Source organism: Patella vulgata, chromosome 9, assembly GCF_932274485.2.
Source record: "Patella vulgata chromosome 9, xgPatVulg1.2, whole genome shotgun sequence".
NCBI lineage: Eukaryota > Metazoa > Mollusca > Gastropoda > Patellidae > Patella > Patella vulgata.
The window spans coordinates 43,372,246-43,494,141 of NC_065887.2; the positions used below are offsets into that span (position 1 = coordinate 43,372,246).

Consider the following 121,896-nt stretch of genomic DNA (forward strand, 5'->3'; position numbering starts at 1 on the left):
GCTATGTTGAAAAGTGATGTAACTATATATTGTTATGCATACTGCCTCAGTTTTTTGTTTTTAAAGATAATGTCCCGCAATATGATCAAACAAAGATGGTCATCCTAGAGCCCATGTCAGTAACCTTTGTAAAAATTGCTATTATTATATACGTAATATTGGCAAAATTAGAAAATCTATCGCTTTAAATGCAACAAATCCTAACGTTCATTTCTCCAGTTGCAACTAGATCGTTAGTCAGTTCATTTATAACTTCAAGGCTCAATAATTGTAAACCTCCTATAACAGGCCTTCCACTTAAACCCAGATTGACTTCAAAAGGTCCAAAACTCGGCGGCACGATTCATTTCTCGGAACAAAATTCTCGTTAAATATTACCACTGTATCAATACTCTCTGGCTACCAATAGCATACAAAATATTGTTACTTACTGGTTCACCCTCTGTTTCAACCCCAATAATTTAAAATATATATATTTTTGATTTGTTTCGGTAATCAATACCTTCTACAGTGATTAATTCCTACATTTCCACTCAGTCACAAACTAGCATGTTGTCGAGTCCGAGTGATTTTTTACCGAACCCATCTTGCTGTAAACCTGCTGCAAACCTGCTGCAAACCTGTTGTAAACCTGCTATAAACCTGCTGTAAACCTGCTGAAAACCTGTTGTAAACCTACTGTAAACCTACTATAAACCTACTATAAACCTGCTATAAACCTGCTGTAAACCTGCTATAAACCTACTATAAACCTGCTGTAAACCTACTATAAACCTGTTGTAAACCTGCTATAAACCTGCTGTAAACCTGCTGTAAACCTGTTGTAAACCTACTGTAAACCTACCATAAACCTGCTATAAACCTACTATAAACCTGCTGTAAACCTGTTGTAAACCTACTGTAAACCTATTATAAACCTACTATAAACCTGTTGTAAACCTGCTGTAAACCTACTATAAACCTGCTGTAAACCTGCTGTAAACCTACTGTAAACCTACTATAAACCTACTATAAACCTGTTGTAAACCTGCTATAAACCTGCTGTAAACCTGCTGTAAACCTACTATAAATCTACTATAAACCTGCTGTAAACCTACTGTAAACCTGCTGTAAACCTGTTGTAAACAATTTATCTCGACAATCGGTGTCTCAATACTGCATTTCCGGCTGTTTATTTTTCAAAATTTCTCGACGTAAGGGCTCGCTACTTTGGCGCTCATGATAGAGCTTCGTCGAGGTTGGCAAGTCCCTTCGTTTGACACGTTTTACTCTGATCGGATAAACTAGTGGTCAGACGACAGGCGGTATCTAGTCAGATCTATTTATTTCGACAATCAGTGCCTGAAATACTGCCAGACTGCATTTCCGGCAGTCTGTTTTTCAAAATTTTCTGGGGCAGCCCCCACCCCACCCCCGCAAGTTGAAGCTCACGCCTCTGCCCCTTTAACCCAGGACTTTGCCCCAGCTTCGCCCCTCCAACCACCGGCGGCTGGCGCGGCCACTGTCACCCCCATGTCACAACATTCACCAACCATTCGTAAAACACAGCAAAGGTAAACGGAATGAGAACGATGGTGGCTTCTATAAGCAATAAGCATTTTTACTATCCCCATCCACTTTAATTTCTCTCCAAAAAACAAGTTTTACATTGAGTAAACGCATAGTTTCTTTAAGAACCACGTTTTACAAACTAAAACTGGCTTGTAACTAAAACTAACCCTAACCCGATACACAGATTCAAACCCTTTTTAACCTCTGTGTGGCTGAAACTTCTCGCAGAAAATTACATTTACCCACATAACCCCATACAGTGTAAAATCCTAAGAATCAATGTAAAATTTAAATAACCATAAACATAAAACAAATTTATATATTGTTACACGTTGGCAGTAATCAGCCATTTTGAAAGTGAAAACCCATTCATTAACAAGTGTAATATCATACTAATTGTCAGTGGTATTTTGCAGGAATTCGTCAATTAAATCGCATGAATAACACATGATTACTTTAGCCAAATTCATTTTAATAAAAAATAAAGCACACCATTTACATAGCAAATAGTTTTCCAGACTTCATGGTATCATTCTAGTGTTGTCAATCACACCTTTATAGAGTTTACAGTCATTTCAATACAACACCCGGTTTTTACTATGAACAATGTCACATGGTGTTATATTTCCTAGAATCAGAACTCAAACTCATGATCGGACTCCTAATTTACAGCAAAACAAATTAAAAGAGACAAAAGCCATAATTTCTAAGAATAAATTTTAATTGCCGATTGTTACTACATTTAAAGGTAAGAGAGAAAGAAATGGGGTTTAACGTCCACTCGACACAAACTAGGTCATTTCGGGACTAACATATGGTTCAATTTTGTTATTTAGCAGTGGGGGGAAACCGGAGGACCCGTAGAAAACCGGGAAGTCGAAACCCCGCCAGTTGACTCAATGACAGGCCTTATGATACAGGTAAGAGGATATTGAATCCATTACAAACATTAAATGAGAAACATCATGACAAATTTAAGAATCATAAACAATCTCAGACAGTCATTAAAATTCCTTCTCTGTTAATTCTGAAGCGTATATCTCTCTTCACGATTTATCCAAATGAAAAACGGACTTTTTGGGTTCGTAAATTGCGTGCGATTGTTTTTTAATATCTCTGGATTTAGTTGGAACAAGGGAAAGACAGCAACAATATTCTTATTAGAGCATTTCCTTGGGTATTTGAGGTAAGTATTTCGAAATTCGAGGGCAGTTTTTCAGTAAAGAGAGCATATTTTCGGAAGGGAGGGCACACAGCCACATACCCATGGGCACCTGTACCCTGGTAGGAAATCTCATCGGATTCGAGGAGCGTCATCAACCATTTGCAGGTGGCCTGCCCTGCCTACCCACCCAGCACGACTCTACACTCAACTCGCTATAGTTCTGTTGTTAACAAATATTAACAGTCATGTGCTTTTCAAATGACCTAATTCACTACGATGAAACTATACCAACTTTATTTGGGGGTTTTAAGCGAAAAGAATTACCATTTTAAATTATTCATCTGACTAATGAGGATCGCTGTAAAATAAATCCAACTCATTTATAATACACAAACTTTCTTTTATTAAAATAAAAGATCAAAAAACAAAAAGCAATCCATCTATGATATGCCATTAGGCTAATTGCAATAATAAAACGTTGGTGGATAATTGAGCAATGATGCGACAGGTCTAAATGACAATTTTCCGATCTGTTGGTTATGAGACTGTTAATAATGTAAAATTGTTATTTGTTGATTTTATCTATAATACCGTTAATAATGTTATTTGTTGATAATTATGAAAACTTATATCACTTGGACAACTTCTAGTGTGAAGATATTCCCTTGATATTCGGGAAAGTGCTTTGGGATTTTCCGGTGTGATTTCTCCTTATCAGTGGCGCAGGTCGGGGGACCTGGCGAGGATCAGTGGCGCATGACGGGGGACCTGGCGAGGATCAGTGGCGCATGACGGGAGACCTGGCGAGGAGCGGGTGTCCAGTCGTTTGGATGATACGAAACAAAACCCTTGGCAATTTAAATTTAACTGCTGTCTTAGGAGCGAATCCAGAGAGGTGTTCCCCTTTCTTCTCAGCTACATAAAAAATTGTAAAACAACATTTTTATGAGAAAAGTCACGGTCGTGTGCTTTATCCTTTATCATCAGATGGTGGGATCGGCCCTTAGCTGTGTCGAGGCATTATTTTACATATTAACACAGCGTATGGCCGACTTCATTAGCCCGACTGGAGCAGACAATTGGGACGTTAAACCCAATTTGATTTGATTCACTGCCTCGTTATTTATAGTTTGCATGTTGTATCTCTCAGAATTACAAAGAAAGTTGACTGTTGGCCAGTTCACGAGTCGTTGATCGCGATTCTTATCAAATTATTTCATATAATTGTAAAGATATCAGTGGAAATTAACACACCAATATAATCCTAGGTACAAGTTTTGTAATAATGCATCAAGATAAGGCTATAGTGTTTATTAATAATTTGAGGGAACAAGCATTTCTCCCGCTCATTTGACAACAATCTGATTACAGGAGAAGAAATCTATCTCATACTCAACTTGGGTAACTTTCCATAAGATACTGATTGTAAATACCAAGTATGTAGAGTGGCTTTCACTATGAGGAGATATCTTCTATAACAAAACTTGCTTGCATTGTACATAATCTTGCTTAAATTTAAATCAGCGAAGTTTTGTAGGAGCCACGGGGGCACAGTGTTGATTTCCAGTTTCTAGTCGTTTGAACGGGACGATAATGCGTGCGCGCGTTCTATAAATACTACCGACATCATGTTAAAGATCCGTTGATAGATGAAAATCGAAATAAGAGTAGACCGTAGCGTTACTGACCGAGGAACAATTCTCCGCATAGCACCCTGCGTGATGTAGTGGTGTAGTGGTGTAGCACCCTGCGTGCTGTAGTGTTGTATCACCTTGCGTATTGTAGTTTTGTAGCACCCTGCGTATTGTAGTGTTGTAAAACCATGCGTGTCCGTCTTCGTTAGCCCGTTTGGGTCAGAAAAGTAGGACGCTGAACCGCATTTCATTTCATTATTTTAGCCCGTTTGGTGCAGAAAAATAGGACGTTAAACCGCATTTGTAACATGTCTATCTAACATGTCTATCTAACATGTCTATCTGACAAGGGCGTACAAGGAATATTTATTTGTAACATGTTTATCTGACAAGGGAGTACAAGGAATATTTATTTCCACCAGTAGTTAACAAGCTCCGTGATCGTGTATAGAAAACGGGTTAAAAAAACCAAAAGCTAATATTTGATATAAAACATGTACTGACGACGATGGCGTTTCGGGAGAAGTTAATTGTTTTATTGAAAACTGAAAATTGTCAAGAGACGAGAAAATTCTTTCTGAATGTCTCTGATGTAGATTGCACAGGCAATGAAGTGTATTAATTGACCGACAGTTCTAACTGGATCCATCTATACCTCAAAGTTCAACATAAAAACAAACCTGTTGTGTAATAAGTTTGTCTACATAGTTCCTGTTAGTTCCATATCCATGAGTTTATTTATAATGGTTGTCATATTGTATGGGTTTTTTTTTTATGTAATTCCCTGCTAGGGTAATTTTCAATAAACCACTTGTTGTTTACAAGTTTTTCACACAAATATTTGTCCCGTTTCGATTTTCATGTATTTATGAGGGGGCGGGGAGGGGGGAGGGATATTGAATCAAACTGGTGATGTAATTCCAACTGTTATGAGTTCTTTCACGTGTATGTCATATATGTAAACGATTCTATTTGTAATGTAATACCGGCAAGAATAAATCACACCAAGAGAGAACCCGAATCATCCCGTATTGTGATCATATCCCGTATAGTGATCCAGCGTCTTATTCACTGAGCCACTGCGGTTCCCAAATGTTATAGAATATTTAAAGACCGCAACTTGTCTTACAGAAGAAAACGAAACAGTCTAAATGTGTCTGTCAAACAGTGACACTTGCAAAAGTTAGAAACCGTTTCTTCATATATATGACCTTATATAAAAAAAATAATGCGCATAAATATGTTTAAAAATCTAAATGACGTAACATTGAAACAGTGATTCACGACGGTGCTCAAGAGAGAGAGAGAGAAATGGGGTTTAACGTCCACTTGACACAAACAATTTCATTTCGGGACTAACACATGGTTAAATCTAAATTTCAATAATTCGCTTGCGCGTAGGGGTCTTTAACAGTGGAAGGAAACCGTAGGACCAAGAGAAACCCCGCGAGGTTGGACAGGCGACCCTACTCCTTGTCACATACAACCGGGGAATCGAAACCACGCCAGTTGACTCAGTGACAGACCTTATGATACAGTGCGCACGCCCTAACCATTCGGCCATCACACCCCACCCACGACGGCGCTCAAGCAGAGATATATATCGTAATAGTTATTACGGGTATTAAACTACCTGATCGACAAAGTTGAATTTTTAACAGGGGGTCTATAGGCTTCTGCCTATTCTCCAATCCAGTTTCGGTGAATAAATATTGTTTAGAAAATAATGATCCAATACAGTTGAGTATTTTCCATACTCTACAGACCATATATACAAGCCAACACTTTCTGGGTTGTATAAAATTCTTGTTAATCCGACTGAATACAAGTCAGGAGATTATCTACCGCCGTTGATATTTGGTAGGTAATCCATTAGAGTACACGTTAGCGTGGATTAAGCCGGGGAGATCGACGACATTAAAATCTATAGAAACTTTACTTACCCAGAAGTAGAACCAGACAAGTTGCAAACAGGAATAAAGTAGTAGATAAATGTGCCATCGTCTCAAAACAAATTTCACACCTTTGGTCTTAAATCTGCTTCCAACTGTTTCTAATACCGACAGATATTCAAATAACAACCTCATAGTCCAACGCCATATATAGACATCTCATAATAATCACGTGATATTATCGTCCACACGACATTGGGTCTCGTTCACTGTGGATCATTTTCTCGTCACGTACTTTCAAATTACAAATCCAATCAATTGTTGCACGTGAAGAAAAACACGGATAAAATAATGTTACCATGGAATTCCTCGCGTCATATTTCAATTAAAACTTTTTTACAGTCAAAACAAAAGACACCAATGAGGATTTGATGAATTTGTTATGGCCTTTCTTTATTATTTGTGAATTTTGAAAGGTTTGGCGAATAATTCCTCCGACGATCAACAATTGCTAAATATTTAATGAGGTCGTGATAACGAATATTGTATGATCGTCTCCGCGGTGTATCGGATTTCAACCATTCCGTCATTATTGACATCGCTACCAAATTTGTTATCTAACAGAAGATTTGTACTCTGTGATCCAATTCTATAAATATCATTTGATGCGACGCATCTGTTTGAATTATGACCACAGTGCAGACGTGAATTACAATATATATCCATATATATGTAGGGAATTAGAACGTGATAATTTGTTTTGTACGTATCTGGGGATGTACCGTATTTATTAAATGAATGACGATAATTCTTGTAATCTTAACAGGGGTTTTAATGGCGTCCTACTTGTGATTAATGTTTCTTGGACCAATTTTATTTCCCTTGTCGGTCTATATCTTCACTGATGTATCACCATTTTATAAATTAGTACATTTTGAACTTGTGTTCGTTGGTCAAGGGAAAGTTTACACTGACACTAAAATATAGTTCTGAAGATGGCGCTGCTGGTGTCTAACTACTAGCCTGCTGCTCAATTTCGTGCGAAAACTATTCGGCGGTGAATATTGGCTTGGTCTCTACAATCACTGAAAGGGACAACATTGGCTCCCGAGTTCACAAAGCATTCTCAGACTTAAGTTAAAAATTTACTCAAAATTGTTCGCCATATTTTAACTAAAATATAGCCCTTTATAAAACTTTTGTTGTTTGAATGTATCAAATACATCAATAAGAAACTATGTGCAAAGTTTTGTGTTTCTGGATCAAAGATATTTCTCATAAACAGTGATTGAAAACTTAAGTCTGAGAATGCTTTGTGAACTCTGGGCCGGTGTGGGTTAATTAGCTCAACAATTTGTTAAATTATTATGAAAAAAACATAAATGTCTGAATAAAACCTATATCCTATTTTGTGTAAATGGATGCATAAAATAGTACGCGAAGACGTAAATTGAGTAAACCGTACTATTCTGTCCGGAACAGTTTGTGTTACTTACACTACGTCCGATGTAAACAATGCAAGCCTTTGATGCCTTCATATCCATAGCTACTTTCATATATAAATATATTCTAATTGCGGACACCCATCAAAAATTACTTCCCCATATGTTGTTACCCGGGGAATATAGTTCCTATTATTTCTATGATATCTATCCCCTTATGCCCCCGTCTGTCTGGCTGTCTGTTTCTGAGCTATCAGTGTAAGAAAAGTCTGGGAAACAGCAACACCCATGCAAAGACAAGACACAACAATTACCATTAACGTCAATGAGAGAACATTTGGTGGTCTGTACCCGTGCTTTCAATTTCAATTAATTTTTCAATGTTTTTGTCTTTTTATAACCACTCGGTTCTTCAATAACTAATAAGTCTGGAATGGTTCTTCAATCTTTTAATTACTGGAACTTATATCTTACAAATTACAATTCAAAACATACGATGTACATCAACAGCACAGTGGATGACCGATGTAGCTGCTACTAAGTCGGACGACTTAATGACTCGTACCTATTGATGTACATTAGCGTTTTTATATTCTAACTATAAATAGATAAGCTCAAGTGTTGACATCAAAACATAACATAACATAACTAAACAATAATGGATTAAATACGGGATCACGGTGGTTAAGTGTGTAACTGACAATGGATTTCGATTTTCGAAATCCAAGACTGTTTGTATGCACTTTTGTCAACGAAGAGGTTTACATCCTGGTCCGGAGCTAACACTGGATGGAAGCCCCATTCCAGTTGTGGATGAAACAAAATTCTTGGGTTTGATATTTGATAAGAAATTATCATTTATCCCCCATATTAAAACCCTGAAGAAGAAATGCCTGAAAGCCCTCAACATATTGAGAGTCTTATCAAACACTGAATGGGGAGCAGACCGTAAGGTCTTGCTCAGACTATATCGAGCATTAATACGATCCAAAGTCGATTATGGATGTATTGTGTATCTGTCAGCCCGCGAGTCTTATCTCAAAGAGCTTGACACCATACACAACCAAGGACTTAGAATCAGTCTAGGAGCATTCCGTACATCTCCAGTGCAGAGTTTATACGTCGAGGCACACGAGCCCTCATTGCACGACAGACGTGATAAACTTGCACTGCAGTATGCTACAAAAATTGCATCTCAGCCTCATCATATTTCATATAACATCATATTTAGACCATATCATGAACATATGTATTGACTGAAAACTAACGTGATTCCATCATTCGGCATTCGCATCCAAACCCTTTGTTTAAAACGCCACCCTGGACTATTTCTCCACAGAAGATCCATCTAGATCTAACAAAAAATAAAAAGAAAGATACTAGCTCCACGGAATTTTCAGTCTCTCTTTCGAGAGTTGCGGTCTAAATATGGTGATTATGCTCCCATTTACACAGATGGTTCCAAAGATGGTGATCGGATAGCTTCGGCTACCGTCACGCCATCTGGAATCATTTCTGCCAGACTTCCACCAGCTGCTTCCATATTTACTGGTGAGCTCCAGACCATTTTTCAGGCATTGGAGTTCATTCAAACCTCTTCATTGTCAAAACATGTTATATTTACTGATTCTTTGTCCTCTTTGCATTTACAGGCAATAAACAACAAACAGCTTGTACACCCATTAGTAGCAGACATTTATCGTCTGCTACTATCACACGAGTTCTTCAGCAAGGACATTGCTCTTTGTTGGTTCCCCAGTCATGTTGATATTAAAGGGAATGATCAAGCAGACTTAGCTGCCAAGTCTGCTTTAGATCTTTCCATATCACAATTTCTATTACCATTTTCTGATTTTAAATCTTCAATCAATCTTTTTATTTATGGCCGCTGGAAACGGTCTTGGAATCTTGCAGGCACAAACAAACTTCATCACATTAAGCCTCTCTTAGGAGACTGGCCTAACTCCTATAGCACAAGAGAGATGAAGTTGTTTTGTGTCGCTCTCGCATTGGTCATACTTTTTTAACTCACATTTTCATTTTAAAGCGAGAGCCTCAACCAGAATGTGAACACTATCATGTTCCTTTGACGGTTAAGTACATTTTGATTGAGTGCAAGCATTTCAAGAATATTACATCTAATGTTTACCGTTGTCAGTCATTACATCACATTGTATCATAAATTTTAATTGTATATATATATATATCATTTCAATTTTGTATTTAATATTTATATGCATAAAAGTTGTATTTTATTTTTAATTTTACTAACTGTGATATTGTTTTTATTTATGGATATAATGTTTTTCTGTGATATAATTTAGCCTGTCTCGTAATATTCACCATAAATTTGGCGCAATATAGCCCGGTATGGCGGTATATAAGATTCAAAATTCTAAAATGCTTTTGTCTAACTTCTAACTTCTGTTCATGTATTTTTTAAGTTCTATTCATGTAATTTCTAACTTCTATTCATGTAATTTCTAACTTCTATTCATGTAATTTTTAAATTAAGACAATGTATAACCCAACTTCTTTATTTGTTCAGTGTAAATTTTAATTAAATTTCATCTTATTTCTATTATTTAGACGAAAAACGTATTCTTCATTGATGCTTTACACGTTTAGCATCAACATCATATAATTTTTACATTCTACCTAGCAACGATCATTATGAAGTCGTTTGGTGTCGCCACTGCGTGCTCATTTGGTGATTGCGCACCTGGTCGGGACCATTATGTTGATATAAACGACTCGTCTTTCGTCGGGTTGAAGGTTGGACAGAGTGCTGAAATGTGCTGAGAGAGAGAAAGAGAGAGAGATTGGCTTGATAAAGACGAGTGTATCCTCGTCGAAACGTCGCTTAGTATTAAACTCAGTAATTGTGTATCCATAAAATTGTACCCTGTGTTAATATAGACCGTACAGTATATATAAATATTAATTGGCTCAATTGTAAAAAAAAAATTAAATAAAATTCTCCAAATCCTGCACTTGCTTTAAATAAAAATTATCAAATGCTGTTTAGCTTATATTTGAAATAGTATTTGTAAACCATATCACGTTCGATGTTGTTTGGGGGGTTGGATGGCCGAATGGTTAGCACGTGCGCTTTGTATCATAAGGTCTGTTATCAAGTCAACTGGTGTGGTTTCGATTTCCCGGTTGTACGTGCCAAGGAGTATGTTCGCCTGTCCAACCTCATGGGTTTTCTCCGAGTCCTCCAGCTTCCTCCCACTGCTAAAGACCCTACGCGCAAGCGATTTATTGAAATGAAATTGAGCCATATGTTGTGTCGCGTGGACGTTAACACCATATCTCTCTCTCTCTCTCTCTCTCTCTCTCTCTCTCGATGTATGGGAATCACGTGACTAAGTGGGTAAGAAGCTGGCTCGCTAGCCTGGAGGTCGGGTTATGAATCCCTGCGTTGGCAGAGAAAGTTCATCCAGATTTTCCGGCGTGGTTCCCCCTTGTCAGTGATGCAGGACGGAGGGCCGGACAAGGACAGCTGTCTAGTTCTTCGGATGAGTCGAAAAACCGAGGTCCCATGTATACATTGGAATGCACGTAAAATATCCCTTGGCAGTTGGAATTCGATATAAGATAGGCGATACTGCCGCTGCCCGGGCAAAATTTCCCTCATAGCACACTGTATGGCGTATGCCCGTCTTCATTAGCCGAGCATAGGAGCAGAACAGTAGGACGTTAAACCCCATTTCATTTCTCTCGATGTATTCAATTTTAACACTCCGCCAAACCATTCAACCTGACGAAGAGCGAGTCGTTTGTATCAACAGAATGGTCCCGATCAGGTGTTCAATCGCCAAATTGAGCACACGTTGGCGACACCAAACGACGTCATAATGACGGTTGCTAGGTAGAAGTATCAAAATTCTAACATGTAAAGCGACAATGAAGTAGACATTTTTCGTCTTAATAATAGAAATAAGATGAAACAGAATTAAAATTTACATTGAACAAATAAAGAAGTCTTAATTTAGAAATTACATGAATGGAAGTTAGAAATTACATGAATCGAAGTTAGAAATTACATGAATGGAAGTTAGAAATTACATGAATGGAAGTAAGAAATTACATGAATAGAAGTAAGAAATTAGACGATAGCATGTTAGAATTTTGAATCTAATATACCGCCATAGACGTGCCATAAAACCACATTTCATTTCATTTCATATTTAAAACTGACTGGTCATTATGCCTGGTCATATTTTCATACTGTTACCTGTCTTGTCGCAATTAATAATGACGTGTATAAAATTCGAGAAAAACTGTAATCACGCGCTTGATGATTGTTTGTGGTTTATTATTATTTATATTTTGAATTACATATATATATGTGGTGGGGGGGGGGCACCAAAATCCCTTTATAAGTGTTTGGGGCCTCTATGGGTGTTAATCCGGCCCTGGTAACACTGTATGGTGTATAGCCCTCTTTATTATTAATGGTCGGTGGTTATACCTTAGTTCATTTTATTTTATTATATTTTATATTTCATATGATAGAAGCTGTGAGTAAAAACAGAAACAGAGAGGCTTCTGTAAAATTCCTTATTAGATTAGAATGCAGATATTGAGCTTGGGGAATCTTTCAGACATGTTTTAATTTTAAATAAAATCTAGGTAAGATGAGAAGTTGATGTGATAAACAAGACAAATGACTTGATTAACGAAGATTAGTTGGGTGTTTAGCTTACTAGTTAATTTCAGTTAGGGGACTCATAATGTTATATTAGGTTTCGGCAAATGAGTTCGAATGTCTGCGTTGAGTGTTTTCTTGGGCGAATTATTATGGTGACGAGGGCTTTGAAGAACAGAGAGAGAGAGAGAGAGAGAGTTGGGGTTAAACGTCAAGTCGACACAAACTAGGTCATTTCGGGATTAACACATGGTTCAATTTTATTTTAATAATTCACTTGCGCGTAGGGGTCTTTAGCAGTGGGAGGAAACCGGAGGATCCGGAGAAAACCCACGAGGTTGGACAGCCCGGCTGTGAAGACAACTTTGGTCTCTGGCTTACTTTTACATCTTGGATTTCAACAATTTATTCATAATGGCCGTCATTTTGGTGATTTTTCCCTCAAAATTTGTATGATTTTTCATAAAACTATGTTTATAATACGTATTGTTATAGTTTTTGAGGGTCCCAAAAGCCATTCCCGGTTTTTTCTAGACATCCGGGTGGTGCGAATCAATACCTATCCGTGTATTTTAACATAGTTAATTTGATTCGGTTCGGGGTTTTTGATGGCAAAAAAGTAGCTTATTGCCATTTACACTCGTGGCATGCTCTTTGAAAACTCGAAAACTACCTCTTGTTCTTGTAAATATACTGAGCGCCATGGAAAACGTATCACTTAGTTTTTCGTATAACAAAATGATCCTGTAAACATATCTTATTTATTTTGCTTCTTATTGTGAACAATATTCAAATGGTAACACATCAATAACAACACATTTGTACACTTCTGGATGTTTAATCTGTAATCAACGGTACAAAGTCAGAGAGGTCAAGACCAGTCCAAGACATTGATGTTGTTAGCAGCCAGGTAGTCCATACTAAAACGGGCGGTATGCGGACGTGCATTATCCTGTTGGAAGTGCTGAAGTTTTGGGTGCGCTCGAAACATCGGAACAACAGTTGGTTGCAAGACATCATCACGATAGGCTACAGCATTAACGCGACCCCTGCAAATGTATAGGGCGGTCCGGTGATGAAATGTGAAGCCTTCCCACACCATTACACTTCCCCCACCCCACCGATTCGTTCCCCAAGACGTCTCCACACACGTTGACGGCCATCAGCGTGATAAAGATGAAAGCGACTCTAATCATTGAAGCGCACACTTTGCCAGTCTACTCTTCTCCATGTCTGGTGTCCTTGAGCCCATATCAAACGCCGCTGACGGTGATGTTCCCTGAGGATAGCTCCAACATAAGGTCGTCGTGCACGGAGTCCTACTTCTCTTAGACGACGTCTTACGGTGTTGGCCCTTACTGGTCCTTGTCTTCCGACGACTGCTGCACCTGTTCGAGTCGCTGGGCGGAATCTGTCACGCAGATGAGTGACCCGGATGTAGCGGTCTTGAGCCTGGGTTGTAACGCGTTGTGGACCAGGACGTTGACGGTCACGTGTTGATCCAGTAACTCGAACACGTTCCACCAACCTTACAATAGTGGACTGATGACAATTGAAGTGTCTGGCAATAGCACGTGTAGACATGCCAGCCCTGGACATTCCCATAGCTTCATTCCGTTGATTTTCAGTAAGTCTCGGCATCTCTAGCTCGATTCCTTCACATGTCCAACAACAAATTACGACAGATTGACGTTTCACAGTTCATGTACTGCACATTAAGTTGAAAACATGCTTTTAAAGGGCTCACACACAATGCTGCACGTGAATATTGGGTTTTTCATGTGAATCTCGTGACAATTTTTTTTTGTGCACACGGGCCGATATTTTTTGCGTTTGGGAGCATTGTGTGAAACAATAGTTCATAGTATCTCATAATATTATACATACAAAACCACCTAGAAATAAAATATTTGGGAAATAAAGTGATGTGTTTTCCATGGCGCTCAGTATATAAATAAGTTTATCTGAGTCACCATGGAGACAAAACTGCGCAATACAGGTCGGTCTAAAGACCTACTGGGACAACCATGTGGCAATTGAGGAATATGAGCCGAAATCTAATCTACCTAATGGCCATAATGCTGTATTTAATCGAAGGGGCCAGAAAACGGTAGAGGTTCTAGAACAACCGGTTATCATACAAGATACCCGCACATTTCGCAAGAGAACAAGTTGCAAAGGTGATTTTTTTTAACAATCAGTGGCCATAATTCAGGATTTTTCAGTCCGACATGCGTCAGTACGACAGGATGTGAACATATATTTTAAGTTTCATCAATATCAGATAAAAATTGTGACTTTTAGAGGGTCCACAACCTTGTCATACTAATTATTATACTATTGGCATAAAGGGGAGCAGCCATTCTGTCAGACAGTCTCGGTCTGTCACGAAATTAAAGTGAAAGCGATCTATATTTCAAGTTTCGTCAAAATCAAATGAAAATTGTGACCTGTAGAGTGTCAACAAACAAATTGTGAATGGACGGACGGACACAGGGACGACGACAATATACATCCATGTGAAAATATGGGAGTATAAAAACCTATAGATAGGCCTAGACATATTACAAGGCTAGGTGACAAACCGATATAATTTATGGTTCAAAAAATCTACACCTTGAATAAATTGTATTTGGAGATATAAAGTGATACCCTAAACTTCAAATTTGATCATATTTCCTGGCACAAGAAAACAATTACCTACATGTTTCCAAATCAACCAACACTAATTACATGTATATAAAGTCTTTGGTACTTATAATGTTTGTAAATTGATTGATTTAAAAAAATAATAAAAAAGAATGTTCAGAAATTGAAAGAAATCCATTTGCATATCATATCGAAGATAATGAATTTAACAAAGAAATTATAGACCAATGACAAATATTTGAAAGAACAGTACATACAAAGTGCATTTAATTTCCCTGAAAAAGTGCATTTAATTCCCCAGCAAGGAATGGTTTATACGAGGATTAACTCAGCTCTTGTGAAATAGGCCAGTGAAGGGGGTGCTGACTTGCTAACCCAGAGGTATCAGGTTTGCTCCCATGCTGGTCGAGGCGCGGTGTCGGTAGTTGCTCAGTGAAGAGGTGCTGACTTGCTAGTCTGGAGGTACCGGCTTCCATATCTGTGTTACCCCAGAAAGTTCCCCCGGGTTTTCAGGCCATGCTTCCCCTGTCAGTGATGAAGGACAGAGGCCATCCCGTCGTTCGTGTACATTTATTGGCTTGCACGAAAACAAAAACCCGTGGCAGTTGGAATCCGAATCCGTATAAAGGGCCGTTCTTTGGGCAAGATTTTCTTCATATCAAACTGCATGACGTTAAACCGCCTTCAGTAGCGAAGCAGAAAAGTAGAACGTTAAACTCGCTTTCATTTTTCATATATCTGAGCGTGACTGTAACGTCTTCGTCATATAATATCAGGTGTGAACAATGAATAATACACGGACCCTAGAGACCAGGGTATGAATTACACGAACCCCAGAGAACGGGGTATACATAACACGTTATCTTTGATATTATTGAAAGCCTGTCATGAATTAATATTTTATTTAATTAGTCTGTTGGTGTCATATTTTCATTAATTAGCGACATGACTGATGGTGGTGGGCAATTTTTTCAATAATAATAATATACGATAATTCCCAATTCCTTTCAAGACTAGATAACATATTACTCTTTTCTGGGGAGCCACGATGCCCAGGTGCCCCGGGGGAGCCACGGTGCTCAGGTGCCCGGGATGAGAATGGCGTTCCTTCACAAACAGGACTGGTGGGGTTTTTTTATCATCAATATTTTATTTGTAAATGAATGGGAATTGAGATCATGCATGGTCTATTTTACCCTATCTTCTGGTTTCCCTTGTCCGAGTTGCAGGACGAAGGTATAGAGTAGTACAAGTGTCTAGTAGTTCGGATCGGACTTAAAACAGGGGTGTACACGTGTACACATGGTACGTATGGTGTATGCTGGTGATTTATGGTGTATGCCCGGCTGCATGGTGTATGCCCGTTTTTAGAAACGTGGGTCATTAAACCCCATTTCAATATATTTATTATCATTATCCATGTTTAAGTATATTTGTTATCATTATCAATGTTTCAGTATATTTGTTATCATTAGCCATGTTTAAAGGAGCTAAGTCGCTAATATTTGGGACCTAGAAATTGACACAAATGGGTCGCAACGCATACAATAATGTAATATGAATGCATATAAATTGATTTACATTCAGTCGTTTCTGTTTTTACTGTAATTTCTAATCAGTTAGGTTCAGCGAAATACGCCAGTATTCTCAATCGAATTTCAATCTTTAGCGTCTGGGTTTCCCAGTCTACGCCGAAAGTATTTATTGGGCATGCTCTCCGGATAAGAATATAGCGTCACCGTTTGACATGACTTGTGGAATATGCCTAGCCCTGTTCTTTAAGTCCATTGTTTCAAATGGCGCTGAAACGCATTATGGTACACGATTCGTGTACCATATGTAAAATGTTTATTTTGTTTTAAATATTGGATATCAGAAGGTTATCTTTTCCCGGTAACATCACAACATCAATGTTTTCTTTTAAATCGACAAATAAATCGTGTTTTCAATGTCGAAGATTTTTGATGATATTGAGTTAAAGACTTAGCTACTTTAAGTATATTTATAATCATTATCCATGTTTAACCATATTCGTGTGTTAACTGACAGATCTTGGCGAATTTTTGTGTTTTTTTTGTTTTTTTTAATTTTTTTATGGAAAGCTGGTGAAAAAACTTCTTCAACGCAAGGGGGTTATAAACAGCCTGTCTCCATCTAATCTCCATGATTTAATCTTGACAAAAAACATCTACGTAAAACAAATCTATCTGAATATCAACGTAAAACAAATATTTTCTATAATTTTTTATGCCATCATCAATTAGAGAATGGAACAAATTAAGTTCAGACACAAAGAATTGAATATCTCTAAATATTTTCAAACTAATGGCACAAGATTCAACACCACCTAAATCTTTTTCGTTTGGATTCCGCGTAAACCAATCATTCATTGTAAACTGTGTCTCTCTTACAGCAATCTTAACAGACATATATTTCAGAACATCCATCCTGTAAATGTGGTCATCAATTTAAAGATACTGAACACTTTCTATTGAAATGCTCTGTATATCCAGATGCCCACAATAATACCATAAATAACCTATCGTCTACCCATCGAAACGCTACTATTTTACTACATGGAATTAGGCTCATTTAAAGTAGCCAAGTCTTTAACTCAATATCATCCACCGTCTTCCATAGTGCAAACACGACTTATCTTATCGTAAAAAGATGGACTTCTGATAATCAATATTTAAGACAAAATGAAAAGTTTAAAATTGGCACACGAATCGCATGAAGAATTTCTATGAAACGACTCGACGAACGAGGCTAAACATATCCCATGTAGGAGAATACTATCTGTGTAAAATGTAATAACCAGGTGCCAAAGAAGAACTGAAATAAAATAAAATGGAGTTTAACGTCCTACTGTTCTGCTCCGACTGGGCTAATGAAGACGGGCATACGCCATACAGTGTGCTATGAGGGAAATTTTGCCCGAACAGCGGCGCTACGGCCTACTCTTATATCGAATTCTAACTGCCAAGGGAACTTTTACGTGCACGCCGATGTGTACACGGGACCTCATTTTTTTTCGTCCCCATCCAAACGACTAGACAGCTGTCCTTGCCAGGTCCTCCGTCCTCACAAGGGGAAACCATTTCGGAAAATCCCTATGAACTTTCTCGGCCACTTAGCCAGCGCGGCACCGACGCCAAAGACTGCCATTCAATAATAAAATCCATGCCATTCAAGTCTGACCCTTCGTATATTTTGGCAAACATAACTGATTAGAAATTACAGCAAACCAGAACCCATTGAATGTAAAATCAGTTTATATTATATTATATTATATTATATTATTATATTATATTATATTATATTATATTATATTATATTATATTATATTATATTATATTATATTATATTATATTATTATATGCGTTGCGACCCATTTGTGTCCATTTTCGGTATCAAAGAAAAGCGATTTAGCTCCTTTAAGCAGGCATTATGCTAGAGCTAAATCTACCTATTAAGGGGCTTTCGTTGGGCCTTAAATCTTACATTAATTATTAATTAGATGTTAATAAATTTACCAAGCTTAGACCATTATCAACTCTCGATGTCATCGTATAGCCTAGATTTTCAATAGATGTAAATACGTTTTGCGGTTGATGCGGTTACCGTAAAAATAGATAACCGAGACTTTGTTTATTATCGTCACAACGGTAGAAATGATAATCTCCCATAATGTATCTTTAATGAATGTCTTTTAACAAGGGCATGAAATAACGAATGATGTTGAATGGGGCATGACCTCAATGTTCCGATCCCGTAAGATAATAAAGTACTTCGACAGACTAGCTACCCGATAAATCAGTGTAGGGCGACCTTGAAATGTATTAGTTAGAACACTTTTTTTCATGAGATGTTCCTAATGGGCATCTTTGTATCTTGTAATTACAAGATAGCTATCTTGTAATTACAACATGGTTACATAAAATGATTATCGTTACATTCAGAATATTATTTTTTCATTTGATTGACCCTAATGGTCTTCCGTAGTAGGGTGTGTCTGGTTAATCAGCATTAATCAAGTATTGTTTTTTTACGTGTATATATTGTCTTGTTATATGTCATATTTTATCATTGCTTAATAATGACTAGAGAAGCCTTTGTATATTTCAGTTCAATTACTGATTACCATTGAAACAATTTCATATTTACTAGCTTTTTGGGAAAGATGAATAATAAACATGATGAAGTGATATCAGTCCGTCTAGCAGTAATTGAAGTGGTATCAGTCCGTCTAGCAGTAATTGAAGTGGTATCAGCCCGTCTAGCAGTAATTGAAATGGTATCAGGCCCTCTGGCAGTAATTGAAGTGGTATTAGACCGACTAGCAGTAATTGAAGTGGTATAAGGCCGTCTAGCAGTAACTGAAGTGGTATCAGGCCGCCTAGCAGTAATTGAAGTGGTATTAGACCGACTAGCAGTAATTTGGAAAAATGAATGATAAACATGATGGGGAGTGTTTTTAATAGTTTGTTTTATCTATTATTATTATTATACATTTCAAACGCATACAGCTGCCACATAAATGTGCTCATTTGCGCCTCACAAAGACATATCACAGAGCAAGACAATGTTACATTTACATAACAATGAGCATACTTCATAAAATATCTAAAATTGTTATTTAGATAAAATTAAAACAGCTGTAGACGTCGTCGACGTGATTATCACCATCATCGTCATTATTACCATTATCATCATTGTCATTGTCGTTGTTATTATTACATCCTCATCATCATCATCAGCATCATCATCAGCATCAGCATCGTCGTTGTCACCATTGTTACATTGACCCATGTCATGTAGAGTTTCTGCATCATCTGTCAATATGTACGTAAAGGATATTCAAACTACGTGTAAATTATTGTACAGCGAGTACTGACAGAATCAAGTTGTGAAACAAGGAATGTGATCTAGTATCTAAATAGGCGTATATTGTTTACTATAACATAACCTGCCACTGTTTCCCAATCTCGTGCTTTTACCCAATCTCGTATTGCGAAATCTTCTTATAGTTCTACATGTGACCTCACATCACGAGGCGTCGATCATTGGTTCAATGGCGCGTGCATTATTTTCACAGACGTTGTCCGGGCAAAATGGTGCCTTTTACTCATTTTATGCTAAATAGAAAATATCTTTTCCCTATACATATATTTCAAACACCTTTAATTATGTTCTAAAATTTAATTTGCAAAAGGGAAAAAAAGTTAACATTGTGAGGTCATTAACCCACACCGATGTCATCATCCCTGTGATCAGTGTGGCTCAATTATTATGAAAGTTTGCACGATTCTGTCCAACTACTGGTATAACGAGTATAAGAATATTTTGGCCGTCACAACAGTGTGACCTTGGCCTTGACCAAATAAAAACTGCACGTTATGCGGGTTATTTTGATATACATTGTATTAAATGATCTTAAGGTTAATAAATATTTACAGTTTTCATGGTCTTAAGTATATCACATTTTGTTGACCAAATTAGGTTATAATCGCTGCCGGTATGCAAGGTATGGGGCATGTCTATAATTTAGTACTATGACGTAAAGCGAAATATTATTGTTGAGAACGTGGGACGGGTATCAATAACAATTGCCTCGCATTTTGAAGAATAAAACTTTTGGGGGTTTTATATAAAGGGCCTAAAGACGACAGATCATCTTTTTTGTTTTAATTAAAAAATAAAAAAAAACTTTTTAAGTTAGGAACAGATATTTTCGGTGACCTCATATTCTTATCTGGAGAGCATGCGTGATAAATACTATTTGTGTAGAATGTAATAACTAGACACTAGAGATTGCCATTCGATTGACACTTCTGGCGTATTTCGCCGAATATAACTGAATTAAAATAAGAGTAGAAACGGAAACGATTGAATGTAAATCAGTTTAAATACATTCATATTACATTATTATATGCGTTGCTACTCATTTGTGTCAATTTCTAGCTCCCAAATATTAGCCATTTAACTTCTTTAACTAGGTTAGGGACCCCCGAAACTACCATACACCTTTTCAGTCCATCCCTGAAGAGGGAGGGGAAAATAGGATGTTAAAACGTGTTTCAAATTCCCACATTACTTGATTACTTGAAATATCAGTAAAAATACGCCATATAAAATTCGTATATTATTCTACAGTTATATAAAATTGTTTCCGTTTTATCCAATAAACAATGTATTGTTAGGTCGTATATGGTGTTAAAACGTGTTGCAAATTTCCATATTTCACGGTAGACCTAAACTCATATAAATTAATTGGTACATGTATATTAGTTTACAAGTATAAACATGTTTCCATTTTTTCCAATGAACAATTTATTGTTAATTCGCGTAGAAAGATATGGTGTTAAACGTGTTACAAATTAACAACTGGTATATTATTCGAATATTTTACAGCTACAAGAAAGTTTACGTTTAAACGAAAATTCCAATAAACATTTTATTTTTAAGTTGAAGGAAGAGTCCTACAGGACTAAATGTGTATTTTCATAAACTTTGTACGCAGATAGATTATTATACGGAAAATCAAACAAGGTAGAAATTCAAAATGACGGATTTTAAATTAATCGTTATTTTTTTCCTTTTGGATACGACTTGTAATATGTCTTTCACATGGTTTTATATGCCATTTGGTGGAATTCGGATCTCAAAAAATTAATTTCGAAATCCAAAATAGCCTCTAGAATGCAGTTTGCTATGTTACGGCCTACTCTTATTCCAACTGCCAAGTGTTATTTTCTGAGCACGCCAACACGTACACGGGGACTTGGTTGTGGTGCCATCCAAGGGAAACCACGCTGGAAAATACTGAGGTACTTTATAAGTAAACACAGAGATCGAGAGCCTTACTCACTGAGTTATAGTTTCGGCCCATTTCTGAACAAACAGAATAGGTAAATTATTAACTATATATGCAAGGGTATATTAAAATTCCTCACCATTTTGCAGGAATAATATTAAATTTTGTTTTCGGATCTGCGAGATCTAGTATAATTTATTGCAGTTGCCCCCCCCCCCCAAAAAAAAAAGAACAAAAAAAACAACCACTACACTTTATTATAAGCCAATCCAAGAGAAAGATTGAAGATTGTCCCGTGTTGTTGTTAAACAATCATCAACGATATTAAAATCTATTTTTGAGGTAATATTCTGTTAGAGATCCTGAAAACCCGATAAAGGACATATTACAAGCCATAAAAAATAGAAAAATAACGATTATCTGAAAAATCGTTCATTTTAGAGAAAATCTTGCTGCCATCTTGGATTTTGAAAATGACGTCACTGAAGTGACATAATCTCAGAATTGTCTTCAGTGACAAATTTTGCCACGGAAACGACCCGTCCCCAAATATCGTTCCTATTGTGACACCCCTAGCTAAACGTTCACTAAGTTGGTACCCTGTCTCGCCGACGTCCATAAGACTTTTGTTGAGTTTGCTGCCACCGCAGCGGTATAAAGAGGACCACTGAGCGTATTTATTTATGCCAAATGAAAACTTAAGAAGGCCACATACATAATTTGGCTAAAATTGCTCTGAACATGATTTGGTATTAAACTTATGAAATAAATATTGAAAAAATGCCAAAACGTTGCTTTTTCCAGAATGACCTGTTGATTTGGAAAATATATGAGCCAAATTCCATTTCCATGGGTCAATTTGTACAGGAGTTATGAAGGTTTCCCTGGCGCGCCCAATTTCAATGAAATTTCAATCAACCAAATTTGAACACTTCGGGCACCAGGCTAACTGAAAATCATGGTTGAATTTTCTCATCAAGTTAGTAAAGATGCTTCCAAATCCGGGGTCTGTCAAGGGGACAGAACTAAATTAGAAATTCGTGATTTTTGGCGGTAGCGGTATTCCATAAGTTAGAAGTTCATGCTTTTTGGCAATTGCGGGTATTGCAGTTAAGTTTTGCACATAGCCAAGGAGATGTTACATGCTACAGCCATTGAATAACAATTTAAGGTAACACACTTAGTTAAGTGTAAAAATTAAGTATTTTTACTCAACTTTAAGAAAACCTTTAAATACTGACCCTGCTGTAGTATTGATATATTACTTGATTTAAATCCACTACCCCCTAGAGCGATATCAAAGACGATAAAATACAAAAACGGGGATATTTAAATTAATTTACTTGCCTGTAATATTTATAACCACCATGGTGAATGAAATCAGAGAAATTGATTTGACACCACCAGTCCATCAAATTATCTCAAAATAAATATTCAACCAACCATTGTTCATATTCAATCAATGACGTCTCTTTACAACACATGTGGATATAAAAAAAAAAACATATTGATATAGATGGTTCACTCCGTCCGTCCGTCCGTCCGTCCATCAACTATAACAGCATTGCATATTTTCATGGTCTAAAGCGTGCACGTTAGATTATAAGGTCTGTTATTGAGTCAAGTGGCGGGGTTTCGATTCCCCGCTTGTTGGCCTACGTGACAAGAAATAGGGTCGCCTGTCCAGCTTCCTGAGTTTTCTCCGGGTCCTCAGGTTTCCTCCTACTCCTAAAGCCCCTTATGTGAAATCTAATTATTGAAATAAATGTGAACAGGCACTGACACAAGAAAACTCTTTATCGGCCAACAGTTGGATCGACCACCAAAACCTTAACCCGACATAGGTCTACAGCAGATTTAGTTTATAAAAGTGTTTGCTGTGGCTTTGAAGTGCGTGTCCGCGAGAGCCCTTGGGTCTTGAATTTGGGCCATTTTTTCTGAGATGGGTTAGTACCCACAAAATATTAGATCTATGTCCGTATATCCGTTGTTTTTGTGCAGTTTCTCTGACGCATTGTTGGTTGCATTTGGTACAGGTAATTAGATAAATAATATTACATGAATTGCTGTCGAGATGTTTGCTTATTACGAATTGTTTCTTGGTGCAGTTACTCATAATAGTTTCTTCAGCAGAGTGCCGAGTACATGTAATACAATTTTTATTGCATTTGTAAAATCCCGGTGTCTCTGGAGCTTTAGGTAGTTTAGACTTGACCAATGTGTCGCCCACATTACGAGGTCTTTAATACGCTATGACAGGTAAGGAGGGTTGGGTATAACAGTCTTACAATGATGAGATTTGTGAGGAAAAGGCATGTATCTTTGTATAACTTCTCCAATGTTTGGGAGCCTTGGATTGAAGGGAATAACAAATGGGATTCTGTTACCTTTCTTCTTTTAACGTTGTTGTAGAGCATCCGAACGTGTGATTATAGTGGCTTTCTTGATAGCATCAGTTATAACATTACTTTTGTAACTACGTTCGCGCAGATAGTTGCGTAGTTCATCTAAACGATTGTTAAGAAATACGTGTAGGCTAATGAGCAGATTCGTCTGAGGAGAAAAGGGGGACTATAAGGTAGATTACGTTTAGTATGGTGAGGGTGGTAAAATCCCCAATGTAGATATTGGTGAGTGTCAGTGGTCTTAGAGAATAGATCAGTTTCTAAGCGGTCATTAATTTTGTGAATTGAAATGTCCAGGAAGCTAATCGAATCTGTTGAGTGGTTACATGTAAACTTGATAGTCGGGTGGGCCGAGTTCATATATGCGATAAATTTCAGAAGTTTAGTTTTTCCCTGGCGACAAATAAAAAATATATCATCTATGTAGAGTTTCCAAAAGTGTGGCTGAAGTTCTTTTTCAAGACGGCCTATAAACAAAACAAGCGTAATTGGGGGTCATACTTGTACCCATTGCTGTTCCATGTTGTATGTAGTGTGTGTCGTTAAATACAAAGTTGTTCAAAGTACTAGATGCATTAGTTTGCAGAAAAAGGAGGTAGACGGTTTACTGTCAACTGGTCTGCTCTCCAAAAATGCTTTACAGCTACCTATGGCTTCTTGATGAGGTATATTTGTATAAAGTGATTTAACATCCATGGTACATAACAGATCTTCTTCGCCTAGTGGGTCTGTAGAGGTAATAACATCAATATGTCGTAACAAAATCCATATCATCTTTAACGAAGGATTGCAGACGAGGAACAAATGGTTTTAAGTTGCCATCTACGAAAGCTGATATATACTATTCAAAAAAAGTAGGGGATATTTGATTTTGGGGGCATAATACTAAAATATGCAAATGACTACGAAAAAAGTCACTATAGAACCTAACAGAAGAAACATTTCCAGTTACATGTGACGCCCAAACGCACCAATAGCTACCGCATGGAATGCAGGTGATGCTTGGGATCATCATGGGGGTCCAACCCAAGATTTGCACGACTCTGACTTTGAATGTTACAGTCATTGTGGCATTGAATTCCAGGGTGGAAACATCAGTTTAATTGTTTTAGTGACCAGAAAACAAATTTTGATATGCGTCGGCTTACCCAAAATGAAAGGTTACGTGCCCTTGGCATGCTACAGATCGGCACAACACAGGCGGTTGTGGCGCGGACGATGAATGTTTCTCAGTCTGTCATAAGCAGGCTATGGTCCAGATACCGTAATACACAATCTGTACAGGACAGACCACGCTCAGGTCGACCAAGGGCGACAACTCAAGCCCAGGATCGATTTATCCCTTCCTTGGCCTTGAGAAATCGTGTCATCACAGCAAATCAGATCAGCGCTCGTCTTCAAACAGACACTGGTGTGAGAGTGAGTGGCCAGACGATTCGGAATCGACTGCATAGGGGTCACCTTCGCGCCCGACGTCCTCGCGTGATCCCTTGTTTGAGAGATCATCACATTCAGGCAAGACGTCGTTGGTGTAGGGATCGTCAACACTGGGATAATCGACGCTGGAGCAATGTGATGTTTTCAGATGAGTCAAGGTTCACTGTTGATTTTTTGGACAGACGTAGGAGGGTGTGGCGTCGTCGAAACGAGCGCTTCCAAGACGTTAACGTCATCAGACATGATCGATTTGGGGGTGGTTCTGTTATGGTGTGGGGAGGCATCACTGTTGCTGGAAGAACGGCTTTACATGTTGTTGCAGGGCGTGTTACAGGCCAGTACTACCGGGACAACATCTTGGCAGTCCATGTTGTGCCGTTCGCACGACGTCATGGCCGCCGTTTCATCTTCCAGGATGACAACGCAAGATGTCACAGGGCCAGGATCGTTACAGGTTACCTCCAACAACAGAACATCACCACATTACCTTGGCCAGCACTGAGTCCCGTCAACAACGTCCTGCCAATGTCCAAGAACTTGCTGCTGCGTTGCAACAGGAATGGGACAATCTGGACCAAAATGACCTTAGACGTCTCATTAGGAGTATGCCACGTCGGATCAATGCTTGTTTGGCAAACAGAGGAGGATTTACCCGTTACTGACTTGGTTGTGATGCTGTGGTAACTTTGCTGTTTGACCCCGGGTATCATTTTACCCTTATAATGGTCAGTCTGTGCCTTACTTAGTCTAACGATCATTTGGAATAAATCGATGAATGTGAACTTCATTTCATTTTGTCATTTGTTTCTTCGTCAGTTTCATTAGGTGACTTTAATAACACTTAAAAATCAAATATCCCCTACTTTTTTTGAATAGTATTTAGCTAAATGTTTATATATTTAGCTAAATGTTTATATATTTATCTAATTGTTTATATATTTAGCTAAATATTTAACTTTAGATTTTTCAGGGATTTAGTATTTAGCATTTATACCTACGAAAAACAGCACATATAGCTATATATTTAACTAAGCGATGTGAAATCAAGATATAACATTTAAAGTTTTCCATAGACCAAAAACTCGACTTTTAGCTACAATATTTTTTGATATTTACATATATGCCTTTTTTGTTCTAATATTTATCTAAATATAGACCAAAAACTCGACTTTTAGCTACAATATTTTTTGATATTTACATATATGCCATTTTTGTTCTAATATTTATCTAAATATATATATTCGGAGTTAAATCTAATGTTTTTTGCTATAAAAAAAATTAAATAATTATTTTACAAACGGCGCCCCATACTCGACACCCCCACCCCTTCGACACACAACACTCCCTTTGACAAGAGTCTCAATACATCCATGATTTTCAAAATTTATCCATCAATCAACTAGACACGAGCGCATCCCTTAGCAGTGTTACTGGCAGATGTAATCTACGTCACGTGTTCAAACTCCTACATTAATACAATTCAATCAGAGTCTCGTCTAATTTGATTGAAAATAGCTGTAGTTCTTGCCCCGTTTAATTTGCTGGCCACGGTGTAGTGGAGAAAACAATCGTAAAATTTACCGGAACGAAATGTCGACATAATATTTATCAGGATTAGATGTTCAGTGATTGATGCCAATTTTAACCGTTTTACACCAAGATGTATTAATCAAAGAACCTTTAACAAATAGTTCGACCAACTGATAGAAAACAGCTTAAATTAGCCACCAAGATGTATTAATCAAAGAGCCTTTAACAAATAGTTCGACCAACTGATAGAAAACAGCTTAAATTAGCCACGGACACGTTTTAAAGTAATGGTGCAATATCTACTTCTTGTTCGTCTTCTGAAAAATAAATCCGTCAAAACCTGTAGCCATGTTTTCGGCAAAGGAGGAGGGGGGGATAATTCCGGACGGGTTCGCCCTCTCACGACCACAATTTTTCCCACCAAATATGAAAATGGTGCGTTAAAAACTCTAGCCTCTATCGTGTTCACAATGTTTTCAGGAAAGCGGGCGTTAAATTCCTGTTTATTATTGATAGAATTAGTAGGACGTTATATTCCCGTTTCATTTATCGATAGAATAGCTTATCCTATAGGTATTGACTGACGAGTCTAAGACAATATATGTAAAACATTTAAAGATACGTCAGTCTATGTAATATTTAGATACTGGTCTGCTTCCTATAGTTTAAAAACATATAAAAATACGAAAATGAATATATTGAAAATTTAAGTCAAATTACATTATTCTGAGAAAAGTTATAAGTGTTTGAAGTTATGACTAAGATTTAGCCTAAATAGTTTCGATTATCAAATACCATTGCTACGATAATAAACCAAGTCTCGATTGTCATTGTCGTCGTCCCTGTCCGTCCACAATTTGTTTCTGGACACTTTACAGGTCACAATTTTTATCCAGTTTTGACGAAACTTCAAATATAGCTTTATCTCCCAAAGATCATGGTTCCTGTCGAAATTGGCATCTATTGGACCTTAACTTCATGAATTATGGCCCCTGATTGTACAAAAAATCACTTTTATTTGCTCGTCCCCTGTCAATCTCTTGCAAAATGATGGCGTATCCTTCATGGCAACCGCTTGTAAAGTTAACCGATTATATGGCACCGCTGATCTAACTGATTTAATATCATAACCATCGGAGCGTCTGTCGCATTGCGTCTTTCTTGCATAAATATTCCATAAAATCTGGTGCGCTAACAACATGTACCTTAAAAGAATCCTCGGTGTTTTACGTCACACAAACTTGATATAAGAAATAACTGAGAGAATATATATAACTGTCTGTTTTTACAGTTTGGGAGTAAATTGTGATAAACGTGTGATAAACACCAAGGCTTGAACATTGTAATCTTCATTATCAATCTATAACACTAGCAACTGATTCATCAATCTATAACACTAGCAACTGATTCATCAATCTATAACACTAGCAACTGATTCATCAATCTATAACACTAGCAACTGATTCACGAAAGCTCACACAAAGGGGCAGCGAAAGGGAGGGTTATCAGCCCCAGTATGGGAGTAAATGAATAAAAATGCTATTTATTTTGTCTATGGAATATTGCGACTCAGATATTCACCACATATGATTTATTTCCCGACTTATTAAAATGTCAATTTATCAACCTTTTCCCAACCAAAGTCAATATATATATTAAAAACTAGTCCGAGAGAGCACCATGCAGGGTGTGATAACCCTGTAAGATGGATTAATACCCAGATACATCCCCACAAAATATTACTTTGATTCAGGCAACTATTGAATTGGATTGACGGCAATTTAATTAGTCAATATTAGGACAAATCATACTCCTGCTAATAATGGGTAAATCAATGGTGTATTGTAGCCTGTCTGATAGGACCGTGTTGTGGCCTGTTTGACAGGGCCGTGTTGTGGCCATATATTTTGTCCGCATCGCGTGTAGTCATTGTTACACAGTGTTATATTGTTAGTGTGGGCTGTTCAAGAATTGGAACAGCGAGGGTCCATAGTGTAGTAGACAACGTCAAGTTTGACGTGGGGTTTGTGGATAACCAGAACATTTAAGACAATATAGTTCTACTCATTTAGCTGTATACATGTAAGGGTTAGAGTACAGTGAGGCTTTCTACCTTTATTTGTTTCACGTTAGTTGGTAGATAACAAACCTTAATCTCTCAACCCTCCGTGTTTCGAGATAAGAAATGATGTCATTACCTTCAATGTAGCACATGCGGGAGCGATTCGCACCCGGCATTTGTAAACAAAATTGACAATATTTTTAATCAAAAAAAACGATTAGCTATTGTTATTTATAATATTTCTGCCACACCCAACTACAATTAAGCATATAACCCTACCTGAAACGGATACAAATCCCCTCTTTTTAAATCGAAGCGACAGTAGATTGCTTTTTCCGACATTTAAAATTTACGTCTGTAACACATAAAGGCGGGGCCTCATGTGCAATAGCCAATCAAAGTACCCATCTGATCAGAGTTGCGCAGTAGTAATACGGCGTAATTATGAACGTCCGAATTAATTTTGATAAAAACAACGCTTGATTTACTTTATTGTCAATATTTGCTGATAAATGAATGTTGTTTCAGTAGATTGGACTGCGTATGTGTAATAAGTACTAATAGTATAAAATTAACTTATTTTTAAAACGGTACATACATTAATAATGAAATTGAGTTTGCCACTTGGAACTAAAGGCATCCAATCGTAGCTAAAAACAAGCACAACAGTATATCTCAGCGTTTTTAGTTACGTTCTCGTAGCTAGTTAGTTGGATGAATGGAGAAGAAAAAAACAAATATGCTCAGCGCGAGAGACGTACATTACTCACAACACCGGCCATGGTGAATGGACGAAATCTCGCGTTCATAAACGAGATGATGGTTTATTTTTAGCGACACTGACAGTCACCGCGTGCTAGGGTTAGAGTTGGGTTTGGTCCAAAAATTCTATGTGCAATTCAAAGTGATTGACCCCGTGAGGAATGTCTCCCCGCCGACCAAGCTAAGATTGTGATGGTGGTGGGTTTCCGGTTTGTAGGCTAGTAAAATAACTTAAATAGACCGTTCACTTAAAAAATGTATGGGGTGGGGGTGGGAGTGGGGGGACAAAAGAAAAAAACAGGTACCCAAAGAATTCTAATATTACGTCAAATCATGTCTCTGGAATATGTTAAAAAAATAACCTAATATTGTTCCTAATATTAATTGTTCATTATAACAATAAGGGACTTTATTATGTCTGAAAAACACACCTGGGGGAATTCCCTTTTCAGTGTTCATATAGAAGCAAGTAGAGTAATGTAATCGATATGTGTTGCCCCTGGTTACATCCATCCGTCATTTTATCATATTAATGTATTAATGATTTATTAGTATTAGTCAGGGGGGAAACTTGGTATTTTAACAATGAACTTATTACTCGTCCAACAGGGAGCCGCCATGACTCCTCGGACAAATCTCAACATTTATCAATTAGTTTTTGGTTGGTACTCATATCCTTTCTTTAAAGACACGATATTCTAGACGAAAAAGTTCAAATGTAGAAATGAAATGGGGTTTAAAGGCATGATATTCTAGACGAAAATCATCAAATGTAGAAAGGGTATAGGGGTGACTTTGTGCCCTCCCTTTTGAAAAAGTGCCCTACCTTTTCAAGAAGTGCCCTCCCTTTTGAAAAAGTGACATTTCTTTTGAAATAGTATCCTCCATTCTGCAAAAATACCCTTGAAATTCGCGTAACCTCAAATACTCCTGGAAATGCCCGCGTCATCATATTCCCATTGTCCTAATATTGTGCCCTGTTTTCCTGCTTCCCTTCCCTTGTTCCAACCAGATCCTAATAGAAACCAGTCGTGCTTAAAGGAGCTAAATCGCTAATATTTGGGACTTAGAAAATGACACAAATGGGTCGCAATGCATAAAATAATGTAATATGAATGTATATAAACCGATTTACATTCAATCGTTTCCGTTTTTGCTCTAATTTCAAATCAGTTATGTTCGGCTTAATACGTTAAAATGCTTATTTTGTCTTAAATATTGGATATCGGAAGCCCATCTTTTCCCGGTAAGATCAAAACATCAATGTTGATTTAAATTGACAAATAATTTGTGTTTTCAATGTCGAAGACTTTGGATGATATTGAGTTAGAGACTTAGCTACTTTAATGTACGTATATGCACCATCGACCACTCCTTGCTGTTGGCTTACTTTCATCCGCTTCTTGTGATCGACTGAATGCGGCAGGTATTTCTCTGCTTTCTTTTTCCATTATTATGTACGACAGTCAACCTGTGCATGAATTAGGGTGAGTATTTCATCCAACAACCCCGGGGTGGTGGTGGTGAGGGAGTGGTCTAGGTCGCACAATTGTGAAAATTACATCGTCGTAGATGAGATTAGCGCCCTTTTCTGTGGGTTTAGATAGAAAGTGGAACCGATTTGTGAATAAACAAGCGGAATTGGGTTTATATAAGTCAACATATTTAAATATCATGTAACTTGACGTATTCCACATCAAAGCGTCCAGTCATTCATAAAACAACCCACGTCGCTAACACATGGTTCAATTTTATTTTAACAATTTGCATGCATGTAGGGGTCTTTAACAGTGGGAGGAAACCGGGGGACCCGGAGAAGACCCACGAAATTGGACAGGCGACCCTACCTCTTGTCACATAAAACCTGAGAATCGAAACCCAGCCAGTTGACTCAATATGACAGACCTTATGATACAGCGCGCACGTGCTAACCATTCGCCCCACGCCCCCCCAAACTATTTCTGACTAAGGCCCCGGTTTTTAATTAGACATAATCTATGAGAGTAGATTATATAAACTTTATTTTAATATCTGCCAATAATTGACAAAAAACAAATAAACATCTTTCTTAATAAGAAAAAATATATAATTTTTTGATTACCGGTACAAAACAAGATATGTAATAAATTGTCTAAATTATAACAACTGGTAGTGATCTTAATTAATATTCAGACCCTCCAGAATCATATATGGTGTAAAGTAGAGAGAGAGACACACAAACTAGGTCATTTTGGGATTTATTTCAATAATTCGCTTGTATGTAGTGTGGTCTTTGACATTGGGAGGTTGTAGATGGGAATCGAAACCCTGCCACTTGATTCAATGACAGACCTTATGATCAATAGATACAAATAAATATTCCAACAAATAAATGTTTTACTAGAGACAGTCAGATAATATGACATGTCAGACGGTCCAGTAACATTATCACATAGGAGTAACAACTTCAACATTCAAAATTAACACAATTGTAATTTAAATGTTGAAGACCTATAACAAATGAAATGAAATGGGGTTTAACATCCTACTGTTCTGCACTGACTGGGCTAATGAAGACGAATTGATGACATTTAACACAAGTTTACCTGCAATATTATGCTTCTTTTATCACTATATCATTATCAATGTGGTTAGTGTGCTTGGTATACGGAACAATTTCATATCACACAAGTGGAGTTTGTATAATTTTTTTTTTAAATAAAAAGGTTTGCTTGGACTTTGACAGTATGTCTTACTATCTGGTTCAATGAACACAACTAATATATTGGTACTATCACCTACGTCAATCAGTATAAGGTATAATCACATCAAGTTATAATAAATTTATATTATCAAAACTAAACATTAACTTATCAAGTGATAAACATAAAAAACATTATTAACAAAACATAAAAAGGCAAGAATATCTGAAGAGAAATACAGTTATATTAAATACAACCACTTTGGATATGTGAACTCTCCTGTAAAACTAATTCTCTTTCCTGATACTGATGAAAATAATAATAATATATCCTGAACATATCCTTAACTATCTTAAAAATCGTTGACAAATTGTCATTTTTCTAAACAAATAAATACAGAGTAAATAGGGTTTAAAAATAAATGTTCCACATTATTAGGATATTGTAAGACATAGGTTATTTTGGGACTAACACATGATTGTATATCCTTATATTTACTCAATCTACAATATAAAACAATAAATGCTTTGTAGTCAAATATCACAAAATTTTGCACTGTACATGTAAAACCAACTGTGGATAACTGATATCCTGATTATATTAGACAACGCTTTTATTACTGGGAGTCAGCTTACTGGTCACTATGGTGATCAGTCTACTGGTCACTATGGTGATCAGTCTACTGGGCACTATGGTCACCCAATTAAAGATACATTATGGGAGATATTTATAGAGAGTTGGTCATTCTTGCTATAACAGTTCAAAAGTAGATGATGAAAGAAGAATATATTGAAACATTCAGTCAAATTACTTTATTCTGAACATAGTTATCATCGTTGTAATATTTGCCTAGAAATGGTAGCGAAATGTGTCTTCACCGTCGCCGAACGTTTGATTGACAGGCGTTAACTCCACCTACATATCTCGATTATCAAGTAAAGTTTTCAATGGCATACGGAAACGCTTTACAGCGGCCTCGCTAAGTACACTCTACCATTTATCCTCGATCTTGATGTATTTTCATCAGGTTACCCCTTATCTGATTTAATCAATTAGTGAAATCCTATTTAAATCCGAGCTGTAGCCGAGCCATCCGTGGGTCTACAGAGTTGATTTTGGTCTTGTTGTTTAAATAAAGATCTAATTTATAATTTCTATAACATCTGAAGCCTAAATTAAGACTTGCAATAATCAGATTTAGCTCTTGCATAATGCATGTTTAAATGAATACAACCAAATAAATCTAATTTAACAGATAAAGTTTCCAAAATACATTGATTTGTAAGAAACTGTGTAAACTGGTTTAATTTTGACAAATACCCCAGTGCAACCCTGTGATTGTTCCCAGAACAAATAAAATTATACTAATGCAATGAGGATATGAAACATTGTGTTTATACAAGCTGCTGGTATCTGAGAATAATTTAAACACCAAATATGGGGAACACATAAACAGAACAGTAGTTTTATGTATAATCATTGAGTGCATTAACCCTTTAATACTTAGACTGTCTGTAACCACAAAAACTAAGCACTCTTTAGATTGTCTGCTCTTTAGACTGTCTGAAACCACCCAAACTAAGCACTCTTTAGACTGTCTGACACCGCTCAAACTAAGTGCTCTTTAGACTGTCTGAAACCACCCAAACGAAGTGCTCTTTAGACTGTCTGAAACCGCTCAAACTAAGTGCTCTTTTGACTGTCTAAAACCACCTAAACTAAGTGCTCTTGCTTTAGACTGTCTGAATCACGAATAGCTACTAGTAAATATGAAGAGCAGAGCTATTCACATCTCTCTGGTTCTTCAAGGAACCAGGGGATCTAAAGGGTTAACTGGGGTAGTCAACATTTACATGTACGAGGTACTTAAGGGTTAACTGGGGGTAGTCTATATTTACATGTATCAGGGTCTATAGGGTTAACTGTGGTAGTCTATATTTATATTACCAGGGGATCTAAAGGGTTAACTGGGGGTAGTCTATATTTACATTACCAGGGTCTAAAGGGTTAACTGGGGTAGTCTATATTTATATTACCAGGGGATCTAAAGGGTTAACTGGGGGTAATCAACATTTACATTACCAGGGTCTATAGGGTTAACTGGGGGTAGTCAACATTTACATTACCAGGGTCTATAGGGTTAACTGGGGTAGTCAACATTTACATGTACCAGATGCTAAAGATTTATAAGCACAAAAATCACTGGTTAGTTAAACATAAGAGACCTTGTCACAACATCTTGTTATATATACATACACAGCATGACAAACCACGATTGTAGTGTTTACAAATATATATATAAGAATTAGTTCACCAAAAGCCTTTGTCAGTTTCAGGAAAAAGGTGAATAAGATTTCATTCCCTTTAATAGGCTCTAGTAACAAAACATACAATTAATTAATAGATTCTTGTAAAAAAACATACAATTAAAAATAAAAATAAAAAATAATATCATCACAAATATTTTCGCAAATGATGTGATGACAATGGTATTTTGTGAAAAGTAGTTTGCCCATTATTTAAGCTTCCGCACAAAATCTGTCCACTGGTTTGCGAGAATGAAAACGTCATCTAAATATATCTGAGTGAAACATATGTGTATGGAACTAGTTCAAACATCCAGTTTAATATCATACAAAGATAGGTTGCCAGGCAACAAAACATACGCCCACAGCAGCTAAATCGTCCGGGGAGTCAACAAGAGTTGTCGCATATTTTTACTTTTTTCGGTAATTAAACATTTATAATACACTAAAATCTGATAAAGAGTAACAACTAATTAAGAAATTAACAGAAAACCATTTGAATTTGTTTGGTTTTTATAAAGTTCTGCCCCATGCTAATGTTTAGTATAGAAAACTTTTAACATCATAGATTTAGTTGTTCAAGTCATAAAAATTCATTGAAAATCAATATACTTGTTCGTCTCAAGACCTTAAACTCTGTGTATCAATCTGAAGTCAATAGGCTCCTTCGTCTCATGACATTAAACACTGTGTATAAATTTAAAGTCAATCTGATATTAACTTTAGCCTCTAGAGCGTCCACAAGATTTTTCAAAGGGATAAAGGGCCATAACTCTGGCAGTAATTATCGGAAATCGCTAAAAATCAATAGGCTTCTTCGTCACATGACATTAAACACTGTGTATAAATTTAAAGTCAATCGGATATTAATTTTAGCCTCTTTCAGCGTCCACAATATTTTTTGAAGTGATCAAGGGCCATAACTCTGGCAGTAACTATCGGAAATCGCTGAAAATCAATAGGCTTCTTCGTCTCATGACCTTAACACTGTGTATAAATTTAAAGTCAATCGGATATTAACTTTAGCCTTTAGCGAACGGACGGACGGACGGGGGTGACGACAATATACGACCACATTTCAATGTGGGCGTATAAAAACATGATGGCTGTTCTATCCATTCCACGCACAAAAAAAAGTAAAAAATTATCCATGTTTCGTCTTTTTAAAGGCCAATTATAAATATGTTTAATTCCCACGTTTATGTTGAGCCATGTTTAACTTATAATAAAAACCCTGTTTTGACATGAGTTCTGAATGTGTTCCCTGTTCCGTTACTTCTCCATGTCGTATAACTACAATCTTGTTAGCGTTTTGTATTGTTGATAGACGATGAGCGATTACTATACTTGTTCGTCCTTCCCGTGCAGCATCTAAAGCTTCCTGTACAACCTACAACATAGATAAAACCATATCAAATAAATGTCTGTCATATTCTAAATAAACTAATCTCAATCAATCAAGATGGCTTGTAGCAACATTTTTTGCAAAAAATTATTTTCATTAGCACTAATGATCATTTGTGTCACCACGATTTTTGTCAGAATCATCATTGATGTATTCATCATTCGTGTTGTCATCAGCAACATCATTCGTGTTGTCATCAGCAACATCATTTTTATGAAAGTGACAACAGTTTTTCATTATTGAAATTTTAATTTAAAAAAGTTTTATTACAAAAATGCTGCACACCATGTTCTACTTTTGCAATATCAACCATTTTTGTAAGAATATAACTTAATAGCAAAAATGGTTGAAACAGGATTTATCACTATTACCAAATAAATAATTAAGGAAAAGCCCAAGCATTGACCTAATTAGAGCAACATATTGTTCACAAGTAAATCTCTTTGTAAACCAATATTTACACTACTGGTACAAACGTTTATATCTCAGCTTGATAAATCACATTTAATCATATATTATTATTACCAACAGCTAATACACAAAATCCCTGAAACAATCAGGGGATTAAGTCATAAATATTTGAAACAGTGCACTAAGTGGAGTTCCCAAGAGTTTCATTGATATTTTCAAATTAAATTTTAAAAAACTTCAAAATCAAGAACTTTGATGCATTATAAGGAATATTGATCATTTATGACTCACAATCTTAAAGGAGCTAAATCGCTTACATTTGGGACCTAGAAATTGACACAAGTGGGTCGCAACTCATATAATACTGTAATATGAATGTATATAAACTGATTTACATTCAATGGTTTCCGTTTTTACTCTAATTTCAAATCAGTTATGTTCCGCGAAATAAGCCCGCAGTCTCAATCGAATGCAAATTTCTAGGGCCTGGTTATTCCAGTCTACATACGCCGTTTGGTTTGGTGCAATATGTCTAGCCTCGTTCCTCGAGTCTTTGCTAGAACTGGGGCTGAAACGCATTATGGTACACGATTTGTGTACCAATGGCAAAATGTTTATTTTGTCTTAAATATTGGATATCAGAAGCCCATCTTTTTCCGGTAAGATCACAGCATCAATGTTTATTTAAATTCACAAATAATTTGCGTTATCAATGTTGAAGATTTTAGATGATACTGAGTTAGAGACTTAGCTACTTTAAATAAGCTTTTCCACCAATTTTTTGCATTTTTCGTTTTTTATTTTAGCATCAAACTAACTCAACCCACCTTTTCACTTTCTGTATCGAGGGCCGATGTAGCTTCATCCAGCAGAAGTATTTTAGGATTTCTGACCAGAGCACGAGCTATGGCTACTCTCTGTTTCTGTCCACCACTGAGTTGTCCCCCCTTTTCACCAACTTTCGTATCATAACCCTAGAAACAGAAAAATAAACCCAAAACTTTTATTAACATCTTCACAGGGCATTAAATGAGCGATTGGCTATATATATCACAGCTACACACATGACCGATTGGCTATATATCACAGCTATAGACATGAAATATTAACTATATATCACAGCTATATACATGACCTATTAACTATATACATGATCGATTGGCTATATATCACAGCTACATACATGATCGATTGGCTATATATCACAGCTACATACATGACCAATTGGCTATATATCACAGCTACATACATGACCAATTGGCTATATATCACAGCTACATACATGACCAATTGGCTTTTTTTACAGCTATATACATGACCAATTGGCTATATATCATCTGTAGAGGTTGATGAATGATCTGTGTTTTTAGGATTCAAATTGAACAGTTGTAAAATCTATTAGCCAGAATATGTAGGTTATTTTTTACCAATAATTTAATGAGTATTTGACACGGGGCCATCTGTACAAGGGATATAACTTACTTCTGGTAACTCGGCAATAAACGTGTGTATGTTGGCTTTTCTAGCGGCAGATATAATCTCATCCATGGGAACAACACGACTATTGTCTCCGTACGCGATATTCTCGGCAATACTACGATCAAACAGAACAGGCTCCTGGGATACGATGCCCATCTGTCCTCGTAACCACTGGATATTGAGATCAGCTATATTATATTTATCAATTTTCTGAAAGAAACAAAAAAATCATTCCACATGAATTCTAGTCAGAAAAGAACCATTCTAATTGTCATAATACAAAAACATTTCGTCCTGTTTTCAGTAGTTTCCTCTACCTTTTTTTTGTTTTGGTTAGTTTCTCCATTTTGGTTGTTTTGATTGTTCACTTCACTTTGATTGTTTGGGTTGTTCACTCCACTTTGGTTGTTTACTCCACTTTGGTTGTTTTGGTTGTTCACCCCACTTTGGTTGTTTGGTTGTTCACTCTACTTTGGTTGTTTTGGTTGATCTCAAAAATTTGTGAAAAATCTAATTTAAATATCCCTGGTGGAAATGGCTTTAATGGTTGAATTTCTATCATCCATTCTTTCTACACTAACAGCATTCTGTTACACATATCGTCTATATATTTCTCAGTTACCAGTTGATAGGGTTATTTCAGTTGTATTTACCAATTGATATGAGTTATTTCTGTATACAATCGTTAACATGTCCATAATCTTGTTGTTTATTTATGATTATATTGTCACTTTGTAAAGTGCCCCTGAACATGTTATATGAAAGGGCACACTATAAATATGTAATAATAATAATAAAATTATTTATGAGCTGATATGAGTTATTTCTGTTATATTTACCAGCTGATAAGGTTATTTCTGTTATATTTAGCAGTTGATGGGCTCATTTCAGTTATATTTAGCAGTTGATTGGCTCATTTCAGTGAAACTGATTGACTGGAGATCTTACATACGTGTCAATTTACACTGTCGTAAAATCACCATTTCAAAGAATAAAAGCATTGATAATCATTGGTTAACAAAATACACCCAAAATTGACCGTCTAGCTATAGATTGAAGTGAAAAACGAAACTGAACAGAAATGTTAAAATATAACATACCACAACACCTGACTCTGGGTCGTAAAATCTTTCTAATAATTGAACAGTTGTTGATTTCCCACAACCACTGGAACCAACGAGAGCCAAGGTTTCTCCAGGATTAACAATGATGTTTAAACCTTTTAAAACTTCAACATCTGGACGGGTTGGATATCGGAATCGTACTTCGTTAAACTCAACTTGACTTGTAATCTGTAAAACAAACAACCATTTAACCACCAGATGCCAGGCAAGATACACACACATTTGTAAAAGATGGACAGAAAACATGTTAAAATAAAATGCGATTTTTTGTACAATCAGGGGCCATTATCCAGGAAGTTATGGGTCAATATGCACAAATATTGAAAGGAACCGAGAGCTTTTGGATATAAACATACACTTTAAGTTTCATCAAATAGGAGCAGCAATTTTGTCCCGCAGGGGCTATGACATTATATGTCCACATGAAAATGTTATATACAATAATTAATAGAATACAATATCAGAAGACAATCGTTTTATCTAACGTTTCGTCAGTAAAATACTAACATTGGATAAAACAATATTTTTTCAATATTGTATTCTAATTATTATTGTATATCAAAATATCTGAATATATCAAATGCTTCATTTTGACTTAGTCAAAATTGATCCCATCAAACCGTCTGTTATTGGTTTGTGTTACCTGTTTCTCACACGAATAGAACAAGATCCACGAATGACAACTTTAACATGTTATAAGTAATAACCATAGTTTTAACACTGAAGTGAATCGACCCACGTCCATAGATCGTGTCAGATTGCATGTCCATAGATCGTGCCAGATTGCATGTCCATTGATAGTGAAATAACCACATGTTCATAGACATAGAATGTGTCAGATCGCATGTCCATAGAATCTGTCAGATTGTATGTCCATAGAATATACAACTGGGAGAGAGTGTAGCTTATTCAGAATATACCTGGAAGAGTATTGAGAATACACCTGGGTAAGTACAGCATATTCAAAATGCACCTGCCGGGCGAGTATTTAAAATATACCTGAACGAGTATAGCATATTCAGAATACAAACCTTGGATGGTTTCTGTCCATCTTCACTTTCAGAATTAATCTTTGGTTCTTTATCGATAAGATAGAAGATATGTGAGGCTGCTAACTGGGCCTTGGACGCATCAGGAGCAAAACTACTTGCTTGTCCCAAGGCCATAGCTCCGAATACAATAGCTCCGAATACCCTGAAATAACGGAGAATAACACCCTTGTAAGTCATTTAAACATAATTCTACACAAATAATAAAATTATAAACAACTAGATTAGTCTGGGACATAAACAGGGTCATTGTGTGCAGGAGTGTGTGTGCAGGAGTGTGTGTGTAGGAGTGTGTGTGTAGGAGTGTGTGTGCAGGTTAGGCAGGTTTCTCTACTCCTTGTCCTATATACACAATGTGTACAGATAACATGCTGTATGGCCCACCAAGCCACTGTTAACTTCACTAACTAATAGTATCAATAATTTGTCTTCTTTTACTACTCATTTATTTTACATCTCCAACATTCTGTACTGATGCAATTCCAATCGATTGTGAGTCCTGAACTACTGGATCATGTTAAGCAGGGCTGCCGATAACCAGTATCGCAGCGCCATTTGCGATACATATTTTGTCCGTTGCTAATCAAAAATTAAAATCTAACGTTTTTGATTCGCAGTAACTGCGAATCATTAATATGCCTGCCATTTTGGATATTGACAGAAAGATTATCCACAGTTTGAAGACTAGGAGGCTTTCTCAACACTTTCAACGTGTATAAAATGTCAAATAAAATTTTAGAAACAAAACTGAATTCTGTGTGACATTTTCTTCTCGGACTACCCAGACGCAATTCATAATACAATATGAATGAATATAATACGGGGACATAACTCTATGAATAGGGACTATTAAACCGGAAATAGGGAATCAAGTAGTACCACTCACGTTGCGAGACATGTCAATTTCAAGTAATTATATCAGTATGCATTTTGAAAGCAGTAAATCCAGTGTATCCCCCACGTATTGTAAATAAAATATAACAAAAATAAAAACATGTTAACGTATTGTAAAATGATAAATCAAAGTAAGAATTCCCGTAAAATATTATTGCACGTTTGTCTAGTTGATCGATGTGCGCCCGATTGAACAAAAATAGTAATACACGATAAAAAGCAGACGAAATTGTTTTCTAACAAAGATTTCTAAAGTAACGAAGAAATAATAATTAAAATGAGTGGGGCATCAGAAGACACTGCCAAGAATTGGCTTCAGACATAAGACCTAACCAAAAGTTTACATCACATTCACAAATTGTCACAACTACATGTGGCAGTGCTAAAAAAAATGGAAGAATGAAATCTAATGGTAATTAAAGTAATATCTAGTTATTTAGGTGTTTTATGTTGAAACTGAAAAACTGCTAACCAATTTTTAGCTTTGCTAATCAAATTTGGCAAAATTGGACTTTTTAATTAGCAGTGCTGCTAATCAACTGTGAAAAATTACCGACAGCCCTGATGTTAAGCCCCACCCTCTGACTCACAGATGCACACACATATATATATATATAGCGATGTATACCTGAAAACTTCGACATAGTTCATTTCTCCTTCTTGAATCAAGTAGGCACCAAAGTAAAAGGCAGCTGCGTATGCAAAGAAGATGATTGCGTCTGAAAAACCATAAGCCAATCCGACTAAATGTGCTCTCTTCAAAGCATCCTTATATGGTTTTAACAGTTGATTTACGTAAAGTCGATGAAAGACAAGTTCTAGAGACAGAGAGACAACTGTGCGAATACTTTCGATAGCTTCAACAGCAACCTGAAATAGTCAAAGACAAGGATTTATCTATGGCCACCTAATCAACATCAACCATTTAACGATCAACATTTATTTACAGGGACATGTTTGAGATATTTACAGGGGCATGTTTGAGATATTTACAGGGGCATGTTTGAGATATTTACAGGGACATGTTTGAGATATTTACAAATAAATGAACAGGCCCTGAGATCACGAAACATTCTCAAACTTAAGTTAAGAATTTACTCAAAATTGTTCACCTTATTTTAATTAAAATATAGCACTTTATAAAACTTTTGTTGTTTTAATGTATCAAATACATCAATATGAAACTATGTGTAAAGTTTTGTGTCTCTGCTTTGTAAACTGATTATGTCACATAATTTGTCCATGCCAGGATCCCCGCCCCCCCCCCAACTTTTACCACTAGGGAAACAAGATCAAAGTGATCCATGCCAGGAACCCCCTCCCGCCCCCACCTTCAAAACCTCTAACACTTGGAAAATAAAATCAATGTGACCCACGCCAGGACCTGCCTCCCCAACCTGTATCACTTGGGAAACTATTCAATGTGATCCACCAATATTTCATACCGATATTCAACAATATAACTATTGTATCTTACCTTTCCAGCACCTTCCAAAGCCTCTTTATTTTTACCAGCCACCCCGGCCAAAACTTTCATCTGAATAGCACCAGCCAACATAATAAACGGCACAAAGGCTAAAATAACCAGAGTTAATTTCCATCCATAAATAAAGGCAATAACTATAGCTGTTAACATGGCGGCCACATTCTGGAACACCATTCCAAGTCGTATACCAGTTGCCTGAAATAAAACAACAGTTGATTATCAACAGGTGCAACAAGTGATTGTAAGATAATGATTTTATCACATTTCCCAGTTTACAATACTGTACCTGCTCCGACTGTTATGTGCACATGGATCTTGGTTTTCTGTCCCATCTGTACAACTATGTTTCCCCAGGCCAGACCCTCTGTCCTGCACCACAGAACTTTCTCAGGCAACACAGGGTATCAATCGTAGAACCTCCACCAGTATTGTCAGTTTGCAAGGAATCAGTGTGTTTGAGAATAAGACTTACCCCCTGAACTAGGCAAGGAATCAGTGTGTTTGAGAATAAGACAATAAAACTTACCCCCTGAACTAGGGAAGCTTCCGTTGATAATTTGGTAGTCAAGATTCCAGTATTATTTTTCTGATCATCAAACCACGAGATTTCCTAAGACAGAAATAAATACATATAAAAACATCCCAAACTTAAAATAGCTAAGTCTCTAACAAAAGATCATCCAATGTCTTCGACATTGAAAACACAAATTATTTGTCAATTTAAATCAACATTGATATTGTGATCTTACCAGGAAAAGATGGACGTCTGGATATCCAATATTTAAGATAAAATAAACATTTTACAATTAGTACATGAATGGTGTATCATAATGCATTGCAGCACCATTTGTAACAAGGGACTCGAAGAACGAGGCTAGAAATATTCCACAAGTCATGTCAAACGCCGACGCCATATTCTTATCTGGAGAGCATGCGCAATAAATACTATCGGTGTAGACTGGAATAACCAGACACTAGAGATTACCATTCGATTTAGACTTCTGGCATATTTCGCCGAACTTAAGGTATAGTCCGATCGTTAATGTAAATCTGTCGGCTTTTCGGGTAGAAATCGTGGAATAAGCTTTATTTTGTAGGTTTTGATGTTTGATTACAAAAAAACAATGTTGACATTTTTTTGAGTAGGTCTTCACAGTATAGGAGGCCATTATTTGAGGGTAGCCATTTTCCGATAATATTCCAAAATATTTTTTATTTTCACCATGTTATCGACATATCAACTGTGATTTGGCAATGTATTAACATTGGCAGCATTCATGACTATATCTCAGATTGTTTTCCATCATTTCATGATTATATTTCCAAGATGGCGCCCATTTTTAGCGGGATAATCGGTCGATGTGCTGATTTCGATTAAGTAGTAGTGTTTGGTATCAATATATATGTTTTCGGGGTCACAAATTACATTCCTGACATTAACAAACTTGTAAAATGATCACATGTTCATATACTTAGCATATTACCAAGATGGCGGGCATTTTTGGCGGGAAAATGAGACGATGTGCAGATTTTGATTAAGTGGTCGTGTTTGGTGTCAATATATATGTTTACGGGGACGCAGAATCAATTTCTGACATTTACAACCTTGTAAAATGATCACATGTTTACATATTTAGTATATTTCCAATATTTCTGCCACTTGTGGCAGGAAAATCGGACGATGGGTTGATTTCGATTAAGTAGTTGTCTTTGGTGACAATATATATGTTTTCGGGGAGGCAGATTCGATTTCTGTCATATACAACTACGTAAAATGGTCATATGTTCAACAATTTAGCATATTTCCAAGATGGTGGAAATTTTTCTAAAGTAAAGCCTATTCCTGGCATGAAGGCAAAAAGAGCAAAGCAGCAGCGTGGTGCTTACGCCACGTGCCCATCATGCTCCTGCAACGACCACACCAAACGCTTACTACAAGATCTTTCTACGCTCATGGCCAAGATCTGGCTGCGCGAAAAGTGTTCCTACCATGATCTCGCGGTTACCAGTCAGATCGGGATACTTTCTCACCACACTCCAGTGACATGCCTACCATGCGTATGGCGTTTTCTCGTCAAGCTTATAGAGACTGTGCCATGCTCACCCGTCCTCATTCACTTTCAAAGCAGAAAACAACCAACAGTCAAGCAATCAAGAATATTTCATAGTTTTCTTGAGATTTCCTCTTTGGATGCTAGACTGGAGCTGATGTACAAGGCTCAGTATCTTCCCTATATATACATAAAGGTCGTAACAGCATAGCAAGCATATGGCCAGGAGCTTCGTTCCAGCCTGGCAGCAACGTGGATGATAGTGGTGGGGACGTGGCTGTAAATGAAATACTTGCTAAGAAGCCCTCATAGCATAGATTATGTTATCAACTGACTTCCAAGATGATTGTAGAACGAACATGTGGAATGATATTGCCCTGGAGTTCAACTACAACATTGTTGGATAATATACCTAATGGGTAAACTCGGCACAGGCTTCCAGGAACATGGTACAAGCTTATACATAGCAGAATTGGATTCAGAAACCTTTACAGTATAATGTGTTTAGAAAACGTTCTGCCACAAACAAAAATATGCTGAATGTGTGAACATACCACCATTTCACGCAGTTGTAAATGGCAGAAATCGAATCTGCGCCCCCGAAAAACAAATATTGACACAAAAACGCGACTACGTAAACGGAATCAGCACATCATCCCGTTTCCCGCCCGACATGAAAGCCATATTGGAAATATGCTAAATATGTGAACATGTGGTAATTTTACACAGTTGTAAACGGCAAAAATGGAATCTGCTCCCCCAAAAATATATCCTGGTACCATAGACGACTACTTATTCAATATCCGCACATCGTTCCATCTTCCTGCCAAAAAAATGGCCGTCATATTGTTTATGTGCAAAATAATCATTTTACACAGTTGTTACTAACCGAAATGGCTTCTGTGCCCTTGAAAACATATATATTGACACCAACGACGACTACTTAATCAATATCAGCACATGGTCCTATTTTCCCGCCAAAAATGACCGCCATCTTGGAAATATGCTAAGTATGTGGACATGTGATCATTTTACAAGGCTGTAAATGTCAGGAATGGAATCTGTGGCCATGAAAACATATATATTGACACCAAGCACTACTACTTAATCGAAATTAGCACATCGTCCGATTTTCCACCAAAAATGGTCGCCATCTTGGAAATAACAATCTGAAGTATAGTCATGAACCCTGCCAATATTAATACATTGCCAAATAAATAAGGTGAAAATAATAAAATACGTTGGAATATTATCGCAAAATGGCTACCCTCAAATAATGGCCTCCCATACTATGAAGACCTACTCAGAAAAAATGTCAACATTGTTTTTTTGTAATCAAACATCAAAACCTACAAAATAAAGCTTATTCCATGATTTCTACCTGAAAAGGGGCCACACTATATACCGGAAAACACCGGAAAACAACCGGAAAACAACCGGAAAACACCATTTTATACTGAATACCGGAAAACACCGGAAAAACACTAAATACCGGAAAACATCCTAAATACCGGAAAACACCCTAAATAGGTAACCCGGAGCCTGGTCCTCTGTGTGCGGTTTTGGACCAAGTGAGCGCCAATGAAGGAAGGTCAAGGTCATTACGATGTTCGTTTTACAAATAGCCCCCCCCCCCCCCAAAAAAAGAAAAAAAAAAATTCCGATTTTTTTTTCTCCAAAATTGTGTTGATGCCTATTATGTTTTGAATGTTTTAAAAGACGCAATCAGTCTACCTCCATCATTGACCATATTTTATTTTGTATTTTAATTTTAGTTTTCAGTAAATTTTAGTAGATTTCAGTGTTTCAGTATTTCAGTAGATTAAACTGAGGGCCCCGTTATATGCCGGTTGCGCCGGTTTAGAGATTCTTACCAGTAACGCTGGCATCAGGGTGGTACGAATTAGTGGAAGGCACGATTAGGCCAACTCCTCCCTAGGTAACAAAAAATCGCATCATAAAACAGTAAGTATCATCAAAAGCAAGTTAATAAATCTCGAGTTGAAGTTCCAGGTTTAACCGCTATGTGTCCTAATCACCAAACGAAATGGATGCCACACAATTCTCAGACAGGCTGTAATCTGAAAAGTGTCTATCCTTTCCAAGAGCTAACCATCTCGTTGGAAGGGCTAAAAATCTACTTGTTTCTGAGCTTACTTTCATTCCAGGGTCAATATAATCACTTGAACCATAATAATATTCAACATATTCCATCATATTCCGAGGGCCGCACAGAGGATTTTTTTCTGGATTACTTTTCGAGCTTTTTTCCCCAACTCGTTGACCAGTTTTCCTTGAGAAAACCATAACTTTCTCCCAATTGTCCATGAGAAAACTACATATTCTATCTTACTGCATTGACGGGAAGTGTTAAGCTGGACGTCTGTGAAAAGAGTTGATCGATAAATTTTCAAGGAAGCAATTGTTGTTTTTGTTTGTGAAATAGAGGACTCTCGCCGATGAGGCTACTTTCCCCCCCCCCCCCCCCCCGAGAACCTCAGGCAACCAATTTGTTTTATGTACTACTATCGTAATAAAACATTACTTTGTTAACCACTTCCTGGTGGCTGATCGAAGACTTACACCGAATGCGTATTCGGAAAAAAATGTCCCTGAGAAAATGTTTTTTTCCGACAATCGATATTCGATATGTCTTCTCTTGCACAAATTATGCTGCACTGTGTAAGAACTTGCATCCTTTGATCTGAAGATTGTAGATGGAAAAGTATCATTTGCACTATTTCAAAGTAAACCTGCATTTTCGTATATCATCCCGTAATTTGTGATTAATGATAATGACTGTGGAAATAATATGGGTTGAGGAAACGAAACGAAATGGGGTTTAACGTCCTACTGTTCTGCTCCTAATCTGGGCTAATGAAGACGGGCATACGCCATACAGTGTGCTATGAGGGAAATTTTGCCCGGACAGCGGCACTACGACCTACTCTTATATCGAATTCCAACTGCCAAGGGATCTTTTACGTGCACGCCAATGTGTACACGGGATCTCGGTTTTTCGTCCCATCCAAATGACTAGACAGCTTTCCTTGTCAGCCCCTCCGTCCTGCATCACTGACAAGGGAGAACCACGCCGGAATGGGTTGAGGAATGGAAGATCTATGTTCGTCACATGACTGGACAATTCCACCACCGTCCCACCCTGTTGATGATCCCTCCCAAAGCGCCGCGGCGCGGCGCGGCGCGCTCTCTAAAAAAATCTCGAGCACAGTTTACTCTTCTTCTAAGTTTTCCAGTAGCTATTTAGTAACCCGGAGTTTGGTCCTCGTGTGTGGTTTTGGACCAGGTGAGCGCTGATGAAATAAGTTCATTAACATACAAGTGAGCGATCGCCTACGGTCAAAGGAAAATTTCTTTTCAGATTTTTTTTAACAATTTCTTCTCCCAAATTTCTCTCAAATAAAAATTCAAATTTTTTTTCCAGTATTTTTCTCTGTAAAATTATTTTCTACGGAATGTTTTTTTTTAAAACGAATTTTTCAAAAAAAAAACGAATTTTTTTTTGTGACAGAAAATTTCTTTCGTCAAAAAATTTTTGGAGAAAAACAAATCGGAAATTTTTTTGGGGGGTGGGTGGGCTATTTGTAAAATGAACATCAGAATGACCTTGACCTTCCTTCATCGGCGCTCACTTGGTCCAAAACCGCACACAGAGGACCAGGCTCCGGGTTACCTATTTAGGGTGTTTTTCGGTATTTAGGGTGTTTTCCGGTATTTAGTGTTTTTCCAGTGTTTTCCGGTATTCAGTATAAAATGGTGTTTTCCGGTTGTTTTCCAGGTGTTTTCCGGTATATAGTATTGCTGCCCGAAAAGCCGACGGATGGGAATTAGGTAACAAACCGAATCCGACTAGTATTTTCAAGACAATTTCATACAGATGAGATTATCATTTTTGTCATTTGAGGGTTCAAGCTCCACATCTAATGAAACAAGAGAAGCATCCCAAAGAATGAAACAAAGAACACCACCCAAGAATAAAATAAGGGACACCACCCAAAGATTGAAACAAGGAACACCACCCAAAGATTGAAACAAGGAACACCACCCACAGAATGAAACATTGACTTACCTGTCTCAACATGGACATAAATGCCATTTTTCGTAATCTTATCGTTAAATTTTCTCCTGATAGGGCAAACATATACGACTGTAAATATATCATCAATATAATCAACAGGATGTAGATGATGATTTACATCAATAAAAATATATACCATTACAGTTATTAACATAAAAATATATACCATTACAGTTATTAACATAAAAATATATACCATTACAGTTATTAACATAAAAATATATACCATTACAGTTATTAACATAAAGACGCAACAAATCAAAACAACAAAAATATATACCATTACAGTTATTAACATAAAGACGCAACAAACCAAAACAACAAAAATATGTTGTTCTATTTTAATAATGCAGACTTATGTAATTTAGAATACTTGAGTGTTTGGCTTGTATTTAACATTTTATTATAGTAGGCTTGGTGTTTAAAGTGGCAGTATGCGATATTTAGATAATGAAAAATGAATATGTTGGAAATTTCATTCAAATTACTTCATAATAAGGGAAGTTGTGACTGAAGATATTGCATAGATCGTTCATTATTGTAGCAATATTTTTTGACGACTTTTATTGTTAAATTATATATTCTTGGGATGTTTAAATACATTCACATATCAGCCATGCGATGGTCTAGAGAGATGGTCATGTGAATAATAGTTTAATAAACAATTTATATAACATGTAGCATCTTTATGTAGCTGATCTTGAAGTTGTAAATATTTCAATATGCATGTAGCCATACTTCAAAGTAAATATTCCAATAATCAGTCTGATTATTAATATCAGTATAGACTTTGTAAAGACAGATATTTTCAGAAGATAACATATTTTGTGCGTAGAATTCTCCAAGGAGAAAATTTACAAACTATTCATAGATTAAATATCATATAAAAAAAAACAATATATTTTTTTTTAAATTTTAAAATGTGGTTTGAGTTTGATTAAAAGGAGACAATACCTGTAAGAACATCATAACCATACTAATTAATCCAAGACCTAATAATAACAGAGCGTATAGTTGTATTTGTTTACTTCGTTCATCACCTTGTAACTGGAACACCTGAAATTATAAAATAACATATTATCCAACTCCCAAAAAGATATATATGATAGTTACCTTATCGCAACAAGCTTTGTACTCTGTATACATCATACACCTAGCTTTCTACTGTGTAGTGTGTATACATACACCTAGCTTTCAACTGTGTAGTGTGTATACAAGTAATTTCTGTGGAATACAGTAAGAAAGATGGTAGTAGTACTCATCTGCACCAAGTTCCATAGCCCATACGCTTGTCTCTACGTGAAAATTTTGCAGCGACAGCGCACTATGGATTACCATACTTTTATTGTCAGGGGATGATTATTGTGCTAGACGCCGTTCCTTGATAAATTGTAATGACGATAAGTTTGTATTTGTTGATATTTACTGTTATCAAGAGTATCACGACTCAAGTTTTTACGTTATTTTGGGATCTTTAAGTAGGTTTAATATTTTATAAAATCGCACTTACCCCAAGAATCTCGGCAAAAATAATAGCAAAAGCTGGTTGGACGCCACCGTTAAGAATGCTGGCAAAACAACCAATGAGAATATAGAACCATTCAGGACCATTAGTACGAATCATTCTGCCAAAACCAACGGAAGGAAGTTCCTCGTCCTAAAACACAGAGCATTTTCATTTTCTCAAAATGTCTTTACATCCAATCTATGACTAATCAATTAAATGTCCTTCTTTACTCTTCCCATTACTACACAAACCCTTTACTCTCTTCACAAACCCTTTACTTTCTACACAAAACCCTTTATTCTCTTCACAAACCCTTTACTCTCCATCTCTTAACTTTACTACAAGAACCTTTACTATCTATCTTTCTAACTGCCTGCCCTTCTATATACCTCCCTACTATACCCCTTCTATATACCTCCCTACTATGCCCCCCCCCCCCCAGTCTATATACCTCCCTACTATACCCCTTCTATGTACCTCCCTACTATACCCCCCCCCCAAAGTCTATTTACCTCCCTACTATGCCCCCCCTCCCCTGTCTATATACCTCCCTACTATGCCCCCCTTCTATACCTTCTATATACCTCCCTACTACCTTGCCCTTCTATATACCTCCCTTACTACGTACCCTGCCCTTCGTTACTACCTTTTCTAACCACTATGTCCTTTGATATACTCCCTAATACCCTGCCTTTCTTTTTACCACCTTCCTATCCTACCATTCTTTATGCCCTCCAATTTTACTACCCTACCTATTTTATATCCCTCATACCCTCACTCCCTTATATTCAGTACCCTTACTACCTTGCCATTCTTCACATTTGTTGATTCTAAAAACAAATATTGTTTCCCACCCACCTCTACTTTTTCCACCTTTTCAGTAACTGGTGTGGCACCTTTAACAAGAGACCCTGTTGCTGATACCATTCGTTCAAGTTGTGGTTTTACTTCACGTTTTGATCCAACACGAATAAACTCATCTATTTCTTCTTCTACTTCCAAATCTAAAATTATTCATTACCAAATCTGTTAATAAAATAAGTCTTCCATGTTTACTATCCTATCATCTTTTACTATCTACCCTGACACATCTATCTCAACTCAGCTGTCCATTTACCACCCCAGCACCAGTGTTATCTATGAACAATCCTGACACCTCATCTATCTCAACTCAGCAGTCTATTTACCACCCCAGCACCAGTGTTATCTATGAACAACACTGACAAGATGACCAGACAATTGTTTCTTCTGCTATTAGTGATTAACAAGCGCTTCCACCGATGGTGATATCACAGGCAAGTTATCATATTTAAAGATACATTATGGGAGATTTGATAACGAGTTGGCAGTTCTCACTATAATAGTTAAAAGGCAATTTGCTGAAAATTTCATTCAAATTGATCCACTATGAACCGAGAACTAAGAGAATGAAATTTCTGCCTAGCTTTGGTCATCATTACTAAAGTCAGTTCAATAAACAGCATAGTCTCGATTATCCATTTAATCGAGAAGGAAAGTTATGCAGTAAATCGGCTCACAATCCACTTAAGATCGCAGGCTAGCGATGCCATCTAGAGTTGATTATGGTCTGGATAAGTTAATTAATGTCTAATTAATAATTTAGATAACATTTCAGGCCTAAAGAAAGACCTGCAATAGACAGATTTAGCTCTTGCATAATGTATGTTTAAGGTTCTTTATATTAGTGGACATCAACAGTGTTATAGTGAAACACTTCAGTATAAAATATAGAGAACTAGCTATAACACGGGTTATATTAGTGGACACCTACAACAGTGTTATAGTGAAACCCTGGTGTAGCATTCACACGATTCACTATAATGTTGACGATATAACAGATAGAAGCAGACGTTCAATAAAGCTATTTCACAGACACAGGTTAAATCAGTGAACCCCACAAACAGTGTTATTGAGAAGCCTATGAGTATTTAGAGTTGTTTCTATTCAAATTAAAGTTTCAAAATATACTTTTCAAAAAAAGTAGGGGATATTGAAAGGCAAATACCTATGCAGGTTGTGATATGATAAATAGTCATGGACACTTGACATGCTTTGAGAGTATGTTCACAGATGAAGATCTTATCGCCCCAACAGAACAACTGAGCTGCACATGCGACACGCAATAGCGCCATACACGTGGGAGTGGTTCATTGTCAAATTTGACACTTCAAGGAAGGGTTGATGAAAACTGCCGCGTGCTGGTTTATCCTGTCCATGTTTGCTTTCCTATCGGTTTTTGCATAAGATTTAATCTTTGCTTTAGTGTGTTACGTTTAATTTGATCGGGAGGCGTGTTCGTCGACCAACCAACAACACTGCAAGAATTAGCCGTGGCACTGCAAGAGGAGTGGGTTGGATTGCCCCAAATCGTGATTGGATGGTTGATTAGGAGCATGCCACGACGAATTGCTGAATGTTTGACGATTGATGGAGCAATTACTCATTATTAAGACAAAAATCAAAAACGTCCATTTTCACTTTTGACAGTGTATCTCTTTGCGAGTGAAATGTGGCTGTCAGATAAGCCTCCCATATGAACTGTTTATGTTCATGTGTAATCAATTGGCCTGTTATTAACATAAACTGGTTACCTCTAATAAAAACAGCAGTGCATTTTCGCAGTTTTGTATGGTTTCTGAATATCCCCTACTTTTTTGGAAGAGTATAGTTTAAATATCTTATTCTAGAGTTCAGCAAATAAAATCAGGCGTGAAATTAATGGGCAAAAGGTGAGGGATACAAGGAGGTATGGTTGTCAGGGACACAAGATGGTACGATTGTCTGGGGCACAAGAAGGTATGATTGTCAGGGACACAAGAAGGTATGATTGTCAGGGACACAAGATGGTATGATTGTCAGGGTATGATGAGAGTACTATAAGAAATATAAGTAGCAGAAGACAATCAAGTATGTTTTAAAATTAATGGCTGCGGTATATTTGTCGAACACGGCAGTGTCACATCTACAGAAACCATTAAACTATAAAAGTGGAGATTTAAGGGAGAATTCAAGCCATTTATTGATTAACCTAAAAATTCAAATTGTTTCAAGAAAAGGTGACAGAATTTTCAGGGTTTTGTGCTTATCAAGGCATGATCTCTTCTTCTGGTTTGGCTATATTAAGAAAAAGAATATACTACAGCTGTGTTTCTGTCTCCTCTTCACTAAAGTTTAAGTTTCAAGGTCTCTTTTACATGTCTACTGGTGTCCCTGCAGGAACTACCCCTCACAAGTGGGGATAAACCAGACTCTACATCTTATAGTAAATGAAAGTATTGGTGTCCAGATGAGGCTACCGAGCAACAAACAAAACCCTTCGCTAGAGACCGGAAAACCCTTCGCTAGAGGCCGGAAAAAACCTTTGCTAGAGACCAGAAAACCCTTTGCTAGAGACCGGAAAAATCCTTTGCTAGGGACCAGAATAAACCCTTGACTAAATGAAATGAAATGAAATGAAATGGGGTTTAAAGTCCTACTCTTCTGCTCCTATACTGGGCTAATGAAGACGGGCATACGCCATACAGTGTGCTATGAGGGAAATTTTGCCCGGGCAGCGGCACTATCGCCTACTCTTATATCGAATTCCAACTGCCAGGGGATCTTTTACGTGCATTCCAATATATACACGGGACCTCGGTTTTTCGTCTAATCCGAAGGACTAGACGTGATCCCCAAACCCTTGACTAGAGACTGGAACAAACCCTTTGCTAAGAAAAAGGGGCCTATAGAGAATGAGCATAGTGAGCTAGATAAACTTGTTTCAAACACAACTCAAATAACACAAATACAAGTGTGGACACAATCAGCTGTTGGATGACAATAATGAGAGGATATTATATATTATATATACCTGGTTCATCTAAAACTGTTAGCAGATTAAGAGAAAAAACATTATATGTTAGTACTAAATATATTTCATATTAATAATTACAAGCATTAGTTGAAAACAAACAATATGGCCAGAAACTGGCCTCTACTGATTATTTTCCAGTTGACAATTGTCCTGCCGGAAAATGCAGAGCTAGAAATTCGTCGTTTTTTGCAAGAATCTAAGAGGATTCTCATATATGCAATCTGCGCGAATCTTTCAAATCTTAATATTAATACTGACTAAAAAAACAAAATATGTGTTTATTGTTTATCGCCAGTATCAGAAAATGCCGTAGCCAAAATAAGCTGATACGGCGCCGTGGCATTTCTTCATAACACAATTTGTAGTCCTTTGTCCATCACGTAACTTTCAAAAGTTTTTATTCATTCGTCGATGATAGACAAATGGCACAATGATCATGTGACAACCATAACTGAAATTGCTATAAAATAAAATTCTGTACGACTATGATATAGCCTTCAATAATATTTTCAAAATTAAGCCTCTGTCAGTAGTGTATAAAATAAAAATCATAACGGTAAATGCTATTTAGAACTGGTTTATTGACATAATTCCAACCGATATGTCACGTGTCATTGGAATTCGGCAATGGAGATTCTGTCGGGAAAATATCCACTGTTTCTCTCTCTGTATATTCGCTGTCCTATCAGGGGATTATATTCAAAGAAGATTTAAATTTACCTAACAACTGGTCAGTGAATCCATCAATGTAGGCCTATTATCCAGTTATTTTTTTAATATCTGGACGGAGCGTGGATGATGCGCAATTCGGAAACCATGCCAAGGAGACCGTCTTCAATGGCCACATGGCTTATTTTACTGAACCTGTTACTAATATGAATAATCAGCAAGCTTGTTTTGTTTATTTAACTGGATTATCAAAATCACCGTTAAATGTGCTAATTACTCGGATTATGAACCACATATGGCCGATTCTCACTAAGGTATGACTGTTATTGTAGCCGACAAGCAAGTTGATTGTCTTATTAAATAACAAGTAATAATTAACCCGTTGCCAAAAGTAGATTGATTATTTACGATACCATAGCGTCCGATTCATTGTTTTACCAATCGGCTTGAATAAACATCAATCGGCTAAAGCCGACAAAATACAGCCCCATGGTGAATACCGACCCTGACTGACATTCAATAGTCAGACTCGACAATTCTCCGAGATTTTTGTTTTTGTTTTTAGATTTGGAGATTCGCGTGAATTTCTAGCCCTGAAATGTTTTGCCACCAGTTGACAATTGTCCTACAAGAAATTTATCCAGCTTCTGTGATAAATATATCACAGCTCCACAATATATACAATCAGTAAACAGAACAATTTTCAAATCAATGTAATTCGACTACACAGAAACACCAATAAACTTTCAATTATTAGTGGAAAGCAGTCTTATATATTATAATGCAGTTTTTAAAGAGTACAGTTAACATTTACACAAATTGCTAGGTTATAATTATAGACGGAGAGAAGAAACTCAACACAAACTAATTCATTTTAGAACTAACATGTGGTTAAATTTTATTCTGCAGGTGTCTTTAGTAGGAAGAAACCAGAGAACCTGGAGAAAACTCATAGGGCTGAACAGGCCACCCTGCTCCTTGTCATGTTCAAGCGGCGAATCAAAACCACGCCACTTGACTTAATGACAGACCTTATGATCTAAAACTCATCATACATTAAACCATTATAATTAAATAACACAATTCTTTAGGGTTATTCTAAATATCATCGGTGAAGTGTCAAAAGGGTGTATCTAAGAATTTCTAAAGATTAAGAAATAGAACCTTTTGTATTTCAAAATTTCCACAAATCAAGATACAACACATGATACCCAGAACAGTTCTAATTGGCGTAGAGATACACAGCTTAGAAAGAAATGTGCATATTAGTTTGGAGATTTTAAAAATGCAAAAAAGTGTATTTGACTAATTTCCTGAGATACACCCTTTTGTCACTTCACGGACGATATGTAGTTAATAATATTTCATTTCTTGTCTGTTTAGATACAAAATGAAATGATGTGACATCATTCCCTCACACACCACAACATAAATATATATATATATAGAGAGAGAGAGAGAGAGAGAGAGAGAAGGAAATGGGGTTTAATGTCCACTCGACACAAACTAGGTCATTTTGGGATTACAACAAAAATATAAGTAAAAGAATTACTCACCATCAGCCTTCTTATTCGTCTGAAACAGAAAATAATTTGATTGTAAAATGTGTCTTTTATTTTGACACGAGAACCTGAGCACTGGAGGAAACCTTACTTCACGTATCCTGTGATTAAAATCATACCACTTGACACAAGTACAGGGGGACTGCACCACACATAATTTACACAAAAACAAATCTATCAACAAGACACAATACGCAGAAATCACAAAAAAAGGTACATATCAAATTAAGCGAATGGATCCGGGGGGCTAGCCGTAAGCGTCCACTGCACTGTACAGTCCCGGAGCCTATAGTGATACAGACAATCAGGAATATAACCCAAAGAAACCGTTGTGTAATGCCAGCATGAGTCATGATCTGCTATATGTTACACAAAATACGAATGTAAGCATTATGTATACAAATAACCATATTGGTGAAATGTATAAAAAAACCAGGTAATCTAAAAACTAAAAGTTCTAAGTTAAGTGAGAAACATTTTTAGTATTCAATAAAATCGAGGTATATTGAATATGGTTAGGACATGTTCCATTTTACCACAAAAACACAGTAAAAAACAAACAATACTGAACACAAAGAAGCAAATGAGAAAATGTGAACCGTCTTGAAAGACAGGCGTCTGCTGACTGAATGACGTGGCGTAAAAGGCAGTAGGTTGTCAATGACATCTAAGTTTCAATCTTCAACTATATTCAACAATTCCTCATAAATATGTTTGTACAAAAATGGCTGAATGAGTTTTACCTGATTCATGACAAGTTGATAATAAATTCCTTCTTTTACCATTAACTCATCATGGCTACCTTCTTCCATGACCTGTCCATCCTTCAGACTATAAATATGATCTGCATTTTTAATGGTCGACAGACGATGTGCAATAACTAGAGTTGTCCTTCCTTCTCGAGCCTGCAGATAAAAGAATATGTTGATCAGTGATTCAATATTAAAATGAAATAGTAAAGGGCTGAACACCCAACAGGACTAATGAAGACAACATGCGTCATGCAGAATGCCATACGGGAAATCTTGCCTAGTTAATCTTCAGGGAGAAACAGCAAAATTGTGATTAAACACAGGATACATATGGTTAACCGTAACTTGCGTGCATAATAACAAAAATATTGTGAGGACTAGTTTATTCCCAGGCTTTTGAGGACTAGTTGATACCCTGCTTTGTGAGGACTAGTTGATACCCTGCTTTGTGAGGACTAGTTGATACCCTGCTTTGTGAGGACTAGTTTATACCCTGGCTTGTGAGGACTAGTTGGACTACGGTAGTTTATTCCCTGGCTTGTGAGGACTAGTTGATACCCTGCCTTGTGAGGACTAGTTTATAACCCAAGTGCTCTTTCTAACAGATCAGAAGTTCACTTAGTTAAAGACTCTTGTAAACTACAATATTGGGAAAGTTGAATCAAAGTGAAAGTTCAAATCCATTCAGTATTTACAAAGATATGAGGGATTTAAAATTTCATCGATCTATGCTTCTACCTATGTAACAACATGCTGCCGGCGGGACGATTTAACCAATACTACCCAATACCACTCCAATATCACCACATACTACCCAATACTGCAACATAATGGTGTCTAATGAGCATATTACTTGATTTTTTTCAAAAATAGTGAGATATATCGTGGGAAATGTACTTCGAATGTGATTACCGCATGCTGTCATCTTTATTTACAGTGAACCAAATTGATGGGCCGGTTTCAAACCTGTGTATATATCTATATTTAAGTCACCGATTCTCTGCTTCACTGAAATTTAACCCTGAATAATCTGTTATCAAATGTATACAATTACCTTATCTAAAGCTTCCTGTACGATAGATTCACTCTCGGTATCAAGAGCAGACGTAGCTTCATCCAATAACAATATCTTAGGATCACGAACCAGGGCTCGAGCAATGGCGATTCTTTGTTTCTGACCTCCACTAAGTTGCGCTCCTCGCTCTCCAACTAGTGTCTCATATTTCTGAAATCAAAATTTTTGATTATTGGTTTGGTGTTTAAATTTTATTTCCACAATACTTCCATCATCATTACACATTTATGTAATAAAACCAGAATTTATAATTCAAGACCAAACTTTTTGATATAAGTTGTTAGTAGATGTCAGGGTCATCATAGCAAAGGTCACCGCTAGGTTACAAGATAGTAGATCAAAAGTCGAAAAAAATTCAAAGTGAAACCAGAAGTAAAATTCAAAAATCGGCAGACTAAGAATTGTTGCCATTTGCAGTACGTTCAACACCAAAAAAGGTTTCTAAAATCGGAATCAAAATGGCAGCTGAATATCGATTTGAAGTTTTTTTGTAAAATCCAATATTGCGGTCAATCAGTTAAAAATGTTATGGAACAAGATCTCTGAAAATGAAAGATAATATCTGGGGCTATCACTATTTAGTCTATTTTCAAAATGGAGACAATTAATCTTGTTCGGGAAAATTTGGAAGGCCTCAGTAATTTTCAGAAGTTTCCGGTAGCCGTCACAAAATTTTTTAATATACCATTTTGAAGGCCTCAACGTGTTCCTTATTTCTACCAAGTTTCAGCTTGATGCCTCAAGTAGTGACAGAGATACGCCATCTTGAATGTCGAAAAATGCTGAAGAAAACTTTCGCAAATCTCTTATGCTAAAACTTTTATATTGACACATAGCATATTTATGGTAAAAATCGCTCCCTTTCGGAAATATTTGACATTTTAAGCCAATTCATACCGTCATCCGCCATCTTGGATTGATTATCAGTTTTCACCTAGACCGGCAAATCCGATTTTGGAAGACTTTTGGTATTTTGATACGCAAGTACCCTAGAAACAAAAACAGTTGAATTTAGCTTTCTGTAAATTTATTCTAGGGATAACTCTAGATTTACTTGGCAGCTAATAAAAGGATCACTGGGTAGAAGTCTTTTTCAATAAATATGTTCTGATTTTTATATCTATAGCTACACAAGAAGAGACAAATCACCAATCGATATGACAAATAGAGACAAATCACCAATCGATCTGACGAGAAGAGACAAATCACCAATCGATCTGACAAATAGAGACAAATCACCAATCGATCTGACGAGAAGAGACAAATCACCAATCGATCTGACGAATAGAGACAAATCACCAATCGATCTGACGAAAAGAGACAAATCACCAATCGATCTGACGAGAAGAGACAAATCACCAATCGATCTGACGAGAAGAGACAAATCACCAATCGATCTGACGAGAAAAGACAAATCACCAATCGATTTGAATACAGTTTTGTCACAGATCATCTGCTACACTGGATTTGTACCTTGCATTACACCCCCCCTCATATAGGACGAATATCTTAAGTTGAAATTTTTTGTTGTACGTTTTGTAGCCTATTAAACAGTTTATTTACCTCTGGCAGTTGTGAGATAAAGTCGTGGGCGTTGGCTTTACGTGTGGCTTGTTCGATCTCAGCATCAGTGACATCATCTCGACCGTATCTAATATTCTCTGCGATTGTGGTAGCGAATAATGTAGGTTCTTGACTAACAATTCCTATATGTTTTCGTAACCATTCAACATTTAGATCTTTCAAATCATTACCATCAATTGTAATCTAAGAAAATAAAATAAACACTGTTAAACAAAGACTGTTAAACAAAGACTGTTAATTTTAATATAATATGAAGATTGTTGCTATTGTTTAATAAAGATAGGCTGCCAGGCAACGAAACACACACCCACAGCAGGTAAATTGTCCGGCGAATTTTTCTAGGTAATGGGGGACATTTACAAGACAATTTCATACGTGTCAGTTTAGAATTTTCATTCTTTCAGTGTTAAAAAAGTTCAATGAACTGAAACAAGGGCCTTAACTCTGGAAGTTGTTGGAATTCGACAAGACTTTTTCATTTTACTAACTCATATAGTGCATATTAATTTCCTACAGATTGGATGATAACTTTTGTCCATAACTCTCGGAAGTAATTGACAGAAATTGGTGAAATTCAATAGGATTATTTGTTTCACTATTATAAATGATGAATATAAATTTCATGCAGATCAGATGATCACTTTTGTCTTCACAAGTAGCAACAACGGTAAAAAGCACAGTCGGCTCTAGAGAGAAAAAAGCGAGAAATAAGGTTTAACATCAACTCCACATAAACTAAGAATTGTTGTCATTTGCAGTACGTTCAAAACCAAAAAAGCTTTCAAAAATCAGAATCAAAATTGCAGATGAATATCGATTTGAAGGTTTTTTCTAAAATCCAATATGGCGGCCAATCGGTTGAAAATGTTATGGAACAAGGTCTCTGAAAATGAAAGATAATATCGGAAGTTTCCAGGAGCCGTCACACAAATTTTAAATATACCATGGTCAATGTGAAACTTACAGCGCCATCTTGTGGATCATAGAATCTCTGCAATAATTGAACTGTTGTAGACTTTCCACATCCACTTGATCCAACGAGAGCTATAGTCTGTCCTTGTTTCAGCGTAATATTAATACCATTTAACACCTGTAACATTAAACACATCACTTAATTTAATATAATAATGTTTTGTAATTTATTCATATAAAAAGAATCATTCACAGTCATAATACAATATAAGAAGAATAGCTCAGTCATAATACAATATAAGAAGAATAACTCACAGTCATAATACAATAAAGAAAGAATTGTTCAAAGTCATAATACAATATAAGAAGAATAGCTCACAGTCATAATACAATATAAGAAGAATAGCTCACAGTCATAATACAATATAAGAAGAATAGCTCAGTCATAATACAATATAAGAAGAATAGCTCAGTCATAATACAATATAAAAAGAATAGCTCACAGTCATAATACAATATAAGAAGAATAGCTCAGTCATAATACAATATAAGAAGAATAGCTCACAGTCATAATACAATATAAGAAGAATAGCTCACAGTCATAATACAATATAAGAAGAATAGCTCAGTCATAATACAATATAAGAAGAATAGCTCAGTCATAATACAATATAAAAAGAATAGCTCACAGTCATAATACAATATAAGAAGAATAGCTCACAGTCATAATACAATATAAGAAGAATAGCTCAGTCATAATACAATATAAGAAGAATAGCTCAGTCATAATACAATATAAGAAGAATAGCTCAGTCATAATACAATATAAGAAGAATAGCTCACAGTCATAATACAATATAAGAAGAATAGCTCAGTCATAATACAATATAAGAAGAATAGCTCACAGTCATAATACAATATAAGAAGAATAGCTCAGTCATAATACAATATAAGAAAAATAGCTCACAGTCATAATACAATACAGAAAGAATTGTTCACAGTCATAATACAATATAAGAAGAATAATGACTTACCTTGACATCTTTTCGTGAAGGATAAGTAAAATGTATATTCCTGAACATGACATCACCTGTTATAGAAGAGGGTTTTCGTCCCTCGGTAGAATAACTATCAATCAAGGGTACCTGAAACACACACAACATAAAAAAATCTTTATACATCGCAACCTCAAACCAAAACAATAACATATGTTTCATCAAATATACTCTATATGAATTAAGCACGTTATTTATTAAAGTTAATTTGAAAATGAAATGGAGTTTATCGTCCTATTTTTCTGCAATGTACTATGAGGGAAATTTTGCCTGGACACTGATGCTACGGCCTACTCTTATTTCAAATTCCAAATGTCAAGAGATGTTTTACGTGCACGTCAGTGTGTACACAGGACCTCAGTTTTCCTCCCATCAATCGACTTTATGTTGTCCCTTGCAAGGCCCTCCTACACCACTGACAAGGGGCAACCACGCTGAGTATTACCTGGTCAATAAGCTTGAATATAACAAAGGCAGCACCACGGCCAGTAGAGAACGCCTGGATACCAGGACTAGCGTTTCCTAGAGAAAATGCACCAATCAACACAGAGAAAAATACCTGAAATAAGAAAAATATAGATATTATACAACACCTGGCTTCTTAACACCTGTTAAATTAGGATTCAGACAGCTTAATCCACGTTAAAATACTCTCAAAATGTTCAGTAGATACTCTCCCATATACTCAACACAGAGAGAGAGAGAGAGAGAGAGAGAGAGAGAGAGAGAGAGAGAGAGAGAGAGAGAGAGAATATAAATTTCACACAGATCTGAAGATAATTTTGTGGTTAGAGCGTTCACAGAGTTTGACAAAGTGAAACAATGGCCATAGCTTTAGAGGATGCATATAACTTTCATACAGATCAGATGAAAAGTTTTGTTCCTTAGAGCATTCACAGGGTGAAACAAGGGCCATAACTCCAGAAGAAATTAATAGAAATTATTGAAATTAAATAGGCTTCTTCATCACACTGATGACAAAAAAATATGTTAATTTCAAAACAATCAGATGATAAATGCAGTCTTTAGAGAGTACACAAAAAAATTGTGGACAATGGACGGATGGAACAACAGAGGCAACAGCAATATACAACCACATTTCCAGGACAAAAAAAACGACGATTGTGGCTCTTAGGAAGTAATATTCTGAACAAAGATTGCCGTCCCTAACCCTAACCTTAGCCAACCCACAATCAATACGACTTTTTTAAGTTTGACCTAGATTAAATAACTTACGATCAACATTTTACCGACGGTGTAGTTCGTCGGTTCCTCTATAGTCAACTTTCCTCCGTACCAGAATCCTAGGGCATACGCGGCAAATATGGCAAACCACACAAACCCCATAGCAATACCATTCGTCATTCCTTTCTTTATACCAAACTTCTTGGCATCAATTAAATTATCAGAATATCTACAAGAATTAAAATATAAGGTTTAAAGATACTTTCCCAGAAAATAAAAGTATGTCAAATTTGGTATATATGGAAAGTATAGACACCCAATCTTACTAGAAAAATACTGGATTACCCGAAAAACGCCCATGGGGCAAGCACTGGGTAAAATTGTCAGGGTATCACTAACTGGCAACCCGACTGTTATCTGCCAGCTTATTGTGTGAGAGATTAAGTGAGGGAGCGGTTGTTATTTCTTGATCAAATGGTTAGGCGGTTTTGGCAACATTGAGGGGTGTCAACGTACAAAAGTCTCTGCAATTAAACAGCGGAAAAAGAAGTTGACAGAAATAATTAAGAATTTACTTAGGCCTCAATATGTATGGTAAATGTACAGTAAGTAATGATAAATACATTCTAAAAAATGGACCTTCCGACAATGAAGCTATAGATATCCCCGGCAAATACAATGTTTTGAGTGGGAATTGAAGCAAATTTTTGATAGATCTGTTACTTTGAATATGTTTTTAGTCTAAATATATCATCAAATCACAAAGTTTGTACGCAGGAACGTATCTTTAATTCTTTATACACTCTCAACTGTTTGAATCCGGTTCAACAGCTTGAATTTAAAGATAATAGGCGGACATGTTTAAATTTGTATGGCATACCTTTCAACCTCTGTTTTTTGTCCACCAAAAGCTACGACGGTTCTTATACTACTCAACACTTCTTCCGCTATCGAACCAGCTTTAGCATACGCCTTTAATTCCTTGCTTGTTAAACTAGCCGCTAACTGAAAATACAAAATACATCGACATCAGTGAATACCTTGTTTATAATACATCCACATTAAATATCTTAATCAGTGAATACCTTGTTTAAAATATGTGCCTTGCAATATTATCAAAGTAAAATGTGGTACTGTTAAATCAAATTAAAATTATGTATTTATTTTGTTTAATTTTTATGGTTTTTGAAGATCTAACATACACATTCAGAGCTGACGGATGTGGCTAGAAGATACAGACGTTGAAGATATCATTATAAGATTTAATACAGTATACCAGTTGTTCTTATATTCTATACCTATATACCTACCTTGCTCATTATACCTGCAGCCACTACAAGAGCAGGACTGATAGCTAATATAACTAATGTCAGTTTCCATCCGTAAATAAAGCCCACGATAAAACCAGCTAGAAACGCAGACAGCCATTGTACAGATGAACTCATTTTATCACCAAGACCATCCTGTATTTTATTAATATCACTGAAAACATATAATTTATTTTACATTTTTATGGTTCTGATGTTTCCACACTATAAACGATCTACAAATATTCAGAATATCTGCTGTTTGGATGACTGTGTTATGCACAAGACCATAAAGAGAAAAAGAAATGGGGTTTAATCTCCACTTGACACAAACTATAGGTCATTTCAGGACTAACATATTGTTCAATTTCATTTCAATAATTCGATTGTGTCTAGGGATCTTTATTTAGCAGTGGGAGGAAACCGGAGGACTCAGAGAAAAACCCTGACGTTGGACAGGGGACCCTACTCCTTGTCACGCACAAGCAGGGAATCGAAACCAAGCCACAAATAAAGAAAACAGTTGACAATGTCTTTACAGGATTTGAACATTAGTATTTTTATTGGTTGCTTATATCTAAGGTCAAACCATTTTAATTTTTAGTTGATCAATATATAACATACTCAATTCCTGTGTGGGACATTTTGTTAAAATTTTAACACTTAAATATTTGGAATTAAGAGTTACAAGAAAAGCAACTATATACTTTTTGCTTTTTTAAGAAATTCAAATACATGTGGCCTTAGAATGTGCAATAATGATAAAAATTGTCAGGGGTTAAGGATACCTTCCTGGGAATGTAAAAAGACAAACACCCATTTCAATTGTTAGGAGAAACACGATGTAGCGTTTTCATAACACTGGATTAAAGTTGTAATTTCATATTTTTAAGTTATATTTTTAAAATTTAGTAAAATAAAGCCTAAAAATAGATGGTATCTATAAACAGTCCTACCTTGTTAAATAGAAATCCTATTAATTGTATAAATCACTATTGCCAGTTGAGAAATTGGCAAAAATATCATTTCCATGGGGGAAATAGAAAAACAAGGGAGGTAATTGTGTTATTATTTCCGGTGTCAAAGGATTTTTAAGTGGGAGAATAATACCTATGATCGTATAATAGTGAGTTGACAACCTACTGAGCAAAAGACATAGAAATAATTATGTTTTGACTTTCTTAGAAAATATGAAATTATCGCTTTAAATGTCACATTAAGTACTCCAAAATGTAAATTTTAAGCTAGCACTGTAAGTTTTGCTATTTGGGGTCATAAACTACATATTAATCTCCAAAAAAATATCAATTTTATTTAGTAACAGTTTTCCAAACTTGGCCCAAAAGCATGATAATAATGGGTGCTGATGACAACATAAGTCAAATTTTCTCAAGGGCCTGACATGGATAGCCGTTTTGTCAGAGAGGTCTGAACCTTCAAGAGAACCAACAAACAAATAAACTTACTCTGCTAATCTGGAATTCAGTTCTCCGGAATCATGTGTATCAAACCATCCAATCTCTTGTCTCATAACATTACGGAAAAACGACAAACGGATTCGATGGGCTTGTCTTTCAGCTGATGTCATCCAGAAACAAACCTGGGCGTATCCCAATACAAACACACACACAGCGATAACTAAAACACAAGATATTTCCGCTATTAGTTCAAAATACATTGCACTGATTTTAAAATATTACTGTCAAAGATCCTCTATTTCATTCCACTTCAGTGCACCGGTATCCTGTCTAAAATTCAAATTTTTTAGCTTAAAATTAAGATGAAAAGGATTAGACTCTATACCCAGGGTTTAATTTTTATGGCCAGTTGTGCAGGGAGGCAAATTTTGCCTTGGTGGACCGTGTTTTTTTTATGGCCAGATGTGCAGGAAGGAGAAATTTGCCTCGGTGGACCGTGGTTTTTTTTATGGCCAGTTGTGCAGGATGGAGAATTTTGCCTTGGTGGACCATGTTTTTTTTATGGCCAGATGTGCAGGATGGAGTATTTTGCATCCGTTGACCGTGCTTGTCAATGATGCAGGATTTCTGATTTGGTACTTACTGATAAAATATATAGAATATTGTCCCATTTTATCTAACAGTTGATTACTAAGTTGATCGGAGTATGTTGCACATGTTATATTACCTCCAGTATAATTAGCTAGCTGAGGACAATTATTCCTGAAATAATCACCAACAAATTATTATAATATGACTCAAGTAAAACACTTCATCAGAGATAATACAACTAGAGTAAAACACTTCATCAGAAATAATATCATGGTAATACCCTCCACAAAAACCATCATGGCAGCGTTACAACATCATAAAGATTGGATGATAACATGTGAGCGATCACAAGGTTCAATATAGTGAACCAAGGGCCATAACTCTTGAAGTTATTAACAGATATTGCTGAAATTCTATAGGCTTTTCAATTTACTAATCTAAATAATGCATATGAATTCATTACAGATCAGATGATAACTTTTGTCGTTCAGGGTTCAAAAAGATGAAATAAGGGCCATAACTGTAGAAGTTATCAATATGATATTTTTTATCTAAATAATGCATATAAATTTAATACAGATGGAATGATAATTATCTCCTGTATATGACATGTAGATATTGAACGTTATATTTGTGGGGTCTAAAACAACAATATACTTCCATAAATAAAAATTATCACTTCCTTCGTATTCATGGATCACATGACAAAATGGTCACTGTGTCAGAATATTAGTATCTTATGTCACACGACCCTGCGTTTTTTTACTGCTCTAAATACATATCATATCAGATGATAACTTTAGTCATTCAGTTAAAAAATTAGTGTCTTTCATGGTCAATGCAAGTTGTATGAAATGAAATGGGGTTTAACATCCTACAAATCTGCTCCGAACTGGGTTAATGAAGACGGACATACACCATACAGAGTGCTATGAGGGAAATTTTGCCCGGACAGCGGCATTACGGCCTACTCTTATGTCAAATTCCAACTGTCAAGGGATCTTTTACGTGCATGCCAATGTGTACACGGGACCTCGGTTTTTCATCCCATCCAAACAGCAGTACTTGTCAGGCCCTCCGTCCTGAAACACTGACAAGGGGGAACCACTTGGGTCCATAAGCTAAAAACGTGATATTTCATTTAATCATGGACAATTATCCAGAAAGTTACAGCCCTATGCGCGTTATCGAAAGAGACCGAGATCTTTGGAATACAAACATACATTTATGCTTTAAGTTTTATTAAAATGGGATAAAAGTTTTGACCTCTTAGAATGGCCACAAACAAACATGAACGGACTTATTTTCTTCTCAGCGAAGTTATGAGTAATGTATAATCCTGATGTATAATTATCCTTTGAAGAAGACAGGGATAAAAGCGAAGTTTGTGTCAAAATATCACTGTAAAATAAATATAATGTGTGACTTCTTGTTGGTGTGGATAACCGGTTAAAGTAAACTTTGTTTGTCAAATCCAATCTCACAAAGTAGGATTCCATTTAGTACAGTTGTAATATTTTGAGTTTCCTGAAAAATTGACGAAATCTACATGATTTTGGAAACATGTCAGTGATATGTTTGTCAGGCACTATCTGTGTCATGTCAGGCACAACCTGTGTCATGTCAGGCACAAATTTTGCAGTTACGTCCAGGCTACTAACGAAAATTACTAAATGTAAGCTTACATATTCACCAATGCAGACAGACAACAAGCCCCACAGAAGTTCAGAAAATACGAAATGGAGTTTAACGCCATGCTGTTGTCGGGGTACTGAAGCTGGACATACGTCATGCAGTGTGTTATAATGGAAGTTTGTTCAGACAGCAGCGTTTCACTCAACTGGCTACAGTTCTTTGATGTAAACAACATGAACACACAAAAGTAAACCAACCTGAGTGAATAAATCAACACCATGATAACTTACATTAGTATAGATGGGTCTTTTATAACATCAGTAGCTGTTATATTGATACTTGATAGAAAACCAGCCACAAATGGGTCAGCTAGAAAATTTGCAAAAAGTGCAGAATTTACAAAGAGATCGATCATATCCCCAAACACTATAATCATAACAGGAAAAGCAGCTCCATGAATAACGGCTGCAATACTTCCAAATATCATCAATAATCTGTCAGTACAATCCGCAAACCGGAACTGAAAATAAAAATGCCCAAAAAATCATTTTATAAATTCTTTAAAAATTACAAACAATAGGATCTTTATTATTGGATGTAAAACTGACCACAACAATCACTGGTTTATATTGGATGTAAACTGACCACAACAATCAGAATCAGGTCACAGGAAGAACACAACAATCACTGGTTTATATTCAGAATCAGGTCACAGGAAGAACACAACAAGCAGTTGCCATGCAAGATATGCCCACATTTTGCAAGAGATGGACAGAAAACAAGCTAAAATAAAAAGCGATTTTTCATACAATCAGGGAACATAATCCAGGAAGTTATGGTCTGATAAGCGTGAATATCAAATGGAATCGAAATCTCTGGGATATAAATACATATTTTAAGTTTAAAAAAAAAAAAAAGATAAAAATTCTAACCATGGTATTATCAAAAGGAACCGAGATCTTTGGGTTATAAACATACATTTAAAGTTCCATCTAAAGTGGATAAGAATTGTGACCTCTCGAGTGTCCACAAGGTAAAGGCGTGATTTTTCGTACAATCGGGGCCATAATCTATGAAGTTTTGATCCCATACATGCTAATATCAAAAGGGATCGAAATCTTTTGGAGATATGTCCACAAAGAAATCGAGGGCGGACGGACTGGGCGACAACAATATAGGTCCACATAACAAGAGATTTTATTATATATGATAATGATAATTTATTCTATATAGCCCATTCTTCACATTGTAATTTCTTTTTTTTTAAAAAAAACTCCTCAAGTGCATTTAGTTTGCCTTCAACTATGAGTGTGAAAACTGAACAGCCATGTTTTTAAGCAAGACATGAAAAGAAATAGGGATGGAGAAAGTTTAACATGTTGAGGATGAGATGGTGTGGTATGAAAGTGTTAAATTTCATCATGTGTATACTATCCGCATGAAGATTTCTAGTCAGTTTATATGAAACCATTAAGACTTGTAGGTAAACTCGTCTAATGTAAATTTATCAATAGCCTGATATGTTGAAGAAAGCATCTTAAAATTTATCCTTTCTTTCACCCAAAGCCAATGAATTTAAAATGGTAACTGGCTCGAGCTTCAACAACAAACTAACCCTTGATACACGATATATCAACACTCCATGATACACACTCAAAAAATAATTTGTAACTGACAAAAGGCTACAACAATTTAAAATATTTTTATATCCCGTCTTAAATTAGTTTTATATTTAAATGTAAGTTCGAAAAACAAATTATATTTCAACTTTTCTCATTTTAAAACGTGATTAAGAGATTGTAGGTTGAAGATTTTTGTTTTCAAATTTCTGAAAATAGAATAAAATTCTTCTCACCATTTCTAGTGCACCAACCATATCTGGAGCTTTTTTCTCTTTCTTCCCACTGGCACCATCTTTAATTTCTACAGCTGGATCAACTTTATTAACACCTAGAGAAATATTACAATATAGTCAATATCATTCAACCCACCGGTATCTTAATGTCAGAAATGAAATGAGAGAGAGAAATGGGGTTTAACGTCCACTCAACACAAACTAGGTCATTTCGGGACTAACATATGGTTTAATTTTATTTCACTAATTCGCTTGCGTGTAGGGGTCTTTAGCAGTGGGAGGAAACCGGAGGACCTGAGAAAACCCACGAGGTTGGACAAACGACCCTACCCCTTGTCACGTACAACCGGGGAATCGAAAACCACGCCAGTTGACTCAATAACAGGTCTTATGATACAGCGTGCACGTACTAACCATTCGGCCATCCAACCCCCCCCCCCCCCCCGAAATGAAATGGCCATTGACATCCTACTTGTCTGAATAAAATGGTCTAAGGATCTGAATAACTAGACAGGCCCTCCATCTTACACCAGACAGGGAGTGAATCCAGATAAACATGGTGGGAGTGAAAATCAATAGAAACCAATGTTTTGAGGGTCATAATGTACTGTTAAAACTAAATGACTTTAACAAATTTTGGATGAGAAACTGTCTTGATTGAATGGAAGCTACTATATTTGTTTGTGGGTAGTTATTTATCAAGGATGATGACAGCTTGATATTTAGAAGTGTAATGTTACCATTCATTTCTACAGCACTGGTGTTAGTATTACCATTTCTTGTCCGTATTTTACCTGCAATACACAGTAAAATTATCTATATATATATCATTCTTTTTATCAAAAACTTTAAATTAAATAAAAGAAAAACTAAAGTCAGTGTCCTAGCCTAAACACAAACAAAATGGGAAATCCCTGGGTCAAGATGCCATGGCCATAAACTCTGGGAAAGTTGAGTCTCGAGTCGTAAAAAGACTAATGGCTGCTTCAAGTTAGAGGGCTGCAGCCTACTCTTATATCGAATTCCAACTGTCAAGGGATCTTTTATGTGCATGCCAATATGTACACAGAGCCTCGTTTTTTTATCCCATCCAAAGGACTATACATTGTCCCTTGCCAGGCCCTCCAGCCTACACCAGAGTTTATGAGAAGGACTGGATAAAAACAAACTCATGTTCTTCAGTTTAAAATTCAAGACAATTGACAAACAGGGACATGTATAATACATTCACTGATTCACGTTATCAGTCGACACTGCCGGTAGTTTTAATCACTTGAAAATTACAATATCAGTCCAATTACTGTTCATTTCCATTCCAAATTCACAACATCAGACATCCTCTACCGATGTCACAGAGCTAACTGTACACAGACAGCGTAAGTTTAGTATGCCTCTACCGATGTCACAGACCTAGTTGTAGACAGACAACGTAATATCTCAATTCAGAGTGCAGCAATTTGACTGAAATTTTCAGCATATTCTCTTGAAGGTGTCTATTTTAAAATATTATAGCAAGATCTGTCAGCTCTTCAACTAATCTCCCATAATGTCAATTTAATGTGACTACTTTTTAACATGGATCTAGCAATAAAAAAATCTGATATTGTCCAAGAAATGGAAATAATGATCAGCAACTTCAATGAAATATTGAAATAAAATAGAAACTTATTGGACATGAAAAACGACATTACTAGACAAATGAACTATTCTGTTCTTGGAAACCCTCCGTCTGCAACACCTGTATTTTCAAGCAATAATAATATCAACATATTTATCATTACTGCATGTGTGGGCGTACTGCGCAATTCTCCAATTCTCGTGGGTAGTGTTTGGCCATCTGAGGCTTAAAACAAAACAGACAGACAACATACTGTCGTCTACAGTACACTGTATAATTAGACCATCTGTATATACATGTAATCGTTGTGCTTGGTAACCTACTGATAGTGAAATCTATTAAATCCATGTCACAGATAAAGAGTCAATATTTCACTGTGTCAAATGACCATATTATCTAGCAGTGCTTAAATAGTTTAATATTTGGTTTGTTACAATATTGATAAACTTCAAGTAGAATATCAATATTTACCATTTCTACTGCCAACATAAAAACATAGTTTTCAAGGACCTCATTTTAATGAGATTAAATCCATGTCAGCAGGTTATCTACCTTTCTTGGGGAACAACAGTGGCTTAGTAAGTAGGAAATCGGCTTGTCAACCTTGGGGGGAAACAGTGGCTTAGTGAGTAGGACGTCGGCTTGCCAACCTTGGGGTGCAACAGGGGCTTAGTGAGTAGGACGTCGGCTTGCCAACCTTGGGGAGCAACAGTGACTTAGTGAGTAGGACGTCGGCTTGCTGGCCTGGCGATACCATGGTGTCAGCCAGGAAAGTTCATCTAGATATTCCGCTGTGGTTCCCCGTTGTCAGTAGTGCAGATCAGCGGGCATGGCAAGGGGCAGCGTATAGTCGTTTGGGTTGGACAAAAAATGAGGTCCTGTGGACACATTGGTGTACACGTAAAAAAGAATCCTTGGCAGTTGGAATTCGATATAATTTGACATTCTTCTTTTATGTTCTGAAGTAAATAATAAATTTGAATATATTTTAGCAAGGATCAGATCAGAATCTGTAACTTTATAATATTATTACTTTTGACATATTCTCTCTTTAATCTGAAGATGGCCATTATATCCTACCTGAGTTGATATCAGATGGACTGGCAGTTTTAGATAACTCGTATGAATTCCCAGGCATTGTTGTAACTTGATTTAGTCTGAGTACATTTAGTTTGTTGAAAGAGATTATCTACATGTATACCAATCTAAATAAAGACAGGTTGGAGATTCTATTTTAATAACTTCAACTTCAAATCTGAAAAGATAAATAAACAGAGTTTTATTAAATTGCCACTTTCACAGTGAAGTGTCTCAAAAAAATATATACATCCAAAATACATTTATTATGTAGGTAAATTTATTATAAACATGTACATGTAGGTACATATGAAGAGTCCAGGGGAAGAACGATCTAAGTCACATTTTTGTCTTTTCGCATAAAAGTCAAAACAGACTTTTAGGCGAGAATGCTTGACACGAACAGAACGAGTGGGTTTAATTACAACTTCAAAATGATGTTTAATACGAATCATAATTACCAGTACAAAAACTGACTTTCACTTTTCAGCCAAATTAAGGTCAAATAAAGGGTATGATGAACGTATTTGTCCTGGAGGCCATTTCAGAAGGAGCTTGGTTCAATGGACAATGTGACTCTGGTCGTTTTTAACTGAAATTGATTGTACCAGAAATTTGCTACCAGATGGTGCCATTAACTGGGGTTCATTGAAAAAGTGACTTGGATCGTTTTTCCCCCGGGGCTCTTCATATATTAGATATATACATGTATTATAGAGAGAGAGAGAAATGGGGTTTAATGTCCACTCGGCACAAACTAGGTTATTTCGGGACTAACACATGGTTCAATTTTATTTCAACAATTCGCTTGCAATAGGGGTCTTTAGCAGTGGGAGGAAACCAGAGGACCCGGAGAAAACCCACGGGGTTGGACAGGCAACCCTACTCCTTGTCATGTACACCCGGGGAACGAAACCACACCAGTTGACTCAATGACAGACCTTATGATAAAGCGCGCACGTGCTAACCATTCCGCTATCCACCCCCCACCCCCAGATATATAATAGGTACCTTTATATTATAGGTATATTATATAGGTATTGTCTAGTCAGACAATAATAACAGGTATATACATGTATACTGACTACAAAATCAGGTCAATCTGGCTACATGTACATAGCTTGGTCAATACTAAAGATTAGTCGTAGGAAACTATTCAAATTATCTTCTTATCACCAACATCATAAATAAAGCTTTAAATCACATAGTACTCGACAGATTGCTGTCCGACAAACCATGCTGTACTCAACATAAACCATCATATGGACAGTTCATGTTTTATTTCAATAATTCGCTTGTGCTTGCAGTTCTTTAGCAGTGAGAGGAAATCAGAGAAATCAACCCTAACCAATCATGTGTTGGCTCAAACCCATGTCACATGACCATATGATGTAAAGCACATGCGTTACGTTACACCCTTCACATTCATTTCTTGTTTAATTATTTGAATACACATCCCTCAATACACAGTATTATTACACAGTATCATTACACATTACACAGAAAAATTACACACTCCTCGGTATCAATACACATCACCCACTACACAGTATCAATAGATATTACACAAACAATTACCCACTACACAGTATCAATACATATTACACAAACGATTACCCACTACACAGTATCAATACATAATACACAAACAATTACACACTCCTCGGTATCATTTCAAATTACCATTACCCACTACACAGTATCAATACATAATACACAAACAATTACACACTCCTCGGTATCATTTCAAATTACCATTACACACTACACAGTAACTAAAATTACAGATTACACACTACCCCATGCCTGATTGCATATATACCTATGTTCAATAAATTTGTTTTTGATAATATCTTACAATGAAAGAATGGATATAAGACTAAAGTAAATGATACTGTATAATCTATAATATGCTTTATAGGTAATTGTACATGTTATTTTTATATTAGATATAGTGATATATAAACTATGAAACCTGATAAACAATTATAGATAGTTGTATAACATGCTATTTTTACATTATTTCAATATTCAATGAGTTTATCAACATTAAGACAAATGAAAACTATTTATCAATCATAACTATTTATAACAAGAATCATATTTCTATTAATGTTAATCCAAAATATCAGTTATATGTTGAGTTAAGTCTGGCACAATGTTTCACAAGGGACTGAATGTTAATTACTGACACTGTTCATGTTATTATAATGTTCTATATCTACAACTAGCATTAATTAAATTAATATTTTATAAACTAAACGAACATCTATATAATACAATGTACATGTAGTCTTTCCCAGGCCTTTTTATGGCAATCTTTAGGATTCATCAGATGGGAGTCAGAATGATTAGGCATTATTTTTTGTAAGATTCCTGAATCTTCGAAGGTTAAGAGTTTTTTGTGAATTTTCACAGAACCTGTACTAATGCTTGCATAAATATTTGAATGTTCACAAATGAGAATTTTATCACCGAATAGTGATAGGCCTACTAATTTTAATTTCTTTTTGAGGTTTTATTTAAAGAATGCATAATTAATTTCGTAACTCTATATTCACATATATGGCTGACTTTATTAATATTATCAGGTCTGCCATTGAGTCAACTGACGTGGTTTTGATTACCCCGGTTGTACGCGACAAGGAGTAGGGTCGTCTGTCCAACATCGTGGGTTTTCTCCAGGTCCTCCGGCTTCCTCCCAGACTGTCATTAATTTAATAAATTGATATTTTGATTTAAAGTCTATTTAAAATGATTGCCTTTAAACAGAGCTCCATATTGGACCAAATATGTTTACATAATTTTAAGTCATGACTCACGACTTTATTATGCCCAATTATTGGCAATTAACCAGTGCATAGCAGAATATTGCAGAAAAACTAATTGCGTAACAAACGATACACAGATACAATGTAAACAATACTGTTTGGCGACGAACATACTTTCATCGTTTTTAATAGCTTAAATCACTGTACAAAGTTTTAGGGAAGACCCCAGATTAAACGAAGGGCTGTCATGTTGCTGTACTTGGGATAGATTTGATTGAACGGGAAGAATAGACACACTCCCTCACATGCTCAAGTATCAGATTCAGAAGTCAATCCAGCAATGGCCAGAGAGGGATTTCTCAGACCATTGCTTTAGGAATAAGAGATATTGTCTGAATAATGATAAACAACAACTTTAATTGATAAAACTCTTCTTTTTCTTTTAAATCTTTCTTGTCAAAGATAACACAGTTCATAAAAATTATTTCAAACATGACCGAGGAATGTGTATTAAAACTAGATTCTTTAAGATCTGATATCAACACGTAATATACGATTCCACAGTTTGTGACATTAGCCTAGAAAATCTACGACCCCACAGCCCAGTTTGTGACATGAACCTAGAAAATCTACGAACTCTATGCACGTATTAATTACCTGAACAATATCGGTTTATGTCAGATTTGTAAAATATCATCTGGTAAATAGTTGAGTATGTTATTGACACGCTCGGTTGGTGTCCATACATTATAACACACACGTGCTCACTGAAATATTACAACAATGAGGTGAAAATATAGGCTGCCCTCACATATAATTAATCTATGTATGGAATCTAGTCACATGATTAAAACCTTGAATGACGTAGGATAACCTTTAAAAACACCATCTTATATTTCATATCTAGTGTGATACAGATTCTAGTTTCTACCTGATAAAACTCTGTCAATAAAGACACAAATGTTGGACATCAAGCGTTTATTTATTTATATCTATAATAAAAATATATCCTACAATCAGTTGAGGTGGTTTAAGATATAGTCGTTAGATCATAAGGTCTGTCATCGAGTCAACTGGCGTGGTTTCGGTTCCCAACTTGTATGTGACAATGAGTAGGGCCGCCTGTCCAACCTCGTGGGTTTTTTCCAGGTACCCCAGTTTCCTCCCACTGTTATAGATCCCTATGCCCCAGTGAATTATTGAAATAAAATTGAACCTCTCTCTCTCTCTCTTCAGTAGTACATGTACTTGAATGTAAATAAGGTAAAAACCTCAGGTGCAAAAATGTTATTTCGTAATGTGTAGTGTGCATATTAGATATGTACAGTAGCGTACTCAGGTGAACTAGGATGAAAATAGGTACAATAAGACCACGTAAAAACCAGGTAACTATTGACACAGTAGATAATGTACCCGCCCTTTAAAATAGGTGTTTACAAAGTAGACTCAGTCATCAAGCACACTATTATGCTTAACATTAAGTCAAAACACAAGAATGATTAAATTCTAGAAATTTCTAATTAGCAAAAGGTACAACTACATATAAGGTTGACGTGTTTACAGATATTTTAAACGATTGTTGAGATATTCTCTGTAACTTTAACTAGGAGAGTTCATTTCAATATTATATCTTTACCCGAAGTTCGTTCAGCACAGGATAATTAGTGTTCCCCGATCCAGGACAACTCTAATAGTATAATACCTCCTCTACATTAAACTACATAACAATAACCAGCAACCAAAATCAAGTCTATCATCTGAACCTCTGTTTAAATCCTATGTATCGGTACATACATGTACTATGGTTTATTAAATATCCTTTCTCACACGTAACTCCTTTCTCACTATTTCTCACATGTACATGTAACTCTCCTTTCTCACACGTAACTCTCCTTTCTCACAATTTCTCACATGTAACTCTCCTTTCTCACACGTTACTCTAATTCTTAGGCCATGAATATCACTTGTCTCTCATCCCTTTTATGATTTATGATCAATAAACTGAGATATACACCAAGTGCATTGAAGTTTGTTGAACAGCATTTACAATACAATCCAAAACATCACAACTCTTCACTCATCTATAAAATTACACCTTCAAATTTATTCAATGCTCACAGCTCAATTAATAAAAGTATTAATAATATTTAATGATTACTAATGATATTATACATACTCCTTATTGAAACACAAACACAAATTAGCCTACTGGTCTATTCCAATCAATTAACATACCGTGAAAATATATACATACTCTATGCTCCTGAGTGCCATTTGTAATGAGACGCCTTGATGAACGAGGCAAAACATCAGTGCCAAGGTGAAATGTCAAAACGTATTCCCTATATGTAGACTGGACTAACCAGCAACGTGAGCGACTGTCATTCAATTTGGTCTTCTCACGTATTTTGACGAATATGACTGATTAGAAAATACAATAAAAAATGTTAAAATCACATTAAATTAGTTTTCTTGCTCCATCAAAATGGAATATCTTTCAGTGTACTGCTCCCTCTATTGGGTGTTTCAAATCCAGACTTAAAACATCCCTATTTCAACGTTATATTTAATTTAAAATTGTGTGTAGAAAGTGCATAGAGCATGTGGTATTGACGCTTTACAATCTGGTTAAAACACAGATACTATTTCGTTTTGTGTTTTATAGTTCAAAATTTCATTTTACTTGTCTTTACTAGACTAGGATCTAGAGGAGTTGTTATATAACCCGCGTTTTGGATGATGTGAGGGATTAGCTAATGAAACGGTCTGTTACCGCGAGTTCTCGGCCTCTTTATGCACGGAACTGTGGGTAAACCACTAGAAACGTCAACGCCGATTGATTAATCAATGTCTGAAGTCATAGGGTCAAAAGCCACTCATATGACCTCTGACGTGACCTATCGCTACAACCGGTCAGATCTTCATGTAGTGTAGATCATCGAAAGTATAAAAAACAAAACGAAATATCGATGTGTATTTGACTCAGATTGGATGCTATACAAATGTTCATATTATTATTATTGTAGGTGGTAATTAAAGGGATTGCTATTGCGCTAAAATGATGCAATGTGACTTTAAATATGGTAACCCACCATCTGCTCCCAAACTGGGATAGCTGTAAATTTATTGTAAGATAAAAATGTTAACATTTCTTACAGATAATATTTATTAGTCAACCAATTTCATGATGGAATTAGGGGATCACGTGGCTTAGTGGGTAAGACGCTGGCTCGCTAGCCTGGAGGTCGGGTGTTCGATCCCTGCATTGGCCGAGAAAGTTCATCCAGATTTTCAGGCGTGATTCTCCCTTGTCAGTGATGCAGGACGGAGGGCCTGACAAGGACAGCTGTCTAGTCATTCGATTGGGACGAAAAAACGAGGTCCCGTGTATATATTGGCGTGCACATAAAAGATCCCTTGGCAGTTGGAATTCGATATAAGAGTAGGCCGTATATAGCGCCGCTGCCCGGGCAAAATTTCCCTCATATGCACTGTATGGCGTATGCCCGTCTTCATTAGCCCAGGTAAGGAGCAGAACAGTAGGACGTTAAACCCCATTTCATTTCATTTCATGATGGAATTATGTACTTTTAGATTTGCATTAGCCTACAGCTAATCTTAACTCATTGATTTTCTTATTATAATTTTTTTTTACACTAAATAAATAGACCTGTCACTGTCACTATGACTACCCCACTTAAATTCCTTTTTTGTATTAAATACCTTGTTTGTTTGTCTGCACCCGATCTAATGTTCAATATGAAAATATTGATTCCACTCAGGGTCGAGAACTAGGTCTACTTTTATAAGATCTGTCAATATGATTTGTTTATTTTTTTATAATAATATATTCTCGTAGGAACCGTAGCCTACTATCCATCAACCCGCTTTGCGGCCCTGCCTGCATGGCTTCGCGTTCATTACGATACGCAATGTAATGATATAGGCCTAATAGTTGTTCAAGCGATTCCATGTTTCATCATGATTGCGGTGTCAATAAATAGGCCGTCGATCAGACCTGACATCTGGCAGTCCCACAATAATTATATATTATTATATAACACTTTGTAGGATTCGCTATTGTACCAATGCTCTGATAAAAAAAAAAATCTTTAATAAATTAAGATACCTACATTCCTAGTTCCGATTTCAGCTGTCTTCGGGTTTTTTTAACAAAGTTGCCAGCGCGGGATTCCCTTCAGGTGTGTTACTTCAAAACGAGTTCGGCGTGACGTCATTCGATATATTCTTAAGTATAGCCCGTTTCTTTATAGTTTCCTTGGCGCCCCTATATTTTCATCAGAATAGTTTCGTCAGATATAATTAATTATACGTCATTGTGTTTATGATTTTCGAGAATAGTTCAACCATTGAACTAGATTTGAGAACAAACAATGGTTTTTAAATATTTCACGTTTTGCAGATTAATACGATACTCCTCACATTTTGAAAATATGTATGATGTAAGAAAATAAAAATAATCTATTAAAACTTAATAATAATATCATCTCAGACATCTGACTCATTTAGGACGAAGAACATATAGCACATGTCATAATGACATAGTACCGATAGTACCATGAAGCAACGACTGCGAGTTTTACAACATCCGCATAAGTTGTAGTGTACATTAAAGCGAGATCAAGCCTAGCTTCTATTGAAGATGCGATAGTACCAAATATCAATGCCAGCGTTATAATTTTATGTTCTTATCTATTTCATTTCCGGTCTAATTTGGTGATCCCATGCATTTGCTTTTCGCATTAGCCAGTGATTAATCGAGCATTGTTGATTTCGTTAGACAAGATTATTATTATTATTACAGCATATTTATAGGGCGCCCTTTCATATAACGCGTACAGCACACTGATCCGCAGTGAATATTTGCTTGGCCTACAGGTGCACTTTATAAAGCGGCAATGTAATCATAAAAACACAACCAGATTATGGACATGTTAACGGTTGTATACAGAGTCAGTTAAAAGACTGATTTTAAAAAAAATAATGTGTTTTAATTGGGTTTTTTTTTAAAAAGAATATAGAGATGTACAACATCCTAAACTATATGGTTGTTTATTTCATAAAACAGGTGCTTGATAACTAAAAGAGCACTGACCAGAGACTTATTGAACAGTTTTGGGGTTTTAAAAGTAGTTTATCAGATGCACGCAATGTGTATACAGTTCTAAACGATCTGAGAGGTAAACATGAGCTAAATTATTTAAACATTTAAAATTAAGTAATAAAATCTTAAAATCAATTTGATATTTAACAAGTAACCTGTTTAAATTATAAAAAGCACGAGCTATGTGGTCACATTTCTTAGTTAAAGTAACAAGTCTAGCTGCTCTGTACTTTTTGTAATACAGTTTGCAAGTTGCAATTTTGATAAATTGAAAGAAGATGGACAATTAGGTGTAAATGAAATATATAATTGAGTATCATCGGCATATAAATGAAAGCTGGGACCATATTTTCTGACAATATCACCTAATGGTGATGTATAAAGGGTAAATAAAATCGGATCAAGAACAGGACCCTGGGAAACCCCAGACGAAAAAAACAGATTCAGACGAAGATTTACCATTAACTAAAACACACTTTTTTCTACCGCAGAGCCACAAATGCCGAATTTAAAATGAAGTCTACGTAAAAGAATCCACCGTGTACATTTTCTATCATCAATTTCCAGTAAAATATCAATTGAAACCCGGGTTAAAGCTGTTTCGGTAATGTGAAATTGTTTATAAGCACTTTGAAATGGTTCATACAAACAGTTATCATCTAGATGGGCTTTTATCTGAGAAGCAATACATTTCTCCAATATTTCAGAAATAAAACATAAGTTAGAGACAGGTCTGCAATTTTTAAAAAACATTAGAATCCAATGTAAACTTTTTAATTAAAGGGGCAACACAAGCTTGTTTGAAAACGTTGTGGATAATAGAAGAAGATATACAAGAATTATTAATATTGGTAAAAACAGGAATAACTTCGTCTAGACAGTCCTTAAGAACAGGAGTCGGAACAGGATCTAATGAACACGATTTAGGAGCAGACGATTTAAACATACATTATGCAAGAGCTAAATCTGCCCATTAGACATTAATTAACTTATCCAGACCATAATCAACTCTCGATGCCATCGCCAGCCTGCGATATTTACTGGATTGGAATACATTTTGTGGTAGATAATTTAACGTAAAACTAAATAATCGAGACTTTGTTTGTTATCACACCAACGCCAGTAATGACGACCGAGACCGGCCTAAAATCTTTTGGCTGATACATGTATCTCGGTTCAGAGTGAAGCAATTTGACTGAAATCTTCAGCATATTTTGTTTTTATTATCTATTTTGTAACTATAGCGAAAACTGTCAGATCTTTATCTTATCTTATCTAATGATCCTTTAATTAGTTTTGAAACATAAGCTTCACTAACCAAGTTAAAATTTTCTAAATAAAAATAATTTTGTAACTTAACAAAATCCTGAGCGTAAAGGTCAATAGTTTTATTTAAAACATCAAGTTGAGTTCGTATTTTCTGTATTTTTATTTGAAATTAACCCCAGAATAAATTCGCGAGTTCAGTGTCATCTTGTCCGGGAGAAAACACAACTTTTTGTCTCTTTTCACCGTGGGTTTTCTCTGGGTCCTCCAGCCTCACACATTGCTAAAGACCCATATAAAATTGAACCATATGTTAGTCTAAAAATGACCTAGCTCGTGTCGAGTGGACAACATTATTCTTTTGGACACCGTTTATTCATTTGTATCCGGATTCAAAATCATTTCACATCGTAATGGCACGTTATTGTCTATTTCAGTAATAATTGAATTTGATTCAATGTTTAGAAATATTTTTCATTTTTATACGCCCACATTGGAAATGTGGTCGTATATTGCCGTCGCCCCCGTCCGTCCGTACGCCCGTCCGTCGTCCACAATTTCTTGTGAACACTCTACAGACCACATTTATTATCTGATTGTTTTGAAATTGATATATGTTAGTGAGATGAAGAATCCTATTTATGGCCCTTGATCACTTTGAAAAATCTTGTGGATGCTCTAGAGGCTAAAGTTAATATCCGATTGACTTTAAATTTATACACGGTGTTTAAGTTCTGGAGACGAAACGGCTCAGTGAATTTGAATGATTTCCGATGATTACTACCAGAGTTATGGTCCTTGATCACTTTGAAAAATCTTGTGACGCTTAGAGGCTAAAGTTAATATCCGATTGACTTTAAATTTATACACAGTGTTTAAAGGTCCGGTCCCAGTGGCCGATGGACACAAAACGTATGCAAAAAGGACACAGCGGACGAGCAAGCTTTCGGGGTGGCTCCATCCGTTTTCATCCGCTCCAGAAATGGACAAAATTGACGAAAATTTGCGAAAACAGAACGGAAAAGAACGAACGTGGGAAATATGTAGCGGGGATATTAAATGGATGTTCATCGGAAGCCTAGCGGATGAAAGCGGATGGAAGTGGATGACAGTTCCGAAGGTGTTAGGCAAACTCCAGACATCCTTCAATATAACAGATACATCCCAGATACAAACGCTTTGTCCGTTTTGAAAACTTTATATACGAGATGCAAACGTTTACATCCTTTCTATTTCCGTGCTACTAACGATGTATAGACGTTCCATGTACCTTATCTTTCCTCCCTCTTTCCGTTTTCAGCTGGAGCGGATGTGAGTTGCGAGGATGCCCAGAGGATGCAGAGAGGATACAGTGGACGTTTAACGGATGACAACGGACATGGAACGTTTGGTGCTGGTATATGTCGCGCATTTACATCGTACACGACAGAAAGTTCATCCGTTATAAAAGTTTTGTGCAGCTCAAAACTTTTTGCGCGGATGAAATCAAAGTGAACGGATGCTCCATGGATAGAGCGTATGAAACACGTATGCAATGAGTACACAAAGGATGCATGGCGTTATCAAACGGAGGGCACGTTTTTTTTCCCCGTTTTACATCCTCTTTGCATCCATAAGTGCAGTGGGGCCGGGCCTTAAGGTCATGAGACGAAGAATCCTATTGATTTTCAACGATATCTGGTAGTTACTGCTAGAGTTATGGCCCTTGATCACTTTGTAATATTTTGTGGACGCTCTAGAGGCTACAGTTAATATCCGATTGACTTTACATTTATACACAGTGTTTAAGGTCTTGAGATGAAGAAGTGCATCGGTTTTCAATGATTTCCGATAATTACTACTAGAGTTATGGCCCTTGATCACTTTGAAAAATCTTGTGGATGCTCTAGAGACCAAAGTCATCATTCGGTTGACTGTAGATTGATAAACAGAGTTTTAGGTCTTGAGATAAACAAGTATATTGATTTTCAATGAATTTTGATAACTTGAACAGCTAAATCCATGATATAAAATGTTTCGTATTTAACGTGAGCGTTGGGCAGAACTAAAAGCCAAACAAATTCTAATGATTTTCTGATAATTACTTGATAAGTTGTTACTCTTAATCAGATTTTAGTGTATGATAAATGTTTCATTACCGACAATAGGAAAATATGTGACAACTCTTGTTGACCGCTCGGACGACTTAGATGCTGTAGGCGTATGTTTCGTTGCCTGGAAACCTATCTTTCATATTGTATCTGACATGCCGTAATACGTGATATATAACTATGCGTGTATCAATATCTTATAGTAGTAATAAGACTTACCGTGATATATAACTATGCGTGTATCAATAATATGTTATAGTAGTATACTCTATATGACTTACCGTGATATATAACTATGCTTGTATCAATAATATATTATAGTAGTATACTCTATATGACTTACCGTGATATATAACTATGCGTGTATCAATATTCAACTGTATATAGACTCTGTTTACATTTAACTGATAAGTCAGCAAGAATAGAAGACGTCTGCGTGTTATAATCCCTACCCAATCACTGATCTTATTTTATATATGGATATTATATATACAACGTATATTACGTCATAAGTCTCGTGCGGCTTAATACATGTATATTTAAATCAAATGGTTTATACAACGGGTGCTTGGTTTCTAGAACCAATTGAATAATCACGTGATAACACCTTGTCCAATATAAATTCATTCACACACGTCAATTAAAGATCCCCCATTAAACCGCTTGCTTATCGTTGTCGTAAACCCGCTTCTGTTCTAAATTTGTAGAATTTGACTCATTCATAAATGATATATAAATGACATAAAAAAAAAGCTCCACGCTGGAATCTGATTCAATGAAACATAAATCACTCAAAACCAATCCTTGAGTACAGGATCGGGGTCAGGGGTCAATAACCAAGACACTGTGAATTATAATTCGGACAAGTATGACGCATGTTTATATATTTTTAATATCTATGTGTATACGGAGATCTACGTGTGTACGGAGATCTATGTGTGTACTCTCAGACCTATGTGTACTAAGACCTATGTGTGTACTCAGAACTATGTGTAAAAATGAGAAAAAAAATTTCTAATATTTACATTTTGTGTTGATAAATCGTGCGGGTGGAAAAGGGGTATCATTTTTACATTGCCGAGGAGCTTTATACTTACTGACCAGAGAGTTCCTCGGGAATTTCAAGCGTGGGTGCCCGTGTCAGTGATGTAGGGTGGGAGACTATGCTAGGAAGAGACACGGCGTCCTGTCATTCGGATAAGATAAAAAAAAAAACACGTTGTCATGCACGTAAAATAACATTTGACGGTTGGAATTCCAAATAAGAGTAGACTGTAGCGCCGTATGTCCGCCTTCATCAGCCATTTCATTTTAGAAGAGCATTAAATTGGCAGTCGGAAAACAAATAATTCTAAGTTTGATATGGACGTAGATTAGAGGAAATACTGTTGATATTTTGGTCTTTCAGTTTGATTCAAAGTTTTTAATAAAGATATTCAATTCTACAGTGTATAATTAGAAACGACCTGTTGATTGCAGGGTTTAACGTTGGCTTACACCGACGGTGATATCGCAGACCAGTTAAGTATACAGCTAGAGGTCTTTTCTGTGGAAGGTAGCCGGCGAGAACCAGGAGTAAACCCACGAAGTTGAGAAGGCGCCATGCACCGAAACCACGACCACAAGTCAGAAGTAACCGATATCTACATGTAGTCAGAAGTTCACAAACTAGGCCATGTCAATCCACTTTACGGAAAGATTAGACTACACAAAGAAACAGACTATAGATACTAACAGCAATATTCTGGGTCAAATAATGAAGCCCAGGGGTCACAGTTGATACAAATCGCAATTTGCATATAAATTCGTCGATAAACCATTATTTTTACCATATAAAGAAACGCGACATGACAATATGTAGCGGAAAGAGTAATAGGCTATTTTTAGGTATGAGAAACCAAGATTGTATTCGTAGCCTTTTATTAAAATTGGTGAATGTTGTGAAATAACGTTATCGAACGTAGCCTGTAACCGGCATTATTTGTATAGCGGCTTAATTAAATAGGCTTATATTAATCATTCCATTCAATACAACAATAATATAGGCCTACAAATCACCATTATCAAAATCAGCTTATAGAAATCTAGACGTACGTGGCGAGTACACTGAACTACTGTCATATATTCATATCCACGCACGTGTAATATATGACCTCGGACGAAATACCCAAAGGTGCACAAATTCTCAACTAAACGAATACGCCGTCTGTTGCTGGTGTCATTTTAATTCCTACTTTTTTAATCGTTGAACAGAGATTTATTCCCAGCATGCTAGTTCTCTGTGTGAATTATTTTACATAATTCTAAATGAGAGCCTATTATCCAAATCAAGTCAGCCGACGCCAATCTTAAAATTTCAACACTCAAAAATGGAATTATAGTATAATAGGGTATGGCAGTGCAGGACAAGGTAATATTATACATAGTCGAAGGCAATATTGTAGTAGTCGGCATTGCAGGACAAGGCAATATTATACATATTTAGTCGACATTGCAGGACAAGGGTATAGATGACATGGGTCGGCAGGACAGGACAAAACAATATACGGCTTCGTCGGTGGTTTTTTGAATGACTGACAGACATTGAAAGAAAACCATCAATATAACACATTAAATCCAGGATACCTGCATAACAAAATACAGACAAAACAAAAGATACCGTAATATTATATAGATGGACCCAAAAAAATACATATATATTTGTGGCATTAGGAAAGGACGAGATTTTTCGGCCACAAAGTGAGAGAGAGAGAGAGAGAGAGAGAGAGAGAGAGAGAGAGAAATGGGGTTTAAAGTTCACTCGACCCAAACTAGGTCATTTCGGGACTAACACATGGTTCAATTTTATTTCAATAATTCGCATGCGCGTATAGGGGTCTTCAGCAGTGGGAGAAAACCCACGAGGCTGGACAGGCAACCCTACTCCTTGTCACGTACAACCTGGGAATCGAAACCACGCCAGTTGACTCAATGGCAGTCCTTACGATACAGCGCACGTGCGTTAACCATTCGGCCATTCAACCTTCTATCGGCCATAAAATCAACCGACTATATTTAATCTGATCCCCCCGCCCCCGCCGCACTTCCAAGTTATTGATCTATCGTCATACGCGCCGAGCCACCATGGCTCTCGCGTACCTGGGTGGTTAGTGTCGGTTTAGGGTCTCGCGATTTGCAAGGCGGTTCATAAAATGTATGACATGTTTTAAAATGGCTTTAAATGTTTATTATATTATATATTAAAATTTGCTTATTTAAATCTTTACCGTTCGAGTGATAATTCTTTGTGTTTCTATAGATTTGGTAGGTTTGTTTATAAGTTCCTAACGTGTTTCTATAGATTGGGGAACTTAAAGATACATTATGTTAAAGCAAAATCTGGCATCTATTCACATGACTATATATCAACACTTTAGAACATCGGATGTTCGTGATTTTTACTGGATTAAAACACGATCGGCATTTAATAGTTTAATTATAAAAAAGCTAATCAAGACTTTGATCATTATCGTAACAATGGTAGCAATAAAAAAACGAGACATCGCTAATCTTATAAAAACTTCGCTCAGAATTAATTAATTTGAATGAAATTTTCAATATATTCATTTTACATTATCTATTTTTGAAGAACTGCCAGCTCTTTATCTAAATCTTATATAATGCATCTTAGTCTTAAAGTTTGAAGTTTAAGAACAAAAAGATATTATATAAACCCAAGAAACATTCAGTTCTTTAGTTAAACTTATAGAAACCTGACCAGTTCGTATTTAGTTCTATAGACACTCATTATAAACACATGTCGTACCTATATTAGAAAGATGTCTGAATATTATGTATGTAATATTATTTGAGTAGACCCAAGGTCCTGTTTTAACAAGCCCCCCCCCCCTCACGCCTTATATAGCTTAGTATTCAATTAATTTCTAACTATTGGTGTGGGCTATATATGGTCAATAATGGGAACTTAATCAGAAGACAAAATAATAGTCGATACATGTATATCCAATAATGCACACATTAAAATTACAGGTATGTCAATAAATATAATTGATGTTTTTTTTGGGGGGGATGTTAATTTTTTCCTCAACAGCAATCGTTGTTAAGGAAGTTGAATTATTAATGACGTGTTTATAGGCTCATAAAACATATTTAATTCAAAATAAAGAAACATTCGCGATTTGGATGTCTGAATCGGTTAGCAAAGAAAAAATCCTTATTTGACGTGATTTCACCATACAGACCCGCCAGCTAATCCGCGGATATTGGTCGGCCCACGGTCTCGCCAGCCAATCAGTTACTATTCTACTGCAAACACCCATGCTCGCCAACCAATCAGTATAGTTGTTCAAACTAATGAATGCCCTTCGGAATTTCAGTACAAAAACAGATGGAATTGACAAACATAAAAATTGACCATACGAATAAGATAGAATTAGTATTGGTGTATTTTTTCTAAAGGAAACAAATGTAAAGTTTAATAAGTGAGAATTAATCGTTTTGATTATGTTTGATCTTTATTCTGGCATGTTGGAGCTTTAACGGGTAAACATGGCGGAATATTAGTCGACTGGGAACCGCAGTGGGTTATTGAGAAAGGTAGCCTACTGCATCGCTATAACCTCGAGGTCCCGGGATCGATCCAGGTGTTCGCAGTGAAAGTTCACCAGGATTTCCCGGTGTGGTTTCACCTTGTCAGTGGTGCAGGATGGAGGGCTGGCCCCGAACAGCATCTATAGTCGTTCGGATAGAACGAAAATAAAACCCGACGTCAGCGTGCACGTAAAAGAACACCTTCTCTCCAAGCACACTGTATATTGCGTATCTCCGTCTTTTCTTTTCATTTTGTATTGGATAGAAGGGCCAATGTACCCCTTAATGTACAGTGTATTACCCACCTTGATTGGTATGTATAACTGTACTATTTTACAACCTATTTCATCATGAATAAATATAGAAGAGGGGACATCCGGCCCCACAAACGAAGGAATGTAAATAAGCGAGCTGACTAATCTCTAACCATAGCTGTGGGAATAGTTAAACAGGTTCACTTATAGTACGTCGACTGGCCTAAACACACCACAGTTTGTATAGCCATATTATGAAGGGTATATTATTTTGTGCCAACATACATGACACTATTCTGAATAGTTTACCCTGGCCCTAAGTTCACACAGCATTCTCAGACTTAAGTTAAGAATTTACTCAAAATTGTTCATCTAAGTCTCTAACTCAATATCATCCAAAGTCTTACACGTTGAAAATACGAATTATTTGTCAATTCAAGTCAACATTGATGTTGTCATCTTACCGGGAAAAGACAGAATTCTGATATCCAATATTTAAGACAAAAAAAACATTTTACCATTGGTACACTAATCGTGTACCATAGTGCGTTTTAGCGTCATTTGTAACAAGTGACCAGGAAGAACGAGGCTAGACATATTCAACTGGGGAGCCTGCCCAATAGACTGGAATAACCAGACGCTAGAAATTGCTATAGGGTTGAGACACATGCCGTATTTCGCTGGACATAACTGATTTGAAATTAAGAGTCAAAACGGAAACAATTGAATGTAAATCATTTTTTATACAATCAGATTACATATGCGTTGCAACCCATTTGGGCCAATTTCTAGGTCCCAAATATTAGCGATTTAGCTCCTTTAACTAGAATATGACCCTTTATAAAGCATTTGTTCTTTTAATGTATCAAATACATCAATAAGAAACTGTATATGTGCAAAGTTTTGTGTTTCTGTACTACCCAGGAGTTTCCGGGTTCTGATTTCCCCAGTTCGATGGTGCAGAACGGGGGGTGTGACATGTAACAGCTTCTAATCGTCAGACTGGGGAAAATCACCGCCTTTTTACACGCTACGGTGTCACACGATTTAGAGAACGCTTAAAGATACGTTATGGGAGATTCGATAACGAGTTGGCAGTTCTCACTATAATAATTAACCAGCGGCTGCCAGGCAGGATACGCCCACATTTTCGAGAGATGGATAGAGAACAAGCTAACAAGAAAGTGATTTTTCCTACAATCAAGGGCCATAATTCAGGAAATTACAATGCGATATGCGCATATATCGAAAGGAACTGAGATCTTTGTGTTATAAACACATAAAAATTGTGACCTCTATAGGGTCCACAACCTTGATATACCATATTTTTACGCTATTTGAGAACGAACGGCGGCCATTTTGTCTGTCAATTTTGGGGCGATTTTCACAAAATTCAAACTCAACTGTCCTTAGGGTGGAACGGTAATATAATAATACGGTTTTTTAAATCGGATAAAAATTATGACCTCTATAGGGTCCACAACCTTGATATACCATATTTTTACGCTATTTGAGAATGAACGGCGGCCATTTTGTCTGTCAATTTTGGGCCGATTTTCATGAAATTCAAACTCAGTCGTCCTTAGGGTGTAACGGTGATATAATAATACGTTTTTTTAAATCGGATAAAAATTATGACCTCTATAGGGTCCACAAGCTAAAAACGCGATTTTTCGTACAATCAGGGGCCATAATTCAGGAAATTACGGTCCGATATGCGCGAATATCGAAAGGAACCGAGATCTTTGGGTTGTAGACTTACATTTCAAGTTTCAACAAAATCGGATAAAAATTGTGACCTCTATAGGGTCCACAACCTTGATATACCATTTTCTTACGCTATTTGAGAACGAACGGCGGCCATTTTGTCTGTCAATTTTGGGCCGATTTTCACGAAATTCGAATTCAGTCGTCCCTAGGGTGTAACGGTGATATAATAATACGTTTTTTTAAATCGGGTAAAAATTATGACTTCTATAGTGTCCACAAGCTAAAAACGTGATTTTTTTAGCAATCAGGGGTCATAATTCAGGAAGTTACGGTCCGATATGCACGAATATCGAAAGGAACCGAGATCTTTGGGTTATAAACTTACATTTCAAGTTTCAACAAAATCGGATAAAAATTGTGACCCCTATAGGGTCCACAACCTTGATATACCATATTCTTACGCTATTTGAAACGAATGGCGGCCATTTTGTCTGTCAATTTTGGGCCGATTTTCACGAAATTCGAACTCAGTCATCCTTAGGGTGTAACGGTGATATAATAGAACGGTTTTTTAAATCGGATAAACATTATGACTTCTATAGGGTCCACAAGCTAAAAACGTGATTTTTCGTACAATCAGGGGCCATAATTCAGGAAGTTACGGTCCGATATGCACTAATATCGAAAGGAACCGAGATCTTTGGGTTATAAACTTACATTTCTAGTTTCAACAAAATCGGATAAAAATTGTGACCCCTATAGGGTCCACAACCTTGATATACCATATTCTTACGCTATTTGGGAACGAACGGCGGCCATTTTGTCTGTCAATTTTGGGCCGATTTTCACGAAATTCGAACTCAGTCATCCTTAGGGTGTAACGGTGATATAATAGAACGGTTTTTTAAATCGGATAAAAATTATGACTTCTATAGGGTCAACAATCTAAAAACGTGATTTTTCGTACAATCAGGGGCCATAATTCAGGAAGTTACTGTCCGATATGCGCAAATATCGAAAGGAACTGAGATCTTTAGGTTATAAACTTACATTTCAAGTTTCAACAAAATCGGATAAAAATTGTGACCTCTATAGGGTCCACAAGCTAAAAACGTGATTTTTCGTACAAACAGGGGCCATAATCCATGAAGTTTCAATCCGATACATGCCAATATCGAAAGCAGCCGAGATCTTTTGGTGATAAACCTATATTTCAAGTTTCGTCGAAATCGGATAAGAATTGTGACCTGTAGAGAGTCCACAAACAATTGTGGACGGACGGACGGACGGACGTCCGGACGGACAGGGGCGACGGCATAATACGGCCACATGAAAATGTGGGCGTATAAAAACTAGATAACGTAATGGCAATTTGCTGAAAATTTCATTCAAATTGAACCGAGAACTAAGCGATCGAAATTTCCACCTAGCCTCGATCATCATTACTAAAGTCAGTACGATAAACAGCATAGTCTCGATTATCCACTTAATCGTTAAATCGTGGAGGAAAGTTATGCAGTAAATCGGCTCATAATCCACTAAAGATCGCAGACTTGCGATGTCATCTCTACAGTTGATTATGGTCTAGATAGGTTAATTAATGTCTAATTAATAATTTAGATAACATTTCAGGCCTAAAGAAAGACCTGCAATATGAGACTAACATATGGTATGGTTAATAGTATACAAGGTTATTTATTCAGTGAGGAAATATTTTGCCATAGCAGTGACGTGGGTTGTACGTCTGTTAGTCTACTTTCCTGGAAAATATTATAAACCGAGTTCTCCTTTAATGTATACGTTCATATTTTGTATTACCTTATAAGGTATAATAATAGTAATCTCTTTATTTTGAAAGGGTGGAAAATTAGGCCTGATACCATATATAGCTATATGCATAATAATCAATGAATGGGAAGGCTATAAATATATTTATCGCCCATTGGGAAGGCGATATTATTATACAATGAATGAAATGAGATGATGACCAATCTGGTTAATGAAGACGGATATACGGGACGTCGGGTTTACGTATCAATCCCAACGATAACTAAAACAACAACAATAATAAATAACAGGCACATAAACCAATATTTAGAACAACATAAAACGATATTTAGAACAGCATAAAACGATTAACATAAAATGATATTTAAAACAACATATAACGATATTTAAAACAACATAAAACGATATTGAGAACAACATAAAACTATGAACAATAAAACTATTTTATCGTGAAATCAAATGAACTATTGGAGAATTTCTAATCAGACGCTTAGTTTGTTTATTTATTATCTATGACATTATGGTGACCTTGTGATAAGAGGTCATTGTCACCTTGGGTCTAGATATTGCATGCCATGCCGTTAAATTTATTTTATACTGGTAGAAAATGACAACTATATGAGGAGGGCGATGATGACAATGATGACGGGGATGAATGGAAGACGATGATCATGAGCCTATAAAATACCGAGGTTATTAGAAGTTTTTGTTTTGTCATGTTTGAGTTCAGAAACTAGGCCTATTATGTCGTAATAATATTTCGATTTATTAATAGGAATATTATGTCGTAATAATATTTCGATTTATGGATTAAATATGGCTACCCCACATAGCTGCTGAACTATCTTAAATATCCTTAACTAAATACACATACTCTGACATGGATGAATGTGGTGGTGAGCGTGTGTGGAGGGCGTGGCAGGGGTGGGGTGTGAGGAAGGGCGAAGGTGGAAAGGCATCCTTGTATATCATCTGGGTTATATTTAAAAGTAGGCTATTTAATTCTAAACCAAATTAAATCTTTAATTAACTCTACCAGTTATGATTACAAATTAAAGCTCGTCAACCCTACTTTAGGAATTAAACTCCCTCCCGCCTCTCGCTCAATACAAATATAATCCTGGACCTGCTTCTCACTCTGAAAATGAATAGGCTAAAAAAGATGGTGAGATAGAATGAGCATTCGAAGCGCGAGGTAGTGATATAGGCGTGTGATATCACAATGCTTTGCCTCAAATTTCCTTAACAGGAACGTGGCAAACCTCTTCCAGTAAAAAAAATCCTGGATCCGCCCCTGATAATGGATATAAACTGAACTTCGCCATTATTCACATGTGTGTGTGTGTTTTATTGATTGATAAGACAGACGACATACCATATAAAGAGTTATCTATAGTTTGTTTGATATATGTGTCGATATGCTTTCAAACACCTGCCGTATAAGAAGTTATCTATTCATATCGATATGTTTTAATAGGACCAGGTAAACAATACCAACCATATTTGGGTTATGATCCATTGTATGTTTTAAAAAGTTTGAAATTGGCAATCTATGATTTTATCGAATTATATATAGGTGGTGATCAAGTATTTTCTTTCCCCACTGGGCCTGCCAGTAGGTCATTTAGAGACTAATGCCACCCGGACACTTGCACGATTGTTGTCACCGTGGATTTAATCGTGGTGTAATCGTGTTGATTTTATCATACCCCGGGGCCGCGACAGGGGCCGCGACAGGGACCTCCGAGAACTGGGACAAACATCTCAGCTAAAACACAGAAAATGGGAATTAACACAACCTACGACATACCAAATACATATACTACGTTTTAGTTTTACTGATGTAATAATACTCAAATGGTGATATGGCTGAAAGAATAACAAGCTCGCCCGGACATTGGTCGGAAAGCAATCTGATTAAGATACATATCTATATTTCGTTTTGTTTTTTATACTTTCGATGGCCTACACTACATGAAGATCTGACCGGTTGTAGTGATAGGTCACGTTAGAGGTCATACTGTTTCATAGCTCACATCATTCAGAACACGTCAATGATAACAACTCTTCCAGATCCTAGTGTAAAACTATAAAAACGAAACGAAATAGGATCTGTGTTTTAACCAGATTGGTCGGAAAGTAGTCCGCAATTGTCAAAAATATTAAAAAAAACATTGAGTTTTTATCGCCTAACAAAACAAAGACGACAGTAAATGTTTCACTTTCAGTTTTGTTTTTAATGATGGGATACCAGTCAGCCTACATAGGGCGATGTATAACTGCGTGCATGACCGTCATTGTATAGCGTTCTACAGGCCCGGACTAGGCACTGCCCGGGCCCAGATACCCTGATGGTGAAGAGAGCCTCAAACGGAACGAGTATGGACCCCCACGCTGTAAAGTCCTCGGCAGGTGACTTATAGTTTTTAATTCACCAATTTTTCCCAAAAATGTGGACCCACAGAATCCGATTCTAAGCTTCCCCACCACGCCATTTAGTACACACATTCAGAAAAATCGCCGTTTTTTCTACTATACGATCAAGTAACAGTGTATTTTTTTTTTTATTAACTTATGCCAACAATATCTTTTAAAACATTACTCGGCATACCTCCGGACCCCTCTAGGCTCTAGGCCCCTTGACATGTGTCCCAGCTGCCCCCACCCCCACCAGCTCTCATACCTTGTTTTCAGTCGTAGCAATCATGTTGATTGTATCGAAACGTATCTGAACGTACCAGATCCTGGACGAGGGAGAGAGAGAGAGAGGGAGAGGGGGAGGGAGAGAGAGAGAGAGAAAGGGAGAGAGAGAGGGAGAGAGAGAGAGAGAGAGGTGGAGGTTTAACGTCCACTCAACACAAACTAGGTCATTTCCGGACTAACATGGTTCAATTTTATTTCAATAATTCGCTTGCGCGTAAAGGTCTTTAGCAGTTGGGGGAAACCGGAGGACCCGGAGAAAACCCGCCAGGTACGTGAACAGTCCAAACTGAACGATATAGTCGTTTGCACCTGCTTAGTCCGTGCTTCTCGTTCTTTAAAAATTCTGTGTCATTTGTAAATCCGCCATTACAAATTACTTCAGCAATGTAAACGTTGTATTTGAGAAATGAGTGTTTGTTATTCGATTTGATACACTGGTATACGGAAGCCCATTAGGGTCAATCAAATGAAAAAAAATTCTGACTATCTTGTAATTACAAGATAGCCTAAGATAGCCTATCTTGTAATTACAAGATAGCCTATCTTGTAGTTACAAGATAGCTATCTTGTAGTTACAAGATAGCTATCTTGTTATTACAAGATACGGAAAAGCCCATGAGTAACTTATTTTAAGGTCGCCATACACAGATTTATCGAATAGCTAGGTCAACGCCGTACTTTATTTTATGTTACAGAATCGGCACATTCATGTCATGCTTCCATAAATATCATTCGTTATTTTCATGCCTCCATTAAAATCATAAAGTTCATACTCTCATTAACTTCACACTCCCACCAACTTCATATTAATATCATGATTCATCAATTTTAATGCTCTTATACACGCTATTTATATTTTTCCGAAAACTTCATTAAATTTTGATTTTTGGCTGTTTTTATTGTCTGCAGAAGTTACCGATTTTAGCGATTTTTTTACATTTCAAAGAAAATTAAAAACTGTGCGAAGTCAAAACGAACTAAAACAAAAAAAACAACATTTTTACGGTTAATCATCAACGGCCATTGAACAGCAGATATGATTCAAATCTGTTGAAAATCGGAGTCTCAATATGTACGATAAATGGACAGTAAGTAACGAAAATGCATTCTAAAAAATGGACACGGCGTCTAACAACAGTTTATTTATAGCCTGTGGTATCTCCCGACGAATACAAAGTTTTGAGAGGGATTTGAAGCAAATTTTTGATAGATTAATTAGTGTGAATATGATTTTAGTCCAAATATATCATCATATCACGTAGTTTGAACGCGGGAAAGTATCTTTAAGGAGAGCATGAAATCAATGAATCATTAATAAACGATATCAATGAGAGTATGAAGTTGGTGGGATTATGAAGTTAATGAGAGTATGAAGTTGGTGGGATTATGAAGTTAATGAGAGTATGAACTTAATGAATGGTTTTTGAGGAGGGTACGAAATAGCTAATGATATTAATAGGAGCATGACCTGAATGTGCCGATCCCGTAACATAAAAAAGGTACTTCGATAGCCTAGCTATCCGATAAATCAGTGTAGGCCGACCTTGAAATAAACTGGTTAGAACACTTTTTTTCATGTGATTGACGCTAATGGGCCACTCCGTATCTTGTAATTATAAGATAGTTACAAGAAAATTATCTTGTAATTACAAGATAGCTATCTTGTAATTACAAGATAGCCTAATATAACCTATCTTGTAATTACAAGATAGCTATATAAAATGGTTATTATCTTGTAATTACAAGATAGGCTATATTAGGCTATCTTGTAATTACAAGATAGTCAGAATTTTTTTTTTTTTCATTTGATGGACCCTAATGGGCTTCCGTACTGGTAATATTCCTGCTGTAAATCCGTATCTACCTTTAAGGATTTCTGGACAAAACCACAAAAATCTCTACAATATCTGGATAAAACCACAAAAATCTCTACAATATCTGGATAAAACCACAAAAATCTCTACAATATCTTGACAAAATTTCTTTTAAACTAATTAATTATATGAGAGTGGAATTGTGCACGAAATAATTAAATATGAGAGTGGAATCGGGCACTTAAACATGCATTATGCAAGAGCTAAATCTGCCTATTACAGGTCTTTCTTTCGGCCTGAAAAGTTATCTAAATTATTAATTAGACATTAATTAACTTATCCAGACCATAATGAACTCTTGATGTCAACGCTAGCCTTCGATATTAACTGGATTCACGATAATTAAATCATAAATCTGAATAATCGAGACTATGCTTTTTTTTACTACTGACTTTAGTAATGAAGACCGAGGCTAGGCGGAAATATTCAATCGCTTAAATCTCGGTTCATAGTGGATCAATTTGACTGAAATTTTCAGCAAATTACCTTTACATTATATACTTTTTAACTGTTATAGTGAGAACTGCCAACTCTTTATCTAATCTCCCATTATATATCTTTAACGGACTCCGTAGCTCTGTAATAAAACCTTGAGGTTGTGAGGAATTTCTGATTATTAGGTGAGTCTCACTAACATAAGAAGAGATATTTGATTGAGGTTAGATGACGGGAGTTATTGTATATAACAGTTGAAATAGAACACGTAGAGACTATTCAGTATTGTTGCACGGGTTGTGTGAGGCCAGCGCGGGGAAAGGGGGTCAGAAAGAATATTACCTGTGTCTGTACATTCTCCAATGAGTAGTGGTTTCAGGTGACTTAAATTCTGTTTGATTTAAAGGAGCTAAATCGCTGACATTTGGGACCTAGAAATTGACAAAAGTGGGTCGCAACGCATATAATACTGTAATATGAATGTATATAAACTGATTTACATTCAATGGTTTCCGTTTTTACTCCAATTTTCAAATCAGTTATGTTCGACGAAATAAGCAAATTTCTAGCGTCTGGTTATTCCAGTCTACATACGCCGTTTGATTTGGTGCAATGTGTCTAGCCTCGTCCCTCGAGTCCCTTGATACAACTGGGGCTGAAGCGCATTATGCTACACGATTCGTGTACCAATGGTAAAATGTTTATTTTGTCTGAAATATTGGATATCAAAAGCCCATCTTTTCCTGGTAAGATCACAACATGAATGTTGATTTAATTTGACAAATAATTTGTGTTTTCAATGTTAAAGATTTTGGATGATATTGAGTTAGAGACTTAGCTTCTTTAAACATGAGGTGTCCCACCAAAAGAATTTGGGTATTTTTGAGGTTTGTATGGGTGTGTGCGATGGGGGTAGGGGTCGATCACACACGTTTTCTTTGGCTTTAGGGGTTATAATTTACATGACATAAATTAGTATGTCTAAATTAATTTCTCACAACATAATAAGTACACATAATTATGTTAATTGTTGGAAGCCATGGGCTGACCGTGGTATTTTATAGCGTGGTATTAAGCCCTTGTCCATTATATAAGGTATGTGTCCTGGGGCGACTGTAGTATTTAGTCCCGATGTATTAATAGTATTTAAACCCGGTCAGTTGCATGATGTAGAGCGACCTTGGTACTTATAGCTAACAATTACATGGTGTGTGCCCATCATATTTAGCCCAGAGATGAGTGAACCGTTTTAAATCCCCATTTAATTTAAATGATTACCCGTGTTTGGTCTACATTTACACGCTCTGTTAATCAGACCTCGACCTCTTTAATTTTATAATAACCTGGTCAAAATATTTAAATAAAACCTGGCATTCTACAGTGCAGGTAATCACATCATGTATTGAGAGAGAGAGAAATGGATGTTTAACGTCCACTCCGTCCTGCACCACTGACAAGAAAAAAACAGACTGGAAAATCGCGGAGAACTTTATAAAACCACCAACGGGGTCAAACCCGCGACCCCCTAGTTAATTTATAGTTAAACGATATAAAACCAATGTTAATTTTTAGAAATCTTTTAGGCCTACAATAAAGGTAATTCTCGTACAGAAGGGTAAACTAATTTTTTCATACCTGTGTTTAAATCACGTTACCTGTGTACAGGTGTAATATTTTATGTAATGAAAAAGCGGTTAAACACAATAGGTCTATAGTGTAGATATTTAGACCAATAGATACCATATACATACAGGTGATATTCACTTCACATAACACACGATTGGGTCAAAAAAATGTATAGACAAATACATTCTACCTGAAATACTCAGGTATACGAGATAGAGTACTGTGACCGTGGGGTCCTTCAGATATTACAAGAGTCTGGAATGATTCTTCAAATCTTTAATACTAGAAACTTATAAACATAATTATCTTTACAGGACCGCGGATAACCGACTAGTACCCTAAATCTACTCTAAGTCGGATAGACCTAAAGTACAATCATATTATATTTATATGGAATTACTTGACATAAACCAGCATTAATGTACAAAATAAGAAATACAACAATGGTAAATAAAACAGTTAATAGATTAATCATACGATTGACATGTACACGAGACGGGTCATATAGACAGTTACTTTCTATCTATAAAAGTTGTAAGGGATTATAATAAATTAACATGTCATTAGCATTACATTACATTTCATCATTGGCTAGTCACCTTTTAAAAGCATACATACAATTAATGTTTTAAATTAAATGAGGTTTAACGTCCTACTTTTCTGCTCCAACTGGACTAATGAAGACGGTTAATGCTTTAAAGGAATAGAATATTATATTATTATATTCTTTATTTCCTCCAGTTATGAAGAGTACAAACAATACGGCTTATAAGATATAAGATACACACAATGCAGATAATAAATACAGAAATATACATATACAATATACAAACTAATTTGAAGTAAGGACTTAAAGATCAATATTCAAGAATTAAATTATAACATATAACTACTATAACCTGCATGGTTATAGTACGCATATCCACCTCGTGTACGAGACATATCACTACTCTATAACAACGTTCTAAAGCGATGGATTTCAGAATCCGAAGTTAGTAGAAAATAACCTTGGGGTCAAAGGTCACTAGCGCGGTGAATATTTAAACGTTACATGTAACTATAAACGCAGTGATTACATGCCTTCAATCGATGTTGTCAATCCAGGTTTTGTGTGATTCATACTTAAAGGAGTCAAGTCTTTACATCGATATCATCCACAGTCTTCGACATTGCAAACACGACTTATTGGTCAATTTAAATCAACACTGATGTTGTTATCTAACCGTGAAAAGATGGGCTTCTGATATCCAATATTTAAGACAAAATGAAAATTTTAAAATTGGCACACGAATCGCGTCCCAGAATACTTTCGAGTGCCATTTGTAATGAAGCGACTCGATGAACGAGGCTAATCATATCCCACAGAGAATACTACCGGTGTAGACTGAAATGACCAATTTGGACTCTTCGCGTATTTCGCCGAACATAACAGAAACGATTGAATGTAAATCAGTTTATATACATTCATATTACATTATTACATGTATATGCATTTCGACCCATTTGTGTCCATTTCTAGTTGCCAAAGAATAGCGATTTAGCTCCTTTAATTCGAAAACCAAAATATATTACGTCATTTCCTATCAGATTTATTGAATTAGGTCATTGGCATATTTTTGTCTTTAGTTATGTTATTTATCTGTTAATTAAACATAAGACGACTACACTGGATTCTAACTACTCAAACATAAGACGACTACACTGGATTCTAACTACTCAAACATAAGACGGCTAGACTCTGGATTCTAACTACTCAGATTTGACGTACTTTTAAAAAACCACACATGGTAAGAAATCAATCTAATTAAAATACACATCTATATTTCCTTTCGTTTCGTTTTTATTTTATACTTTCGATGGAGAGAGAGAGAGAGAGAAATGGGGTTTAACGTCCACTCGACACAAACTAGGTCATTTCGGGACTAACATATGGTTTAATTTTATTTCTATAATTTGCTTGCGCGTAGGGGTCTTTAGCAGTGGGAGGAAACCGGAGGACCCGGAGAAAATCCACGAGGTTGGACAGGCGACCCTACTCCTTGTCACGCCAGTTGACTCAATGACAGGCCGTATGATACAACACGCACGTGCTAACCTTGTCACGCCAGTTGACTCAATGACAGGCCGTATGATACAACACGCACGTGCTAACCATCCAACCCCCCTACTTTCGATGGCCTCTACTACATGAAGATCAGAGCAGTTGTAGTGGGAGGTCGCTCAAGGGTTCATACGAGCGGCGTTTGACCCTATGACGTCAGATATTTGATTAACCGATCAACGTTGATATACAAACCTTCTTTTGTACTGCATCAACAAAGTCAGAAATAATATATAATGTTCTAAAAAGGAAGCATGCCCTGTCCCTTGTACTTGTCAGGGCTAACCCTAACCCTTGTACTTGTCAGGCCTGAAAACTGACAATGGCTATTCTCGAACCCGGGGAGTCGAGAGCCTAGTTGACTAACCGCTCGGTAACGACGATCCCCCTGTACCATGATAAGGGTTAGCGACTATGGGGGGGGGGGGGGGTCACGGTGGCTAAGTGGGTAAGGCGCTGGCTCGCTAGTCTGGAGGTCGGGTGTTCGATCCCTGCATTGGCCGAGAAAGTTCATCCAGATTTTCCGGCGCGGTTCCCCCTTGTCAGTGATGCTGGACGGAGGGCCTGACAAGGACAGCTGTCTAGTCATTCGGATGAGACGAAAAACCGAGGTCCCGTGTACACATTGGCGTGCACGTAAAAGATCCCTTGACAGTTGTAATTCGATATAAGAGTAGGCCGTAGTGACGCTGTCCGGGCAAAATTTCTCTCATAGCACACTGTATGGCGTATGCCCGTCTTCATTAGCCCAGTTCGGAGCAAAACAGTAGGACGTTAAACCCCATTTCATTTCATTTCAGCGACTATGGGACCACAGAACACGTAGTTAGGCCTAATCAGCTTTCCCGAACAGCCTACATATTGAGTTCACGAGTTCCTTCGTAAGTCATCGATGACTATAGCTGTTAACTAAATGATAACCATAATCATGGAAAAGATCAAGAAAAGTCATCGATCAAGTATATTTTATTACATGCCAGAGTCATCTTCCAGATAATCAGTTCATTGATCTATGCCTACTTACTATCAGTAGTCGATCACCGTCACTTATAATCCGCCATTTTCATTAGAACATGGAGACTCATGGTCGAGTGAAATATGAACTACTCGTGTCGATTTCCAATCTTAACTGTTTTACACCTTCAACAATTTCTCATTTTCTCTCAGAATGGGTATAACTCAGTCATTACATGCCATAAACAATTATAATATGATGGATGCCATTTCATTGCTTTAAAGAGCCAATCCCGATAATATTTTGGAGAATAAAAGTGCTTAATTTTGTGTTAAAATCCTTTAAAATCCCCTACCTTAGAGCCGAGCAACTATAACTCAATATATGTGATACGTTTTCAAACAATTTAAACCCGAGGTGTCTTTCATTCTTCGCGATATAACAGAGAACATGGGAATTTTTTACGTCATTATATGTTTAAACTACAATTAAAAATAATCTTTTTTTTCTGTAATGACGTTTTTTAACGGGCATTATGGGAGATAAGATAAAGAGCAGGCAGTTCTTACTATAATAGTTAAAAACTAGATAATGTAAAGGGAATTTGCTAAAATATTTCAGTCAAATTGATCCACTCTGAACCAAGATTTTAGCTTTTGAATTTTAGGCCTAGCCTCGAAAGTCGGTACGATAAAAACATAGTCTCGATGATCCATTTTTGGATTTAATTATAAATAACCAATAAATAACAATTAATTTCTCATGATGTCTTTCGTCTAATTTGGAAGAATACATTTTTTTTTATTTGAATTTCGAAATATGTATTACTAAGCTTATGTATAATGAGGGGAAAGATAACACTAACAGGTTTTGTAGAAGACTAGTCGTGCTTTCCAGACGTTAATCAAGGGTTAATTAGCGAACATAGTGTAATTACATACCAAGTATATAGCGCACCTGTTGACAGGGCGTGGGGTATTCTTATGTATATTAACAATCGTGATTATTTTCTCTAATCAAGGAAATAAAGATATTATGGGACTAGGAAAGGTATAATCTGGGTATTTTTCTGACTAAAACTTTGGCACGTAATGCCACTCCGTCATAAATAATAACAACTGTTTTGTTGTTATACAGGTGATATTCAGTTTACCTAATACACGGTTGAGTGAAACCGTTGTGCAATGTCAGGCAGGTGATCATTCGCAGACATATAAATTCTTTTTCTGATCTCATCTTGATGCTTATATTAAAGATACTGTACGTCTGGTATATACTAGACTACAATAAAATCCAATGGGGGTTTAACGCCCACTTTTCTGCACCAACCGGTCTAAATGAAGTGTGCTATGCAAACAATCTTTCCACGTTATTTCACGGAAAATATAAATTGGGTGAATAATTCTACAGATGCCGCACTCCCGTTAAAAAACACAATTCCTGCTGACAGAAACTAATTTATTGGTGTTGACACGTTACTAACCTCAAGGTTCCGTGTTCCGTCTTTGTGTTGGGGTAGGGTGGGGGTGGATGGCCAAAAGGTTAGCATGTGCGCGCTGTATCATAAGGCCTGTCATTGAGTCAACTGGCCGTGACAAGGAGTAGGGTTGCCTGTCCAACCTTGTGGGTTTTCTCCGGGTCCTCCGGTTTCTTTCCACTGCTAAGACCCCTATGTGCAAGCAAATTATTAAATAAAATTAAACAATATGTTAGTCCCGAAATGACCTAGTATGTGTCGAGTGGACGTTAGTCTCGAAATGACCTAGTTTGTGTCAAGTGGACTTTAAGCCCCATTACTCTCTCTCTCTCTCTCTCTCTCTCTCTCTCTCTCTTTGTGTTGGTCGATAAAGTTCATAGTGATGTTCCTATCAATAATATTTCTATAATAATAATACTTCTAGACTATAATAATACTTCTATACTAATAATATTTCTATACTATAATAATACTAATAGTAATATTTCTATACTTTAATAATACTAATAGTAATATTTCTATACTATAATAATACTAATAGTAATATATCTACACTATAGTAATACTAATAGTAATATTTCTACACTATAATAATACCAATAATATTTCTATACTATAATAATACTAATAGTAACATTTCTACACTATAATAATACCAATAATATTTATATACTATAATAATACAAATAGTAATATTTATATACTATAATAATACTAATAGTAATATTTCTATACTTTAATAATACTAATAGTAATATTTCTATAATAATACTATTAGACATATTTGTACACTATAGTAATATTTCTATAATAATACTAATAGTAATATTTCTACACTATAATAATACTAATAGTAATATTTCTATACTATAATAATACCAATAATATTTCTATACTATAATAATACTAATAGTAATATTTCTACACTATAGTAATACTAATAGTAATATTTCTACACTATAGTAATACTAATAGTAATATTTCTATAATAATACTATTAGTAATATTTCTAAAATAATACTATTAGTAATATTTCTATAATAATACTATTAGTAATATTTCTACACTATAGTAATACTAATAGTAATATTTATATACTATAATAATACTAATAATATTTCTAAACTATAGTAATACTAATAATAATACTTCTACACTATAGTAATACTAATAGTAATATTTCTACACTATAATAGTATAATAATACTAATAATAATATTTCTACACTATAGTAATACTAATAGTAATATTTCTACACTATAGTAATACTAATAAGAATACTATAATAATACTAATAATGATATTTCTATACTATAATAATAATACTAATAATAATATTTCTACACTATAGTAATACTAATAATAATACTATAATAATACTAATAATAATATTTCTACACTATAGTAATACTAATAGTAATATTTCTACACTATAGTAATACTAATAGTAATATTTCTATACTATAATAATACCAATAATATTTCTATGCTATAATAATACTACTAATAATACTTCTACACTAAAGTAATACTAATAGCAATATTTCTATACTATAATAATACCAATAATATTTCTATGCTATAATAATACTACTAATAATACTTCTACACTATAGTAATACTAATAGTAATATTTCTATACTATAATAATACCAATAATATTTCTATGCTATAATAATACTACTAATAATACTTCTACACTATAATAATACCAATAATATTTCTATAATAATACTAATAGTAATATTTCTATACTTTAATAATACTAATAGTAATATTTCTATACTATAATAATACTAATAGTAATATTAGTAATACTTGTATATGCATGGGGTTTTAGATTTTCTCCAGTTACAATGAAATTGTGCATGGTTGTTCAGATGGGAGAGAATTCTCCCCCGATAAGTATAGAAATACTTAAATCGTTTGAAGTATGTGTGGATGAGTTTCTGGCGTGTTAGGTTGTTTAATACAGATATCTGTCAACTAAACTATTCTGATGAAACATAAACACAGAAACCCATCTCCTTTATATAATGGCTTCCTTATGCCACTTTTAATTCGAGTTGTTAACATTAGACACCAGAATGTAATCAGATTTTTGGTAGAGGTCCAAGAATTAATGTTTCTCGATTGAATAGTATTTAACAGTGTTGACCGATGGGCTGTTAAAATTGACAGACTGAATAATTTACTTGTAACTCAATTTACTTGCCGTAAAATAGAAATTAGAATACAGTTTAAATATGGTTCAATTTATATTTTGTATGTGTAAACACCTATCACATACTAAGCTAAATATAGTCTATTAGGTCCGGTGTTCGATCCCTGCTTTGGCCGAGAAAGTTCACCCAGATTTTCCGGCGTGGTTTCCCCTTGTCAGTGATGCAGGGCGGAGGGTCTGACAAGGACAGCTGTCTAGTCATTCGGATGAGACGAAAAACCGAGGTCCCGTGTACACATTGGCGTGCACGTAAAAGATCCATTTTCAGTTGAAATTCGATATAAGAGTAGGCCGTAGTGCCGCTGTCCGGGCAAAATTTACCTCATAGCACACTGTATGGCGTATGCCCGTCTTCATAGCAAAACAGTAGGACGTTAAATACCATTTCATTTCATTTATGAGGTAAATCTGCCTATTGCAGGTCTTTCTTTATGAGGTAAATCTGCCTATTGCAGGTCTTTCTTTATGAGGTAAATCTGCCTATTGCAGGTCTTTCTTTATGAGGTAAATCTGCCTATTGCATGTCTTTCTTTATGAGGTAAATCTGCCCATTGCAGGTCTTTCTTTATGAGGTAAATCTGCCTATTGCAGGTCTTTCTTTATGAGGTAAATCTGCCTATTGCAGGTCTTTCTTTATGAGGTAAATCTGCCTATTGCAGGTCTTTCTTTATGCCTGAAATGTTATCTAAATTATAATTTGATTCAAATACAGATCTATATTTCGTTTCGTGTTTTATACTTTCGATGAAGATCTGACCGGTTATAGTGGAAGGTCGCGCCAGGGGTCATATTAACCAATTAGTGTTGATGTTTCTAGTAGAATACCCACAGTTTTGTGCACAACACACCAAGAACTTGCCGTATTTATTTCACTAAATGAATTTAGGAAAATGAAAAAACAAAATTGGAAATTGCAACATGGGCGACGGGAACATCTTTAGCATACTCAAGGCCAATACGCTAATCGTTACCATGAATGCCATTGACATTCATTCTGTCACCGGTAGCTTCCATGGCCAGACTTGAAGTAAACTTTTTTTACATGGCCAATGTTCATATAATCCCTCAACCAAGTGTCAAGGTATGGTATATCATGGCTCAGATATATGTTAAATCGACTCGAGCATGTGCCACAGAACCAAACATTTCCGAAAAGGTGCCCTTAGTTTAGTCTGCCCCATCACACCTCTGTGCCCTGCTCTATTTGCGATGCCCTGTGGTGTTCCTACCAACCCACCCAGGTTGTTTTAAATGGAATAGCTCTGATTTGTTTGACATAGTTGCATTCTTATGTAGTAAAGAAAACCACACCCTATATCCTCCATGTTCTGTAAGCCATCGCATATCTAGAGTCAACAACAAACCACAAAGACATGTTAGAATGTTCGGTTATGCTTTTTTGAAAAACTTTAATTAGGTCAATTTTAATTGTGAAGGGACTGTACAATATACCGGGGGGTTGGATGGCTGAATGGTTAGCACGTGCGCGCTGTATCATAAAGCCTGTCATTGAGTCAACTGGTTGGGTTTCGATTCCCCAGTTGTACGTGAGAAAGAGCATGGTCGCCTGTTCAACTTCGTGGGGTTTCTCCGGTTCATCCGATTTCCCCCTACTGCTAAAGACTGCTACGTGCAAGCGAATTATTGAAATACGATTGAATGGTGTGTTAGTCCCGAAATGACCTAGTTTGTGTCGAGTGGACGTTAAACCCCATTTCTCTCTCTTTCAAACGTAGCATATCGAGGGTTGGTTGAATGCTGAACACCAAAACCTAAAAGATCAAAAGCCGCCGAAGAATGCTTAATTTATAACCTACATTGGGATGTTTTATAACCTAGTTCATAAAGAAAATGGTGTGCTGAATGGTGTAAACGGGAGAAATTGACGTTTGAACCCCTCCTCCCCCCCCACCCATTCTCGGTATCCCCAGTGGTCCCGTTTCGTTCCAATCTGGTTAAAACATAGATCCTATTTCGTTTCGTTTTTTATAGTTAAAAATTTCGTTTTACTTGTCTTTACTACACTAGGATCTGGAAGAGTTGTTATATTACCGGAGTTCTGACTGAAGTGAGGAATTAGCCACTGAAACGGTCTGTTACGGAGAGTTCTTGGCATTTCGATGCACGGAATTGCTTGGGAGGAATCTGGAAGACCCACGGAGTTGGACAGGCGACCCTACTCTTGGTCACACTTAAAACAGAGAGAGAGTGGGGCTTAAAGTCCACTTGACACAAACTAGGTCATTTCGTGACTAAATTATAGTTCAATTTTTTTCAATAATTCGCTTGCTCGTAGGGGTTTTTAGCAGAGGGAAATTGGCAAAGGGAAGTACTTTCATCGGTAAAGTAAGCAAAACGCAAAGGCTTCAGAGACGAGGTTAAGATTTAACCATAAGGTAGCCTATAAATGAGAGAATTGCATTTGGGTCGGTATTCAAAGGTTTTCTTAAAGTTAAGTGAAAATACTTAATTTTTACATATAACAAAGTGTTTACCTTAAATCGGTATTCAACGGCTGTAATTTGCATATTCTTGGCTATGTGAAGTTCTTTCAGTGTCTACACTCTAAAAACCCAAATACCTGGCGTTGACTGTAAATTAATTACGAGTTCTATGCATGCAACCTTTGAAGTCACTCGAGCAGACAGTTAGTGACGCCCTGGCATGGTCGATGTTTTTCAGAGTATCCAGTATTTTTACTAGAACCAAAATAGCCATACTTTTATTGGAAATAACCACCCGATAAATTTGTGGGAATGTATCTTTCAGATCTCCTTTGAATACGAGCCCTGATAAACAACAATCACAGTAGAATGTAGTAGAATGTAGTCATACGTTACTCCACTAATGGTTCTATTTAGGCCCTATCATCTTATGGGAAGGTTAAAGATATAGTTAAAAGATATAGTTACCATGACGAGAGTGCGGATCCAGAGGTGTTGAATTTCTATGTTTAAAAAGCTCAATGTGTATGTATATATACGCCAAAATGACGACAGAGACCATGCGGGAGGGGGGGATACATTGTCTCAGGAACCTTGCAAATCCCTCCTTCAGAAATTCCTGGATCTGCCCCTGGACGATAGCAACATTACAACAGATGTGTCTTGAAGAATGTAGTTGGACTTAACTATTCATCACCAACACAAACATTTCAGATCCACACGCAATCCCCAATGTTAGGTTTTTTAAATATTATTAGCTGGAGTTGGGAGTGATTGGTTGTCACGGAAATGGAATCGAGGGACTGGGAATTGGTTTCTCATGCTGGACATATATATAAAGGGTTGTGTGATTGTGATAGCTCGGTGTAGAGCGAAGCAAATGGGTGTCACCATGAGTTCGATTCCCGCTGGTGCAAGCAAATGTGTTAGACCCACGGCCCTTGCTTTCTGTAGGGGATTCTAAATGGGAACCGCAACCCCTTTGCTTGTGTCATTTTAATCTGTGACAGTATTATCATGGACCTGTAGTACCACAACAGTATAATATAAATACAGTCTCCATAACTCAAATAATCAGAACCACGATTAAAGGGGAATAACTCCATTCAAGAAGACGTAGATCTTTTAATGAAGTGGCCATAAAGAATATGCACAGGAACATCTAAACCATAGTTTAATAAACACATTATTTTTTTTTTAACAATCTTAATAAATAATAAAGCAACAAATTTCATAATAAAAACACAAATTCAACTCCATATAATATTATTTTATAGCGGTTTGACTTGACCTGGTACCCAGTTTGGCTTGGCTATTGGGTTTTATTTAGTAAAAGTAAAAAATAATTCGGTACTCAATAGATGTGAGTACACGCGTCACACAACAATAATAAGTATAATATATAAACATATCAATAAATATGAATTACACAATACCAGATAAACAGCTTGATTGATAAAAAAGAGATCTTGCAGATGGTTTGAGAGAGAGAGAGAGAGAGAGAGAGAGAGAGAGAGAGAGAGATGGGGTTTAATGTCCACTCGACACTAACATATGGTTCAATTTTATTTCAATAATTTGCTTGCGTGTAGGGGTCTTTTGCAGTGGGAGGAAACCGGAGGACCCAGAGAAAAACCCACAAGGTTGGACAGGCGACCCTACCCCTGTCACTAGAAATTGATGAGAAAAAATTGATAATAAAAGCTTTCTAGTCACCTGGTCCTTTGTTGTTATGAAATAGGTACCTTGTGACAACAATAGATACCCTGTGACAACAATAGATACCCTGTGACAACAATAGGTACCCTGTGACAACAATAGGTACCCTGTGACAACAATAGATACCCTGTGACAACAATAGATACCCTGTGACAACAATAGGGAACCGTGGTTTCATTTAAACAAGACATAAAGAACCAAATCAAAACCCGGGACCAAGCCAAACCAAGACACTTGTACAACATGCATCTTTCTAACTTCTAGTAACAGGTCATCCATGCCTATCAAGGTGCATGGGGCCCCTGACTCACTTAAGTAAATGGGTGCTCTTTTCTAGCTCCCTACCTAAAATAGATTAAGTTTATACTAAAATTGAATCATGTAATATTTTGTTATTGATTTGAATATAGATTATTTAGAAGGGTACAATCTTAAATCAATAATATATATCAAACACAAATTTCGATAAAATTAGTTTAAGTACCTTTAATGCACTAAAAGAATCAGTGATATCCAAAAAGTTCAATTTCTGAGAAAAAGTAACCTTCAATGTTTAACAGTGCCAAATTGGTCGGTCTCCAGCATCATAGTGAAACACAGTGTTGATTTAGTTTGTTGGAAAAAACACCATTTATTATCTCAACGATCTCCTAACAAATAAAGTTTTCATTTATATCTAACAGTCCCCCGCCCCAAATAAAAACGGTAGACCAGTAGAAACATTTCCAAGACGACCCTCAAAACATAAACTGGTCAACCAGTTGGCTAATCACATTTACTCTCTGGATATAAATTTACAGCAAAGTCACTTAATGGCATGAGCAAATAAACAATTTATTCAGACGAAAATACATGAAAATAATGAGATATATTTTACACATTTTTGAAAATTATTTAGTGAAAAATTCTGGCAGTAAAACATAAACCGATCAACCAGTTGGCTAATTATATTTACTCTCTCTCAAAAGGTACAGTGACAGTTTATTTAGAAACCACTAAATGAAAATCGTTATTATATAATTAGCTTATTTAGAGACAACTAAATGAAAATCGTTATTATATAATAAGCTTATTTAGAAACCACTAAATGAAAATCGTTATTATATAATAAGCTTATTTAGAGACAACTAAATGAAAATCGTTATTATATAATAAGCTTATTTAGAAACCACTAAATGAAAATCGTTATTATATAATTAGCTTATTTAGAGACCACTAAATGAAAATCGTTATTATATAATAAGTTTATTTAGAAACCACTAAATGAAAATCGTTATTATATAACAAGTTTTTGTAAAGTAGTTTTGAAATCTAGTTTACCAGGTAAAATTCCTGAAAAAAACACACAAGCAAATTTTAATAGCAAGGGAACAAAGCAAGTCTAAACTCACAAAAGGGAGAAGGTCAATAAATAGCTATTATGGTCATATGACTTTTCTGTTGATGGCATTTTGTGTAATGACAATAAAAAAGAAAATCTTATCTCTGAAACAATTTAGTGCCACAGTGGCTAAGTGAGTTAGGTGCTGGCTCACTTATTAAAGGTCCTGGCCAGTACCGAACAAGGCGATGGTTTACCCTTGTCAGTGGTGCAGGACGGAGGGTCTGGCAAGGACAAGTATCTAGTATTTCAGAGAGAAACACAAATCAAGCTTCAGTGTACATCTTTGGCATCATGTTAAAAATGCCCTTACAGTTGGAAATTGAAATAATAGTAGGCTTCCAGGGCACAATTTCTCTTATAGAATATTTCCGTCTTCATTAGCCCAGTTTATACAGAATAGTACGATGTTAAACACTAACACTTTGCATGATACGGCAAAACTCAGGCACACTTAGCATCTCCGAGAAACCCTAATTAAAATTCAACAAAAATACCACTAACACCAAAGACTAGACTTCCTTTTTTATAACTAGACTCATAGTTTCTTGAAAGATCCCCGATCAACATCCAAATTTTCGTTTCGGATAAGCTGGAGTTAAGATACAGCTGCTGTTTGTGCGTTTTCCCATGCTTTGTGTGGCTATCTGAGAATCACAGGTTGATACGGTTGAGAAGCAACATTAAGACTTCCATCATCGGATCCATTTATCTCCACCAAGTCAACCACTGAGATATTGAGAATTGCACATGGTGAAGACAGTAGGAACAGAAGCAGAACAGTCATAACATACTCAAGATACTCAAATTACAATTATTTAGCCTGGACATGGCATATAGAGGAAGACAATATAACAGTGCAATCTACATCTTTAATAAACTGACATCAGCTGACCAATTATAGATAAACTTTTACAGATATAATCTAGGTCAGTGTTCCCCAACATGGGGCCAGATCTAGGGCAGTGTTCCCCAAAATGGGGCCAGATCTAGGGCAGTGTTCCGCAACATGGGGCCAGATCTAGGGCAATATTCAACAACATGGGCCAGATCTAGGGCAGTGTTTCGCAACATGGGGAAGATCTAGGGCAGTGTTCCGCAACATGGGGAAGATTTAGGGCAATGTTCCCCAACATGGGGCCAGATTTAGGGCAATGTTCTCCAACATGGGGCTAGATAAACAATATATTCTGGTCCTCAGATACAACCACATTATTTATGGATAGCTGTCTGAACCGTTTCTATTCTTAAAGAACCAACATTTTTTGGATTACTACATGTTAACACTCATACTAAACTTAATACTGTCAGTCTACAATTGGCTCTGCTTTAGAACAGACATGAACCAAGCTAGTTGATCAACATATTAAGTCCGGCATCAACAATTTTAGTCGAAAACACTAAGTACTCTTAGGGAATATTGAGAAGAATTTATTCTACTTTAATTTAATAAAATCGTAAATGTTTATTTAGTCTTTGTGTGTATGATGGATGTAAAACGGATCAGGTCTTGTAATCATTCCTATACCGTTTAATCAGGTCTTGTTCTTTCCTAGATCTTGAGCCCTTTTCACGAAAATTTAAACTAAAACATTTTAAGAATACTGATGATTCATTGGCTGAGCACTAAAATCATACAAGATAATATTGCTCTTGGCTGATTTGGATTTTTTAATATACTGCTGAAAACTTGTTTTCCATTTATTTCTGGAGAATGCAGAACAATTGCATAAATAATTTTATCAAATATGAATAAACATTACATATCTATGTCAAAAATACAAAAGAAAGCAAGTTGAAATGACAAATAAAAAACAATAAAAATTTTAAAAAAAGTTAAAATTGTTCAGCCATTAATGCAGCGTATTTTGATTCAAACGTTGCAATTTCTGTATCTATTCCTTCCAAAAGAAGTTGAAATTGTTTCTGCGTCGTTGAGATTCTGCGATCTCGAAGCTGGACTTCAGGAGTTTCAGAGATTTCTTCAACAGTCTTATTCGGAGTGTGTTCCGTACACAACTTCATGTCATCCTTGACCTCACAATTTACTTCCTTAGGACATGATACATCTGACTCGCTACTTGCATCTGATTTTAATCCCAAGAAATCTGAGAAATCATCTTCGACGTACAGGCTACTTGTCTGATCGGTGACACGAGCGGATTCATTTACTATCAGTCTAGCTGTTTCTGTTTCTTTTAAGCGTGACAATAATTTCTGTTCGTATTCCGATAAACTCGACAACAAATCTTCTAAACCATCCTTGGTTTTTGGTTTCAGTATTTCAGGTTTCTTGTGAGCAATGGAGAGAACAGCACTGAAGAAAATAATAACACAGTATTTAAAAATCTTATAAAAGAAATAGAAAGGTATGAAACAGGATTTAATGCCTTTTCAAAACAATACTTTGGTCATGTGGTAATTATTTTCTATGGGGAGGGGGGGGATGGCTGAATGGTTAGCACGTGCACGTTGTATCATAAATTCTGTCATTGAGTCAACTGGCGTGGTTTGATTCCCTGGTTGTACGTGACAAGGAGTAGGGTCGCCTGTCCAACCTCGTGAGTTTTCTATAAATTACTTACTTTATTTGTCCTTTTAGTTTTCCCAGGCGATATAATTTATTTGCAGTGAATCTATAACTCTTGTTGAAACTCTGCTGTATGGAAATACCGTGTCCATGTTCCAGACCTTCTCTATAACCTTCCTGAAATATAACACATAAATTACAATCTGATTTAAAGATACATTCCCACTAATTTATCAGGTGGTTATTTCATCAAAAATAGTATCACAATTTTGGTATATATGGAAAGTAGAGACACCCAATCTTACTAGAAAAATACTATATTCCCTTAAAAAAACACCAATCAGGCCTGCACAGGACAAAAATATATTGGTATCTACTAACAAAAGAGAGAGAGAGAGAGAGAAATGGGGTTTAACGTCCACTCGACACAAACTAGGTCATTTCGGGACTAACACATGGTTCGATTTTATTTCAATAATTCGCTTGCGCGTAGGGGTCTTTAGCAGTGGGAGGAAACCGGAGGATCCGGAGAAAACCCACGACCCTACTCCTTGTCACGTACAACCGGGGATTCGAAACTATGCCAGTGGACTCAATGACAGACCTCATGATACAGCACCATTCAGCCATCAAACCCCCTCTAAATAACAGACTGTCAATTTAGCGGCCTACTTTCAAGAGTGACCTAATAGCGCTTCGTATGTGTTGATCAATGTTGTGAGAACATTGATAGAATTAAATGTCCAGTAGACTCTACAATTAAATGGCAGAACAAGAAGTTGGCAGATGATAATTAAAGAATTTATTTAAGCAAACTAACAACAAATGCAAGCTGATAATGGATTCCCCCCTAATCAAGTCACATGATAAACATCGATTAGAGCAGTTTTATTTGGATCAAAATGTTTTGACAGGTATTCGAAGTAAACTTTTGATAGATAAATCAGTTTGAATATCATCAAGCAGGAAGGCATCTTTAAATACAGGCCTTGTGTATAACCTTCCTTATCAATGGTGATTAATAATTAGGCAGGCTAATTATTGTCCTTTATAACAATGGTTATACTCTCTTATTTCTTTGTTCAACTTAAAAACAGTCATACTATTAATAAAGTAGTCATACTATTAATAAAGTAGTCATATTATTAATAAAGTAGTCATAGTATTAATAAAGTAGTCATAGTATTAATAAAGTAGTCATAGTATTAATAAAGTAGTCATACTATTAATAAAGTAGTCATACTATTAATAAAGTAGTCATACTATTAATAAAGTAGTCGTACTATTAATAAAGTAGTCATACTATTAATAAAGTAGTCATACTATTAGTAAAGCAGTCATACTATTAATAAAGCAGTCATACTATTAAATACTTGTACGTGATATTGATGGGGTTACCTGTATAACTAGGGCTATGAATGCAAAATTCATTATAAATGGATTTATTTACCATTATTTGATAAAGTCACGTTTACAGATTGAAGATATCTTAATTAAAAGCCAAGATATGAATATTTATGTTCGGTGAATCGTGTTATTTTTTGTCTAAGATTTTATATAGAGAAAATCTCTAGCACTCTAAAATACACTGAGGGGTCACAGGGGTCAATGACACAAAATTCTGGAATTAACAATGGATCAGAAGCATATAATAATGAATAATACCTGAACAAAACATCCGATTGTGCTGACAATTGGCACAAGATATGCCCGATCGACACTCTAATGTTTGACGGAAAAATAAACATATGTGGACCACAAGGTGATGCGAATATGCAAATTAGGTGATGTCAGCCATATTTGAATCCATGATGGCCACCATTATTTAATGTAATATGGATTTTATAAGCCTTTACATGTATAACAAAAATAATAGTAAGTGCAGGGGGACTGCACCACACAAAATTTACACAAAAACAAATACACGGACAGGACATCATACTCAGGAAAACATAAACATACAGACAATTAAAAAAAAGTGAATGGATCCGGGGGCTAGCCGTAAGCATCCACTGCGCTGTACAGTCCCGGGTCTGTAGTGACACAGACTTCACTCAAATTTGAAAACAATTAGGAATACAACCCAAAGAACCCATTGTGTAATTCCAGCATGAGTCATGATCTGCTATATGCTACACGAAATACGAATGTAAGCATATGTAGTAAAATTCAACTATACAAGTAACCACATCGGTGAAATGTATAAAAAAGTAGTCTAAACTCTTAAATTCAATATTAAAAATTCTGGAATCAAACCATACTATAAAAATAATTGTTTGAAATTAGCCATTTTGAAATCCAAGATGGTTGCCACAATATCAAGATGAAAGATCCACAAACTATTTTATCGCAAACCAAAAACAAACAAAAAACGGAGCAAATGTCATCATCCAACATATCAAACTGAAGTAAATCTAAACAGCAATTTAAAAAAAAAAAAACACTTTTGCACTTCTAAAATCATTACAGTAATAACAGACCAGAAAAATAAAACTTAAGATTAAATTAATTTTCAAAAAGCATCATATTTAAAAGTATTTTCTGGGATGGAAAAGTCATGCAATGTGGCATTAGCAATGTACAAGGAATTAAAGGGAGTTACCTTCCCTTAGACCATTTGATTAATCTGAGAAAATATTTGTAAGGTTTTGCATATTTAGTACAATACTGATCACCTTTGGTTGCTCAGTGAACATGCTAAGAAACATTATATTCATTTAAATTTTACAAATCCACTAGCAAACTAATTTTATATGTAATTATAAAGGACAATATAAAGCTGTGCTGTATAAATAGTACTGAATCAAAGCAAATGAAATGAAATGGGGTTTAACGTCCTACTGTTCTGCTCCAAACTGGGCTAATGAAGACAATGATTATTTTACATATTTGGTGTTGTTTTCTGACATAACATTCTGTTTTACATAGGTTCTTGTAGCCCTACTCTCAAACCACGTCCTTTCACAGCTCGGGCTTGGGACCGGCCTGAGCAGATTTAAACAGGACAACAGTTACACAAGAAACCAATTACAATAACACATGATATAATGAACACACACAACGAATACGATGGTAGTATTTTTTATTCCTTTCTCATTAACATGGATTTTGTCTGTCATACAATCAACAGGAAACTTAATATTTCTGAAAAAAACAAAAAAAGACCATTCAAAAGACGGTTAATTGCGATTCATTACCATTACAGTAAGACACTGGAGATTTTGAGAATTTTTCCCCGCTTAACAATACTCCCCACACATATACATGTCTGCAGCCAGATGCCTGAATTCTTTCTATTAGAGCACACAAGCTCTGAAAAATTGCACGAGTAGATGATGAAACACAGATATCATTACCACCTAAATCAGGACAACAAAACCAAAGTTTAGAAACAAGGTCCTCAGACAGGTTTGAAGCCTTCATCACTCCTTTTCCAAAAAACATAACATCACCAGGAACACATAAATTAGAAGACCAATACTCATCTGGATAATGCACTAATTCACTTGGGACTGGGTATCATTCAGATTTGATGAAAAAAGGAAAGAAACTGAGCTTACCATCTAGAATCTAATACACATAATAGAGTGCTATCCAGAAAGTGTTAAATGTCATCAAGATTCATCAAAAAACGTCCAGTTTCTGCTACTGTGTAGTTTAAGAAACATAGTTTAGTTTTGACATCGGTCGTCTAGTTTATGACCATTTAGTTTTATAAACTAGACGACCAATGTCAAAACTAAACTGTGTTTCTTAAACTACACGGTAGCGGAAACTGGACGTTTTTTGATGAATCTTGACAGAATTTAACACTTTCTGGATGGCACTCCATTAACTTTATACATGTATTAGATTCTAGATGGTAAGCTCAGTTTCTTTCCTTTTTTCATCAAATTGGAATGACTGGAACCAATTACACAAATCTTGACCATGATTAATCTGAAAAATAGGAAGTACAGATACATAATACTACTACATACAAGATGCATAACATTATTAGATATACAGGCAATTCATATTGTTACATGAGTATTACTCTAGTCAACACTGAAAATATCAAATAATGGTATAACTTGACCAGTATTTCTTAAATGTGCTGACAGAAACCAAGGACAATGAACTAAGGAAAGAAAATAAGCAAGACAGATAAACATCATCTACATAATGAAATAACAACTCAGCAACAAAAATAAGGACACCAGTTTTCTCTTGTTTTAATAGTCTTTGTTGTCATGGTGTTTCTTTTTGAGAAGGGGGGGTTGGATGGCCGAATGGTTACCACGCACACTGTATCATACGGTCTGTCATTGAGTCAACTGACTCCCCGGTTGTAAGTGACAAGGAGTAGGGTCGCCTGTCCAACCTCTGGGTTTTCTCCGAGTCCTCCGGTTTCCTCCCACTGCTAAAGACCCCTACGCGCAAGCGAATTATTGAAATAAAATTGAACCATATGTTTATTCCAAAATGACCTTGTTTGTGTCGAGTGGAGGTTAATCTCTCTCTCTCACTCTCTCTATCTCTCTCTTTGAGAAACAAATATCTGAGAAACTCCTCTTCTTGAGTTTTATAATACAAAGAATTATCAGATTTATCCACTGTGATGTTTAAATTTAAAGACAAAATTAGTTTTAAGTTAGAAATCAATTTAGTTTTTTGGAAGGATTCTTGAAATAGCTCTTTAGGACCAGAAGAGATGAAAACCGATTTATGAAATTTAATTTGGCATAAAACTGCATCACAGATAAATTTTTCTTTCTGTTTCTCATCAGTTAAGATAATCTACAGATGTTATCATCTACTTCATCAAAAGACCAAATACCTTCATACCTTGTTGGGCGTTGGATGGCCGAATGGTTAGTGCGTGCGCGCTGCATTATAAGGACTGTCATTGAGTCAAATGGCGTGGTTTCGATTCCCCGGTTGTACGTGACAAGGAGTAGGGTTGCCTGTCCAGCCTCGTGTTTTTTAAGTCCTCATTTTCTGATCTTAAATTTTTAATCAATTCCTGAGTATCATGCAACTCTACTTCCTTGTCTAAATTTTCATTTTCACTTTGCTCACATAAGAAACAATTTTGTTACCTTTTATTGTCACGTACAACCAGGGATTCGAAACCACACCAGCTGACTCAATGACAGGCCTTATGATACAGTGTGCATGTGCTAACCATTCGGCCATCCAACCCCTGATAATAAAAAGATCTAGACCTAGTAGCTAAAACAACCAGGCCTGATAGTACACAATTATTACAATGATAACCGCTGATTGAAGTACAAGACCGTACCACTCACACGTTTTGTTTTTTTTTACTGTAGACAGACATACATGTCATATACTGGATGTATAAGACTAAATCAACTTGTTTGTAACGACTCTGGCATTTCGAATGAGTCATGACTATCTATGTATGTCAAACATATCCACAGTCGTTGTATACAATACAACGCAATAGAAACCGTTCTATAAACCTGAGAAATGAATTTCCAACATTGTTTTGCGGTTCAGTTGTATTAAAATGAGTTCTGCATATTTGAAAACTTACATTTATGTTGCACAATCTTCTTCTGTATAAACGCCCTCGAAAGAAGATCTCCCGCGAAGGTAACGTGGCCCAGTCCAGTCCCCTGTATTTATGTAGAGAATCGACATGTGATTCCTTACGATCGTAGCTATTTATTTATTAATGTTTTAGGATAATTTATTTTGCAGTTTGTAGAAAACATATTCTTCTTCACTAATTCATATGCCCGTGTAAAAATTATATTTCTAAATATTATTGAAAAGCAAATTATTCCTTCAATTTGGCATATCTTGGCTTCTAATTCGGTAAGAAATCTAGCGCAAGCAGTATAATAAATTTTAGGATATCCTTTTTTTGACTGAACAGGAATTTTAGATCGGCATGAGTCCCTGTTAGCTTCTGAAAGGACTAAAAACAGCATACAAAGTTAGAAAGTTGTCAAAATCTGTCGGCCACAATCAATCATGGCGAGAAAATCTCTCGATAAGCTGTATGCCCTGTTCAACGGACAATTTCTCAGCATGTAATTAACGTATCAAAATATACATAACACCATTGAAAGGCGAATTCAATGCCGATTCGTAACATATAAATCAGTATAATTTTAAGTGCGAACATCTGTTTATAAATTTGATGCCATATGAAAATTAGCCATGATGAGGTCACAGCATATAGCCCTAGTATAACCCTTGCATGGGTTTGCTCTGGGTTCTTTAGTTTCCTCCATCTAATAAACATTCATTCATGCAAGGAAATTATTGAAATAGAGGTTGTTTACCTACAGGACGTTAAAACCCATTTCTCCACTCTTTCTCGGCCTAGTACGATGACCCGGCTACTTTTGACTTCCACTACTAACCCTAACCCTAACCCTAAGTAGCCGGGTCAACGTACTGCGTCTCTTTTTCTTCTTATAACCATAAGAAGAGAAAGAGACGCAGTACGTTGATACCCAGTATAAGAGAAAGAGACGCAGTACGTTGATCCGTACAGTATAAATAATACTGTTAGTGTTACGGTATAGATTTCTTTCTTAGTCGCACATACCTTTTCTAATTTTTCTTTTACTTTTGAATATTCTTTTTCAATCACCACCTTTTCATCTTCTTCCTCATCGAAGACATCGCCTGTTTTATCTGCCATTTATAATTAGGTAGTATTTAATATAACCACAATAAAGACATGCAAACTATTTTGAAACAGCATGACAAGACCACCATTTTGTTCTTCTTACTGTCACATGACACATCACGTGATGTCAAGATACTAAATCCAGACTGCTATTGCTGAGATGGAAAATGCAGTTGATTTCAAGAAAAAAAAACAAATGAAATCCGGGCAGGTATAAAAGAGTGCCGATCGATTTATCACACTTGTACTGGTTGTTTTTCCAATCACCGGCTACATATTTTTTTTTGCGTTTCATAGATTTACCCAAAACAACCTGTATTTCGAATAAAACAACAGTTTTCTTTATTTTTATATCAATATATAGATAAATGATTAATATTCCCTAAAAATTTTTTTAACAGTTCTGAAAAAAAAAGGAAATAAATTGCAGTTTGAAGCAAGAAAGACCCCCCCCCCCCCGCCCAAATCGAATTAGCCCCCCCCCCCCCAAGCCCAATATTTTTGCCAACAAAAATGATTTCTTGTTAGGAGCCTTCTTAGCCAGCCACATCCTCAGCTGCTCCAAAAAATTCCGCAGCCCCACCAAATTTTAAGAGCTGGCTACGGGCCCGAGTAAGCGTTGAGTTGTATTTACATATTGTAAAATAACTGTTATTAAAACACTAGATTTTTATGTTTTCTTTATAAATATCTATAGGTGATTAATATTTCCTAAATTTATTCCCTTTTTTTTGTTTTTATTTTTTTTTATGTTTAGGGAATATTAATCATCTATACATATAAAAGGAAAGAAAAAACAATAAAAATGTGTTGTTTTATTCAAAATACAGATTGTTTAGGGTAAATCTATGGGCCCCCTTTTTTGTACATTTAATACCAAATTTTTTTTTTTTCATCAACACCCTTTAGTTAAAATTATCTATCCAAAAATAAAACCAAACATAAACAAGATAACTATCTATGAGCTCGTAAATATTCACTCCACTCTGGCATCAGGCGAGTTGTTAGTATCGATATAGATTGCAACTTCTTTTTTTTTCTGTAAATTAAGTTATAAAATCATTTTTTAAATTGTTAAGGAAAATTGTATATTTCCTATTTAGTGTAAATAAGGAGTAGTATAGACCTTGTGTAATCAGTGATACACATACACCACCTGTAATACATACCTTCTGTAATCAGTGTTGCATATCATCTGTAATCAGTGACACACATCACCTGTAATCGGTCTGATTGTCCGTAATCAGTGATGCATATCATCTTTAATCAGTGATGCATGCCACCTGTAATCAGTGATGCATATAATCTGTAATCAGTGATGCATATCATCTGTAATCAGTGATGCACACATTGTGTAATCAGTGACCCACAATCTGTGGTGATCAGTGGCACACACTCTGTAATCAATGTAGTCAGTGATAAACACCATCTGTAGTCAGTGATACACACCATCTGTAGTCAGTGATACATACCATCTGTAGTCAGTGATACACAATATCTGTAATCAGTGATACACT

At 36.1% G+C, this 121,896-nt stretch overlaps 1 protein-coding gene and 2 long non-coding RNA genes across 6 annotated transcripts in view; all 3 read right to left on the bottom strand.

Moving 5' to 3' along the window:
- The window catches only part of LOC126832350 (uncharacterized), an 18,100-nt gene extending 11,648 nt beyond the window's left edge, over positions 1 to 6,452 (bottom strand). The window contains exon 1 of the long non-coding RNA XR_007684674.2: positions 6,294 to 6,452. This is a non-coding gene — a long non-coding RNA (uncharacterized LOC126832350). The remainder of the gene's footprint in view (positions 1 to 6,293) is intronic.
- Positions 6,453 to 32,007: 25,555 nt separating this feature from the next.
- LOC126832345 (ATP-dependent translocase ABCB1) lies at positions 32,008 to 84,397 on the bottom strand. 3 transcript variants are annotated; one of them, XM_056103209.1, is made up of 29 exons: positions 84,260 to 84,397; positions 72,668 to 72,842; positions 70,710 to 70,763; positions 69,970 to 70,064; positions 68,405 to 68,634; positions 66,532 to 66,650; positions 65,937 to 66,108; positions 64,474 to 64,645; positions 64,044 to 64,168; positions 63,215 to 63,392; positions 62,424 to 62,537; positions 61,958 to 62,068; positions 60,976 to 61,101; positions 59,991 to 60,194; positions 58,407 to 58,577; positions 57,344 to 57,505; positions 56,595 to 56,613; positions 51,354 to 51,499; positions 50,499 to 50,645; positions 49,943 to 50,044; positions 48,980 to 49,057; positions 43,365 to 43,448; positions 42,830 to 43,033; positions 41,981 to 42,222; positions 40,441 to 40,603; positions 39,386 to 39,577; positions 38,289 to 38,495; positions 37,634 to 37,780; positions 32,008 to 36,380 (listed from the first exon to the last, which is right to left on the bottom strand). In XM_056103209.1, exons 2-29 carry the CDS (start codon positions 72,723 to 72,725, stop codon positions 36,177 to 36,179), a joined length of 4,026 nt encoding a protein of 1,341 aa, XP_055959184.1. In that variant the 5' UTR covers positions 72,726 to 72,842; positions 84,260 to 84,397; the 3' UTR covers positions 32,008 to 36,176. The 3 variants fall into 3 exon arrangements, with proteins under 3 accessions (XP_055959184.1, XP_050419053.2, XP_050419055.2); XM_050563096.2 differs by lacking the exon at positions 84,260 to 84,397 and adding an exon at positions 79,569 to 79,687; XM_050563098.2 differs by lacking the exons at positions 62,424 to 62,537; positions 63,215 to 63,392; positions 64,044 to 64,168; ... (6 more) ...; positions 72,668 to 72,842; positions 84,260 to 84,397 and having other exon boundaries at positions 61,958 to 62,086.
- Positions 84,398 to 109,254: 24,857 nt separating this feature from the next.
- Positions 109,255 to 121,659, bottom strand: LOC126832351 (uncharacterized). Of its 2 annotated transcripts, XR_007684676.2 has the most exons (4): positions 121,549 to 121,659; positions 120,296 to 120,384; positions 113,783 to 113,904; positions 109,255 to 113,514 (listed from the first exon to the last, which is right to left on the bottom strand). It is a non-coding gene; the product is annotated as an uncharacterized LOC126832351 (long non-coding RNA). The 2 variants fall into 2 exon arrangements; XR_007684675.2 differs by lacking the exon at positions 121,549 to 121,659 and having other exon boundaries at positions 120,296 to 120,474.
- Positions 121,660 to 121,896: the final 237 nt, after the last annotated feature.

Bases quoted from the DNA above. Each gene is read 5' to 3' on its own strand.
- LOC126832345 (XM_056103209.1), bottom strand. From the start codon at position 72,725: ATGCCTGGGAATTCATACGAGTTATCTAAAACTGCCAGTCCATCTGAT. The intron at 64,169-64,473 runs GTAGGTATATAG...TTGTATTTTCAG, and splicing joins CTGCAGGTATAATGAGCAAG to TTAGCGGCTAGTTTAACAAG. The intron at 61,102-61,957 runs GTAAGTCATTAT...TTAATGTTACAG, and splicing joins CTTCACGAAAAGATGTCAAG to GTGTTAAATGGTATTAATAT.